At 42.0% G+C, this 121,896-nt stretch overlaps 6 protein-coding genes and 1 long non-coding RNA gene across 13 annotated transcripts in view; 1 reads left to right on the top strand and 6 right to left on the bottom strand.

Annotated features, from left to right (window-relative positions):
* ikbip (IKBKB interacting protein) overlaps positions 1 to 11,824 on the bottom strand; it is a 14,633-nt gene extending 2,809 nt beyond the window's left edge. The window contains exons 1-3 of one of the 2 annotated variants that reach the window (XM_079494442.1): positions 11,327 to 11,824; positions 9,301 to 9,418; positions 3,530 to 3,751 (exon numbers count right to left, since the gene is read on the bottom strand). In XM_079494442.1, coding sequence (XP_079350568.1) covers positions 3,530 to 3,751; positions 9,301 to 9,418; positions 11,327 to 11,529 — 543 coding nt within the window. In that variant the 5' untranslated portion in view covers positions 11,530 to 11,824. Of the gene's footprint in view, positions 1 to 3,529; positions 3,752 to 6,923; positions 8,757 to 9,300; positions 9,419 to 11,326 lie in introns of those variants that run through there. The other variant, XM_079494441.1, reaches the window with a different exon arrangement.
* On the bottom strand, positions 4,515 to 6,858 carry LOC306916545. Its single transcript, XR_013788995.1, has 2 exons — positions 6,331 to 6,858; positions 4,515 to 6,298 (listed from the first exon to the last, which is right to left on the bottom strand). It is a non-coding gene; the product is annotated as an uncharacterized lncRNA (long non-coding RNA).
* A 6,440-nt stretch (positions 11,825 to 18,264) lies between the features above and the next one.
* On the bottom strand, positions 18,265 to 35,556 carry arfgap3 (ADP-ribosylation factor GTPase activating protein 3). The gene is made up of 16 exons (XM_079494440.1): positions 35,350 to 35,556; positions 33,343 to 33,461; positions 32,561 to 32,633; positions 31,435 to 31,566; positions 30,669 to 30,752; positions 28,590 to 28,686; positions 27,907 to 27,966; positions 27,444 to 27,490; positions 26,784 to 26,932; positions 25,614 to 25,751; positions 24,877 to 25,005; positions 23,016 to 23,150; positions 21,388 to 21,511; positions 20,390 to 20,477; positions 19,651 to 19,775; positions 18,265 to 19,386 (listed from the first exon to the last, which is right to left on the bottom strand). The coding sequence occupies exons 1-16, from the start codon at positions 35,461 to 35,463 to the stop codon at positions 19,369 to 19,371; spliced, it is 1,632 nt and encodes a 543-aa protein (XP_079350566.1). The 5' UTR covers positions 35,464 to 35,556; the 3' UTR covers positions 18,265 to 19,368.
* A 2,954-nt stretch (positions 35,557 to 38,510) lies between these two features.
* pacsin2 (protein kinase C and casein kinase substrate in neurons 2) lies at positions 38,511 to 81,453 on the bottom strand. 5 transcript variants are annotated; one of them, XM_079494687.1, is made up of 13 exons: positions 81,317 to 81,453; positions 79,949 to 80,007; positions 64,491 to 64,582; positions 64,212 to 64,368; positions 61,199 to 61,434; positions 55,194 to 55,346; positions 54,813 to 54,988; positions 53,322 to 53,442; positions 51,758 to 51,805; positions 48,931 to 49,064; positions 45,207 to 45,386; positions 41,888 to 42,075; positions 38,511 to 40,941 (listed from the first exon to the last, which is right to left on the bottom strand). In XM_079494687.1, exons 3-13 carry the CDS (start codon positions 64,545 to 64,547, stop codon positions 40,829 to 40,831), a joined length of 1,563 nt encoding a protein of 520 aa, XP_079350813.1. In that variant the 5' UTR covers positions 64,548 to 64,582; positions 79,949 to 80,007; positions 81,317 to 81,453; the 3' UTR covers positions 38,511 to 40,828. The 5 variants fall into 5 exon arrangements, with proteins under 5 accessions (XP_079350813.1, XP_079350812.1, XP_079350814.1 ...); XM_079494686.1 differs by lacking the exon at positions 79,949 to 80,007; XM_079494688.1 differs by lacking the exons at positions 79,949 to 80,007; positions 81,317 to 81,453 and adding an exon at positions 81,175 to 81,199.
* A 5,212-nt stretch (positions 81,454 to 86,665) lies between these two features.
* On the bottom strand, positions 86,666 to 111,646 carry ttll1 (tubulin tyrosine ligase-like family, member 1). Its single transcript, XM_079494362.1, has 10 exons — positions 111,270 to 111,646; positions 110,853 to 110,994; positions 106,699 to 106,907; positions 105,405 to 105,585; positions 103,810 to 103,947; positions 103,039 to 103,147; positions 97,900 to 98,043; positions 95,466 to 95,552; positions 92,453 to 92,616; positions 86,666 to 88,510 (listed from the first exon to the last, which is right to left on the bottom strand). Exons 2-10 carry the CDS (start codon positions 110,963 to 110,965, stop codon positions 88,381 to 88,383), a joined length of 1,275 nt encoding a protein of 424 aa, XP_079350488.1. The 5' UTR covers positions 110,966 to 110,994; positions 111,270 to 111,646; the 3' UTR covers positions 86,666 to 88,380.
* An 837-nt stretch (positions 111,647 to 112,483) lies between these two features.
* Positions 112,484 to 116,744, top strand: bik (BCL2 interacting killer). Of its 2 annotated transcripts, none has more exons than XM_079493852.1 (6): positions 112,484 to 112,579; positions 112,676 to 112,704; positions 115,124 to 115,226; positions 115,389 to 115,541; positions 115,687 to 115,804; positions 116,230 to 116,744. In XM_079493852.1, the coding sequence occupies exons 3-6, from the start codon at positions 115,132 to 115,134 to the stop codon at positions 116,335 to 116,337; spliced, it is 474 nt and encodes a 157-aa protein (XP_079349978.1). In that variant the 5' UTR covers positions 112,484 to 112,579; positions 112,676 to 112,704; positions 115,124 to 115,131; the 3' UTR covers positions 116,338 to 116,744. The 2 variants fall into 2 exon arrangements, with proteins under 2 accessions (XP_079349978.1, XP_079349979.1); XM_079493853.1 differs by having other exon boundaries at positions 112,485 to 112,579; positions 115,696 to 115,804.
* A 53-nt stretch (positions 116,745 to 116,797) lies between these two features.
* mcat (malonyl CoA:ACP acyltransferase (mitochondrial)) lies at positions 116,798 to 119,639 on the bottom strand. The gene is made up of 5 exons (XM_079493851.1): positions 118,981 to 119,639; positions 118,413 to 118,500; positions 118,059 to 118,276; positions 117,746 to 117,883; positions 116,798 to 117,428 (listed from the first exon to the last, which is right to left on the bottom strand). Exons 1-5 carry the CDS (start codon positions 119,428 to 119,430, stop codon positions 117,117 to 117,119), a joined length of 1,206 nt encoding a protein of 401 aa, XP_079349977.1. The 5' UTR covers positions 119,431 to 119,639; the 3' UTR covers positions 116,798 to 117,116.
* Positions 119,640 to 121,896: the final 2,257 nt, after the last annotated feature.

The following is a 121,896-nucleotide window of genomic DNA, read 5'->3' on the forward strand; positions in this document are numbered from 1 at the left end:
ACCAAAGAGCACCCATCTAAGAGCCACCAACTGTCTATGGTTCTACCTGTATTACCAGAGAGCACCCATCTAAGAGCCACCAACTGTCTATGGTTCTACCTGTATTACCAGAGAACACCCATCTAAGAGCCACCAACTGATCCCTGCAGCGCTTCCATTTCTATTTAATTATTTTTTTCAAGGTTTTCAGGAAAAACAACAAAACTATATATGTCTTATTCATTTCACCAAAAACTTTAACAATTTATGTATATTAATATATAAATAACACTGTCTGTCACTTATGTAACAGAATGATTAAATTGAATTAAATAGGATTAAACCTTAGGTTAGGCCAAAGTGTGCCGCAGTCGCTTACATAGTCCAACTCAAAAATACTTGAGTTGGACTTTTAGATCTTCCCATGTTAAGTGAATGGGGAAAATGAATTCACTAATTAATTAATATCAATTAAACTATACAACATTTCTCTTAGCAATGAGCAAGCACACCATTCCCGATGAAGTCGTCGATTTGACATATGGCTCAAGTGCGTACAGTCAAAACTGTCGGAGGAGTAGCGTTTCAAAACTCCAGTTTACTCCAGTAAAAATAAAGTGTTACAATTACAATAGTCTGGCAACCACACTAATAATAAATAAAGTGTTACAATTACAATAGTCTGGTTGCCCACACTAATTAATGAAAAGAAAAGGTAAGGGGAACAATAGTATGGTTGCCCATAGGCAACCACACTAATAAAGTGTTACAATTACAATAGTCTGGTTGCCCTTTGGGCAACCACACTAATAATAATAATAATAATAAAGTGTTACAATTACAATAGTCTGGTTGCCCTTTGGGCAACCACACTAATAATAATAATAATAATAATAATAAAGTGTTACAATTACAATAGTCTGGTTGCACTAACTAGCTTTGGGGATGCGTCAGAGCTGGATTCCTGAATGGGAAATTCTGGGCACAAGCCCTGCAGGGCCCAAAGAGCAGGGTGGCACTGTAGAAAATTAGGCCAATTAAGTCAGAGGCATTCACCCTGGAAATCTTAATTATAGCGGCTCTCATATAATGTTATGTATTGTTACATATACAAATAATAAAGTGGTGAAAGAACATAACCAGCTGATCAGTCAGTCTATCATATGATTCTAAAGTAAAGGGCCCCAGCACGAAAAGCTACTATAGCGGACCCGCATACGGCCTGTTTTGAAACCGAATATACAAAAGATATTTTGACACTACTTTTCTTTCACTTAAAAGGAGGAAACGGATGACAAAAAGATACAAAAAGAGATAACTATGACTCATTTCGACTTCATGTTGACATATCCGTGGTGCAGTAGATCATATCATGGAGATGCGGTCCGGTACGCTCTTAACCCATTTAGACCTGAAGACGTTTCTGCAAATGTCTTCTAAATCCTGACAGTTTTCTGAAAAGCCTATGTTTCTATGTCAGTCGTTCTTAAAGTTTTTCATGTCAAGGACCCCAAAAATATATGTAATTGGCCGCCGACCCCCATCTGAAAATATGTTGTTCCAGGGATCCCCCATGAAGCAAAGATTGAGTTAAAAACGATCGCTCTGACAGAATATATATTCAAAGATTTGCATGAAATTTTAACGGTAATATCGTATATCGTATCGATATCGCAATATTTGGCATAAATACAGAGATATGAAATTTTGTCCATATCGTGCAGCCCTACTTGTAATCCAGAGCCCATAGAGTATAGACAGAGTTACGACAACTCCGTTCACTTCATGGGGCCAGTCCTCTTCTACATAGACTTCTATTGGCGAATAGGGACACCAGAAGTTTACAGAATCTATTGTAGTCGAGGGCTCACGCGAGTACATGAACCACGTGACCGGGCTGTTTTCTGCCCCCTCAATGTCGCAACTCTGTCTATACTCTATGGCTCTGTTGTAATCCAAACGTACATGCGTGTGGGTATAGGGATAGGGTGGCCTGGCTGGGTGTATGACTTGACTACCGCGGCCTGAATGATTCAGCCCTGCAGCCCTGGTGTGAGATATGATCTGGACAACAGATGTCAATATGAAGTTGAGGATAACATTGACCACTTCTGTGTCTTAGTCATACTTCGCTCTCCTTTCTTTCGTAATCTTTTTTGTCATCAGACGGACAGCTTGGTCATATACTTCTCTTTGTTGACGTTTTGTTAACTCATCCTCCTGCCGTTAACCCAGTGGTGGAAAGTAACTAAGTACATTTACTCAAATACTGTACTTAAGTACAATTTTGAGGTATTTGTACTTTACTTGACTGTATTCCAATTTCCAATACATTTACATCTACTCCACTACATCTCAGAGCCAACATTTGTACTTTTACTCCACTACAATTATTTGAAAACTTTAGTTACTAGTTAATTTGGAGATTTACATTTTGATTAGAAAAACATACATTACTGTAACCACTTCAACCCTATATACATTCCGACCATTTGAAAATAGCTGATCTACAAGCTCACAATGCGTCTCCCACTAATATTGCCAGCCAATTACAATGTCGCGTCACCCCTGTGATCATGTGTAAGTAATTCGAGGGGATTTATGCCACCAAAAATCATGTTTTTTGCGACAACCGGTTACAATTTTCGCATTTGTGGCGCCCCCTATGGATGAAAATGGAATTGCTTTTGGCTTTTGGTTGATTAAACCACCCGCGACATTTGATTCAAATTTGGAGTTGATTGGACGTTTGGTTCGTGATTTGTGGCATTCTTTGTAAAATAGGCCCATCCCACTAACTTCGGAAGCCGATTACGGCCGAACGATACGCATCAAAATTCCGCCTGTGGTGTTTTCATCGGAACAGTCCAGAGATCATGTGTACCGATTCTTGTGAGATTTGGGCAAAATCTGTAGGAGGAGAAGCAAAAAGTGTGTTGGAGAAAATTGCGGAAAATCTATCATGACGCAAATGGGCGTGGCCTATATGAGGAGATGCGTCATGACCCGAGGAAGTCAGGGAAGTTTTTTTGATTTTACGACCTACGGTTCAAGAGTTATAAGCCAAAACGTAAAGTGGGCTGTTATAGCGCCACCATGAGGCCGACCGATAACATTATAAGTTGATTAATTTTAATTTTAGTAATTATTATGAACCTACCCTCTAAGTTTTGTAACTATAGTGCTTACAGTCTGAGGAAAAAATACTTGAATGTGAGAATGCGAAAAGTCGCATTTTCCCATTCATGTCAATGGGGAAATTTTATTCACTAATAAATTAATATCAATTAAACTATACAACATTTCTCTTAAAATAATACAAGCACATCCTTCCCGATGAAGCCGGTCAATTTGAGATATGGCTCAAGTGCGTACAGTCAAAACTGTGGGAGGAGTAGTGCCCTGTTAGGGCAACCACAATAATTAGGATTTTACCAGAGGTGGCCAGTGAGGAGCTAACTTAGGCCAAATAAAAACAGAAATCCTCAAAAAAGGACTTAGGCCATTGGTTTAAGAAGGTGATCATGTGGTGGTGCCTCATCCGTCAGACCTTGTTGTTGACGTCCAGGGTGATACTGGAGGTGCGTTGCTGGATCTGGTCCACGGCGTCTCTCAGCGCCGTCATGCTGCCCAGGAGCTGAGCTCGTTTCTCGGCCAGTCCAGACGCCCACTGCTTCAGCTGACCCACGTCCCGCTCCAAAGCCTCCGCCTCGGGCCTCAGGACACCCTTCTGACCCTCCAGACCGTCCAAGATGCCCTGGACCTCCTCACACTGAAACGGGACAATGGAGATAGTTTGTCAGTGGTGGAAGAAGTATTCAGATTTTCATTTAATTTTTGAGGGGCGCTAACCCCTCCTATGCACAGCTTTGTCCGTTTGAGCACGGAATGTGTTTGTAGGACGGAATGTGATGATTTGATTGTCTGAGCACGGAATGTGATGATTAGATTGTATGAGCACGGAATGTGACGTATGATGTATGACAAGAGCGCCCCTCACCTCACGTGTGATTTATTTTAGGTAAAAAGAAGCAATACCACAATTTATTATTACTGAAGTAAAAGGCCTGTATTCAAAATGTTACTCGAGTACAAAGTATTGGCATCAAAATATAGTAAAGTACTCAAAGTAAAAGTACTCAAATTATTTTGAAAGTACCAGATCTACAAGCTTACCATGTGATCGGCAATTTGAGATGTAGTGGATTATTAAGTATCAAAGATTGGAAACACTGACGGAAGTAAAAGTACCTCAAATTTGTACCAAGATAGGCTACACAGTACTTGAGTAAATGTAGCCTACTTAGTTACAACTGGATACAGCAGATAAGATTACATAGGACAGGAGATGTGTGGAGAATGATGTACAAAATATTACGTTCAGGATTTTACCTAAAACAAGGCAATCAAAGGAGCCGTACATCAAGACAACATTTAAAGCCACAGACAATTTTATAATTTAATATAGAATTGTTATAAAGAGACATGGTTAGATTAGTGTAACAGGCTATGAAATGAAAAACATGACCATGAAATCAAGGGCATGAGGATATTTATTAGAAAAAAGTAGCAAATGCAAAGGTTTTATGAAACAACTGTGCTGTCCTTCAACATGTATAGTGCTATAATTTAATTAACAAAGGGTATCATCATGCAATGGAAAATGCTATTCTAGTAAAACATTTTTTGTATGGGAAAAATAATGATCTCACAAAAATACGCTGTTGACACATTTTGCACAGTATGTTTTACAGTTATACTGAGGCTAGAGCATTATAGAATATTTGATAATGTATGGACATTATATATTATAGGAACAATACACGTTCAATACATGGCTTAAGTTAAGCAGTGCAAAAAAAACACTACTCAAACACTATACTTAGTTGACGGGGGCCTGGGGTACATTATACAGTACCCCAGTTTCAAAATACCTGCATTCGAAATGGAGAGTTCTGACTGATGTCGTCAATACTGAAAAACGGGCGGACGTCACCGGTAAGCTGCTGACCTACCGGTGCCATCTTGGATGTGTAACCTACATTACTAGGTCCACGCAAACGAGTATCTAGTTGGTGTAGCTCACAGTGCGAGTGCTCTTTCAGCAATATATTTTGCCAAAATGGGATTTATTTAGCCTACTTGTATGAAATACTGTTCCGCAGCTTCTCACCAACGACGAGGTCAGAAAAAAGGGGCTAAAGGAGTAGTCCTCCTAGTCCTGACTTCCTTTGCATAAGAGACAGATGTTGGCACAGCACTCATTTAATCTATCTGTAGGAGCCATTATGATGTTGGTGCATTTTGGTTAGGTTGGCATTATTATTTTTGAGTGGTGCAACCACTCCCTTACGGAGCTATGCGTGTGGCTGGCTGGGTGGGTGCCTGGGTCTGAGCACGAAAATAGCATGGTTGTTTTTCACCACTTGTGCGCAACCTGACACACACACACATATTAACTATGATTTTGGGTGTGCCAGTACAGTACAGTACAGGGTACAGTAGAGGGATTCCCACACGGTAACTCTCATTTCTCTACCGTTTCGGACGTGGGCCAGCAGCCTGGCCGTGGACCTGTGGGTCTGGAACTTCCCCTGGGGACCCCCCACACGGAGTTGCACCACTCACTTCACACGGGTGTGATTTTTAACACTTTGGTGGCGGGCTTTAGATTGACAGCACCGAGTGTATTTAGAGGGTCACTCAGGTGCAGTAATCAGATGATGACCGTGATCTCTCTCGAGAACAGTAGCGTGTCTTCGATCGACACGCTACCAGCTCTCAGACCCCCCTTGACAAGAAGATTAGGCAGCCATAGCAACTGGGGGGGAAACAACCATGGATTTCTACCATATTATATCATACCAGATACCACTACACTGTATATTATCTTAACATTCTTATACTATATCACTACACATTATCCAACATCATTGTCATATTATATTACACTACTACATTTATTACTATTGCTACTACTTTTATTATTTTTTTGTCTATGTATTTGTCTGCACCTCTCCGTCTGTCCTGCCGTGATCTCGAGAACAGTAGCGTGGACCGAAGACAAGGAGACTGTGTTGCACAGTGAAACCCGGATGGAAGAGAAGGTCAGAATTACAGTTACACTGAATGACCAATGAGCTGCCCCCCCCACCGCACCAGCATGCCTTCAGTTCTACAACATCATCTTTAGAAGGATCCTGAGAATGCAGCAGATTGGACGGCACTACTACAACCTTATTAGAAGTTATCTACCAAGTATCACAAATCCCATGGTCCCTCAAACCCCAGAGTTAAACAACTGCTTCCCCCTTGGGCCCTCTATGATTCCTGGTGGCACTTCAAAGAAACCTTCTGGCCTACCTATGATGGAGGAGGCAGGTCCAACTTAAAGCCAACGGACCAAGACATACTGCTGCTCTCCCTAGGAGGCGACCGGAATCCCCAGGTCTGTCACTGAGGCCCAAGGAATCCCCAAGACCATGAGCACGCGTAGCGCAGATACAGTTGCTCCTGCTGTGCTACCCGTTGCTGTGGTTGTCTACCTTTAGCCACTCGTGCCAGCTCTCAGACCCCCCATGAAGATTAGGCCATAGCATCTGGCGGGAAAACAACCATGGATTGCTACTATATAATATCATACCACTACACTGTATATTAACTACTACATTTATTACTATTGCTACTACTTGTATTTGCCTGTATCTCCCTCTCTTGGTTTCCCCCTTTGTTCTCTGCTCTTGAGACAACTTCTTGTGATTTTACACTTTAATCAAATTGAATAGAAAACAAGTGGGAAGACTGGCTGGGCTAAAGAAACGCCAGGGCGGTGGTCTACCGTTAGCCACTCAGAGGGCCATGCCAGCTCTCAGACACACCCCCCCCCCCCCCCCCCCCCAGTGTGTGAACCGCTGGTTCCCCAATCAACGGTTCTCACACACACACACACACACACACACACACACACAAATGCAGCCCCAAAGATTGGTCGGTCACCAAACCGACAGGAGGGACTTGAGTGGGGGGTGACTCAAGTGGGGGGGGCTCCATTGATCAACAAAAAGAAAGAACATGGATGTTCCGGTGCCGTCTTCTAGTGCTGAAGGTCTTTCCAGACCAGTGAAGACTGGCCAATAACCAGGCCTGGCAGTAGACTAGCTTTCCCCAGGAGCAAAACAGAAGAAATGGCTGATCCAGTGGCCTGAAGCCACCCACCTATAGCCAACCAGAGGGTGCTGCCTCTGGAAATGAGACAAATGGATGAGGCTCAGGAAAAAAAATAATAATAATCATACAGCTACAAGAATCTCTTCTCTCAAAATGAAGAGCAACTTTATATATTGTTTTGTTAATCTGATTTTAATTGTTTGTCCTCCATATTTAATATAATATTTTTTTGTTTAAAAGCAAAAGCAAATCTACAAGCTCTCATGCATTATTCGCCCCAGAATAGGTGAGGTAGGGTTTAAAATCACGTCATACTAATAATAGTATCTATGCCAACTATTGACCTGTACAGCGCACATATGTAAATACATTCTTTCACACTAAAAGTGAGACACAGAAGTCACAAAACATAAATACTGAGATGGTCTTGAAAAACCCTAACAGAGGGAGAGCGTTGCTTCTTCCCCTGTTTGTGTGACCACAAGTAGCCTCAGAGACCACAGGCGTTTTGTTTTCAAAAGGAGGTAAAAAAAAGCCGACTACATCCTGAACAGGGCCCAAATTAGGTTCCGAGAACCTTATCTGAAACCAAGCTGTAGCCGTGTAGCGTATGGAAACAAAACAGAACCTGTGAAATATTATTAACAAAACACGGCATGGTTTGCTTAGTTCTTATAGTCGAAACGAGCCAAATAACATCACTCGGTGAGGTCATCATCGCCGACAGGTTGAGAGAGCCCATCTTGATCAGTGTCATTCCACTCCTCGTCCTCCTCCCCCTCCATCCATCCGTCCGTCTCCTCCTCATCAGGGACCTCCTCGTCGGCCTCCCGGGCGCTCCTCAACACCATGGTGAGCTCCCTCACCGCCTCCTTCACCACCGACAGCTCGTTCTTCATCTTCAGGATGCTGTTGTGGGCGTGCACGGCGTCCAGCTCCCGTCGGATCGTCGCGATCTCGTTCAGAGACTTTAGCATGCTGTCCTCCGTGCCGTACACCTGCATGGTCAACTCATCCAGGCGTCTTTCCGCCGCACTCAGGTCACCCGTCAGCTTCAGGATGGAGCGCACGGCCTCCTCCACCTGCGGCAGGTGAGCCTCGCACTGCGCCGCCTTGGGGACGTACTCCTGGAGCTGGGAGCTCAGCTCCGCCTCGCTTCTGGCCAGCTCGCTGATCTGACCGTCCAGCTTGTGGATCTGCTTGGTGTTCCAGTCCAGCTGGTCCTGGGCGCGCTTGAAGTCGTCCTCCTCGGCATGCTCCAGAGCGCGGGCGTTCCTCTTCGTGCTGTCCTCCAGCTCTTCCAGCCGCTCGCCGAGCGCCCACGACCTCTGCTCTGCCTCGTTGACCCTCTCGGTGGTGGCAGCGTGCGCCTCCCGCGCCTCCGCCTTGAGTGCGAGCAGGTCGGAGTAGACGGCGGACAGGCGCGCCTGCCACGTCTCCGTCACGTTGAGGAAGCGGCCGTTGACCGCCTCCAGCTCCCGCGAGGCAGAGTTCTCGTCGTCCTGAATGGCCTTGATGGCGACGTAGAGGACGGAGACGTCCTGTCGGAGTCTCGCTGCCAGGGCGGTGGTGGAGAGCGCCTCCTGCAGGTCGTCCTCGGAGGCAGCGAGCTGCAGCCGCAACACAAAACAGGATGCCGTTTCTGTGGGCGCTCTAGAGTCCTCAGTATTTACAGTAAATATAGTAACAATAAAAGGGGCTCATGTACACCAGGAAATATGGAAGCATGCATGTTTTTAGAGCAGATGTCAAAGACCTCCATTTGAAACATTGTCGTGCCACTGTGCCACGGACCCCAAAAAGATTTTTTTTTTGTTAAATGACATTTAGTACAGAATTCTACAACTGTGTACTGATTGTCAACTTTTTACAGCATGGCTCTCTGAGGCACGTGGCCCATAAGAGGGTCCCCTTTGTCTGTGTGCGTGTTTGTTTGTCCAGGGATAACTTCTCAACCCACTGGGCCGATCAGTGCCAAATATCTTGTGCATGCTGCCAGCAGGTCATAGAAGTACCACCACCACACACATTCAAATAGTGTTTTTTTTTTTAACCATTTGCTTTGGTTTTATAATGGAGGTGGTGGACAGATCAGCCTGAAACCTTGCAAAAAAAACCTCTTATGGATTTGATATGAAGTGGTTTCAAACAAACCTTTTTGGACACCTTGAGGACATCCTCTTCCATAGCGAACAGACGTGCAGTCTGTCCATGCAGAACGGTGTACTTGTCCTCCATCTGAGAGAAGCGTTCATTCTGCCGTAGAACCACCCTGGATGGAAGATACACAACCACAGTCAACTTATCCATCCAAATATGATCCAATGATGCATCTTTTTTTAAATATTGCTGCAAGGTTAATATTAATGGGACCATACAAAGGATATTTGAAAGTTAACTAGGTAAGGAACAACTGTGTGCTTGAATCTGTAGTGTACAAATGCATGTCAGCCAGAGTTGCCCCTGTGCAAAGGTTTCCGTCTTTTCTTTTTTTACACAGTGAAATATACATTGGTAAATTAGCGTTCACATCATATTTCTCATGTGGATCTTAACCGTGACAGCAGTAGCCTACTTAACAGAATGCAGAGATTCTAGATGGAAAGAAGATTCAGTAGTATGATTTTATAGTACTATAAAACATCTGGAAGGTAATATCGTCTCGTTCTGTAAACGGCCTTAGAGGGCAGGGGTCTTCAACAGGGGGTCTGGGACCCATAGGCGGGGTCCTCAGAGTTGCTACAGGGGGGCCCGCAAAATCTTTGTGTGATACAAGCTTTTTTTTGAGGGGCGCTAGCCCCTCCCATGTCCAGCTTTGAGGGTTTGTGTAAACAAACAATGAAGACAAGTGTGTAAACAAACATTGAGGACAAAAGTGTGTAAACACAAACATTGAAGACAAAAGTGAGGACGAAAATTGTGATTGGCCGGGGTGATGTGTGGATGAGAATGAGATGATCTATGATAAGAGTGCCCCTTACTTCACACAGGTGTGATTTTTACTTTAATTAAACACCCTAGCACTTTAGGCAAAAATGGCAGATCTACAAGCCTCATGCTGCTAGGCGTTGTGTGTGCTTGTGTGTGTGTGCTTGTAGATTGGCTATTTTCGGCAAAGAAGTTTGGTGTAGAGGGGGAAAAAAAGAGCAGACCAAGTACAGAGTGAAGGTGTTTGAGAATACACATTAACATGAATCCAACACAACAATACACAATGATAGCGCTGTCAAACAAACAACTCAATGAAGCTATATATGAAATCTATGAAACAAAGTTTGAATCTACAAACAATACAAAATTATGTAGTGGGGGTCCCTGCTTAGTGCTTACCCCTGACAAATCCACAGAGGGGTGTCCTAGGCACCATTAGTGAGATGTACCATTAACTGAATAGCTACACCTGGAGCATACAGTCATACACCTCAGTGTGTGTGTGTGTGTGTGTGTGTTGACTGGAGCACTATAAAGATTGAAGCAGACAAGAGATAAGGGGTACTCCTCTCCTTGTGTGCACAAACTGCTACGAGGATAAAACCATAAAAAATAAATTTGCAACCAACCTAAAAGGATTTGCTCTTTGCTGTTTAAGAGGAGATGGGGAGACACAGCCTTAGATATAGACAGTTACGCAAACTGCGTTCACTTCATGGGGCCAGTCCAATGGCGGCTCTCCTACATAGACTACGCATTGAGCGTGGGGACAACCAACTGGGCCAAATCCTGGACCGAAAGTAGGCAGAAATGCATTGGACTCAGGCAACAGCACAGCTTTAATGATCTTAAATCCCTTTCTTTTAAATTGTTTTGTAGTAATAGTACAACATAAACATTAAAGAGACTTTAGTTGTTACTGTACAATACTTTGAAACAGTTGCCATGTTGCACACATGCTTAAAATAGCTCTTGTTTGCGCCGCCCTCGTTTAAAACAATGTATTTCCAACTCCAGCTTGGCTCAGTTCAGGCTGCATGAACAGCGCTCGGTTTCTGCCCCCTCAATATCGTAACACTTCTATTAGATCATGGCTCTGGGGAGACAGTGAGAGACGCCTCACGTCTGGCACTGCCGCACTGACTGAACAAACACTCACCAGATTGATGACAGAAGAGCTTTAACTTAAAAACATTGTCTTGAGTTGACTAGTATAATAACCTTAAATAATGTTTTTTAATGAACTTACCAACTCAGGGACGCACACGCCGCCACGGAGAGGACACATACTATGGTTCTGACGTCCACGCATGATGATGAAGAGGAGGCTGAAGAAGTCTTCACCTTCTGCGTCTCATCTTTGCAGTTTGCGTTCGACGACGCATCTTCGGACGACAGTTCGTCGTTTTGTTTGGGCGTCTTCTTCCTCTGCTTCACCTCATTAGCAGGCATTTTATTGATTTGTTTCGGCACAGCGGCCAAATAGTCGTGACTCGTGTTCACGCAAACAAACTTTCTATCTCTCCCCTCAAAGAAAGCAGTGGGGGGAACTTCTAGTCGTCGCTCCCTAAAATAAGACGCGCAGTTCACAATCACAACTAAACTCACATAGTGTAGCTATTATTAATAATAATGAACACTAGGCCTCCTGGTGCTGATAAAGTGAAGTCCATAAAACTGCTGGAATTCCCTGATCATTGGTCCCTCCTCCTTGGAACGTGTGGAGGAAAATCGTCAGCCACGTAGACGCTCTCTGCCAACTGCAGCCGGACGCCCCGTTATTTGGGGGCGAGCCCCCCCCCCACACACACACACACACTTCTATATAAAATGTGTAGTGTAAAGGAAGTTAAAAAAGGACAAGGTTGACAGTGGTTTAAAAGAAAACTGCTATATAGCCATAATATAGGCCAAACAAAAATGGGAAATGGGTTTATAGCGCCAGTGCGCCACCATGCGGGCGATTTGAAAATAATTGCGGAGATATTAACAGTGTGAAAATGTTTGGGGGTCATATTATTATTTCTCAGTCACTTTCAGAACCAGTTCGCATGCTCCCAGTAGATCACCTTGTAAGGACAGGGGACAGGGTTGTCAGACTTGTCAGTGTCATACTGGGTCAACACGAGCACACAGGGGGGGTGAACTGGCAGAGTAACTGTTGACCATCAGGCAATATCATCATCCCGCCCATCCTATACCATGAGCAGATCGACTCTGGGATATTTATAGGTCTCAGAATTAACCAAAATTATTTTTGTATAGTTAACAACACACCGGTTTCTAGATAAAAGGAAATGTTGGTCCTTAACTTGGAAAGCGCCCCTATATAGGCCTAACTTTTGTCATGGCGTTGAATGAATCATGGGTAATGTCACAGGTGTAAACACTAAACAGTATAGCTAATTAGAAGCAGGGGCGTACACAGTAGAATAGATTGTAGATCAGCCTATTTATTTGTTGATCCACTGGAAAACGTTTAAAATGTTTTATGACATGGCCACAATATGGATGTATGTTTGAGAATGGTTCAAGTTGCTTAATGTTTATTGTCAATGTACAGTAGATTGAGGAAGGTCAGACCAGAGTAATATAGTAACAATGGAATGCGGAAGTGCTCATTCTATCTCAATGGGATAGTTCCAGCCCCTAGGTTCCAGCCATAGGAGCAATGTTTGGAACTCTATACGAGCTCTATACGCCAAAGCGTGTCGCTACTAGACTCCTACTCTTCTTAGTAGGGGATATTATCGGCAATAAATGGCCAAATCGTTACGCGGTGGATAAAAGCACCAAATTTGGTACACGCACTCTTTAGGGTGTATCTCACCATCTCAGAAGGGGTGCCAACAATTTTAGACACATTAAAGGCTTTTTTTAGGGAAAAATCCAAAATGGCTGCCAGAAATGACCTATTATTCCTAAAGGTGATATAATTCTGACATTTTGACTGATTGTGCCAAGTATAACCTTTACATTTATAGTAATTACACTAATATTAAAGGATTTGGCAAAAAAAAAAACATACAATGTCTTGAATATTTTAACAACTTTAAATGCCAAAAATTTACATAAAAACCACTCGGAATGAGATGACCTTCCACATGAATCCCTTTCTGAGTGATATATTGTCAATGCTAAAAATACACAATTGTTTTTAAAAACTTTTAAAAGACCCTATGAATGATTACCAATAGATAATATATTGTAAAAATCTTCATATGACCAGAGATCAAGCCCTCTATTGGGGCACAACTCCTATCATCAAAAAATAGCCAAATCGTTACACGATACAATGGATACACGCATGACAATCGATACAATCGATACAAGCATGACATTTGGTAAAGATGTCCCTAGGGTTATCCTAAATCATCCTAGAAGGGGTGCCCAAAAAAATCTTTAACAGGAAGTGAGTTATGGACAAAATTCAAAATGGCCACCAAAACTGTTGACAGTTGACTCAAAAGACACCAAAAGAATCTCCAAAAAGCATAAAATGTGGCATGCATGTCCCTTGGGTCACCCCAAGACATCCTAGAAGGGGTGCCAAAAACAATCTTGAACAGGAAGTGAATTATTGACAAAATTGAAAATGGCCGCCTACGGTGTTATTGGTGATTGACTCAAAAAGCCTAAAGAATCTTCAAAAAGCATAACATTCGGCACACATGTCCCTTGGGTCACCCTAAGACATCCTAGAAGGGGTGCCAAAATAAATCTTAAACAGGAAGTGAATTATTGACAAAATTGAAAATGGCCGCCTACAGTGTTGGTTATTGACTCAAGTTTATAGAATCTCATAGAAGCATACAATTTGCACATATGTCCCTTGGGTCATCCTAAGACATCCTAGAAGGGGTGCCCAAAGGAATCCGAAACAGGAAGTGAGGTATTGACAACATTGAAAATGGCTGCCTACAGTGTTGTCGATTAATCTCAAAAGACAACTAAAGAATCTCCATAAGCATACAATGTGGCACACAAAATAATCTGAAACAGCAAGTGGGTTATTGACTAAATTTAAAAATGACCGCAGATGATGAAAAAGACACCTAAAGAATCTCATAAAAGCATGGAATCTGGCACAAATGTCCCTTGGGTCATCCTACAAGGGAAGCTAATTTCAAAATAACCGCCTAAAGCAGAGACGTCATAAAAGCATATTGTGCTCCTTCCTAAAAGGGATTATTATTGTTTGTTGGTTTTATTGAACTTTTTAGGAACGGACCATGATGAAGACATTCTAAATGGCTGTATAACTGTTGACAACTGCCGTCTGCATAACCTGGCATATTATGTTTACATTTACACTACATCATATTTTCTTTCTTTACTTTACTCTTTGAATCTTCTTTATTCATCTAACTGCATATCTTTATTTATTGTACTCAGCATCTTAGCTTACTCTGAATATTGTTATTTTACACTCATACAAGCAATAAGGTACACCCGCACACTGTATTTGCTGGGTATATGAGTCTATGAGGCCTACGCACCTGTGCATACCTATTATTGCTAAAGGTGATACATTAGAAAAATTAGAAGAAAATAAAATCCATTTAGAAGAAATTCTAGATGGATGTTTAAACTGTTTACAACTGCATAATGTATAACCTAGCATATTATGTTTACATTTACACTACATCATCATATTTATTTCCTTTTCTTTACTTACTTTGAATCTGTATTCATCTAACTCTGCATATCCTTGTTTATTTTACTCAGCATCTTATCTTACTCTGCATATTGTTATTTTACTCTCTTATTTATTTTGCACTCTACTTTGGACTTCTTATTTATTTTCTTCTAGTAACTGCGTGCCATTTCACAATTACCAGCACATTGATATAATGCTGTGCAAGGTAACCCAGCATCCCAGCAACTACACTTTCTCAAACAGAGGGGCTCAGCTTTGCAGCAACACTTGAGGAATTCTCTACAAACTATTTTTCAGGAGATGGTAGAGCTTGCATAGGACCAGCATAGGTACAGCTTCTGGACCAAAATTCAGATTGGTAAACTGCTCAATTTTGAAGTGCAGCCTGTGTGGGAGGAATATGTTCCATTGAGAGACATTTTTGAGCAAACAGGTCCTTCCTTAGAGATCATTGACATGTTCAATGTCAGTTGTCTTGCCATACAGAACACAGGTGCATATTTCAATTACTGCAAACTGTTTGATTCCTGCCTAAGCAGAGGATTAACCATACATTTTCTTTTGTATCACATGCTTTAGGTGGTCATTTTGAATTTAGCCAAAAACTCACTTCCTGTTTAAAACATTTTGGGCACCCCTTGTAGGATGCTAAGATCACCCAATTGACATTTGCATGTCATGCTTTTATGCGATTCTTTAGGTGTCTTTTGCATTATCTGTCAACTGTATATGGCCATTTTCAATGTTGTCAATAATTCACTTCCTGTTTCAGATTATTTTGGGCACCCCTTCTAGGATGTCTTAGAATGACCCAAGGGACATGTGTGCCAAATGTCATGCTTTTATGCGATTCTTTATAGTTGTCTTTTGAGTAAATCGACAACACTGTAGACATTTTCAATTTAGTAAATAACTCACTTACTGTTTCAGATTACTTTGGGCACCCCTTCTAGGATGTCTTAGAATGACCCAAGGGACATGTGTGCCAAATCTTATGATTTTTGAAGATTATTTTGGCGTCTTTTGAGCCAATCGACAACACTGTAGGCGGCCATTTTCAATTTGGTCAATAATTCACTTCCTGTTTAAGATTTATTTGGGAATCCCTTCTAGGATGTCTTAGAATGACCCAAGGGACATGTGTGCCAAATTGTATGCTTTTTGGACATTCTTTTGGCGTCTTTTGAGCCAATCGACAACACTGTAGGTGGCCATTTTTAATTTTGTCCATTACTCACTTCCTGTTTAAGATTTTTTTCGGCACCCCTTCTGGGATGTTTTAGGATGACCCAAGGGACATCTGTACCAAATTTCATGCTTTTATCCGCTGCGTAACGATTCCGACAATAATATCCCCTACTATCTACACTCTGGGTCAGACCTACTAACCTGACTCCGCCAGATGGGGGCGGTATTGGTTCACAAGTTCACAGTTTCTGGCAGAGTCGGGTTAGGTCAGTCAGACCAGCCCACCCAATGAAAAGTTATAGATTATTTATTTTTAGCCAATATAAAAAAATATCACAAAAATATCTGTACCATTTATCAATTCTGATTGGGTGGGCACTGGGCAGCATTTTTTAGAGAAATTTAGTTTTTATTTAGACCCACCTGAACACTGTTTGCTGTTAACCAGTGCTGTTAATCGACAGGGTGCTGAAATTGGGTTACTGTTGGTCAAAGAAGGAGAAGATAGATTTTTATTTTAGGGTATTTATAGGCTATTGCTCCAGCTAAAAAAGTAGACAAGAAACAGGCAATGGAAATGAGAAATTAGTGTGTAAAAAAAAAAACAATAATAAATAAAAGTTCACACCCAGAAAATATTATATTCAAGCCATTTATTTGGCATCTGAAGATATATATATTTTCGCCAAAAAAGTAATAACATGTTGAGTGTCCAAAAATGGTCAAAATCAGATTATCAATAGCCTTTTCCTAACAGTAATCTAAAGCCTTAAGCAAGCAAATATATCATACCATTTATGAAACAAATAAACCTGCAATTACTGTTTTTTTTAAATGAGGGAGATGATTAGAAGGCTATCATTGTATTTGTGTGTTCTAAACACTATATGGTGATGCGTTTCATTTACAAAAAATAAAATAAAATCATATTACCGGTACAAGCCATGCTAAAATTCAAAACTGTCAGGCAGAAACCTGTATCTTCATATTAAAAGTTTCCCCCCAAAAGTGTTGCACACAAACTTAGTGAAAATAGCAGATCAGATGCAAGCTCACATTATGCTGCATTGTGACCCTGTAGAACTGCCATTTCTTTCTATATTTGAAATTGAAAGGTTTCGCCAAAATAGGGCAGCAAGGTTGAAAGCGGTTAAGACTGACTTCATACATGACCAATATCAAGTCAACAAGTAAGTATTATTTTCTGAAGTAACACTTTTGAACATGCAAGGTTTCCATCAGACAGCGATGAATATGCTGGCTGCTGTTTCAACATAATATATCACTATATTTTCCATAACAAAAAAAAACAAACTGAAACATATCTATCTACATTACAGTATGCCTAAACAGGTTGTGTTGTCCATTCATTGGTAAAGGTTCAGTTGTAATACAGTACATTCAAGCAAAAGCTGCCCCGTGCAGAGTTAACTACACCACTCAATGATATTCATTGCATTTAAGCGTGTGTGTATCACTTCTTTGGCCTAAGGCTTACAGTGACAGATCTAACTGATCACAATGTATTCATTAACCATATATATAAATATATATGCACACACACACACTATATAGCAGAAACCTATCTGCATATTAAAACATTTAATGCCCTACATATGAGTGTCGCATGAAAGCAGTGGAAATAACCTGTCACGTCACATTGTGAACTTGCAGATCTGCAATTTTTTGGTGCTTTTGAACACAGGTTCTTATTTTTTCCATTTTTGTTTGGTTTCCACCTGACAGCGAAGATGAATAATGCTAGTTAAATGTGCATCTGAAATGTATAACGCCAGCTGTGTGGTACTAACTTTATCCCAGGACTGGTTCAGTTATTTTTCATTTCATTTAATTAAAGACAATATTTAGCAGACTGTCCAGCCATTAAATAAAGTTTCAAGCTCTTTTTCTTACATTCAAAATGGAACTGTGCTTTCAAGTTATAATGTGGTCTCGTCTGAAAGCTCAAAGCTGTGAGTGAAGACAAAAAGTTTCTGATCCATTGACCTAATTTGGAATGCCTGTCACGCTCAGTGAGCCAATATATTGAGTATATGCTATAAATGCCAAGACCTATTAGCCATAGATTGGCTTACACAGTATAAACAAGGCTTTACTTTACACAAAGTCCTACCTTTCCAGAATATCCACAAAAAAGGACACTTAAGAACCCTAGCTTCACTATTCTGGGGTGAACATTTGGCGATGTGTTAGTGTACAGCAAAAACAGCAGTCTAGTATAGAGCCCAGACTTCAGGTAACTACTCCCAAGTACAATGGGGATTTAAGTGGTTAAGAATCCAGCACTGTCCGAAACACTAAGAAAAAAGATTCCAAGCCAAGAGATCTCCTTATTTTAGAGCCAAACAAAACCACATACAACATCATCATATACAACACTTCCACCGCTATCTTGGTAACAACATTCAAATGTTTTGGATACCAAACAAAGTGATTTTAATAGTTGACTAAATTTAATAGTGCAAATGACCCGCTTCACGTACTGTATGACCATCCTAGGAGAGATGGGACGACTTTCCAATTGTTCCCCGCTACATTAAAATCACTGTTTCTCCATCTAAAAAAAAAGAAAACTGCTAGGATACCTTGCAGTCAAGAAAGGGTTTGATGCTCATTAATATTAAGACAATGCAAATTTGCATTATTTTCAGATGAGGGATTATCAGTACTTTGTTTTTTTATTTTATTTTTTTACTGTCAATAGATAATAATGTAATACACCACAGGTCTACAAAGGCCTTGTAATTCTATATATTGGTCCTGTGTGTTGAAACAGACATACAGTAAGTGCACTTTAGGGGACATAAAGGACACTTCTATAGGAATGTGCAAGAAATAAATACACAGCGTAAATCTTTAAGGTGCATGCGTATATAGAGGGGAAAACAAACTATCTCCAGGCAAGTTGTTTTCATCAACCAGACAAAAGACAGTTCAATGCATATAATGCACTTCTCCCAGGAACTGAACTCATCAAATGGCAAAAACATAATGAAAATAAACCAAAAAGCCAAACGCACCAGCGCTACGATTATACCAGAACCCTTATGTTCCCTAGTTTTCTAAATATCGTCGAAGCAAATTAAATGGTCCATTCTAAATGCTCTCCCTAACGGCAGTTACCCTTCATTATACCCACAGAGGAATAATACACTACTACTGTAGATATTGTGCTTCCATCAGTAGCTTCACTCAAACAAGCTTATGTGGTTAATATTCTAAATAATATTATTTTAACAGATCCAAAAGTACAAAACTCCAATATACACACTAGATTTATTTTTCCTTCGTTGTCCTACTACAGAATGTGGGCCAACACAGCAAAGTTTAATCTCTCTCCCATGGTCTCTCTACCAAAGATGGTGTCGCTGCCCCACACTGAAGCGGCCTCACGCAGGATGAGAGCGGTAGAGGTTACAACCTCAAGTGCTGTAATGATCCTGGAAAAAAAAAACATGGCAAAATAAAGTGTCAGAAGACATCGTTTAGAATCACAAATTAGCCAAAAAAGTTGTACGATGTAGTTGTCGGGCAGAAACCTTGTAATTTATCTCCACATATTTCATCATAATATATCGGTATCGTCCGATTTGACGCAGCATATTATCGGTAGCATATCGATATCGGCTGATATTTCATATAAAATGCATACAGTACAGTGTTGGTGCAGAATGATGTGTGAGTGATGTGTGTCGCCGACCCACCTGGATGGAGGTGACGACCCCACTGGCCATAACGGACAGCTTTCCTGCCATGGAGCGCACACCTAGTTTCAGCTGGGACATGTCCGGGGCGTTGGGCAGGACGTTGGACAGACGGTAGGAACCCACTGTGCAAGCAGACAGATCAACGGATCAACAATTCACGTTCTAGCCGAAGGATATTGCAAGTTAACCTGATTCCACCAGCTGGTGGCAGCAGTGAGTTCCTCCTGCTTCCCATCTGGACTCTCTCGGGCAGAGACGATGTACAGTATCTGATCGGAGCGATATGCGGCCGTATGCGATCAGCGCGAGACTGATGACGTATTGAGGCTGTGCCACAGCGCAAATGTAAACACAAGCTAACAAGACTACAACTCGAAATTATTATGGAGATCAGATTTTTGTCCCGCTGCTTCCGGTTGAGAGAGACCAGATCAAGGTAGGAGGAACTTGTGAACTCAATACTGCCGCAATCTGGCAGAGTCAGGTTAATTTCAAGTGGGCTTTTCAAGTTATTGGCAAATAGTAAGATTGTATTGATAATAATACGATTATTATAAAAAACGTACAGCCATACTTTGTGACTTTTTCCAATTAAACAAAAGGTTTTCTGATATTTCAATGGTACATTTTTCACAATATCCAGGACCAGTCCACATGAATGCGATTTGAGGACAACTTCTGTAAGCCCCCCCCGACACTTGTACTGAATGGTGCCATATGAATGATGTTTCCATACCGGTTTGTTTCTTTGGGTCATCGAACAGATCCGCTGAACTTATAGCAGAACTCCCAGAAAATCTCTCCAGTCTAGTCTTCGCCTCATACTGGAAAACACAAGAGATCTTTCTTCATTTCTTTTCTCAAGATTAATTTCATAGGTCAGACGGTCAGTGTGTAGAGATTGCTTTTGTACTTTAGATTAGAGCTTCTTGCATGTCCTTTTTGTAAATGATTTTTTTATAGGTAGATATATAGAAAAGCCTAACCGGGGACTGGGGTTGCAAATTAGTCTCGGCTACATATACAATACAATGGTTTCATGTTTTTATGACTTGGTATTGTCCCTGTTAAATAAACGTATAAAAAAAATAAAAAATAGACAGATACCAAGAGCAAAGAGAACCCCATGGATCCTCGTGCAAGACAAACAGACAGACAGAAACACACACACTTCTTTCACAAGTATCGTATTAATGTATACATAAAATAATTCTTGCTCCAATGTGGAGCTCAGACTTCATGTGGCCAGCCCGGAATCTCAACCTTTTCAGGCTGCGACCCCCAAAATAATCATATTTGAACCCCCAACCCCGACAAGACCTTTTAATGTCTCAACTTGAGGCATTGCATCTCTTTATATCTAATATTTGAGAGTTTGGTCAATGTTAAAACGGTCTTAAAAGTCCATGTGACTTCTAAAGTGACAAGCAGATACCCTGGCCTGTATACACTTATACTGGATGTTGGCGACTACAAATTTAGGCAGGGTTTCAGCCCGTACAGAGCTCCTTTGCTTTCCATTATCCAAATTAAATCAATTAGTGGAGGTACTTCTGTATCCTACTGGTAAGTGTGACAAGAAATGTGGTGAGATTAGGTCTAACAGAAAGGCTCACCTTCCTACAGAGCCACAGCGCAGTAAAACAAATGACAAACTTGGCAATGTGGCAGATAATTTAAAAGTACACACTATCACTTGATTGATTGTATTCAAGATTACACACACACGCCTACCTCAGAATTATCTTGTTTGCCAAAGTACATGTCAGAGGAGATGGCCTTGACGTCACCTCCAAACTTCTTCTGGGCTTCCCCTGTGTCTGTCATGACCTCCGGGTCGGGCCTGCGCCGCGCTGGCCTGAACGTCGCAAACACACACACCCAAACCGTTATAGGTTTGAAATGCAACAGGACAGCCCTTTAAAACACACTTTAAAAACATGAAATAACCATGTGGTTCTGAAGACTGCCTCAAAATATCAAGGGCACACCTTGATGTTAGTTAAAGGGATCCCTGGCTAATAAGATAAGACAAATATGCCTTAAAACATTATACGTGCCCTTTATAACTAAAATAAAAAAATAAAATCACCATAAATATTTTATTTCTTTCATAAATAGAGAATCTTTCACTCAATAGGAACTGCTCCTGTCTCAAGTTGATGGTGTCATATGTACATGTGTGGTCCATCCATATGGAATTTATGGAATGCACGTGCTAATAAAAAATATTTAAAATATTGCTTTGATGCTCATATTATCCTTAGAAACTATTAAGTTGTTTATTAGCATATGCATTCCATAGGGCAGTCTAGAGTAGACCAGAGCCACCTAATAGAAGAGTTGCGATATTGAGGGGGCAGAAACCGAGCGCTCGAGCGCTGTTCATGCAGCCTGGAGAGGGACAAGCTGGAGTTTGAAATACATTGTTTTCAACGAGGGCGGCGCAAATAAGAGCAATTTTAGGCATGTGTGCAACATGCCAACTGTTTTAAAGTATTGTACAGTAACAACTAAAGTCTCTGTAATGTTTATGTTGTACGATTACTACAAACCAATCTAAAATAAAGGGATTTAAGATCATTAAAGCTGGGCTGTTGCCTGAGTCCAATGCATTCCTGCCTACGGAATCACTCTCCCGCTTGCAATTAGTGCTAAATGCAGCCGCTAGGCTTTTAACCAACACCAAAAAGCGTGATCATATCACCCCTGTCCTGATGTCACGTTTAAGGCTCAAAGAGGTCTTGCCCCTCGCTATATCACAGAGTTCCTGCCCCCTCATGACCCTCCTCGCAGCCTGAGGTCCACAGGCAAGGGGCTCCTAAAAACTCGCACTGCGAACTATGTCACGAAGGGTGATCGGGCCTTCGCCATCCGAGCACCTAAGCTCTGGAATGTGCTTCCAGAAAAAAACAAATCGCCTCACTGACTCCCTTCCACGTTTTAAATCTTTATTAAAAACCCATTTGTTTCAAAAAGCATTCCTATAAATAACTGTTTTTGTTTCCCCCTGCCTTTTACTGATGTGTTATATTTATATTTGTGGCATATTTGTCTTATTAGCCAGGGATCCTTTTAAGTAGCATGTGATGTGTCAAACTAGGGGGTTTTCATGGTTCTGAATCCATTCCAAGCATTAGTTTTGCACAACAAAAACAAAAAACACTCCTTGGCCATAGCTACTTGCCTAAATGCGATGACCTCATCACATTTGTGATGACGGCTATGGCCATTTTTACTTAATTGGTATTAAAATGGTCTTAAAGGTCATTAAATTGTAACTTTAGAAACGTATACGTTACACATTAAGCTAATCATCCAGGGACCCCTCCACCACCACCACTGGTGTATGGTGAGCTTACCTGTCCTCCTGGTGGGTGATGGCGGTGGTCACGTAGAAGTCAGGCTCTGGTTTCTTCCTCTCGGTCCAGCCTCCATCACCTCCGTCGCCCCATTTATCTGCACTTTCCGTCTGTTCATCAAACCTGGACATCAGTCTAAACAGCAGGGATCACAGTAATGTTTCAGGTAAAACATGATACCATTTGAGTTTAAGGGCTTCAACTATATCCATTGCATTTTTTGTCATTTTCGTTATTCTTTAAATACATTTTTATTACAATCGATTATCCATCAAGACTAAGTACAAAACAACTGTTTGTCATTGCTTGGACAAATACTAGCATAATAGCTGCGCAAGACGTACAATATGTGATTAACAAACTTAAACATCAAGTTTAATTTCTTAAAATGGTTTAGAGATATGATGCATGTCTAGTACATAAAGCAGGCAGTGTGCAGGCACATTGCTCTTTCAGCAGAGGAGATTCTGCACCCTCCGTGATCAGATCACAGCAAGATTTGAACTCGTGACCCCTTTGCTCTCTGTGCTGCTAACTTAGCAGTGCTAAGGTAGTATTAAGTATTAAGGCATTTACCAAAAAGTATAGTAAAACAGCCTCTAAAGATAATCTCACATAGCCAGATGTGCTTCTGTCACGGTTAGACCAGTGGTTCTCAACCTTTTCATGCCACGACACCCAAACCGAGTTTGGCTTGGTTTCCTCAGATAAATATGATCTGTTGCGAGGCGCTGTGTACTTGTAGATCTGCCATTTCTTTTTAAATGCCTCCGTCTTATTATTTGACAATTTAGGCAATGTTTGACCATGCAGTTTTAGTTACTTTTGATGCACAAATGTTCCATTTAATTTCTTATTACTTTATAAAAGATCTTAAAAGTCCTTAAATTGTCACTTTACTGTCATGTAGGACACGTGTTCCACACCACGACAGGGAGTGTAGTGCCCGATGTCGAGTCGGTCGGACCCACGGTTGTCCAGAACCGCCCCAAAAAGGCTTCTGCCTGGGCTCTGGACAGGGCCCCTGCCTGGGCTCTGGACAGGGCCCCTGGGCTCTGGACAGGGCCCCTGGGCTCTGGACAGGGCCCTGTCCAGACACCTCTTATCTCCATACCTTTTACTTTTAGTGTTTTTTCATAAATGAATGCCCTATTTGATCATACTACTGCGTCAAACAAAAACATCAAAAGTAGCAGATCTGCAAGGCGATGCGTTATTTTTGAATCATGAAAACTAACATAATGAGGTTTCCACCAGACAGAGACAATATACAGTATATTTTGTCATTGATTGATTGATTGATTGATTGAAGAATTTATTAACAGTTTGCAGAATTACAGTACATTTCAAGCACAAACTCAATACAAAGGCTGTTAACTGTGAGTGGACGACCCAATTAAGCATTACACTTGTTTCCAATAGGGTCCACCATGTTCAAATCATCAAAACATTTAGAGACGTACAAATAGACACTTCTATAGACAGAACAGGAATTCATCTGTGATCACTTGCATCTTTTAAAACAGGCCTGAAAATCCACCTTTCAGCAGGCCCAAGGGAGAGGAAATGATCCCCCCTTTCCTTTCCCCCCTCCCTGTACATACAGTGTTTTATTTTTCCTGTGATGATATTGAACTTTGTTGTTATTCTTCATGTCATGTCTATGAATTGATTGCATAGCCATAGAAATAAATGAAAACAAGACTGCAAGGACGTTTTTGGCCTTTTGGACTGAGTGTTTGACTGTACTTTGAATAGTTATAGTTTATTACATAAATGTAAATACAGCAACAATCAAAGTGTGTGTGTGTATGACTGTGTGCATATCCCCCCTGCACTGACAGAAGGCTTTCCGTCTCACCTGGAGCTGAAGGAGCCTTCATCCTCGTCCACATCTGTGAATCGGCGTGCCCCCTTGGTAGTCTTGGCAAGCGACCCTTTATCCTGTTGGATGGTGTGCATGTCTGACATCGACGAGTGAGACATGCCACTAGAGGGAGACAGAGAGGCAGACATACCCAATGAGTTACACAGACATTTTTCAAATTACATTCATTTCACACTGAAGAAAATAAATAAAAAGGTCCATAAATTAAAAAAAGATATATATAGTGAAAATAGCAGATCTACAGGCTCAATGAGACATAGAATTTCTCTTTTGGGTCTCCAGTTAAAAGGTTTGGGAACGACTGTTGTAGCTCATTGATATGTTTGTACTGGTTTGTAACTGTAACAACTAGTTAGTGCTACAATTTTCCTAGATCAGTGATTCACAATCTGAAAGAAATACTTTATTAATGATTTAAAAAAAAACATGTGGTTTTCATTGTGATACCAATAAAAGAGGAACTTAAAGTACACTATGTTAGTTCCTTTGATCCAAGCCGCAAGACAATCGATTGATTATCAAAATGAATATGCTCCGAAAATGCACGCATCTCTCTACTTAACCATTGTGGTCAAAAGAAAACGCTTTCGAGATTTCCAAGTGGGCCCTGATCCATAAAAGGCTGGGAAGTGGGAACCACAGTTGTAGATCGTATGAAATAGATTTACACCACCATTATTCTATAATTCTATTATGTTCAGATATCGTACCTCCTCATACTCAAGCCCATGCCCAGTCGATCAGCCTGCTCCTTCTTATTCTTATTCCCCTCCAGTCCCTTCAGCTTCTGCTCTTGTTTTTTCCTCTGATCTTCCAGATCCTTGTAGGCCAGACGCAGGGAAGGAGCACTTAGGAGAGGAAGGAAGGAAGGGTAGTCAGAAGCAATAAAACAAGCAATGGCGTCAGCAGAGAGCCATGACAAAACATAAAACACACACTCTCAACACGGCTGGAAAGATTAACCAATGTCAAGAAGAACAAGGCTTCATTCATCCTTCGGTGTTGAAGGAACGGTGAGGGTTGTGTCGAGGTCCATACACAATGGGAGCGTGGCAAATAAGCAATGTGAAAATGCATCACGGCTATTTCACATCAAACTATTAACTGGTGATGCCTCATTCATACAGGCGTATGCTTTTATCCATGGCAAAATGCTCCCAGTGTGTAAGGACATTCAGTCTTACATCTGAACAGTGAGGGTGTCTTACATGGGTTCGTCAGAACAGTGAGGGTGTCTTACATGGGTTCGTCAGAACAGTGAGGGTGTCTTACATGGGTTCGTCAGAACAGTGAGGGTGTCTTACATGGGTTCGTCAGAACAGTGAGGGTGTCTTACATGGGTTCGTCAGAACAGTGAGGGTGTCTTACATGGGTTCATCAGAACAGTGAGGGTGTCTTACATGGGTTCGTCAGAACAGTGAGGGTGTCTTACATGGGTTCATCAGAACAGTGAGGGTGTCTTACATGGGTTCATCAGAACAGTGAGGGTGTCTTACATGGGTTCGTCAGAACAGTGAGGGTGTCTTACATGGGTTCGTCAGAACAGTGAGGGTGTCTTACATGGGTTCGTCAGAACAGTGAGGGTGTCTTACATGGGTTCGTCAGAACAGTGAGGGTGTCTTACATGGGTTCATCAGAACAGTGAGGGTGTCTTACATGGGTTCATCAGAACAGTGAGGGTGTCTTACATGGGTTCATCAGAACAGTGAGGGTGTCTTACATGGGTTCATCAGAACAGTGAGGGTGTCTTACATGGGTTCATCAGAACAGTGAGGGTGTCTTACATGGGTTCGTCAGAACAGTGAGGGTGTCTTACATGGGTTCATCAGAACAGTGAGGGTGTCTTACATGGGTTCGTCAGAACAGTAAAGGTGTCTTACATGGCTTCATCAGACTGAGCAGGGGTCCTGCCAGCAGCGTTGTCGTCCTTCTCCCTCAGTTTGTCCACAGCCGCCGCTCTCTTCTGCAGCTCAGAGAAACTCTGGTTGCTCACCTTCTGGGCTCCCAGACCACCCTTCTTAGAGCCCAGCTAGGACACACACACAAACACACACTTTAGAACAGTGGTTCTCAAACTTTTTCATGCCAAGGACCCCCAAATTGAGACTTAGTAGCCCACGGACCCCCATAAGAGAAGATTTGTATGGCTCTAGCAGTGATTCTCAATCATTTTACCCCCAGTTCGACATGCATTAGGCTACGGACCCCCATTTAATGGCATTTCTATCTCTGGGACCCCAATTTATATTGTAAAATCAATGTGAATTAAACTCTGAGAGTGTACAAATGGAACCAAATTGACCATTTGGTTCCATTTGTACACTCACAGAGTTACAGATCCATGGGTCAATTTGGTTCCTAACTATCCATCATAGCTGAGGACCCCCTGGAACTCCCTCAAGGACCCCTGGGGGTCCCCAGACCCCACTTTGAGAACCACTGCTTTAGAAGATGTACTCTGGAATTCCGACTCTAAATGCATGTGAACAAAATGCATACATGGGCACAAATCAAGGCCAAATAAAGCGTGCAGTACGTACCGTTTTCTTGGTACCAGTGGGTTTCTTCTTCAGAACAGAGGGCACCTCTGGAGAAGATGAATAGCAGTTATAGCAAAAGCATGTCAGTGACAGTCATCATACAAATGCATTACAAACTGTATTGTATGTGTACGGTATATTATGTGTACAGTACTATAAACCTTTATATATTGTCACTGTCGGGCAAAAATCTTTCATCTCCATAGTTTTTATATTTGTCCATAAAAACCCTATTTTATACTTTATCTACAGAAAATAGCATAGACTCGGTCACAATGACCTTTTCTCAAGACTTGAGGTCTTGAGTAAAGGTTCTTGTGATCGAAATGCTGACCCTTCAATCAAAAAGTATGTGCAAGAATTGACTTTGGAACTATATATTATCCTCTTCCAACCTCTTGATCAGTCATCATACAGTATTATTGTGTCTTAAGTTATACAGCATAATTATGCCTCAATGAACCTGGATGAGCTTTCGGAGAAACACTCAGCATGTCAACATTGGGACCTTCCTCTGGGTTTCCTGAGAGGAGACGAGAGACAGACAGACAGGGTTAATGGTTTATATGTGGTTTGGCAGGTCAAATAGCAGTTGTAATACTGGACATGCTGTGCTGTACACCAGTGGTTTTCAAACTGTTTGTGTCCAAAGGGCCAAGCACGCCAATCTGGTAAACATCTCAATCAGTAAACATCTCAAGGCACGCCTGTATTATTATTCATGACGAAAGTCTACATGCTCAAAACATGGCACATTGTGATATGTTGTGAGCTTCAGCAGATTGGCTATTTTTACTATTTTGGAAAAGTTGTGGAAAAAAATAATGTTAAATTATTTTGCCTACGACATGCCCAACATACAAAATAAGTAGGGTATCGAATTTTCTTCTGTAATTGGTAAATGGGCACACAGAGTAAATGAAAAAAGATAATTCATAACATTTTGTAAAGTTGTATATATTGCAATAATAATGTCTGGTTGCCATACAATTCCAAGACACACCTGGACTTGTCTCACGGCACACCACTGGTGTACAGTGTACTGAAAAACCACTGTTTGGTAACCAGTCACCACTGGTGTACAGTGTACTGAAAAACCACTGTTTGGTAACCAGTGGTGTACAATATAGTGATAATCCACTGTACCATTATTGTCTTCTCTATCCTCTGTGTGCTGGGCAGGAGGAGGCTTCTGAGGGGAGCTGAGAGTCATCTGGGCCGTGTTCTGAATCTCAGGAACAACCTGGAACGCACGCAACACAAATACATACTGTAACATGCGATTCACTAATATAAAAAGTATACAAAATTACAAATATATTATTATGCTTATGCCCCTAGGGTTCGATACATTAAAGCTAAGCCACTTAGCCTTAGTGATAAGGATAACACAATGGACAATGGGACTTGTTTGCATTGTGCTCCTATGTATTCAATTAATCAACATAGCATATTATAACATATTAATATAACATATTATGTCATGTCATATTATGTCATCAACAAACACAAATAACAAACACAAATAACTATATTGCGAACGTAAGTTGTCCTTCAGCTACAGAGAAACAGGAAGAGAAGGCCGGCTGTGGTTTAACAGTAAGAAACCTACAGTGGTTGAAGGTTTCCTTTTTTTTTTACACCTTTTTCTCATTTAGTCATTATGGCAATTAATTACTCCCCAGACACATTTCTGTGTGATGCAGAGGCAGATTTTACGCTCTCAAAATTACATTTATTGGTAAAAATCTACATAAGATCATTTACAACACACCGTTAAGCTGTGTTCAGACTTGGATGGTTAGAGCAATGCGATTACATACAAAGTCAATGCAAAGACGAGAATTTGCGCGAGCGCCGTGAACGGGCGCGGCGCGACCTGGGGCAGCACAAACGGGAGGAACCGAGGCGAATATTTAAATTCAAGTCTGAACACACCTTTAGAGGTAAAGGGGTGGGGTGGGGGCTGTTTCGGATTGTAGGTGCCTTTGAAAGCGGTCTACCCCCCACCGGGGTCCACCCCCCGCCCCTGGGGCGTTGCCTGTCCCTTGTAATCTATGTAAAGTGCCTTGGATAAAGGCGCTATATAAATGCACCATTTACCATTTACCATTTACAAGCAGTCTACACATTTAGAGAATGTAGAAGAATTATTTTAATCAACGTTTGCCTGTTATCTCTCCTATGGTACCACATCAATACAGCATGGAATTGTGGACAAAATCTTCCAACGACAACAAAATATTTTAAGTTTGGGGTCTGAGAGGCTAAATCTCATCAAACGGTGGTCCGTAATATATGAAAGGGTTGAAAATAGACACTTGACAAAGCCATAGTGGTGGATACCACTGTGCTGTGCCACCCGAGCGCAAAGGTTTCCTTTAACACTTCTTGAGAACCTTAATATTGTTAGGTGAAATTACAGTGAAATCCAACTGACAATGCGACAGCCAGGCTACAAGGCATTTTCAGTGGAAGCCGACAACATGACAATGTCTAACTCTTGACACGCGCTACAGAACAAAATTCAGCTGGCGTCAACATTTTTCAGCGCTTCAGTGGATGCAGTGAAGTGTCGATCAATCATATGTTTTTGTTCCACCATTACCACTCCCCTTCTCTCTCTCTCCACAGTTCCTAGTCCGTTCCGTAAATGGAAGATCATTTAATTATTGTCGTTAATCTGTGCAGATCTGTGCTCTTTAACCCACGGGCCATGGCCCAGTCAGTTTAGAGCTTGCCCAATCTAACTTTGAAGAGAGGGGGCGAGAAAACAAGAAAAACAACAAAACATAACCTACATTGGCAGCCCGTTGTTTTTCCACCCCCTCTCTTATTTCTGTTAGTAGCAAACCACAGCATGCAAGCAAACCGCCTTTGTTTTAAATGGTCCCCCTTTAGCAAACACACACACACACACACACACACACACAGACACACAGACACATCACCCTGGCTAACCCCATGGGTGTCGTCTAATCTCAGTTCTTGTGGACATTCAATAACACCCCCTCCCCACACACACACACACACACACACACACACACACACACACACACACACACACACACACACACACACACACACACACACACACACACACACACACACACACACACACACACACACACACACACACACACACACACACACACACACACACACACACACACACACACACACACACACACACACACACACACACACACACACACACACACCCACCTCTGTGTGTAGGCTGAAGAAGTCCTCTTGCTTGTCATCTACTGATCTTGTGGACAGCAGGGGGGCCTGACTGTCCAGCCATAACTGTAAGAAATAGGAAGGTTATAAGTGACTGTCCAACATTAACACACATACACGGATTACACACACACACACACAGATGAGGGGGAGTGCCCATAATTCCGATATCCCATTACTCCTGCGTACAGGGGATTAGTTAATGGGTTTTATTAGTATACATTATACTACAGCTAGTTCCAAGTGTGCATTGTGATAGCCGTGTAACTTCCTTTGGAGGGGGGAAACTCCCCCCTGTCAGGTGATAAGAAGCGGCTCACTCCTCATGCATTGAAGGAAGCATGAGCTCAGTTCAGGGCTCTCCCCAGGTTGGCAGAGTGAGAGTAGCACCCAGCACAGCATAGGCAATTGGTGCCGGGTGAAAAAAATGGGTTACAGAAAAGACTTACTGTCTTTCTTAAGTATAAGTGGTTTTTTAAAAAAAACTAATAAGAGTGACTCAGAGAGAGACACACACAACCTACTTCCCACTCCAACCACATTTATAGAAACTTTAGAAAGACAGACATCTTGTTTAACACTGATGAAGGGCACTGCACTAATTGCTGAAAATGATGCTTGCGTCATTATTCACTGTATGTCACTATCAAAACACAAATAATGACAATATTTACAAACATAGACGTGGTACTTATTTAACTCTGAAGTACAGGAAGGACGTTGTTCCAGGTGGAACTGGCAACAGTACCTCTGTGCCGTGACTTCTGGTGGCTTGGTTGGCCAGAGTCTTGACCTTCTCCCGGTACAGCATGGCAGCTCGACTGTTGTACTTCAAGTTGGCAGCGCCGTTTGAAAAGCCCTGCTGGCTGAAAAATGCGTTCTGTCCACAGGAAGACACCCATTCAATTAATTCACTGCAGCAGTGGCTCAAATGATATTCGACAACACATTTCAAGACGTGTACAGTGACAAGGTCTTAACCCATTTAGACCTGACGTCGAAATTTAAAAAAAATCTTCTAAATCCTCCAGTTTTCTGAAATAAATATTTTCACGATTTTTCAAAAATAGCAGACAGATCTGCTATTTTTCAATAGCTAAATTATAACATAATGTTTAAAACACAAAGGGGTTCCCACCCACAATGGGTTAATGCACTCCACATTCATCAGGACCCAAGTTTGACTAAGCTAACCAAAAGAATTAGAAAAATGTAGGGCTAGCGTTGTGTAGCCAGAAAACTATTCCACAATCTGTCCATCATTTCCGTTCACGAAAATATCTTGCTTAGATGATTTCGATTTATATTCAGAAAAATGTGTGCGACTGTAAAGGTTAAAAGGAAGTGGGTAGAAGGCACCACATCCGCTCAATCGCTTGATCATTTTTAGAGCTTCCACGCTCCAGACTACTATGACGGAATCAACAGCCTGGCTCACAGGATATGGTTTAAAGTGGTTAACTAGCTGATATTTTTTTATCACCTAATTGCAATTATTTGAGATACCGGTAATCGGAATTATTACCGTATGGTAATCATCAAAATTGTTTCCATGTTGAAAAATGTAGATAGCAGAAATAGCTGATCAACAATCTTACAATGCCAGTTATTTTTTTAAAGTATAAAATATGTCAGTAATTTATTTGTATATTGAAGTTATTTGTCATATCTGCCCTGTGGAATTTGTTTTATTACAAAGTCTGAAAGGCAAACTAGGTTTTTATTCAATGTTCAATGCCAAAAACACAATGAAATCATTTAAAAATCGCAATTATTTCTGTGACAATGAATTGCCAACTTAGGTTACAGTTACAGTATTACAGTATTACAGTATTACAGTATGTATACTGACAGGTTACAGTATGTATACTCACCCCAGTGGCATTGCCCCCAACTTGCATACACCTCAACTGAAACCAGGACCAGTTAGAGTCCAGTTCAGTGGACCTGTGTGAAACATCAAATCTTAGGACATGACCAAGGAAGATGTCATCTGAAATGTTTCAACCTCTGGAATGCATCTGTGTCACCTAAGCTTTCAACCACTTAAAGCATTATTTTAAACTTTAGCTATTGAAAAATAGCAGATCTACAAACTCGTAGTGTGGCACTGTATTTTTGCAAATCTTTGAATCCAATGCTGTACACTCAGTACCAAACAGTATAGGCCAATATATTCTTTCACAGTGAACATCTTATTTGCTTCTGGGGTGGGGAGTCCCTGGAACAAAATATTTTCAGATGGGGGTCCATGACCCCAAATACAGATAATTCTGGGGTCCGACATGAAAAGGTTTGAGCACCACTGATACGTTTTGTAGAAGACATTTGTAGAATCAGGTCTTCTGATCTTAATGGGCAAACACTAAAATAGACAGCTACAGTAGGGCTACAACTATCGATTATCTACATTTTTCGATAAATCTAAATAATATATAATATAATCATCTTGAAGCACCTTTATATTAATAGAATTGACTAAGAAATAAATTCAAATCCACCACAAAATCAATTGTTTTATTTAAATAAATAAATGTAAATAAGTGATTAAATTGATTAGATTAACAGTTGCAGTCGTAATGGACAGTCAGCTATAATAAATGAACTGTCGATGACCCAACTGTGTGTTTAGCAATCAGAAGACGTCACTAGTTACCTGATGAAGGACAGATGAACTCCCAGAGACCTGTGAGTCCCTGAACAGTCAATACATAGAAACACTCCATAGGTGATACTGGCCCAGCTAGGGTTCTTAGAAGAGCAGTCGAAACAAGCCTACGGAACAATGAAAGCTCTAGTTAGACAAATTATCAAAACAAACAAACACAAACAAAAACTAAGGGCAAAAACACTGTTCTCTAAGCCAATATACTGTATATGACATCGATAATGAACGCTATAGGGTTTGCAAACCCTATAGCGTTCATTATTGATGTACATCCAACTATTTTGCAGAATTGTGGAACGACTTCAAATTGAAAAACATAACCCAAATCAAACTTTCTATATGCTTTCAGATATACAGTACTACATACTTTAGGCCTCATGCTACAGAGTACAGACTCCCAAACGGACTTGCTATGGATTTTGAAATGATCGGTCCCAGGGACCCTGATATGAAATTGATTTTGAATTGTAGGCTGTGATAAACTGATCCATTACAAGGTAGTGCAAGTGATAAACAAAAGGGTATTCTGTTAAAATGCTAAAGCTCTATATCCAGATGTTTATTCAGTAAAAAGGGGTCTCCCCGACATCTCTCCAGATCTTTAATAAACAGAAAATACATTTTCAGGTGGGCTGCCAAATGCAGCCAGTCAGGAGAGAGACCACATCATTATCATCTAACAATTTTATAGTGTTCCTTCCGATTCCAAATATTTCTGCTCATTGCTTTGTGTCATCACTTCCAATGCCCCTTGTTCATCCTATATGATTGGATACAAAATGTTTATTCTGACCTGAAAACTTATTTTCTGTTTACAAAGAGATTTAGAGAGACCCCAGCTGTTACTGAACAAACACTGCAGCAATACTTTACTGTTTAAACATGGCATTAGGTCACATGGCCACGGTCAAGGAGTTTATTGTCATTCCATTAAAGCACAGAACGAAATGGAACTGTCATGGTGGCAGGATGTACATAATTATATTAGTCACTGTTATATTTGTGTAATAAAGTCTAATTTACACTTAGTTGTGTGCTGTTGGTGTTGCATTGAATGCGGTAAAAGCAGACATTGCTCACCGTGAGCTTGTAGATCTGCTATTTACTGGCAAGACACCCAGCACTAGAGTATAAATGATGGTAGATAGATAGCATCATAGCATCGTTTTGCTTGCGGCTAGTTGAGATTGAGAACCAAATGTTAAGCAGCTGTTTTTGCAGACTACAGTGCAGTGCGTGCTGTGAAGCAGCTATAGGTTCATGTAATTCACGCATTAAATCGTGTGTGTGTGTGTGTGTGAGAGAGAGACACAGTTTACAGTTAATATATTAAATAGCCTAGTCCAAACACAAGTCAAGAGAAAATGTCCAGATGCTGTGGTTGAGCTATGAGCCCCTCTCTGTGGTCCTCACTCTACCTCTTCCTCAGTCTTAACATCATACTGTATACTGATTAAGAAATAAACATTGTATTTAAAGTTTGAAAAATTGCCCCCAAAATAGGGGCGCCTTACAAATTAAATATTTTACACAAAGCCCTGATAGCTTTGCTTGCATTGACTTAGCTCTGATCCATAGCTCTAACGGCAGCAAAGGGCATTAGGGCTATGGACCAGAGCTAGCATTGACTTAGCTCATAATCATAGAAGCAGTAAGGCTATGGACCAGAGCTAGCATTGACTTAGCTCAGAATCATAGAAGCAGTAAGGCTATGGACCAGAGCTAGCATTGACTGTTGAGCCTCGAAAAGGCTGAGCTGGTAAATGCAGCCTAAAATGTACACTCACAGCGTTCAACACTGATGATTTTAAATTTACACTGTGATATAGTATGTTTTAAACGTCTGGGTAGGTGGACGATCGGTCTTCTCTTCTTGCATCTCTCAGTCTCTCTCAAAACCATTGACGTGTCAAATATTAAGTCCATGATGAAGTCCACTCACTTCCTCGTTAACAGACAGACAGTCAAACATCTCATCCCATGAAAACCGCTCACCTTATTCGTGGGGATGGAACGCAGTCTCTTGAAGATAGATGCTATGTCCTGCTTGGAGGGTTCCGACATGTTTGTAGTGTACCTGTTAGTTAACACCTTATCACACAAACACATCCACACACAGAAAAGCAGCTGTCTTTTTTTTTTATCTGCTAAAGGCTAAAGAGCCGAAATGCGACACGTCAGTAGGAAAACAACACGCATGTTGAGCTCTGATTGGCCCAAAAGCTGGCACGTGTCTATGTTGTTGTAGCAAGGCTCTCTGGGAAATGCCGTTTCGGTGCAGGGCCAGTGAGGCGTCCCAGCCAGACCGAAACTGGGAGAACTCATTAGCGCCCTCGGAGTGAATTACCACTTCTATGCGGACGATACGCAGCTGTATCTTTCCGTAGCCCCTGATGACCCCTCTGCCCTTGACCCACTGCTATCCTGTCTGTCCAACATTAAATGCTGGATGAGTGAGAACTTTCTCCAACTGAACGAGGATAAGACAGAAGTTCTTATAATTGGCTCTAATGAGCAAAAAGAATTGATAAAAAAAAAACTCGGTAACCTAAATGTAGGAAGTAAGTCGACAGTAAAGAACCTAGGGGTTATTATCGACTCAGATCTGAATTTTAATGCGCACATTAATCAAGCTACCAAGACAGCTTTCTTTCATCTTCGAAACATCGCACGTATTAGAGCATATTTATCTTTAGATGATGCTAAAACATTGGTCCATGCTTTTGTCTTTTCTCGATTAGATTACTGTAATGCCCTCCTCTCAGGCCTGCCAAAGAAATCAACGGATAGACTCCAACTTGTTCAAAATGCGGCTGCTAGAGTGTTAACTAGAACTAAAATGAGAGAACACATTACTCCAGTTCTATCATCACTGCATTGGCTCCCAGTGGTTTTTAGAATAGATTTTAAAATTCTTTTACTTGTTTATAAATCCCTTAATGGTCTTGCACCTTCGTACCTCCGTGACTGCCTACCTAGATATGTCCCTAACCGCCCCCTCAGGTCCTCCACTGCTGGCCTGCTTGAAGTGCCTAAAAAAATGTGCACAAAAAAATATGGTGAGGCAGCTTTTTGCTTCTACGGCCCAACAGCCTGGAATAAATTACCATTCCAGCTCAGACACGCACCCTCTGTAGACATTTTTAAATCTCAACTCAAGACTCACCTCTTCACTCTTGCTTTTAGTTGAGTTTTAATATCTGGGTTCCTACTCTGTCCTGACTGATTTGCTGCATGTTGTGTTTTTATTTATTTCTTCTCTATGTTTTTATTATTTTTATTATTTTATTTTGTTCTTTGCCATTGTTCTATCATTTTAACTACTTGACTGTGTTTTATTGTATTCTATTTTTGCCCTGTGAAGCACTTTGAGCTGCATTTATGTATGAAAGGTGCTATACAAATAAAGTTTATTATTATTATTATTTATTAACAGTTTGCAGAATGGGCAGTGTGCAAGGAAAGTACACCAGAAAAAGCACTAAGACTTGTTTACATAAGGGTACTCCATTTTCAGTTCATCAGCATATTTAAAGACATACAAATATACACTTCTATGCAAAAACAGAAATCATCATATACATGATCTATCTCAGTGGTTCCCAAAGTGGGGTCCGGGGACCCCCAGGGGTACTTGAGGGAGTTCCAGGGGGGACCCAGCTAAATGATAATTTGTACACTCTCAGAGTTAAATTAGCATTTGTGGAATCTGAGAATCCATAATTCTTACAATATCTCATGTTCTTGGGCATAGCATATGGTGATCTGTTATTCATTAGGTCAGACTAGCTGGCTGGCTTAATTGCACTAGTCAATTCGTCTGTCTGCTGTCTTTGATATTCAAGAACGGAGGTGTCTGTGACTGTCTTTTCCCACACCCGGTCCCATGTGGTGAGGGCCTTGCCATTTCATATGTGCCTTCCTGTGGCTATTTGTATGACAAAAGGGGTTTGTTGACATGAAGGAACAGACTGATTGATCAAACTACTTGTCACTAAAATGTATGCATATTTCTGTCGACACCCTACACTCTGTAAACTGCTTAAAAGGTGAATCAAAATGGGACTCTTTGTCAGTCGGGCGTCAGCCCATGCGAGCACCAGCCATTCTGGCTGGCGTGAGCATTTAACCTGTATGCTGTGTACTCCGAATAAACATCAAGGAACATCTCACTCTGTCTGTGCCGTCTCACAATTCACACTATTAAATGGGGGACCGTAGACTAATGATAACTGATCTATCTATAAATGCACCAAGTCTCTGGCTGTGTGTGTGTGTGTACTGTAATCCACGTAACTCGAGACCCGTTCGCCCCACCGACTTCAAATTAGACACATGCGTTCCACACCCCCACAGGGAGTGCAGTGCCCGATGTCGAGTAGGTCGGACCCACGGTTATCCAGAGCCGCGCCAAAAAGGCCTCTGTCTGGGCTCTGGACAGGGCCCCTGCCCAGTGTCCATATAATATATATGGGGCTGGCCTGTTCTGGCATCATTCTGACATCTGCATAGACTCCATATTTGGGTATGCCTGACAAAGAACTCCATATATGGGCATAAAAGAGACAGAATATCTGGGTGGGGCATGCATTTCCAACTTGCATCGTTCCAATTAGCCAACAGGCACCACTGTGGAGGGTCCAACAGGCACCGCTCTAGTGGTTAGAAAAAAGGGAAAGCGTATAGAAATATAGGGAGGGACTTTAACTTTTGACAGGGGACAGTTTTGAATTGCAGTTGCCCGTATACGTGCTTTGAGAGTGGTTTTGAAGGAGTCTAGGGGTTCACATTTTAGTGGCATAGGAGTGAGTTAAATTAATTTAACCCTTTGTTTGAGCTAAATCTGGGTTGAACATGGTTTGTTTAACTCTGGTGTCGTGACCGTGGACTTTGTTGACATTAAGGAAGTATTTTGACAGTACATGGGTATCTTGGTGACCGTCCCAAGTTACTGTACTCGTCAATCCTAAACCATTCCATGTCGTCTAGCAGTTCTCTAGTTATTTTACTGTTTTATGCTTTATATTTCATAGGTCAGTGTGGTGGCAAACCAAGGACAGTTAGAGAAACATGGCAAGACAAGATTCAACCCCATTCAACCCCATAATCGTAAAATTATTTATATATATTTTTAATTAGTCAACACCAACACCAAATTTCAGTGAATTTGTTTATTTTTTATGATGTGGGACACATGTACAATCTAAACTGTGCAATTTAAGTATATGAATTCTGTAGACAGCGTGTCTTGGAACATGGCACAATCTCTCTCACCGTAAAACAGAAAAACGCTCCTGCTGCAGTCAAAGGCATCAAATAAAAGACAATGTTCAATCAATGAAATTAACTAGAGCTTATGCAAAGGAGCTTGTAGTTCACCTTCCCATCAGAACACGTGTAACAAACAGTTGTAAATCAGACATGAGAGGATATTTTGGAAATATAGTATTATTAAACCAATTTGAGTACATTTTGTTGATTCAAACTATAGTATGGCCATCTGTAAAAGAAAAACAATCATATTATTTACAAATGTAACAAAAACAGCAAATTTTGGGAAATTTGCCAACCAAAAAACAACAACATTCAATTATTGTACAAACCGATTCCCCAATCACAGCATTCCAACAGGAGAACAAAAGCACTTATGGCATAATATAAATTAAGTCTTCAATTTTCAACTAAACATCACCTGAATGCTTTATTTTTGTTCACAGGCTTCTATGCTATTTACACGCAGGCAGAAAAAACACCTTTAACATCGCCAACTTGTGAAATATCATACTTTGCAGTGGATTTTATTGCTGAAAACGTGTAACACATAATGTCAAAAAAGGGCAGCACTAGAACAATCTCCCATTACTTGGCAATTGAAATCCAGTGCAAGAATAAACATATTATGGAGCTTCAAGTGAGACCCCTTAATGGAAGGAGAAAAAACGAACTAAAAAAAACATTCAGAGAGTGTTAAAGGAAAAACACGGAAATTAACGACACTCATTAGAATCGACATGGTCTATACTATAGAACATAAAGTGATTTGTGTGTTAAGGATTGAGCACGAGTTGTTCGGTGGAGAGCCGAGTGGTGCAGCGACGGAACGAGCAACATCATCAGCCTAACGCCTCATTTACGGCATACTTTGTTGCGTGCCGGCATCATGCTCAGTAAATAGCAGATCTACAAGCACACCACACGTCACGAACGTGATGCGTGGTGTGCTTGTATATCTGCTATTTACTGCATGCTACACCAGCATGCAACTAAGTGTAAATGAGGCTTAAGTGTACAATCAATTGGTGAGCCAATACAATCAGTGAATGTACATTCAAGGGCTACCGAGCCATTTTGAACAGAGGAACTGAACTGAGCAGATTTTAACATCTCTAAGCATTTGTTATAGATGTATAAAAAAAGATCTACAAACCGAAACATCAGAGGGAGTGGCTGACTTAACTTATCGGTTGAGAGCACATACTGTATGAGCTCTACGTCGGTCTCAACATAGGACTGGGCAATATGGGCAAAATCTAGTCACAATATCTTTGAGCAAATACCTTGATATTATAATATTGGTATCATGATATTATCAAATTAGAAAAATATTTAGCAAAATGTTGTGCTAATTTGGCTGTTTTTGAAAGAATAAAAATTAAAAGTAGTTTAAAACCAGGAAAAGACAACACTTAAAAATAAATCCTGGACAACATCTAGTCTCATATCACGATATTGATATAATAGACATATTGCCCAGCCCTGCCTTTCTCAACATCCGGATTTAAATTTTGCTTCAAAATCTCATTTTAAAATACCAACTAAAAATTGTCTGTGACTGTGTTCAATTATAATAGGTAGAAAGTAAAGTTCTCATTTGGTTTCATATGTCAAATTGAAATAATTGTAAAAAGACAAAGGGGGGGGGGGATAATTTCCCTTATCTTATATTTGTAACAGCAGAAATAATAATCTAACAGTGGTTTTGTTAGTCAGCTTAAAACATAATTTACATTTTTCCACTATGAAATTAGTGTGGATCATCCCCACATGGTCACGTGGACAACTTAAAGTCAGTGTTAATTGGATGTGGGTGATTTCTGATTTGGTACTTAACCACTTAGAACCTATATACTTGATCGGGGTCCCCCATGGCTCTTTACTAGGTCCGCTAGTATTTCCTTTGAAAACAAATCTTATTGGCAAAAATAGGTGATCTACAAGCTCACAATGAGTCGCACAGCAATGCGTTTGTGAGCTTGTAGATCAGCTAGTTTTTACCGAATGTTAGCCAGAGAATAGGGACTGTAGGATTTCATGTGGTCAAGTTCTACCAAGGACAAACTGTAGATGACAAGCTACAATGTTTTTGGGATTGTACTATTCTAATCTGAAAAACACTTCTATCTCTCTATCTCCCATTCCGAGTCTTCATCAGAAGGGAGAGACTTCCTTCCCTTTTGTTCATTTGTTCAGGTCACTACTGGATGTCTTCCACGTAGTTGGCAGGATACAGGCCTAGTAGTCCGTCTTTGAGCCGTCCTTTGCACCAGCCCTGGTCATCTTCATTGCCTATCTTGGTGAGCTCATCGCCTGGAAAAGCAAAGATAAATATATATCTTTTAAGTACTGGAAAGACTCCAGGTACGTTTCACTCAGGTTGAAATTTTCCCAGTGCCTAGAGAGCTAGTTCTCAATATACAGAACGCACTCTGAAGTGTTACGTCAGGGTTTCACATGCCAACACGACAGACGGATAAGATTCTGTCCTTGAACCTTGGCACTTGTGGATCTGTCATAAAATAAGTATCAAAGAGATTGTTGATTAAAGTAATGTATTGACAACCCAATCTGATTGTATTAAACAACGTCAAACTCACCAACATTGCAGCTGTATGAAAAGCTTGAATTATCCTCTATCTGCAAAGTGTTGTTTCATAAAAATGCACCGTAGATGTTATGAGCTACTTTCTTGAGGACACTTCGACACGAACTTATCTATAGTTAAGGTCGAATTTATATTTATTTATTTTTTCTGAGGTAAAAAACAAAATAATTTGTTAAAGATGTACGTGTAGTCAATCCAGGAGGTACACGGTTTGGTTTGTATGCGTCTCTACGGCAGTGGTTCTCAAACTTGTTCATGTCAAGGGCCCCCAAATTGACACCCATTAGCCCGCGGACCCCGATTTGAAAAGCTATGCCAGGGACCCCCATAAAAGAATATTTTACGGCTCTAGCAGCGACTCTCAACCATTTTAATTTCAAGGACCCCCAGTTTGACCTGCACTAGCCTATGTACTCCCATTTAATGGCATTTCTGTAGACCCCAATTTATGTTGTAAAATCAATGTTAATGTAACTCTGAGAGTGTACAAATACATTGTATGTATACATTTGTACACTCTCTGAGAGTCCCATAAGGGTCCATTTGGTTCCTAACTATCATTTAGCTGGGGACCCCCTGGAACTCCCTGAAGGACCCCACTTTGAGAACGACTGCTCTACGGCACATTATTTGGTGGCGTGTGTACTGTACCCGCTTTGAAGCTGAGCTCATCCTGTTCCTGTCCCTCGTAGTCGTACAGAGCCCTGACGGCCACCGACACCACCGGGGACGCCGGCTCGTCCCCGTCAAACGGGTTAGCGTCGCCGTTGGTGGCGAAAGGGTTGGCGCCGCCCGTGTCCTCGTCCGACCAATCCGGAGTCTTCTCTACGCTGCCGGCACTGGTTTGCGAAAAACAAGAGGAGTTAAGAGTTTTGTCAGAGGGCAAGAAGACGTGAATCCTGATGACTTATGCCAGTGGTTCTCAACCAGTGGACCGGGGACCACCAGTGGTCCTTGGGGGGGTTCAAGGTGGTCCCCAGCTAAATGACTGCATTGTTAAAAATCTGCATTAATTCATTTACAAGAAGTCTACACAATTAGTTGTAGAATAATTGTTATTTTGATCAACGTTTGCCAACAGCATGGCATTGTGGTGGACAAAATCTTATCCGACGACAACAAAATATTCTTTAGTTTTGGGCCCGAGAGGCTAAATCTCATCAAATGGTGGTCCGTGGCTCAAATGCCGAATAAATAATGGGCCTCGATATGAAACTGGTTGAAAACCACTGGCTTATACCAACAGTCGGTGTCCAACCGGCCGTGTGCACACCGACAGGACAACCCAGCATGCCCGGCTAAAGAGAAGCAGGAAGGAAAAGTAAAGTTAGAAAAAGCAAGGGAAAAAAAAACTACAAACAACACCAGACAGTATTCAAAACAAGCACAAATCATAAGCCCAAAAGCAAGTTCAAATCCACTGGTGGCCTACAGGAAGATATATTTGTTTTCCTAGTCCAGCGCAAATGAGTGAAAACCATGCTGATTTGTGACATCACCGGTGCAAGGCAAGCATTTGGCAGCAGCCATTTCTTGCGGCCAAACAATGAATTTGCTCACTTCCGTGATCAGAACGACACAGTCAAGGCAACATGGGACAACACGGTGCAAACAACATGACGACACACATGAACAACACATGAGCATGACCAAGAGACTAAAAGCAAGACCAAAATCACTGTTGAAAATGCATGATTGTGTTTTGTTATTTTAATCCTGGTGCCCACAAGAGGGAGCTAAACACACACCTATGAAAACGTTGGAATAATAATGCAAATGAAACCCAGAGCAATATTACACACGCACACACAGCATTCTACAGTCAGACCTGTTCACGGTTCACTCTGTCATAATACTGACACACTCAAGCTGCTTACACTGTGGGTTACTTAAGGACAACTTTAAAAAAAAATAGCAGTTCTACAAGCTCACAACTGGATGTGATGAGACATGTTGTGAGCTTGTAGATCTTATTACAGTTTAAGATTCTTGCCTATAATGATTAATGACATACCCAAATGAGGGATGCCAGATTTATAGTGTCTACATGTTCCGGTTTAAATAAAAGCTTCCGGTTTAAATAAAACAAGCACAGACACAGACGTGATTCAATTATCCTAGTGTGAAATTATCGACAAATTAATGGTTGAAGGAAATTATAGACAAATTGCTATTAGTTGAGCGGTTTTATGAGATTACATGATTACGATGATCAAATGACATCACGTGAGGATTAGATTCAGATCTGACTGTAAAAAAAACAAAAACAAAAACAAAAGCACCCAAAACAGACAAGACACGTGCACGAGAGCACGTACGTCACACACTTGATGACAGGCGGGATGTGGCGCTGTTAGGAGTGACAGACAGACGCACATTGGGTTCGTGCCAGCGGTGGTGAAATACTAGTAATAATAATAAAAAATAACAGTTGACCTCCCCTATACGTAACTATACCTTTCAAACCCCTTTTAGGGTTGTTGCAATGTACTGTATATAGCAACATATTGTTTAAAAAAAATTGATTAAATATTAGATTATTTTCTGTAGTTACTGTAGGTCAAGATTTAGAAGGTATTTTTAGTATCGGCCTCAGGTCTAAATGTAAAGGTAGTGATGTCACATTGTAGAAATGCTCCACTACAAGCAAAAGTACAGCATTAACATCTTTTTAAGTAAAAGTAAATCACTTTAATGTTGCACGCTGTAATGGTGGGGCTGATTTTAATTTAGCAGCTTAACCTAAAATTATACATAATCATCTATCACTCAATGTATGTTTTCAAGAATAATCTACAACTGTTAAGTAACTTAAAGCCGTCAACTAAATGGTAGTGGACAGTACAGCACTTGAGTAAATGTGCTTAGCTACTTTCCACCACTGGGGGTTTGTGCATGATGCCAATCCAGCGACCATGCAGCGCAATGCACAGCCTTGGGGAGGGGAGGGGGGGGGGGGGGGGGCAGTAGAGATGCTGAACAATAAAGCAGGAAGGAGGCTAAATACAGGGATGGAGAGGAAGGAGTCACACCCACGAAAGGATAGACGAAGGAACACACACACACAAACATGGATGATGTCTGGAAAAGTGATGACGTCTTGTTGGAGCCCGACATGGAATGCCCGATTTGTATACTTCGTCGCACGCCGGGGTTGCGAGCCTAAAATAGCCGATCTACAAGCTCGGAACGCGTCTCGGACACGGCACGTCCAGATCTTGTAGATAGGCTATTTTTGGGCACGTGACTGTGTCGTAAGACGAAGTATATAAATCGTGCTGGAAGTGACCTCCGCCATTGGGTTCTCTCGGCAGATTGCAGACGGAATTCTTGTATGATATGAGATGTCATACGGAATTTTTGCATTACGTTTTGGATAATTGAATAAAGAGAAGATCTGTGGCAAACAAAGGCTTACGATGTTCAAATGTTTCGTTCAACAAGAAACAATGTCTCTCTTCGGCTTACATTAACCACATACTTTATTTTATGGACATATACTGTATATATATATATATACACGGTATTATCCATAATCATATAAATAGTTATACCAACTGCTGTAGGCTGGCTGACACGGCTCATAATGTTTATCAGTCTCGTATCCACGGCACGTATAGAATTGTATTTACTGGTTATAGATTGTGATGATATCCATTTCATCCTTTTCATACTCGCTTGTGATTCAACTTTCAAGGTGTTTCATACTGTTGCTCCCAAGAAATCTGAATTTACCCACAGGCATCAATGAAGATCTCTTGATCGGATCAGATCCCCCAAACTCAAATATTGTGTATTATCTGCCGATGGAACCCATGGTGAGCAGACTTGCGAGCGTCGGGTCTACAAAGTGGTGACTCTATGAAGAGGAAAGGCTGCAAGGCCGCTAGATCCTAAACCACAACACCAGGCTAAAGAGAGAGGAGGGGGGGGGGGGGGGGCGGGGGATCTTTGCTCCTGTTTCACCAACGTTTTCACTTCCGCTTTATTGACACTGTTGTGGTTGGCCGTGCTCCGCTCCTCCACGGCATTCATCACCTCCTCCTCCTCCTCCTCCTCCATCTCCATCTCCTCATCACCATCTTCATCATCATCCTCATCCTCAAAGGGGTTCGAGCCCGCCGGTGCGGTTTTAGTCGGCACCGTCAGGCTGACAACGCGGACACACAACAAGTAAGACAAGGGTTCTGGCACAGACACACACAGATACATACATACAAAACGAACAATACAATGCTTGACCTGTGGTGGGAACAATGTGTGCACTCTGCACTTTGCGCGTTCAAGGGCTCCATTTCAAAGCGCTCTGGTTTTGACATCCTAGACTAGAGTACACAGACTGTCAGAAGTGACAGTCATTAACCAATGTTGCCATTTTCACTTTTAAAACTTTTAAAATGCATTCAATTCATACCACGTTGAAATATTATCATAACCCGTTTTGTTAGCTATGGATGCATGTTGAAGACAGTCTAGAGCTGCAGCCATCGCATTTCGCCATCGCATTCTGCAATGACTTCCTCAGTGTGCTCTGGGAGCACAGCACACAGCACTCTGGATTTTTGAATGGCAACACACCGACCGACTCATGCTGTTGTGACTGCCATTGGGGGCACATGAGCACAGCGTGATGCGCTGCAGCATGGCGAGTAGAGACAGCGTGAGGCGCTGCAGCATGTAGAGACAAGTCAACGGCTTTGCAAGGACACAATAACACTTGGCGTCATGTAATCCTGCAATGAGTCGTGAATGATACAAAGATGTTTTTGATCCAAGACTAAAACCAGTTCAAACCACCAGGTTCTACGGGTGTAAATGAGCTTAAACATACAGTAGCAAACAATATGTTTATTCTGCAATGTCCCTGTAAAAAAAAGGAAGGAAAAACAAGAAAGAACATCTGACAGAAACAGTAAGTGACTCACAACTGGAAAGAAAATGGTGTAACTTGATTTGCACATCATCACTTCCACTAGGGCACAAAGGCAACGTCTCCTAGAACAATTTAATCACCTGCTGATAAAACCCGACTGCAGAAACACAACACCACTTCCTGAATGGCATCTTGAACAATTCATATTCAGCTCTGCGTTCTCTATGGGTAGAGAGCTTTTATGTACAGTAGTAGCATAACAAACAAACACCACTGTGTTCACCTTCCACATCAAAGTGTAAAATCGTCAACCTTTATCAAGTGTTTCTACTCTGTTTACAGAAAAGTAGCAGCTATCAGTTGGGCCCGGGAGAGTGTGTGTGTGAGCGCCTTTATTTACACGGTCATGCCCTGCCCACTGAGCTACGCTAATCTACACCAAAACACTTTGCTGGTGGGAGTTTGGCATCGTGGAACTTTGGACGGCGACCGTCAGCAAAACAAATGCTTAGCAGAGTAATTACGCATTAAAGGGACCTTCAGGAAAAACTGTAATTAGAGAGTGACAGATTAGAGCGTGTTCTCATGTGGAGTGAGAACAGTGCAGCAGAACTGTGCGTTCAGACTAGGGGTGCAACAGTTATCAAAACAATTGATTTAATCCATTATAAAAAACATAATTGATCATTTAACTCATTTAGTTTTCTGAAATAAATATTTTCACGATTTAAAAAAAATAGCAGACCTACAAGCTCGTAGCGCGCCACTCGGTGGCGCGCTATGAGCTTGTAGATCTGCTATTTTTCAATAGCTAAATTATAACATAATGTTTAAAACACCAAAAGGGGTTCCCACCAAAAATGGGTTAATACAATCTTTGGAGGGAGGAAATTATTATTTTTTTCTTTTTTTTAATACAGTAGCATAAATGAACCGTGAAGTCCAAAAGGCTGCAAAAGCTAAACAAATTCAACCAAGCACGCTTTGAGTGATGTCAATATAGGCACAAATAAAAAATCTATCAACTATTGTTGCATGACACCTTTGTATAAAACAGGGCTCATGTGGTTACTCATGTTCAGTCTAATTGATTTAGTCAATTCCTTGATATATATAAAATACAAATGATATGAAATGAAGAAAAACACTTTATGATTATTTGATTAATTGAAAAATAAACATTAGAATAATCTCTAAGGAAATAAACGATAATCCCTGTGATAACAGGCAAAACATGGACTTTGTGGGCTGGGAGGCTGGGTCTAGGATGTAGGGAGATCAGAGGTCAAATGCTTTCCGTGCCCGACATTCCCAGCGTCAACTCCCCTTTCTACCGCTAGCTAGCCCCATGTGCTATGCTTGTTAGTCCCCCAGCCATACGGATAGAGAATCTCTACAGTGGAATGCTAGGAGGAGTGTGTAAACATTGCGTCACATCATTTCAAACAATCGCTGAAGATCTGCACTTGAAGACTCCAAGGCTTTGTTAGTTCAAGGCAACTCGGGTGTGAGATACTAAGCCCCTCCTTTTCTGTTTCTACACCTGAAAACAACCGATCTACAAGCTCAGAAGTCTTTGGTGAAAATAAATTGGCTATTAACGTCCAAAATTTGGCCCAGAACAGTGACGGGGAAAGTAGTTAATACTTAATAGTACACTGAGATCGTTCTTTTGGAAGTGACTGACTATAGTACAAAGCCTGACCATCCTTTAGCACTCTGCTACCAACCTACTCTATTATTAATACCTCGGCACCAACAAGGCCAAATTTCCACATTATTTCTGGCAGGCGTTCAAATATGCGGTTACTGGACTGGGGTCTACCGGTCGGTCGATGACTCCTAGCCCAGGAATCTGTTACAAAATGTTTGCTGTTGCCTCGGAAACGGCTCCGGGATTTGCACGTCACTCCCGGAGCTTTTCCCGATGGAATGTTTTACAAGCTTTCCTCTTGCTTGAGCATAGCTGTACACCGTATGTGTGTGGTTCACAGGAGCATGGATGGTGTGTGTGTGTGTGTGTGTGTGTGTGTGTGTGTGTGTGTGTGTGTGTGTTTGACCACAGCCTGGAAGAGGCATTCCTTACCAAGGTGCTTAAGTACCAGCGTCTTAAGGATGCTATTATACAGCTTGGCTACAAATGTAAACTACTTGTGTTCATATTTGGAAGCCTCGGTAATGTCCATAAATCAGTCGTGAGGGGCCTGCAGATTGCAGGCATGCCCAAGCCGAGAGCTAAGGTATTGGCAAAATTCTGTTCAGTGTCTGCAATAATTGGCAGTCGCCATATATGGAGAAGGCGTTGCTTCCTGTACCCGTGATCAGTATCCTGAAGCACTTGTTGTAGAGTTTTCCAAGTTTGCGCATCCACTTGTTAAATGTGAATGCAAATAAAGATGTTAAATGTGTGTGTGTGTGTGTGTGTGTGTGTGTGTGTGTGTGTGTGTGTGTGTGTGTGAGCAGGCTCTGCAATGATCTATTATTTGCATGGCAATTATTCTATCGATTACTTTTTCAATTAATCGAATAATCAAATAGATAAGTCTGATTAATCACTATTTTATACTTCAAAATGCCACACAAAAAATGCCATTCTACAATCTCACAACAACCCGGCACGGTGCAACATGTGAGCTTTTTTTGTAAAAAAAAATCAATTCCCCTACCCCAAAAAAAAAATTAAACATTACATACAAAAAGTATAATCAATGAAATCCATTAGATGGACTAAATGTTGCACCACTATGTACTGTATGTACGTGTGTGAGCGTGTGACGTCACTGATGTGCGTGCATGCATGCGAGTGTGCATGTTTGTCTACCTGCTGCTGGTTTTGGCCGGCTGCACTGGTTGATCTGAGCCGGTCTGACTGATGCCCGTCAACGTGACTCCATCTGTCGGCTTCTTCTTCGTCTCTCGTCTGCTCAGCGTCCGATTCAGATCTAGAGACCAGTCCTAGAACACACACACACACACACACACACACACACACACACACACACACACACACACACACACACACACACACACACACACACACACACACACACACACACACACACACACACACACACACACACACACACACACACACACACACACACGGTTAAGCACTCAACCTTGACCCATGCCATGAGTACTTGTTGGCCAATTCATGCATCTATGGATGAGAACCGCTGCATTACAGGCACTGCATTACACTGCAACACACACTTCAACACAACCCCAAACTCTGCAAACTCTGTAAAAAAAAAAAGTGTATTGTTATAACAAGATATCATGACATACAGACATATCTTGCTGTGACAAATTACAATATACTAAGAATATCTTGTTATTGAAAATATAATAATTTCACAATATTATGCATAATTATGCATTGGGCATAATGAAATTAAAATCTTATATATATATATATATATATATATATATATATATGAATACACTTTTCACGGTACACATTGCACATTATGCACTCGAGTTATAAATGTTTAAATTAACATTGGAGGATTAATGTTTAACATTGTGGGTTAATTGTTTTGCTTTTTTTGTACTAATGCAAATATTCTCTCAGGGCTGAGACTTTGGCTCTGGCGTGTCAGTCATTGCGACATTGCGTGTGAGTGTCGTGTGTTTGTTAATACAGCATAAGAATTATGAAAGACATGAACATTGTGTCCAGCAGCAACAAACCAGAGACACCCCACGGAGAGGTCCTACACCGGTGGTGGTGTGTGGGGTGACACTAGGTTTCTTAACTGTCCACGGCCCTCCTCTGAGACACAGTGTGAGTAAGACTCAATAGATTTCTGAACTGTCCACGGCCCTCCTCTGAGACACAGTGTGAGTAAGACTCAGTAGGTTTCTGAACTGTCCACGGCCCTCCTCTGAGACACAGAGTGAGATGTCACTAGGTTTCTGAACTGTCCACGGCCCTCCTCTGAGACACAGAGTGAGATGTCACTAGGTTTCTGAACTGTCCACGGCCCTCCTCTGAGACACAGAGTGAGATGTCACTAGTTTTCTGAACTGTCCACGGCCCTCCTCTGAGACACAGAGTGAGATGTCACTAGGTTTCTGAACTGTCCACAGCCCTCCTCTGAGACACAGAGTGAGATGTCACTAGGTTTCTGAACTGTCCACAGCCCTCCTCTGAGACACAGAGTGAGTAAGACAGAAAAGGCCCCAAGTTACAATAGTGAGGACTAGTGCCCGTATTCTTGGATAATTCAACATTCTTACAATGTTTACTTTTCAAAGCTTTTTCCATGTCTTCTAATACACATTTAACCTGGTTACTATATATACAGTATATAGTATAGTAGCAACGATTTAAAAAAAATAAAAATAATTAGGGGCGCTAGCCCCTGCTATGTCCAGCTTTGAGGGTTTGTGTAAACAAACATTGTCCTAACACAAACATTGAATGCCGGTATGATTTTTAATCTATTATATAGACTATAACCTATCGATCTATAAGCTCGGCCTATTGCTATAAATATAACGAGTACTTTCTACTTTTGGTACATTAAGTAAACACAGTATTTCTACATTGATACTTTTACTTTTTGAGTATGTTTTCCACCACTGCCCCTATCCCCCCCCCCTCAGATCTTTGTTTGTTCCACCAGGCAGGCCTTTGAAATCCTCAGAAAGAAGGTCAGGCCGAGATGTCTGCCATCTCCTCCGGTGACCCCCGAGGCGAGCGAGGGTCAGCGACATCACAACGCCACGCCGCTGGGCTGGCTATCATGTGATCAAACACGCCAGGGGTCACAGAGGGGTCAGACGGAGGGGGGGTCGGAGAATAGAGGAGGAGGGGCGGGGTTGTGTGTATGTGTGTGTGGGGGGGGGGATTCTGAGAGATTCTTGGAATTGAGACATCCAGGAAAACATATATAAACATCCAGCATTTCTGAGAGAAAAGGGAAGGCTGCTCGCACGCACAACAAGGTTCAATGGACAATACAGATTGTAGTCGGGACAGATAAGTCCTGTCGTTTCGTTCTCTTCTTCATATTCTGAATTAACCGACAAAAAACAAGAACTAAAAGCACACCCACACACACACACAAGCTGTGAAACACACACACACACACACACACCGATCTGTGAAACACACCAATGCAAACAGCGAGGCGTTAGTGACAGTGCTGTGCGTGGAGGTGAAAAATAATGTGTGTGTGTGTGTACTGTATATATATTTATATACGGTGTGTATATATATATATAAGGGATGCACCGATGTATCGGCCACATATCTGTATCAGCCGGTATTTGCCGTTATCGGTCAAAATCGGTATCTGCAAATAAAACTGGCATTAGCCGATATTTATCTGTTGTTGATAAGCATACATTGTGCGTTGGCTACATCAACAGCCTACCAAGCTGTAGATTCAGAACCTTTATTTCTTGTATTGAAGATGTATTTGTTACCCTGGCACAAAAGGGGAGAAGCAAAACAACAAAAACTAAATAAACATATATCGGTATAAATTCAGTATTTATACCGATATATGTATGTATTATTTTAGCTAAATTGTTATTTTATCGGTATCGGCCAAGAATTTCCATATCGGTGCATCCCTAATATATATCCCTCCCCCAGTGGCTGTTGTGATGGAACAGTCCTTCCATGCAGAACTCACTACAATGGACCTTCTCATGTGGTAGCGAGGCTTGGACCAGTCCACATTCTGTCAGATAGGGGGGGATGAAATGGCGGGTTTAGTTTAGTGCGGACCTGACAGTCATATCAAACAGAGAGACAAAGCAGGATGATTTCAAAGGGAGAGGCTGGAGGAATGTTAAAAAGCGTTGAGTGTGAAGTGAACACGCTCAGGGGATTGAGTCGCATTTTGGTCCACATATTTCAGCAGATTATTTCGGATTACTACTTGTTAATTTAGATTATGAGTCTGAAAATGGGATGCACACGCAGATCCGACACACAAAGGTCCGACATGCAGAAACAACGGTCGGACATGCGGTCGAACATGCGCTGCTCCGTGCTTGCGGTTATAGTTAGGTTAGGGTTTGAGGTAGGTTGCCGGTCTAATGACAGTCAGACCAATAGTATGTTGAAACTAGCTTCTGGACCCTGCAGGACTCCTGGTGGTGGTCCCTGGACCCGAAACAATACCCTAGGAATCTCCTACAATACGTTCTATTATAGCCACAATTAAATAGTCTAAAATCAGTGATAAAAATGAGAAATCACTGTGAGATTTGAAAAATGTGATAAGGCTATCTATTCATTGGGGATGAAGGCAGAACAGGTTTGCCCACAATGTTTTGTTATTCTTTACTTTCAAGATGGCTTCAAGTCATGGTAAATGTTCAAAAGTAGTTTGACAGGTTCTGTCGATGAGGCATCATTGTGTGTGCGCGCGCGCGCGCGCGCGCGTGCGTGCGTGCGTGCGTGCGTGCGTGCGTGCGTGTGTGTGTGTGTGTGTGTGTGTGTGTATACACATGTGACAGAGAAGATAAGCCCTGGGGAGACATGTTGCCAAACACATTTCTAACAATGCCGTCCTGTGTGCTCCCCAAATTACCCAACCTTTCCCCTAACAAACACTCTTTTTTTCCACAAACCAAGAATGAACCGTCCCAGTAAACCAGCTCTGTCTGCAGCATCAGCCGCTATAAATCCTGAGAGCTGCAGGCTCACACACGCACCGCAACGTCTTTTGCTCTCTCTCTCTCTCTGACGGTTCGCCTCTCCTTGGGATGATCACATAAACCACATATCGCTCTCCCCCTCCTATGCCACTCTCGAGACAGCGCTCGGGTTGATTTACTTTTACGTCTTCTGGTGCCAAGCAATGGATGCGCTAAAGACCGGCATGAAACTAGGCCGTAACTCCGGCAGACTGACAGGAGAAAAGCTATGAGCTATGGGGAAAAGCTCCCCTATTTCTTTTTTTTATAAACCATTCAAATCCTCCTTTCTCTATACTCTACAATGTTATTTTCTATCGTACCCACGCTACAAAAGTTTTTCAGCAGAGTGTGACGCAAAACATATTTCCTGAGATGTACAACGCGGCGCAGGGAGAAGTGTTGTGAACCTGTATATCGATGTTTTTGGTGCGAGACACATGACATGCGCAACTATAGCACATTATGCACATATAAATCAAGCAGCTCCTCATCTACCATGTAGCAGCATGCCTACATGCTATACCTCTGCTAAATGCCTAAATTGTATACCTCAAACTGGGGCCAGTTCATAGGCATGCCCGGTCCGTGGTTGGACCGGAACCACTTCAGGTCTTCCTCTGTGTCCGAGGCGGATACCGTGTCCTCCAACGTCTGGTAGATTGTCTGGAATCTGTGGTGAAAGAAGAGAGACGACACACTTTGTTTGCCACTACGCTGACTGTCTGACATCTCAAACATATCTAGAAATAGTCACAGAAAGAAGCCATGAGGTACTGTAAGTGGATACTAGCTTCCAACGTTGTGGAAATTCAACAGGACACATCAAGATATTCATCAATATATTACATATTTAGATGCATATCGGAATAATCAGACAGTACTAGGCTTAAATAGGCTTATATGGGGGAATTGACCCTTCTCTGTTGTTGCCTCTAAACAGTGGAATGACCTAGGACTGTGTGAAATTGTGTGTTTTGGAAACGTTGGCCCAGACTCTTCCTCCTGGCTCCCCCTGACCGTGGAATGACCTCTGACCTTCCTCCATCAGTCAGGACATCTTGCACTTTTGTTACGTCGTTCTGGATAAGAGCATCTGCTAAATGCCTACATTCTCTGTCTGCAATGGACAGTGATCCCTGTTGCTGATTGGTTGGTTTGCGTCTGTGTGTGTGCCTTTTATGACGTGTGATTGGTGGTATACAGTTGAGGCTGAAACTATCTTTTCTTTTTATTGTATTGGTAACATTTTCACCCAGTAAAACGGGGAAAGCACCCATGTCATTTTAGAATGGAACTATACATGGTCTCTGACAGGCTGAAACCTCATATGTGTCCAATACTATAGTTCTCCCGATCCGATCACGTGATCGGAAATCGGGGCCAATCACATCATTTTCAAATGATCAGATTTGGATCGGGAGCAAGAAAAAACATGATCGGGACATCCATAGTATCAATATTATATCCATATCATCATATTATTAGACTGGATATTGTCTGTGATTTTGGATATTGTACTATTGTACGATTGTGATAAGTGTTCTATGAAAAATATAAATATCGGATCGGGAAAAATAAAAATCAAATGATCGGATCGGGGCAAAAAAAGAACTGTTCTGGATTCAAATTCAAAAGTAGCAAACGCAGCAGATCTACAAGATCGAAATGTTGCGAGCTTGTGGGTCTGCTACTTTTGATGCTTTTATGTGACGCTGTAGTTTGATCAAGTAAGGCCCTCATTTTAAATTATGAAATTATGGAGATAAAACGTTTCCGCCAGCAACGATAATATACGTTATAGCATCATAGGATTTTCAGAAAACTTAACCGAGAAGCTCGTAAGATATAAATAAATGTTATTTTATTTGACGTGTACAGCTTTTCACCTGCAAAATGACATGGCCTAAAATAAGATTTGTAATAATTATCGTATTAAACAATAGCTCATTTCTATCATTAAAATCGATGATCAAATTAACTGTCACACCCCTGTGTGCGGTGCATGGCCACCGATTGGTGGAGAGTGGGCCATGTTCTTACTTGTGATTGGTGGAGAGGTCGAGGTGCTGCTTGACCTCCAGCAGCAGCTCTCTGAAGAAGTGGAGGCGTCCGTCCTCAAACTGCTGCCACTGCTCAAACACCTGCTCCATGTTCTCCATGTACTGAGGAGTCACCTTGTCCAGGTCCTCCAGGGACTTCTCATAACGCTCCTTAGTCTGGTGCACAGACACAAATTGGGGGAAAAAACACCATTAATCGTCAGCTAAAATTTGTGATTGTGACAGCCACCTACACAGATCTCCATCTGAAAAAGCCCCCAGGAGGGGGGGGAGGAGAGAGAGAGAGAGAGAGGAGAGAGAGGCGAGCGAGCGAGACAAGACCAGAGACAATGGTCTTGTCTCTGGGTTTGCTGAGTGTTACCTTCTGAACTTCCTGCTGGCATTTCTCCACCTTGTCCTGGAGCTTCTTCAGGGCGTCTGGGTTGCTGTTCTCCAGTTTGCTGCTGTTCTCCCGGCTGCTCGCCAGCTTCTCCTCTTTGCAGGCCGAGTGGTACGCCTTCTTCGTCGTGTCCACCTGTGTGGATCACACCAGTGGGTTCTCAAACGTTTTCCAAGTCACCCCCGAATTGATAGGATTGAATGATCTGTACTTGGCCGCGGACCACCATCTCAAGGTTCAAGGTTGTACTATATTGTTACATCTTGTAACTAACTAACTAACCCTAACCCAGGTACATAAGAGTAAAACGTATTTTGGTATCGCTTCCTTCAGACAATGCAGCAGCGTAGACAATAACAGTAGAATAGTAATAAAAAGAAAATAGAAAAACGAAAAATCTTAAAGTGTTTTCTATGTACCTTTTCCCTGGTACTCTCCTTGACAGATTGTTTATGTACCTGAAGAAGCTCTTTTTTTGCAGTCTATTGCCTGAATATCGGAAAAGGTTTTGTGCCAGGGACCCCCAGTAGAGAAGATTTATGCATATGACTGGAAGCTGAGCAAGCATTAAGACGCTGTGAACAACAGAGTGAGGCTCTGTCAAGTGAATAAATAAAGTAGGATAAATAAATAGTTAAGAGGAGGGTGTGATGGTTCAAAGCTGTATACAAGTTATAAATGCAACAACAGCAGTTTACCACTTTGTTATTGCTGAATTAAAATGACAACAGAGAGGAAGTGGGGAGGTGACCCTGGCTGTGACCCAAATCATTCACGTACTCACTACTCCTACTCCCCACAGTAGGGAGACAGACATACAACCAGATGGCAATTAATGAACGGAGAGAGTCCTGGTTTTTTGGCAAGGCGGAAAAACTTGGGACTTCTTTCGCAGACATGGGCAGCAATCATAAGGCAGTTTGCAGTCTCCAAATGTGGTGACATTGGGGGGGGGGCAGGGGTTACTTGAGCCTCCTGCCGAATTACACAGGTTAGATATATCGGTTTAAGTTGTATTCAGACATCACCCTGCCTTTGAGTGGTATTTTACATGTTAATAACACACCAAAAAATACAGCAATAATAAAGTAACCGTTTAACCATTAGTAATGTTTTAGCGGATTACAAATCTCTTTAATCGCAATAGCAAAATGTTTGCATGTTTTTCTGGCCCAAAATAGAGATGATAGGGTCAATGTGGTTAAGAGTTTGTGGTTAAAACGTAGTAGTGCAGTGAAGGTTTTGGTCCATGTCATGGTGCTAGTGGTTAAAGCGTAGTAGTTGTAGTGCAGTGAAGGTTTTGGTCCATGTCATGGTGCTAGTGGTTAAAGTGTAGTAGTTTTAGTGTAGTGAAGGTTTTGGTCCATGTCATGGTGCTAGTGGTTAAAGTGTAGTAGTTTTAGTGTAGTGAAGGTTTTGGTCCATGCCATGGTGCTAGTGGTTAAAGTGTAGTAGTTTTAGTGTAGTGAAGGTTTTGGTCCATGTCATGGTGCTAGTGGTTAAAGTGTAGTAGTTTTAGTGTAGTGAAGGTTTTGGTCCATGTCATGGTGCTAGTGGTTAAAGTGTAGTAGTTTTAGTGTAGTGAAGGTTTTGGTCCATGTCATGGTGCTAGTGGTTAAAGTGTAGTAGTTTTAGTGTAGTGAAGGTTTTGGTCCATGTCATGGTGCTAGTGGTTAAAGTGTAGTAGTTTTAGTGTAGTGAAGGTTTTGGTCCATGTCATGGTGCTAGTGGTTAAAGTGTAGTAGTTTTAGTGTAGTGAAGGTTTTGGTCCATGTCATGGTGCTAGTGGTTAAAGCGTAGTAGTTGTAGTGTAGTGAAGGTTTGGGGACATAGGCCATGTCATGGTGCTAGTGGTTAAAGCGTAGTAGTTGTAGTGTAGTGTAGGTTTTGGGACATAGGCCATGTCATGGTGCTAGTGGTTAAAGCGTAGTAGTTGTAGTGTAGTGTAGGTTTTGGGACATAGGCCATGTCATGGTGCTAGTGGTTAAAGCGTAGTAGTTGTAGTGTAGTGAAGGTTTGGGGACATAGGCCATGTCATGGTGCTAGTGGTTAAAGCGTAGTAGTTGTAGTGTAGTGAAGGTTTGGGGACATAGGCCATGTCATGGTGCTAGTGGTTAAAGCGTAGTAGTTGTAGTGTAGGTTTTGGGACATAGGCCATGTCATGGTGCTAGTGGTTAAAGCGTAGTAGTTGTAGTGTAGTGAAGGTTTTGGGACATAGGCCATGTCATGGTGCTAGTGGTTAAAGCGTAGTAGTTGTAGTGAAGGTTTTGGGACATAGGCCATGTCATGGTGCTAGTGGTTAAAGCGTAGTAGTTGTAGTGTAGTGAAGGTTTTGGGACATAGGCCATGTCATGGTGCTAGTGGTTAAAGCGTAGTAGTTGTAGTGAAGGTTTTGGGACATAGGCCATGTCATGGTGCTAGTGGTTAAAGCGTAGTAGTTGTAGTGTAGTGAAGGTTTTGGGACATAGGCCATGTCATGGTGCTAGTGGTTAAAGCGTAGTAGTTGTAGTGAAGGTTTTGGGACATAGGCCATGTCATGGTGCTAGTGGTTACAGCGTAGTAGTTGTAGTGTAGTGAAGGTTTTGGGACATAGGCCATGTCATGGTGATACTGTAGTTGTTCCGTTTGTCATCTGGCTCAGGGCCACAGCGGCAGCCGTGTGTCTGTTCTCTGTTGTGCCAATCGTAAAGGCCTCTGATAGAGGGCACTTAGAGAACAGACAGAACCTTCTGTACAACACTTCATAGAACAGGCAGACAGTGTGTGTGTGTGTGTGTGTGTGTGTGTGTGTGTGTGTGTGTGTGTGTGTGTGTGTGCTTAGTTGTTAGGATAATTTATCTGGTCCTCACAAGAGAAATGATTGCTTTATGTTTAAATGAAAACATACTTGTAAGGCTTAAAAGATTGAGGTTAGGATTAATTTAGGGTTAGGTTTAGTCGTTGGGTTTGGAATTATACCCGGTTTATTTGGTTATTGGCTTTTTGGTTATTTCTGGCTTTAGTCTTGAGGTTAAAAACTGTAAAACGTTTTTTAGTAATGGCAATCATGCAATCAGAGTCCTAAAAAATGTTGATGTCCTCACAAGTATAGCAATACTAGTGTACTGTACAGACGTGTATGTACTGTGTATTATTGACCGTGTGCCAACGTCAATTAGCGTCACCTACTTGTTTTCTAGAACAATTAATTAGCCTGTTTCCCCACTGGGCCTCTTCCTCGTCTCATAAATCACTAAATCGCTATGGCTACAAAAACTGGACCAGCGTGTGTGTGTGTGTGTGTGTGTGTGTGTGTGTGTGTGTGTGTGACTGTGTGTGTGTGACTGTGTGTGTGTCGAGAACAACACTAGGAAGTCACCATCTCCCAGTGACTTCGCTCACAGGAAGTGCGGCAGAGAAACAGGAAGTCACAGAATGTCGAAGAGCTACCCGTGTGCACTGCACACATACTACGTGTGTGTGTGTACGTACAGACAGACAGACATGTGTTCACTTCTCGCATGTGCGCACATACATACACACGTACGTCACACATCTGGTAAACATGCAGCTAAAATATAAAGTACATAAACAATGTATATATTTGTACATAATGTATCTATGCCCAAAATAGGGATGCCAGGGTGACCTCCTGTCAGGTGAAAAGAAGCAGCTTGGACTCTTCATTCATAGAAGGAAGCATGAGGTCAGCCCGTTGCACTCCATGGGATGGCAGGGGCACTGGCGTCCAGGATTACATTACATTATATTACAATTGACAATGGGTGAAAACAATCGTGGGGTAAAAATTGTAATTAATTAAAAAAATAAGAGAGAGAGAGAGAGAGAGAGAGAGAGAGAGAGAGAGAGAGAGAGAGAGAGAGAGAGAGAGAGAGAGAGAGGTGAGTGGAATCTGAAGAAGTTGAGGGATTAATATTGAGGAAGTTATTGCACAGACAATACGTTGATTTGTGGGATTGTAGGAATACTAGAATGGGGGGTGTTCGATTGTAGAATATAGTTTTGTGTTTGAGTTACTGTTAATTGTGTTGTTATTTATGTTTAGTGTCTTTTGCAATCAGGAATCATGGAATATGACAAATCGGCCACCTCCACACACTTAAATGTGACTTTTGTCTCCAACAGGTGCTACAGGGAAACGGTGTGCTGGTTTGGCACAGCATGATGTTTGGTTTGGGCTGGTTATATTTAGGTTGTCGAGCACATTTCTGCCCTGCCACCCACTTCCTATCCTTGACAAGGTTCCACATGCTAGCATAGCTGCCTGACTGAGGAACAGATACCACCAGGCCCACCACTCTGAACAATCAACCCAGCTGTGTTTGTTGAAACTTGAAAGCCCTATTCTGGGGCAGACCTTTGCTGAAAATAGCCAATGAGAAAATGGAAAATAAATAGAAACTAGCCGATCTACAAGCTCAAAGTCATTTAGTGGACAGAGGGAAAAAAGGACGGGCGTAGTTAGTTAGCATAGATCACTAGCTGGGCAATTCTGGTCAACTAAGCATATACTGTAGTTGCTGTTGGGTATATATGTCCAAAACTGATACTTTACAGGAATCAAATAAAAAAATGAAAACGAATAGCAAATGCACATCGTATTTTGAGGTTGTAGATTGGCCGATTCCGGTTCTGCTTATCGATTCCGGTTCCTAATGTGGCGGCAAAATTCATAGAACAACATTGTGCTATTGATTCATTCATTTAACGTCTTAGTAGATGAGACTGCAAGGGAGCTAATCATCACCTGTTGTTCCGATTCCCTATTTCGGTTCAAAAATACTTACTTCAAGTAGTATTCTGCAACGATAGTGTTTAACCTGTTTAGACCTGAGGACAATTCTACAAATTTCTTCTAAATCCTGACACTATAAGATCTGCTATATTTTTTTTTCAATAGCTAAAGTATAGCATAATGCTTAAAACACTAAAAGGGGTTTCCGTACAGAATGGGTTAAGTGCTTAAAACACTACAAAGGGTGCATATTTGAAGGCTTTAAACCACTGAAGCCCTATTCTAATAATGTGGCTATTTGAAAATAGCCAATCTGATATTTCTTTTGACACATTTTGAAATCGTCTTGCCTATAAAATAAACAAAGCCAAGGTGAAAGTGGTAAATGAATAATAATTGTCTTCTCATGTAATAATGGCACTCCATGCTAAAATAGTGCTGCGATCTGTTGTTTGTCAAAGCGGTAGTCATAGGGCTGAAAGAAAAGAAACATGAACAACCGCGAGGTCCCTGAAGGGTGAAACGGCTGACCACGACAGCACTAATCACCCAGGTAAAAGTCATTCATGCAAAGATCATTATGTTAGCTGGCAATCATAACCCGCATGCTGACATAGATTTTCACGTGTGTGTATGTGTGTTACTATAGTATCCTTGTAAGTGTGTGTGTGTGTGACTATCCTTGTCAAAATCGACCTTAGGGGGGACATTCTTAATGTCATTTTCATGGCTAAGACAGATTTTGAGCGTCCCCAGCGGGAAAAACGTGTATTCTTACTATTCTAATGACATTTCATAGTTTGCTCGCATCGCTGGCAGCGTAGATCATTGGTTCCCACCTAAGTACCACCTGAGAAAATATTTGGCTCTCCATGTACCACCATAAAAAATCAAATGTATTATGTATTTATTTAGTTAAAATACAGGAGCACGTTTTTGACGAAACTCAGTCAGTTCTAATCACCAATCAGCACAACTGATGATATTTCTAATGTGATTAATCCGTCCTCAGATGTTCTATTATCTACGACTACTACTACCTGTAGTAATATAAATATTTCATTCCACTTTTTTTCTTGTTTCTCCTTTTTTGTGGAGACTCCTCTGTGTACCACAAGAGGGGGGCTACCAGTACCACCAGTGCTACACATACTTGGGAACCCCTGGTGTAGATGAGGTGTGAGTGTGTGTGTGTGTGTGTGTGTGTGTGTGTGTGTGTGTGTGTGTGTGCACGCGCTGCATCAACGCTGACCTCTCGGAGCTTCTTGGCCCAGGGTTTCTGTGCTTTGCGGAAGCCGTCGTCGGCCTCCTTGGTCTCCTTGAAGCCTCCGATCATCTGCTTGTGGAAGGCGTCCTTCTGCCAGTTCTTCGCCTTCTCGTAGTCCTCGCCCATGAGCGACGCCTTCACCTCCATGTGCAGCTCGCTCACCTTCTCCGCCTCCGTGCACAGGGCGGACCACGCTCGCTCCAACGAGCCATACTGTGGACCTGCAAAGAAGGCATAATAAAACAGTTAAGACCTGGAACGCATCTGTGTCACCATAGCTTTCTAACCAGTTTAAAACATTATTTAAAACTTTGGCTATTGAAAAATAGCAGGTCTACAAGCTCATAGTGCCGCACCGAATGCCTAGCTTGTAGATCTGCTATTTCTTGAAAAATCGTGAAAATGAGTGCAAATCTTTGAATATAATATTCTTTCACAGCACATGTTTTTAACTCCAATCTTGGCTTCTGGGGGGTCCCTGGAACAACATACTTTGAGATGGGCATCGGCGGCCAAATATATATAATTGTGGGGCTCCTTGATATGGACATTTTTGAGAACCAACCAACCAACCAACCAACCAACCACAAACACACACACACACACACACACACACACACACACACACACACACACACACACACACACACACACACACACACACACACACACACACACACACACACACACACACACACACACACACACACACACACACACACACACACACACACACACACACACACACACACACACTTCTTTTCAGGACATTAATTTTGAAGAATCGACCTCAGGTCTTAATGGGTTATTCGAACTAATTGATTTCGAAATATCTGTTATCATGAACTTGATAAAATAAATAGTTAATAATGTATCCCTATTTTGAGAGAGTCCCAATCTGCCTACAGAGCATGTCAACTGTAGAAGTTGAACAAAAGTCACAGAGTAATGAGGGATGTGGGTTTGTGCACACACGTGCACTTTGTACAGGTTAGTGTGCAATTTGGGGAAGTGGAGAGGCGTGCCTGTAAACACACAGACAGAAAGCCATGGGTCAGTCACTCCACCCATGTGTTCTGCTCTGTGGTGTGAAGGTGTTTCAGGTCAGACACCACTAATCACCTGTTACCAACTCCCCTCCCGCTGACTCAGCTAAAGGTTGTATTGAGCTGGTGTGAGAAAATCAAGGCTCGGATTAGAGGCCTGACCGATGCCAGATGCCGGGTCAGATGCCCATCCTAGACCACAGGGGTAGAGTGGCCGGTAGAACAGCCGGATGGGAACCGCGAGGTTCCCAGTTCGATCCCGCGGGCTTCAAAGTGTCAAAGTGTCATTGAGCAAGACCCTGAACACCTAATTGCTCCTGATGAGTAGGTTGTATGAATGTCTGTGTGAATGGGTGAATGTAATGCACACAATCTATTTCAAGCGCTTTGGATGAAAGCGCTATATAAATGCACCAATTACCATTTACAGATTAGTGATGTTTTGACCGATATTTTGTCAAAACAAAAGAAAAAACTATTGTAATCAAATTGAAACATTTTATTTTATCAAGATTCTCTAAAACATAAAATTCAAAAATATCTGATCTACAAGCTCACAACGCTGACTTCACAGTGTTGAAACAATGGATTAAAGTTGTCAGTCGCCACAACAGATTTCAGTCTTTTCGATTCCATAGAGTCCAACATGTGGCCAACTCTTGGCTTGCTGATTATTTATATTTAGCTGTGATGATAAAACATCATAAAATAAGTAAGAACTATTTTCCCACATGGCAATGTTAGAATCAAGGTGCTTCAGCTCACGGCCTCACGACCACTAATGATCTGTTAGCAAAACATAGCTGACTCAGCTAAAGGTTCTATGAGCTCACAAGTCTTAAAAATAACTTCCCCAAAAAATGATCATCTCCTACCAACTGAGCCTGTTTAGAAGCCAGGGGAAACCTTGTGCTATACATGGATTCATCCAAGCACTCATTGCTGGGTGACAACTGTCAAAACACATGCTGTGCTGCTGACACACCTGGTCAGCTGTTGATTAGTTGACCATTTTCAACCTGGTGTCCCAGGCTCGTCGAGGCAAAATGTTTACAAAATGTAGTAAAACTATAAGCCAACTAAATTAGCTGTCAAACAATTTAGTGTAAACCACATTAGCTGTCATAAAACAATTTAGTGTCAACTACGTTAGCTGTCATCAAACAATTTAGTAGTGGGTCGGTCTAGGAGAGAGGAGTCCGCAAGATAATTTCCCAGGATTGCCAAAAGGCGTATTTTTTATAACCTTAACAACTACAGGATATTAGCAAAGATAACAGCTGATGTACAAGGCTTTTTTATTTGGTACTATCTAGGGCAGTGGTTCCCAAAGTGGGGATGCATAGCCAGGGGGTCAGTGCTGTCAGTGCTGAGTGTCTGTGACTGTGACCAGCTGATGGTCGTTGACGCTATTGATGCATCAAGGAAGGCAATTATGTTTCTGCACTGTCAAATAGGTCTACATTTATTTAGGCCTGACGTCGAAATAAAAAAAAAACGTTCGCTCTGAAAGAACATATATTCAGAGATTTGTGCCGCATTTTTAAGATTTTTCAAAAATAGCAGACCTACAAGCTCGTAGCGCGCCACTCGGTGGCGCGCTATGAGCTTGTAGATCTGCTATTTTTCAATAGCTAAAGTATAACATAATGCTTAGTTAAAACACCAAAAGGGGTTCCCGTACAGAATGGGTTAAATAAATGTTGTGAAAATGTGTTGTGACTTCGATTGAAAAGTTTTAATACAAATAGTTCCAATGGCATCTAAATGTAAGGTTGCAAATATGCTTATCGGTGTTGCGAGGATGAGGGGGTGCCTGGAAAGAATTCTTCCCCCCCAAGGGGTACCTGGGTCAAAAAAAGTTTGGGAACCCCTGATCTAGGGAACAGAATATAAGTTTAAATGGAGATGAAATGAAACCATCTTTGAGTCTGTGTGCGTGCATAGCCTACCTTTGTCTATGAGTTGTCTCCAGCGCTTGGCCCACTCTGTGAGCTGCTGTGCGTAGGATTTCTCGATGCGTGCTCGCTCGTGCAGGCAGCTCATCAGGTCATTGCACAGGCGGTTGCCATCGTCCACGCGCTTCACTGTCCGCTTGTAATTACCCACCTGACAGACAGACATACAAGGAAAAACAGACCGACGGATAGACAGACAAGAAAGAACAGATGTTAGCGTGGGCAAAGTAAATGAATATAGTGTGTGTGTGTGTGTGTGTCTGACTGTTCTACCTCCCAGAAGCTGTCGCTGGAGACGTCGATCATGGAGCCATCACAGGAGCCTGACATTGTTGTTGCCCTATGTTACCCTAAGACTGTAGGGCCTGGGAAGAGAGAACACACACACACACACACACACACACACACACACACACACACACACACACACACACACACACACACACACACACACACACACACACACACACACACACACACACACACACACACACACACACACACACACACACACACACACACACACACACACACACACACACACACACACACACACACACACACACACACACACACACACACACACACACACACACACACGAGAGAGAGAGAGAGTCCATTAATGCCTGGCACAACAAAACAAACACATGATGCCATACCTTCCAGGATACACCTCATACCAAATTACCTCACCAGAGGACTTTAAGGGTGCGTTCGGAAATGTGTTCAGAGAATCTTCACACATTTCAGAGTGCTCTGGTGTTGATGTCACAGAGCGCTCCGATATATGTTTTGTTGGTCATTCATTAATTGCATCTCATGCATGTGGGTTTCCCGTCTGTCTTTTGAAATCAGAACATGTTTTTTTGTTTTTTTAGTATGTTAAACCGTTAGGCAACACATATTTCGAAAATAGATGATCCATAAGCTCACAATGTGTTGCATGAATACTTGTATATCAACAAAACAGTTGTTGATGATATACAAACATTTTAGAAGATTCTTATTCGATTTATCAGAGAAGTAATCGACAGAACGATCACCAATAATTTAACTGCTATAGTTGCAAACCAAACAAGAAACGAACGACGATTTTGCTCTGACGGAAAGGACAAGATTATCACATCTCACTGTGCTCCGTCATGTCTCACTATCTTGTTACGGTAGTTCAAGAGTCGTGCCGGAGCAGTCGGACGCACAGCTGGCTGTCACATATCACTGCACAGTGTTACTGCTGGACTCTAATGACGGCTAACATTTCTGTTGTGTAGTTAATGTTATACTGCTGACCATGTGACGGTTGTAATGTGAATACTAGGGATGCATCAATTACGTCAACGCACAACAGGTGCATACTAGTTACACCTACTGTAGCTCTCCGAGTCCTATAAGTTTAACTCAGGCCAGGTGTGACCTCTTCAATCGGTACACCGCTTATGTGTGTGACCTCTTCAATCGGTACACCGCTTATGTGTGTGACCACTTCAATCGGTACACCACTTATGTGTGTGACCTCTTCAATCGGTACACCACTTATGTGTGTGACCTCTTCAATCGGTACACCACTTATGTGTGTGACCTCTCCAATCGGTACACCGCTTATGTGTGTGACCTCTTCAATCGGTACACCGCTTATGTGTGTGCGCAAAGATTATTAATTTATAAAGATGGGCGATCTTCATTGGAGCCACTAGAGGCGAAATGGTACACAAAGCCTAAAAATGGTCTCCTAAATAAAGTAGGTGTGGTTTGCTTCTCCCTGACCTTCCCACCACCCTCCCTCTCCCAGGCTGACAAGTTCAACAACACTGACAACGGAAATCAGCCCCCATCAACCAAGAGTCTAAGACAGTTATGGAAAAATATATTATTATTAATATTGGAACACACATTTTATTTCACTTGTAATATGTCCATTCATTTCACGTTATAATATTTACATTCACATATTCTCATCTTAAATATGGGGCCAGAGCCCCCTATGTGTCGTCCGTCAAATTGCAGATGGACAGAGAGACTCTTCGGGACTCTCAAATCTCACGAGAGTTTGTTGCTGGGATAAAGAAACGTCGATAACAAAGTAGATTTTCTCCTGATTTGTCTCGCTAAAAGAAGCCATTTTAGTATGAATATCTTGTAAATATTGTGTGCCTTGTGATGATTGGGTCCAGTATTTAGTTCAGTGACCATGGAGTTAAGGAAAGGTTCAGAAGCTGTGTTCACGTTTATTCTCCCATTGGAAATGAATAGACGCCAACATTCTTCCTGTCTCCTAATAATGTGTCCGCCCCCTTCACGCAGATACAGGAAGTAATGCAAAGTTGGCCCCTCTTGCTATTGGCGTGTGCGTGCGTGCGCAACACATGCACCCACACACACACACACACGCATGCAATACTGCACTTGACCCAGTTATGTTTTGTGTGTGAATATTTCTCACATCTTGGGAATCCATAAAATACAGGGATGTATTGGTGACTTGGGACCAAAAGGAGACAAATATATTTTCCTTGACTGAAAACAAAGGAAATGATCAATGCACGACACACACCCAGCCAGGCCCCTCCATGACGCATGCTGCATTCTGGTTAGGGGTGAACAAGGTGAGCAGGAGGGAGGTATGAGCAGGGGAGTGGGTCACGGACATTTTTATGGGTCCCTTCATTTTTTTTTTGCTTAAAACATTTTGTAACATTAAAAAAAAAAACATTTCCAAAACATGTTATTTCTTTAATAAATAAAAGAAGAATCTAAGAAAATTCCATAAATTGGAAGACGTATAGTGAAAATAGCCGATCTACAAGCTCACAACTTCCCGGGGGAATGTATAATTTAATTTCTCTTTTGGGTCACGGGCTAAAAGGTTTGGGAACCACACCATTTAGTCATGGAAAGGTTTGGGAACCCCTGCACTAACCGGCTGTCCTACCAGGCTCCCCGAAAGGTTTGGGAACCCCTGCACTAACCGGCTGTCCTACCAGGCTCCCCGAAAGGTTTGGGAACCCCTGCACTGACCGGCTGTCCTACCAGGCTCCCCGAAAGGTTTGGGAACCCCTGCACTGACCGGCTGTCCTACCAAGCTCCCGAAAGCTGCTTTATGTTAAAGGTTTGGGAACCCCTGCACTGACCGGCTGTCCTACCAGGCTCCCCGAAAGGTTTGGGAACCCCTGCACTGACCGGCTGTCCTACCAAGCTCCCGAAAGCTGCTTTATGTTAAAGGTTTGGGAACCCCTGCACTGACCGGCTGTCCTACCAGGCTCCCCAAAAGCTGCTTTATGTTAAAGGTTTGGGAACCCCTGCACTAACCGGCTGAGCTACCAGGCTCCCCGAAAGGTTTGGGAACCCCTGCACTAACCGGCTGTCCTACCAGGCTCCCCAAAAGCTGCTTTATGTTAAAGGTTTGGGAACCTCTGCACTAACCGGCTGAGCTACCAGGCTCCTCGAAAGCTGCTTTATGTTCAAGCATCACGTGTTGAAAACAAACATACAGGCTAGACAACCTTATCTTCTCATTTATCATTCTGCAGAACTGGGACTGCTGCCTCGGATCACAACCATATTAGGCGGAAAACTGAGAAAAAATAGTTCAGGAGAGTAAGAGAGAGACAGACAGAGATTGTGTGTGTGCGTTGTTGAAAAAGATCTTTTGATAATGTAGAGTAGACAGCAGGTGGGAGTCTCTATCGAGTGCACGCACGCACGCACACACGCACTCACACACACAGACAGTGTGCTGGCTGCCAAGGCCTTGGTGTGATGTGTGTATCATTGAGAGAGAGAGAGAGAGAGAGAGAGAGAGAGACAGAGAGAGAGAGAGACAGAGATAGAGAGAGATTGCAAGACGGAGACATGACAGAGAAGAACAGACATCGATAAAGCGAGACAGAGAGACACAGAAAGATAGACAGACAGACAGACAGACAGACAGACAGACAGACAGACAGAGAGTCACACAGCGAGGCGCTTCCGTTTCTTTTGGACGATCAGCGCAGCGGAACAGACAGACATCGCTCTGTCTGCCCTCCTCTCCTCTCCTCCTCCTCCCTTGGAAGCCTCCTCTTCTATTCATCCCGTCGTTCATTCCTCTCCTCATCCTCTCCTCTCCACACTGACTGGGCTGTTTCGGCTGCTTGTTTGACTCACAGACCATTAGATGAGGCTTAAGACTGTGCTGTGTGTGTGTAGTGTATGTGAGTGTCTGTATGTATGTGTGTGTGCGTGCGTAGTAGGTTTGAGTGTGTGTGTGTGTGTGTGTGTGTGTTGGCTCTGGCAGTCAGTAGTCCCATACATGCCCTCGAGGGCAGGGCTTTGACAGAGGGATGCATTGTGGGCAACAACAACTGACACAAACAAACAGCGAGACAAGCGTCTCTTTTGTGTGTTTCATCTTAACGGCGTTCTGAAAAGGAATAACCCCAAACGACTGCTAACAATATGTTCACAAGGGAGTCACACGCGCTGCAAATGGACTCGGGCAGAGGGAGTAAACAGTCGAACGCTCAAGAATAACATACTGGATTATTACTGTTTATCTTATCTGATATATTCCACTGTTAGGGATGTTAACAATTAATCAAATTCTACGGTTCTATCATTGGGCGGTTTTCTGTGAATGTAATGCTGTCTGCACAGTGCACACACACGTGGCAGAGGAACGCACATGTGGGCCGGTTAAAAAAAATCCCCCCCCATCTTGGTGGTAGCCTGCTTTTCCATCTGGTGTGACAGACAAGACAGTGCACTTTTCATATCATTGTATTCCTCATACAAAGATGCCATTGCCTGGCCCTGTATCTCAAATAAATATTTGATTAAGGAATATAATATGCCTTTTGTATTCTTTCTGTATATCAGCAAAATGTACACACACACACACACACACACACACACACACACACACACACACACACACACACACACACACACACACACACACACACACACACACACACACACACACACACACACACACACACACACACACACACACACACACACACACACACACACACACACACACACACACAGTGTCCCTCGCCTCTCTTCCACCTGTCCACATTCTTCATCCATTCAGTCATCACTGCTATAGCGCCTGTGTGCTAATATCTCCTGTAAACACCGGCTTCTCCACATCAAACATTCATTAAATAGACAGAGTACATGTGAAGCCACAACAAACCGAGTTCACACAGTAACGCATTGTGCTACAAACTGAGATAAGCGTTTCACCTTGAAACCAATCCTATAGCCTCTGATATTTCTGTATCTGTCTCTCTGTGTCCCTTTATTCCTATATATGGAGCCATGCATATATGGAGCATGGGCAGGGGGCGGGGCCCTGTCCAGAGCCCGGGCAGAGGCCTTTTGTGGAGGTTCTGGACAACCGTGGGTCCGACCGACTCGACACCGGTCACTGCACTCCCTGTGGGTGTGTGGAACGTGTGTGTCGATATTGAAGTCGGTGGGCAAACGGTTCTCGAGTTACGTGCAAGAAGAAGTTAAAGGGTAAGGTGGCGAGCAAGATAGGGCCCCAAGTCTTTCATCAACTTGCCTTGCCTAGTGTGGCCATTGAACAGAAAGAAAGGCTCCTTACTTTAGGCCAGCAGCTTGCACACAAGACACAATCCATATCACTAACACTAACAAGTGAGCATTCCCTTGACAGGACTCTCTCTCTCTCTGCCAGGTCTGACGTAACCAACAGCCAATGAGAACTAAACACCTGCATATCTCAACGTCAGTGTGTGACTACTGACTGACATAGCTTGACCCTCAAGTGTAAACAATGCCTGGACTTTTAGACTACAGTTAAAAAGTCCACTCACTACTCTGTCAACCTACAGAACATGGACGACAAAGTTAAATCTATATGTGATCCATGGACTGGACAAACAACACTTAAAAGTAGAAAAGGAGGCATTGGAGCAACTCAACAGTTTAAGCCCTTATTATATTATCAGGGTGCAAGTAAAAGAGCGACAACGTTTCGATGTTTCAGTTACATCTTCGTCAGGTCACTTAAAAGTAGTATGGGGAATGGGGATACAAAGACTCAGGTAGATTCATGATCATTTACAACTGCTGAATGCGAATGGATGTGATTAGTGATACGTTTTAGTTAAACATGAAGTAATTGCAGGAATGTTCGTTCAGTAACATCCCTGGGTCTCCCCACATCTCTTCAGATCTTTACTAAACAGAAAATGACTAAAAGACGCCATTTTTTGCTTCTAGATCTGAAAACAGAACAGCCAGCTAGTGCGGCCGGGGGACACTCACACACATCACGGATGTTGACTGGTGTTTACAGTAGCCAATGGGACGGGGTTATCACGTGATGGTGACAGCATGTTGTGCTCTCTCGACTCGTGGGAACGACGGGCACTCTCTGCCAAAAGTAGAAAGTACTCATTGTGCAGAATTCCCCATTTCAAGTTTTCAAAATGTATAAAAATCTTTTGAAAATAGACGATCTACAAGCTCACAATGCATCACATCGCAGTAGTGTAGTGGAGTAAAAGTACAATATTTGACTCTGAGATGTAGTGGAGTAGAAGAAAAAGCACTGGAAATACTCAAAGTACAAATACCTCCAAATTGTACTTAAATACAGTACATAGTTACACCAGTGGTTTATAGCAGAGCCACACGGTTGACAAACTTGACAATACTCAATATATTACATTTTGAAAAATACGAATGCAATGTAAATATTTCATTGGACTAGTACGACCTAAGGCGGGGGGTTAAGTAAAAAATATTCAAACCTGACCAACATAAGAAAACAATAATAATGTGAAATACAATGCCAGCTAACAAATGCAGAAACTGTATATACAGTAGGTCCAGAGAAGCACAAGAAAAAACTGATTAAAAACAGATTTCTATGTCATAAACCCTTTAAGCTAAATATGAGGGAACACTGACTCTCACATGCACTGACTCTGCATGAGAGCAAAGCCTCAATCACTGTGCACATGTTTCCGCACCATTACACAAACTGAAGACATTTTCTGTCCATTCTTGGCTGAATGTACATTCTTGCAGCACATGGCCGGTTGATTATGTAATCAAATAACAGCAGCAATATCCATCTCAGGTCTGATTAGTGAGTGTACCAAACATTCAGGAATTCAGCACAGACACAAGATCTGACTCTAGCCTCAAGATAAAACTAAAAGCTGGCATACACACTAGCACAGAACAAGACCTGGCTTAAAGCCTGCGTCAGACTCTAGTAAATAGGAAAATCACCCGAACTGAAGAAGATGGCTATTACAGGCTTGCCCTGCCATGTTGAGAAATGCCAGACACGGCAATGCAAGCTAGCTCCCCACCATATGTTCTGTATCCAACAGTAAATGTTTTGCTACAACTTTGACTGGGAGGGGGGGGGGGGGGGGGGGGGAAACACACACAAATCTGCGACTAAGTTTTGCTGTGACATGCAGGTCAAACTTACTGCAGTGTTTCGCAACAGAGTAAGGCTTTATGGAGCAACGATAATTGAGAGAATTAATTTGCTGATTAACATACATGGGTGGATGGAGATCAAGTGATGAGCTGCATATAAATGTCGAGAGCAGCTGCACAGGAAACAGAGAGAGAGAGAGAGAGAGAGTGGGGGGGAGATGGAGAGAGAGAGAGAGAGAGCGAGAGAGAGCGAGAGGGAGAAAGACAGATAGCAAGAAGACACAGTGATAAGCCAGTCGTTTATTGAAAGCACATGAGCAGAGTGCTGTCTCTCTGTGTGTGCTGTGTTGAGATGGAGAAGACTTGAGTCATGATCGAACTGCACATGAGACGCCACTGACCTTTACAACAGCTGGGGCCAGGGACTAGGAGAGACAACAGCTGGGGCCAGGGACTAGCAGAGACAACAGCTGGGGCCAGGGACTAGGAGAGACAACAGCTGGGGCCAGGGACTAGGAGAGACAGCACATGGGGCCAGGGACTAGGAGAGACAACAGCTAGGGCCAGGGACTAGGAGAGGCAACAGCTAGGGCCAGGGACTAGGAGAGACAACAGCTGGGGCCAGGGACTAGGAGAGACAGCACATGGGGCCAGGGACTAGGAGAGACAACAGCTAGGGCCAGGGACTAGGAGAGGCAACAGCTAGGGCCATGGACTAGGAGAGACAACAGCTAGGGCCAGGGACTAGGAGAGACAAGAGCTGGGTCCAGGGACTAGGAGAGGCAACAGCTAGGGCCAGGGACTAGGAGAGACAACAGCTGGGGCCAGGGACTAGGAGAGGCAACAGCTAGGGCCAGGGACTAGGAGAGACAACAGCTGGGGCCAGGGACTAGGAGAGACAGCACATGGGGCCAGGGACTAGGAGAGACAGCACATGGGGCCAGGGACTAGGAGAGACAGCGCATGGGGCCAGGGACTAGGAGAGACAGCGCATGGGGCCAGGGACTAGGAGAGACAGCGCATGGGACCAGGGACTAGGAGAGACAGCGCATGGGGCCAGGGACTAGGAGAGACAGCGCATGGGGCCAGGGACTAGGAGAGACAACAGCTGGGGCCAGGGACTAGGAGAGACAGTGCATGGGGCCAGGGACTAGGAGAGACAGTGCATGGGGCCAGGGACTAGGAGAGACAACAGCTGGGGCCAGGGACTAGGAGAGACAACAGCTGGGGCCAGGGACTAGGAGAGACAACAGCTGGGGCCAGGGAGGGACTAACCCATTGAGACCTGAGAGACCCGATTATACAAATGTCTTCTAAATCATGACAGTTTTTTGAAAACACCTATGTTTCTTTATAAGTGATTCTCTAACAATTTCATGTCAAGGACTGACGACCCCAACAATTATATGAAATTGGCCCACCAACCCCCATCTGACAATATGTTGTTCCAGGGACCCCCCCATAAGCAAAGATATGAGTTACAAACATTTGCTGTGAAAGACGATTGACACACATTTTCACGATTTTTCAAAAATAACAGATCTACAAGCTAGTAGCTCAGCACTCGGTGCCACGCCACATGCTTGTAGATCTGCAATTTTTCAGCTAACACCTAAAGTTTGAAATAATGCTGAGGTGGTTAAAATCTAAGGCGACACAGATGCGTTCCAGATCTTAATGGGCTTGGAGAGACAAGGCACTGGAGAAGGGATCTGAGGAGCAGGCACAGCATGCAACATGTAGGGCCTCCACTTAACACTTAACACTTAACAACCCTGTATACTTCATTGACCGGAGTCCCCCAGGGGTCTATCCCCTTTCCCCCCTTCCTCTACACCAAGCAAGAGTCATGGGTTATGTAGATCAGTGGTGGTTCTCAAAAATGTTCAGGCCGAGACAGTCCAAAATAATCCTATATGTGAACTGGGGTCTGGGGACTCCCCACCCTAACAAGCACTTGAAATGTAGGAGTTGAGGCATTGCATGTAGTTTGTTCCACGGATAAATATTGTGAATATAGCTCAATTTCTGCCTCTTTCTTATATTATTTGACAATTTGGCCAATGTTGACCAACATTGGCCAAATTGTTTTTAATAGTATACCGGTAGTATAGTTTTTTTTCTTTTGGTATTGAAAAGGTCTTCAAAGTCCTTAAAAGCATCCCTGGCTAAATAAAACAAATATGCCTTAAATGGTCCAGTCCAGCCCTATGGAATATATGAAATCCGTATGCTAATAAAAACTTTTTATTAGCATATGGATTCCATAGGGCTAGACCACACATGGGCATATGACATTGTCAACCTGGGACGGAAGCAGTCCTGTGGAGTGAAAGATGATCTATTTCTAAAATAAATTAGTAGAATTGTAGATTTTAATTATAAAGGGCAATTATAATGTATTAAGACATATTTGTCTTATTGGCCAGGAATGATTGTCACTTTCATCTGGGGACCCGCCCAAAATCATGTGGGGGGGTGGTGCCACCCCCTGGGGGTACAGGGGGGTGGTGCCACCCCCTGGGGGTACAGGGGGGTGGTGCCACCCCCTGGGGGTACAGGGGGGTGGTGCCACCCCCTGGGGGTACAGACAGACTCACAGGTTGAGAAGCACTGATGTAGATGACAGGAGAGCTCTGGAACAGGAAGCCATGTATGGGGAGGGAGGCACACACGCAGGCACGCACACACAGTGAGAACACACACACACACACACACACACACACACACACAGAGCTGAGATCATCCACAGCTGACAGGCACAGTCATGTCTGGCTTCCTTTGAGCTGTTTGTTGTTGCAAAACAGTTGTAAAAATACCATGAGAGGGCAAGGGATAGTCTGTCTGTGTGTGAGTGTGTGCGTGCGGTGCGCGTGTGTGTATGAAAGAGAGACAGACAGAGTGAGATGAAGGTCTGACACAGAACCTTGTGCCTTTATTGATATGTAGACAGTAAGTAGTGTCACAGGAAACGGGGAGAAAGATGGGGGGGTGAGACGCAGCAAAGGTCGTCGGGATCGGGACTCGAACCCGAGCTTTCAAACCATATTGACATTGACATACAGTTAATTACAGGAAACTGGTAGAGAGTACGGGAGTGACATGCAACAAATAGTACTGACTGGGAGACGATAAAGGCATTCGAGCCCATGGGGTAAAGTAGGTGCCCTATCCATTCGACTGGCCACGCTGATTTATAAACTTCATCATATGACAGTCAGCGTCATGTGAAAGAATAGCACATCTATACAATGCGCTCACAACGCCGGTCTCTCACCACACAACCAGTGTGTTGTCACATTCACGTCATACTGTACATCTCCAGCCTCCTCTTTTTGCTGACATCTGCATAGATAAATATCGGCCTCAGAGTCATCAGACTCATCAGTCATCAAAGGAAGCAGCCCAATTACTTGCTAATATGGCTGCTGTCTGCATAGAAAGTGTTGTTGCTAGGATTCATGTGATTAAATAGTTATGGCCCATAGATTAATCATGAATAGACAGGAAATAAAGCACAGTTCTTCTTCCATAGATTCAGAACACACATTGCTGGATGGCACAGACTTGATGTTGCGGCGAGAATTACACCTAAGTGAGCTGAACAGACGTAGTGTGGGTGGCTACTGGCTATAGAAGTGAGTACTGTAGCAGAAGTAATCTCAAGATAAAGTTATATGTGACAATATTAGCATTTTGCATTATTCCATGTCTGTATTCTTTGACAGTATTGAAAATTACCATACCTTCAGGATTCCAAAATACTAGGGTAGGGGGGGTCAAAAATAAATTGTTTTGAGTTAGAATCACGATTCTCTTTATAAACTATTCAAAATCTATTCATAATTTCTGGTTAGTTACAGTTTTTACTATATGATGTTTGTGATATGAAATGTAAGCTTACCATAATCACATTAAACATTATCATGTCTTCAGTCATATTCAAGTGACCCCAGTCACTTCAGTTCAGCACAGCTGAGGGGTGTGTGTGTGTGTGTGTGTGTGTGTGTGTGTGTGTGTGTGTCACTGTCATGCAGCTGACCCTTGTTGACACTCGTTAATATTACTTAGTTACATCAAGGCAATGTTGTGTTTCTGCATCAAATAGAACTACACCTAATCTAAGATACCATCATAGCCAAGAATTTTTACACGACCCTCTCTGGTATTATATATATTGTTACTGGGCTAGACTTGGTTGTTAAAGTCTAGAACAAAATTATTGGGAACCCCCAAGAATTGGAATTGAATAGAGAATCGTTTTGAAATAATCCATTTTTTATAAAATCGTGACCCCAAGAATCGGAATCGAATCGTGAGATTCACAGCCCTACTAAATACCCTGGTATATAAAACTTACTTATTACCTTGTTGCTACTGCCCAAGCCTACACCACCCCTCCCGGTCGCACACTTGCAACACTGCTGTGAAATTTGGCAGATCACAGCAAGCCGAGTCACCCTGCGAGGCGATGTGTCATATTTCTCTCTCATGTTAAATCAGGAGGTGACATGGCTGTCCTGACTCAGGGTCGGTATTCAGGTTACAGTGATTTAGTTATCCCTCGCTAAAGGGAACAACTTCAGAATTGTGTGAGTGTCTAATGTAGTACAGCAGTCGTTTTCAACCAGTGGTCCTTGAGGGGGTTCCAGGTGGTCCCCAGCTAAATGATAAGAGAGTTGGTAACCAAATGGACCCTTATAGATCATTAACTCTTGAGAGTTAAATGGGTACGAGTAACAAATGGGTTGTCGGGTGGAATACAGGAAAACGGTGCAGTTGCATAACGTGCAAGCTGAAAAAATACTCCCGCTATGTCAATGGCATAATAAGCACATGAAAATCGCTTATCTGCCTTGGAGGTGACTTTTCCCATTATCCATTTCCTTCTTTTGTTTCAAACAGGGCTTGGAGCTCTCTCTCTTTGGCAGAGAGTGCAGCTGGGCCGGACGGTCTATAGGCCTACAGCAGTGCTACCTCGGCTCACTGTGTGGGCCATTAATACTAAATCCCTACAGAGTCCCGTGGAAAAAAATAAAACATATATCGTTGCCGTCAGGCAGAAAGCCCCCATCTCCATGTTCTAACTTTTTGTAGGTTTTTTTTTCGTAAAACGAAAGCCCTACTTGATCATAACACAGAGAGCATCACATACAAAATATCAGATCCACTGAGCATAACGCATTTTGAGCTTGTTGTGGCTCTGCTACTTTTGAATTTTAAGTTAACCCTGGAAAAGTAACATGTTTTGGACATATGAGGTTTCCACCCGACAGGGACGATATACACACACACAAGAAGCTTCAGGGTCAGAAAGAATGTTTCCATGGCAACCAAGGTTCATGGAAGTTGACTTTGTTGGCCGGCCCGCCCGTCGATCACCTCTGCCCTCTCTCTGGTCTGCTCTGGGTTGGACAGCTGCACGCCAAACACAGTCAGAGCCTCACGTGCACTGAACGGGCTGATCGGACCCCTCCTCCTCGCTCCCACACATCCTTGCTGTGTACAGTGTACATTACAGGCAGTGCTTCCCAAACAGTGGGTCGGGACACATTTGTGGGTCAAATCACGACTTGAGTAAAACAAATCACACCCGTGTGAAGTGAGGGGCGCTCTTATCATCGTACATCATCATGACATAAAATAGAAACTATGCCTAGTATTTGCTCAGACACTATGATGTAAAATTCTCCATTCATTGTCAATGGGAATTTATTGTTTGTTTAAGACGAAGTTTGACGAAAGTTTTTATTAGCATATGCATTTCATATATTCCATAGGGCTGGACTGGACCATTTAAGGCATATTTGTTTTATTAGCCAGGGATGCTTTTAAGGACTTGGAAGACCTTTTCAATACCAAAAGAAAAAAAACTATACTACCGGTATACTATTAAAAACAATTTGGCCAATGTTGGTCAACATTGGCCAAATAATATAAGAAAGAGGCAGAAATTGAGCTATATTCACAATATTTATCCGTGGAACAAACTACATGCAATGTCTCAACTCCTACATTTCAAGTGACGAACTAAAAGCTGGATGTAGGAGGGGCTAGCGCCTATCGCCCCTAAATAATATATATATTTTTGTGCACTTGTAGATCTGCTCTTTCCAGTTCACTACATTGGTCAACGTCTAATATCTCTTTTGGGTCTCGACCTGAAAAGTTTGGAAACAACGGCACTACAGTGTTGGCTCTCTACGTGGGGTCTTACTCTGGGGAGGACCCCCAGGGGTCCTTGAGGGGGCTCCAGACTCAGAGGGTCTGCAGCTAAACGAGTGATGCAGGTCCGTTTTCTTTTCCATTTGCACACGCTCACACCAATTAGTTAAAGGGTTAGTTAGAGGGTTTTGCAGTGTTAAGATTGGGGTCCGAGAGATTAATTTGTAACAAATGGGGGTCTGTGGCCTACTAATGCATATCAAATTGGTGGTCCTTGAAATTGAAAAAAATAAAAACATAAAATAAAATAGAATTAGAATCATTGCTGCGTGTAGTGTGTGTACCGAGTCAGTGACATCACTGACAGATCATACTAGGCTGCAACACTCCAAAAAAAGACAATGAATGAATGAATAAATCCATCAATACTGTATCAGCCTGGGAACGTAACCTGCCAATGCACAGGCAGGCAGCCCTGCCCCTCCAAAAAACACTGGTCCATAGCCAGGCAAAAACAATAGGATTTGTTCCATTCTTTCAGGCAATAATATCCCGCTGGAACCGCCGGCGAGGGGGAGAGCTACATAATGGAGGGAAACACTGCGTTTACGTGACAGGGAGAGAGAGGGAGACCCTGACGTCACCCTCAGGCAAATTCTACACTGTTTCCTGTGGAACTCCATCTGTCTGTTCACATTCACACAGAACAGCCTGGACCAAGTCAATGAAAAGAGAAGCAGTACAGCAGAATATATCCCATGATGAGTGTGAAACTATTACCCACCCCAATGTGCATGCATGCACACGCCGCGCAATGCGCACACACACACACACACACACACACACACACGTGTCTCACACACACACACACACACACACACACACACACACGTGTCTCACACACACACACACACACACACACACACACACACACACACACACACACACACACACACACACACACACACACACACACACACACACACACACACACACACACACACACACACACACACACACACACACACACACACACACACAGGTCATGTGTTATTCCTGTGTCTACAGTTTATTCTAGATACATGCGCATGGGCGCTTCTCGGATATTATGACGATGAGAGAGAGAGAGAGAGAGAGAACAGCCTGGAGGGGAATTGTCTGTGGATGGATACTGGTACATTTTGGGGATCAGACCAACTTCCTTCCAGCACTGCTATTCTAAATTATAATATAAAAAATAATGAGTGCAAAGTCTGATGCATTAGCAAACAAAGTTCCTATTCATTGTAAGGGGAATCAAGGGATTATGTCCAAAGCGTCTCTCCTGATTTTAAGACTTTCGGCCTTCTGTATTCCAGTTTAAGGGGAGACTGTTGTCAGAGACACAAACTTAAAAAGATATGACACCACTCAGAGGTAGACAATTCAGTTTTAGGTCCGATTAGCCTACATCTCCTAAACTGATTCGAGTACAGTCTTTGAGCCTCACTCTAAATACAGAACAGCTCCTGAAAGCCTAAATTGGACTGCCCATGCTAAGTTTAGCTCATGTCTGTGACGGACGGCGAAACCAGTTCACATTGTCCCGTAGAGAAGAAACAACCAGTTCACAGCAATACGAGACAGAAACAGTAATGAACCATTTTCACACAGCCAGGTTTCAGTGCCACTTTACCTTAAAAGCTCTACGCTTTCTCAAAGACTTAAACAATGGGGTGTACCTATGCCCGGCTTGGTTGCTAAGCATACCAAATCCACTACCTTCTGGGCAATCGCAATGAACTTAATGAAATCCCACTGACTCACACATTCCATTTCATGACTATGATTTCTTCACGATTGACTAATAACTATCCGTTATGTCTGGAGAAGACATTCAGAAGTCGCTACTTATTTTCCTAACTCCACCACTACTACTGTGAGCAAAAGCCTGATGTCTTCATTGCAGGGTACTTTAGTTCACACACATCCACACCATCAGAACGTCATCTAGTGTACAACAAAACCTGGTATCCTGGTTTTACGTGTCAGCAGCACGCACGCACACACACACAGACACACATGCACAGTCGCACATGCATGCACAGCAGCTTGTGTTCCAAGAGTCCAAAGTATTGGCATGAAGCAAGCACTGCGCAAATTAAACCCCTTACCACAGCTGTGAGTAGGAGAGACCCTGCAAGAATAATAGAGACAGCAACACCCTGGTGACCTGACTCAGTGTACACACATGCACGGCGTACGCACAAGCGCACGTGCAGACACACACACACACACACACACACACACACACACACACACACACACACACACACACACACACACACACACACACACACACACACACAGTGCAAAAGCCAAAAGTGCAATAGACACACAATACAATGTAAGTATGATCTGACAGCAAGCAGGCTGGAGTGGAGGTTATCTTTACTTAGGAAAAGGAACCCCACCCTTCATCACTTTTACACAAAAAGTAAATTAAAATTCCTGTGTTGTTCATTCAATGCAGAGTATACAAATGGAACTAAATGGACCCGAAAGGGTCCATTTGTACACTGGCAAGAGTTGAATGAACACTGACTGCGCTAGACTGCAGGCTAAACGGTTCCTCGGCTGCGAGTGACATAGCATTGGATCAAGACTATCATAGATGTATTTTAGATATTTGCATATCTATGATACGAAAGTAAAAGTCAGACTCACTCGATACAATACATATATGATAGACAGTCTGTCTTGATCCAAGGCTAGGGTATATAGAATGTTGCCGAGTGTGCCGAGTGATTCAACAGTTAAAATGTCAATGATCAGCATTTCATTTTGCTGTGTAGCAATAGCAATACAAGGGCAACTGAACACATCGTTAAGGTTTCAATTGTGAATTTGTGACGCAGCAGTGGCTTAAGTGGTTTAAATAATAACTTGTAATACTTTGTCTGATCCCATGGTCAGTGTTGAGACTGAGAGCTGCCTGCTCCCATGGGGATGAACATCACATAACTACACCGCGAACTCTTGAGATATTATTGTTGTTATTAGATAATACCAATAAATAACTAGATGAACACGTCACAACTCACAAGGTTTCAACCTGGTAAGAGTGATCCAACAATGTGTTTAATACCTGATTCATGAGAGTAGTGGTGTGTGAGCTGCCAGTGCTTGCTCTCTGCGCTGCCTGAAGTTTGTCAAATATGCTACTTTAAATGTTTGACAGCCGTAAAATCCCGAGTCCACAGCTATACAACTCAAATGAATTACACGATTCACCAACCAGTCTACCACGGACGGTCGGACACACATAACTGGTACATAATAAACATAAACATACTGGTCAACACTAACAGTATATTCCTGGTCCAATAAATAACAGCACCTACCTAATCACAAACTAACTGGTACACTTTCTTCTTGCGACTTTCAACAACCGAGCTCTGCTCTGGGGCGTTATAAACAAAAAACCCAGCCGGGCCGTTTCTCCTCTAAAGTTAAAAGTTAGAAAACGGGTAACTTTTTACCTGTTAAGATGTTCTTCACTCCTCTGGAGAGTCGATATTCTATAGTATAAATAGAAATAAATGTTATTGTAGCTGTGAGAGTGTCTATTTTTCCCCCTGCTCAGCAGCACCGACACCGTCCATCGACTGACTGACTGGGGGAGGCGCGCCTGTATGACGTCACATCCCTCCCTCACACACACAAAAAGGAACTTTTTACTTTTAAACCCGGGTTATAGTTCCTCGTACGACTAACGACGGTGTCGCTCCTCAATCTAATAATACCAAAAAGTACCTATAATAAGATCAAAACATTTATGGAGAAATAAAGTTTGGTATTATGAGTGAAAAAGTTAAAGTTGTTGTAAGCCCTCCTTGTTACTGTATACTAAGTAAGGAATCATGCCTTATTTTATTTAGCATAGGCTATATGAAAATAAAAACCTGCTTCAAAAAATGTTTTCTTTCCCATATTCTTTTGCCAATGTATTGTCTTTTTTTGTTTTTACTGATACTATATCAATATCATATAATGCAGTTGATAACAAATGTGTCAAAACATTAGGCTACATACCTGATGCAGTACGCATAACCTTAGAGCTTCAGACCGTGTTGACTTTAGATTATATATATTTTTTAAAGTCAACAGTAAAGCCATGAATTTAAGAAGGGAACAAGACTGGACTGTATTGGTTTCTTAACCATGGATGTTTAAACAGTAATAGTTCAAGCATTACAAAATGTATAAAAGTGAGCAGGGGGAGAGAGAGAGAGAGAGAGAGAGAGAGAGAGAGAGAGAAATGGTAGAAATAGGGGGTTAAAACAAGTATATCAAATGTCTTTCCATATTTAGACAACCCCACCACAAATATAGCACCTCTTTCAAGCAATATACACACTTTCTGATGTTTGAAAATACACACAACTGGCATAGGCGGTTTTACAATGCACATATTTAGATATCGTACTGTATCTCCAAATGTCTGTGCTTATTTTATTACATGCGGAACAGAGTGAGAGGCTCCGGGAATACTTTATACATTACAAAAGGTTCCGTCATTCTTTACAGTGAATCAAAAGACAGTATTTTGGTAAGGAAAATAATTTGTGCAGTATAACAACACAGGATATGAAAAGAACAGAAGCATAGGCCTACTTCCATTTCTGTCACACTTTTCAGGAGAATATTTCTTAGTGAAAGGCAGCACCAATTTGGATATTTTACTGAAGAAATACAAGAATGAGAAGATAATCAATGAATTGTCATGCTGAGAGCCCTCATTACTGCACAGCAAAAATCTGACAATGCAGGATATAACCCTAACCCCTATAGTATACCGTCCTTACGTGTACACAACCACATGAAAGCAAGCCAGTCATACCATCTGTCTCCACCCATTTCTTCACATTAAGCACAATGAGCATACCTCACCTCATACACATAAGTTATTTCAGTACATTTGGTCTCTAGCAATGGCTTACTGTGCTGATTAGAAAGACTATTTTAATCAGTATCTCGCATAATACACACTCCATTCCCTCGTGAGTTTGAGCAGTCCTTAGCCCATTAAAACCGGGAAAGCATCTGTGTCATTTTAGATTTTATACGTTGGCTTCTATTAAAAAATATTTTTGAACAATGTCTGAAACATCTTGAAAGTGTGAGAACTACTGATTTAGAAGGCATTTGTAGACTCGAGAATGGGGCTGATATTTAATAAACATTGCCTTATAGAGAACATATTGTGAAACCTGGCCACCAAACATGGACCAACACTCTTGAAAGGTTTAATAGACACAGACTAGTCTTACTACATGTTATAACTAGCTCAATTCCCAAGTACAAAGTATGGAAAAACTACAGCTGACCACAACTGTGCCTGCCTGATAATCTTAAACACATAAAGACTAAACCACTAAACCAAGGGAGGCAGTTATTAGGGGGTGTCAAACCTTCAAGGTAACCTTCCTCATGGCAACATGGCTCCATGCCATTCCATAGGAGTATGGACTGGAGCCATGTTGCTGTGGTAACTATATGACAACACATCAATAGAGCGAGGTCATTTATCCTCTTGTGAAGAGCTGATCTTTGATTCCTCTCCAATCCTGACAGATTTTAGGCGGACTGTGTTGGCTTTAGGGCCCCTTATCACCCTACAGTGGTAAGAAGCAATTAAAGCATTCCCTGTGATATTCTATATAATTAACTTTAAAAGCTCATACATTGATGTATCATTTACGAAGTTACGAACACAATTTGCCCGTGTTCAGGGGAGGGGAGCTGGCCGGGGAGGGTGATATTTCTCACTGCCCGTACTCCTACGGGCTGGGGAGGCACTTGTCAGCAGGATGTGTTGGGCGTGAGGAGTAGGACGAAGGCTCTACGTCCTCCCGGTGGGGGCTCCTCACTGGCAGGAGAGTCAGTAGGATTCAACAGTACGGCCTCCCGGTGGGGGCTTCTCAATGGCAGGAGTCAGTCAGTAGCATTCAACACCACTCAGAAAGGTGTGTGCGGACAAATGAATTGGCAAAACAACTAAATTGGGGATAAAAAGGAAAAAAGAGGTGGGTTTTTAGGGCGATTTTAGAAGAGAGGGTGGGGCAGCTTTGATGTGTGTTGGAAGTGTGTTCCAGAGAGAGGGGGCAGCAACTGATAAAGACCCATCACCCCAATTTCAGCACTAAAGAATGTGCTATATTCTCAGCCTCTATCTTTTACGAATGACCATTCACTTTTTGAAAAGTTCCAGTCCAGTTTTCGAAATCATCAAAATACAGAAACTGCACTTGTAAAAGTTTTAAAGTAAGATGAATTGATACCGGTTGTTATGCTGTATCGGTATTGTAGGCACGACTGGGACTGTGCCACACTAGTTTAAGTCTTACCCGAGTGGCAGAACCTTCTCTGTATCAGTTGGTAATGTGTACTCTAGTCTAGGGAGTCTAGGCTATGCAAATATCACATTCATATCGCATTCCTCAAGGGTCCATTCTTGGCCCGTTACGGTTCGTTATCCACAGTACGCAATATGTTACAACTGCACTGGGTCACGTTAGCTATAGCCTCGGTATCCAGGCTTTTATTTTCGTTCGCATTTGGCTCAAGAATGAAAGCCTGGGGATACGCATTGGACAATTTAGCATAGGAAGCCCACTTCCTTGTATTTCGATAACCAATAAGTGTTACTCCAAATTTTGTGACGTCAGTGTTCTCTGCTGTTTTCTACCTGGGAGGGGAGGAGGGAGGCACCCGGTTTTCGACCGGCACCCGTCCCTCTAGACCAGAAATCATACAGGCTGGGCCAGGCTACATTATCTGCTGCAGCTCCAATATTCTTACATTTTTATGCTGACAATACACAAATCTATTTGACCTCGCCTCAGTTGCCTCACTGGTCTTGCAGCCATAGGGTCCTAGCTGTCCAGTAACTTCCTAATGGTGAACGACAACTCAAGTGATGGTGTTTGGACTCAAAACACACAGGGATTAGTAAGACTATAGTTTCCCATGGCTTGAGGAGGTGCGCCCACAAGGCCAGAAGCCGTGCATTTCTGGAGAGGATCGTGGACCTGCAGGAGAGTCCGGTGTCACAGTTGGACAGAATCAAATGGGTCCGAGAGCAGATATCAGATTCATCACTTGCTGACAGAGTGGAAGAATGGAGAGGATATACAAGCGCTGGCGTGGGTATGTAGGCCTGAACACCTATTGGCGTGAGAGAAAGAACAGGAGCAAGAGCCAACAATCAAACTTGTACTTGTTTTTGACAACATCAGTCAGACACTGACAGACGGCTACAATGGTGCTAAAATAACTGGTAGCCCTGAGGTTGAGCCTAATGTCAGTGTTGCTACCCTCTGACCCTCATTGTATCTGTATCATTATTATTAGTATTTTGCTGTATTTCCTTTTTCTGTATATGTCCTGTGTTTCTTACTGCTGTGCTGCCATTGACAACTGAGATCTATCTATTGTACATACATTTTTAGACTTCTTTAGAAATCTAACACAACCTGCAACATTGTTTCTTCTTGTATAAGTTGGCTGTTACAATTGAGTAAGAAACGTATTTAAGGACATATGGACCATTGTACAAGCACAGGACACAAATAGAGACAAGCATGATGATCGAAATAGTATAAAGGAACAAAGGCAGCTCTCACACGCGCTGCAGAGTGCAGATGATCTGGTAATGGCAGACTGTAATTTCTGTCAGAACGAAAGCTTTTCAGAGGAACTGACAACACTGTAGGAGAGTGGTCATGAGAAGAATAACAGTTTGAAATGTATTTTGAGAGTTGCGGGGCGACTGAACAAGACGGCAATGCCAGAAGTGAAACACCCTGCTACAATTCAGCAGGCCAGTCACAGTGGCAGAAATCAGAAATGGTGAACTGGACCTTTAATCCCCCTATAGAGCGCACCACGGTTGGGCGAGTTAAACACTATCTTTGACTTGCTCAAATAAATTATCTGGACGTTTTGGAAGCTTTCTTTCAACAACCATGTTATTCAGCTCATGGTCCAGCTTTTTCTGTCATATGATCAGCAAGATGCACAATATGCTAGACGCCATAGGAGACAAGTCCAACACGATCAAGTTCTGGAATCTGGACCAGATGGTATCAAGAAAGACCACTATGTAAATGCATCAGAAGAAATGTCATAAAAGGAAACAATTGTAGACTAAAATGTACCCTAGGTTCTAGCTAGTCCTTAAGCCATGACCATCAAGGTGCAATGTCAGTTTCTCAAAACCAAAACAGACAGATAAAGCTGGTGCCTTCCTTGGAGGCTATCAGAGCAAACGCTACTTATAGAAGAACCTTTACTAAATTAGATTTGTTTGTATTGTTTGTTGGAGCCAGTTGTTTGTTGTTAAGAATTCCATTTACATAAGTTAAACGGTGTAGTTGTGCCACCTATTGAACTCAATGAACTATGAACAGGGACTGGGTATAGGAGCACCTGAAGACATTGTGTGTTACCATTCCAATGAGGAACAGGTACAGTTAGCATGGAACTGATTGGAATGTCAATGTCACATACACACATATCTTTCGGTTATATATTATCACTAATACATTTGCATGGGATATAGATTTCTTATTGTCGTTTCTTTTCATAACTTTACTATGAAAAGTAATGCTGGTCCCGGTTGTTGTTGTTTTATGTGAATGACAATGGCCTAATTTAATTTATTTTTAAACTTTGGAACCGACTGCATAAACCTCTACTGGAACTCTTCAATCTTCAATACGCCGTCCAGGTGATGGCGTAGGACGCTGTTATGAAAAATAAAAAAATAAAAGAAAGAAGCTCAAATATAAAAAAGCTAACAACAAAACATACATTAAAAGAAGTAAATATATTTAATTAGGTAACATATCCATATATTCAGTCCTGTAAAGGCCTGAATCATCTCTCAGGGGCATTGAATAAGTATGTGACAACCAAGTGCTGTCACATGCTTATAATTAAGTTAAATACTTGCAATAAATGATACATTTTAGTGGGGCAAGGATTGTAATGTTGGCTCAGGCTGTCGATCCAACACTTTACTACCAAACAAGATATTTCAAAAAGCACTGGCTGGATTGCCATGGAATTCACTGTGCACCTTCATGCTCAAGGGTGCATATCTTGGTCCGACGTACTAACAGTGTGACACGCAATAGTCCGACACCCTACGCCAAACCCTAACCTAACCCTAACCACACGCGGAAGCCAAGGGTGTGTCTTAACCGGCAACGTATGTCGGCGCCACAGGTGAGTCTTAAGCGACCACGTATGTGTGTTAATGGACAATGCATGTCGGAGCCACGGGTGAGTCTTAACTGGCCACGTATGTCGGACTATTGGTATGTCGGACTAACGTATGGCCCCCTATGCTCCACGGAGTGACCTCACTGGCTTTCTTCCAGCGCCAACCCTCTGGTGTAAAGGTAGCTCTCCACCAAACAGACTACAAAAGATTACAAATGAAGTCAGGAGATCAGCCGGTTGGAAGGTGTGAAAAAAAGTTTCTGAATGCACCTGAGAGCCGACACTGACAGACGGCTACAATGGTGCTAAAATAACCTATGGCTTGGGTCTTTTTCAACAACAAGCCCGCTGCGATCCGGCGGTCGAATGCCCGACACGACAGCGCACCCACCACCCTTTCAACTGCAGGTTTTCGGCAACGTGCGCTTTCCAGCGCTTACCACCACCGACATCGGTGCTGTGGAGAGCTACCTTATGGAGCAGCACAGTCTCTAGAGCTGCCAGTGGGGCTTTTAGACTCTTAGTATTGGACCACAAGGTAGACTCGAGAAACACTGAAGTTGTGTTTTACCCAGATCTCCATTGTAAATAATAAAGCAACTTACTGAAAACAAAAACAACAAAGTGCAATGAGTTTTAGCATACAATCAATCTGACTGAAAACATCACAGGAATTACATACAGAATAATAAATACTGTATTAAAAAATGATAAACTCTATTATGTGGTTATGTACATTAAATTGTCTAATAATTCTATAATGACTAAATTATTGTCCTTAATTTCTAACTCTCTATCCATTCCAGTGCTGTTATTTTTTAACTTTAACTTTTGTTTCTCACCCAACACTTTCTTTCACACAAGTACAAATTCTACAGCTATATATTCATAACTGCAGGTTTACCCTTCTCACTGAATGCTATAGCAGCCACCTCAAGTTAAAGCGTCAGTCCGTAATCATGCATAGTATCTGTCATTCAAGTTTACTTTCCTCAATCCTTCCCCCAGTTTTATTTTTGCTATTTTTTATTCCACTCAAAAAATCAACTCGAGTCACCTTCACAAACTCTTGCCCCTTTTTTTCACCTCTGCAACAGCAGGTTGTCTGTAGTATCATCATGCGTTTTGTCCAGCCCTTTGTGTGTCTGTCTATGAAATGCAGGGAAGGAGGGGGATGGTGCTCCGTCCCGAAAGGTGGGGTAACCTACAAAAGGTCTGGGTGGCCGGCCCCATTTCCTTCCCTATATATGCCCCAGCTGATCGGACCCCTCAGGAAATGTACAGACATCAGTCATCATGGCTGTGTGCAGCGACCTCACTTCCAGGTGGCGGCAGTGGGACGAAGTCCTGCACCCCCTCTGGTGCCCTTTGACCCCAGAGACTGACCCGAACGGCTCCGTAGGTCACGCTCTGCGTTCTCGCTCAGCGCTTGCTCCTCGTCGTACCTGAGGGGCACAGGGGACGGAAGGAAAAGGGGTGCAGGTGAGAAAGGAAGCGACTAAAATAACAGACAGAGAAAAGGGATTTTGAGTGAAAACGCAGAGCATACAAGTTGCTTTCCTTTCACAGGGATATACTTGGTGAATAAAAGCCCCACCACATTTGTGTGTGTGTGTGTGTGTGTGTGTGTGTGTGTGTGTGTGTGTGTGTGTGTGTGTGTGTGTGTGGTGACTGAGCTAGCAGCTCCCTTCGATCAGCTGATAAACCGGAGGACTATAGTGGTAATGACATCCTTAGGTCGCTGTTTCAAATCTGGCTCGAAGGAGTTGCTTATGGTATGTGTTAGCTACCTACCCTATGATGCAATACATGAAACCATGAAGTCTAAACTGCAAGACACTCACAAAACAAATGCTGAAATCTAGAGACAGATTGTCAATAAAGCTTTAGGTATGGATAAAAACATACGAAAGACACTTTGAACCAGCTTCAAATGGAATTCACATGACATCATGACACATAGAAGTAAACAATACACAGTCCAGTGTCAAGTTATTACTGGACAACATCTGACAACATTTTGAGCTAATTAGGTAACATTCCAGCATGCTGAAAATTGGGTGGGCATTCTGAACTATGAAAAAAACAACTTTGTTCAGGATTTAGACCTGCCTGCCTAAGATATTAACTGTGTGCTGGTTAGCAATATACACAAGCATTAAGTATTTATTTCAGCTAAGGTGCAAACACAGGGTTAAGCAATCCACCAAACTAATACTCTTTGGTATGTTGCTCTCAAATGGCAATTTTGATGAAGAGATTCGGTGTGGACTAGAGGGAAAAGGGGCGGGCATGAAGTATAGAATCCTGGGGGACCCCAGTCAGCTAAAGGGATATTTCAAAGAAAAAACACGGCCCCCTCCCTCACACATTAGAAGGACAAGATCAGTCACTAGAACCAAGGATGGGGGTTTACAGTTTGAAGTTACAAACAGTGAACAGTGAAATGAAGTTTGAAAGTGAAATATAAAATGAAACAATGAAGCTATAAATAAACACTATAGAGTACTATGTCTACATAATATGATAAGTTACTTATTTTATTACACATGTGCCTGCAAGGAGGCTGGGCAATTTACTAGAGTTCCCTGCTACGAGAACATCTCTAAAGCTTTGATTATTTGACATTCAGAAAGTTTTCATAATATTCACAGCACTCCAATTCTATTAAAAAAAACCCAATTCTAATCATAATCCCTGGTTTCATTTCAGGTACGTTCTAAATGTTTCATTGCCATTACTTTACCACATGAAATGCTTCTCATGTAGTTGACGACATTGTTCATGACACATTTTTAGCTTGTAGATCTGCTATTACACATGCCCAGAATAGTTTCCAGCAACGTCTCGTCATAGACTTCTGATCTCCGGCGGTGTGAATGACAATTAACACGCTTTGCGTTTGTAAAATTACTCATTTGCCGACTAAAGATTGAACGGAAAACTAATGGAAAGACGAGGCTTGCCCTCAACATACATACAAGCTATTAGCTTGCAAAATCGGGGATATTATGAACACACTCACACATGGAAAGATGATTTTGACAGCTACTGCCCCACTTTCACGGCTACAACTGATCAGCGCAGTAGCCTACCTTATTGAAGGAACAAACTATTGTACATGTAATTGCTTAGCGAAACATCTGCAGAATTGTTGTTTTGGCTATTTTCTGGGTGTTCATTTAAACAAATGAATACATTAATCAACGACACTTTAACAAGATACAATACAATGTAGATCGGGTGCATGGTTTAAATCTGTTCATTGAAGATAGCTGATCTGCAAGCTCACTACTAGATGGATTACAATAAAGTGATATATAAATAAAATCATGACATGACCAACTAGACACCCAATTAAAATAGAAACCTCATAGATTATATAAATGTGTATGTGGCTTAATGAAATGACCAGTGCTTGGCTGTTATGCATCCACCGTTCTGTGCGCCGTCAGCCATGCACATTTGCTTGATACTTGATTGTTTGATAGAAAGTCCAGACAATAAAATCTGCACCATTACAGTAGAAAAGTCACTGTTTACAAGCTCGTCATGTCACTCTAGCAAAGTGATTGATGGGCCTCATGCGCCAACCGTTCTTAAGAAGTTCTTAAGAGGAAATGTGTTCTTAGACCCACTTAGGAAGTTTTTAAGAAGGTTTTGGGATCCCTCAATCTTTTCTTAGCTGTGATTTGTTCGTAGGTAAGAACAGAATCTACGCACACTGTGGAGCACTCTTAGGGTGCCTTTTTCGTTCTTAAGTGCAATCTGAAAACATAAAGGAAAAACAGCGCCATCTGCATGATGCTCAAAGTTTGGTCTGAGGACCTCAATGGGTCCTTGAGGAAGTTCCAGGCAGTCCACAGCAAAATATAATATGGAACATTTACCACTTTAATCCCATTTTATACTTTGAAAATAGTCAATCTACAAGCTCACAAACACGTCCCATTACTGCCCATTTTGAGATTGTAGATCGGCTATTTTCGAAACATTTTGATAAATCTTCAAAACATTTCCCTAGCAGAAAATATTTTCATATGGGGGTCTGCAGAATGCATGTCAATTTGGGGGTCCTTGACATGAAAATGTTTGAGAACCACTGGTTTAGAGTTCACAACCCAACCCAACGCACCATACCCACCACATAACCCCCACCCCATGCACCCACCATCATCCCCCCCCCCCCCCCCCCCCCCAAGTTGACTATTGTGAGATAAATAATGAAATACATTCATGATTATTGAAAATATTGAAATGTTCTGTTCACTTCAGTACCTCCACAGTATTATTGGAGTCTGGTGTTCCACCATATTTAGACTTTAGTTTAGGTATTCACTCAACTTTATTCACTCAACTTTATTTCTATGTGTGAGGTCCTGTGATTTCTGTGTGCTGCAATCACACACAGGTGTGACTGCAGGCAAGGCCATGGAGTCATGCAAAACCACACCCACCTGGGTGAACACAGGTAGGAAAGTGAATTCCCAATGCCTTATATGGGATTGGTGGGGCGGTTCCCTATGGTAATTAGGATGAACTGGCACACCCCTTCAAGTTACGAGGATTTGGATTCATCATCATAAGAACATGCTTACGAACAATTCTGCCTACTTAAGAACGTTTCATGAATCTGACTGGACTTCTCTTAGGAATTCACTTAGGAAGAAATGTAAGAGGAAAAGTTAGGAACTTATTGGCGCATGAGGTCCATTGATCTCTCCTAGGGTCCTACTTGCCCCACAACAAGGATGCGGGCTGGAAGCGCCAAATGTTTACGCCCCTTTTGGGATATTTTGCTGGGCCCTATAGGGACACTAGTAAACCCAAAACAAACATGTAATGTTACATCCATTCTATGTGGTGTTTATTTTGAGTGCCTTAGGTCGGACAGGTTGTATAGCAGAGTTTGTATTACGAGTCTATACTAGCATGACTTAAACGTTTTTCCAAAGCAACTCCTTCTAGCCATATTTTGAACGAGCTTTGAACCAGCAACCTAAGTAGTGCTGCACAATTAATAAAAAAAAAGATTGAGATCTAGATTCAGACACTTATGCGATCTCATTTCTAAATTTGAGCAAGAATTGTGCAGCACTATTTGGCTGTCCAATTCATTTTAGTTTTGAGAAAGAACCGTGTAGCACTAGACCTAAGGACAGTCAGTCATAACCACTACAGTCCTCGGCTTTACCAACTGGAAGCATGTAACAGACAGGAAGGTTAATGGGTCACGCTTTGTAATGGGAGAAGGAAGGGGAACGCAAAAGCTTGGCAGCCCTGCTGACACTGGCTAATATCTTTAACCTCCGTGTGAAACTCTACGCTTATTGGTAGGACGTAGACCCGTCTCTTGGCTGTGAATGGCTCGTTTGGCAGTAACTCACAGGACTTGGTAGTTGCCCTGGGCCTCTCGGGGTGGACTGCGGTTCCAGCGGCAGTCGGGGATGTCCCCGTTGGGCGTGACGATGTTGAGGGTGTCGTTGATGAGGTTGTACTTCAAGATGCGGTCGTTGGCCGTGCTGGAGGTCAGTGACGGAGACGCATTGACCTGTGTGCGCACGTGCACACACACACACACACACACACACACACACACACACACACACACACACACACACACACACACACACACACACACACACACAATGTTGTTAAAAAAAAAGAAATACACACCCACACACACACGCGCGCACGCTTGCATATCGTCGCTGTCGGGTAGAAACCTTATATTTCCAAAGTCGTTTCATTACAGGATATGCCGAAAAGAGACTGTGTTCCATTGGATCCAAAGTAATTATTATTTAGACACAAGCTCAAGTTAATACTTTTAATTGGTTAAACATTTAACAAAGACATAGCTAAGATAATATAGTTTATCTACAAGCTTAGCTTCATAGCTTGTAGATTGGCTATAGTATATAGTTGAAATATGGACATACAGGGTTTCTGCCCAACAGCAACGACATGCTGTGTACTGCATGTGCAGTATATATATAGAAGCATATTACACAAGGAAGCCAACATGCATGCAGACTTTCAACATCCAGTTTGGAAAGAACATGACTGAGTCATTAACTGCTAGCATGAACATACTGTACTCTCCATGGAGAGCGTCTCTTATCAGACAGGAAATGGATTACACTGCCAACGTGTTGTTGGCTGCAGCCACTGTGTACTGGTTGTTGTAAACATTACACTAAAACACAATCACTCGCATACATAGTGAGGAAGCCATTACTACTACAGTCAGCCACCATTGTGGCAGTATTTCAGTTTTCTTAAATTCCATTCCGAATGATTGATTGATTGATTGATTGAAAAACAGTTTGTAGAAGAGTACGTAGAAGGAAAGTACAGGTCAATACAAAAACTGCTAAGACGATAAAACCAGAAAAAGCACTAGTTTACATAAGGGTACTCCATTTTCAATGGTTATGATTAAAAAAAATCTCATCCTTGACTTATATAACAGTGTGAGACTCAGACACAACACACACACGCACACGCACACGCACACACACACACACACACACACACACACACACACACACACACACACACACACACACACACACACACACACACACACACACACACACACACACACAGTTCTCAGCTGTCCACATCCATCACATGCTAATAAGAGCTTAATACAGGCATGCAAGCAGTTCTACCAGTGGGAATAGCAGCAACGGAGTGGAAAATTAAATATTAACTCTAAGGGAAGCTTTACAAGAAAGAAAGGTTAAGTATTTCGGAAAGTTCGAAAGTATTTCTCTCTCTCTCTCGCTCTCTCTCTTCCCCAAGAAAGAGGATCTTCCTAGGTTATGTTGTTCATTTAAAGTGATATATTTTGTTTAAATAAGCGCTCTATAATATTCTGAAAGCATTGCTATAGTATAGACTAGAGCTAGCAGTGGGTGTGGTTTTCAGGCTAAAAATAATTGATATAAATATTTTTGTAAATCTCTATGGGAAAAATTAATGGGCGATTTTTCAGTGGGTCCATTATGCTGTTTGTTCAGTAATGGGTCTCCCCGTCTCTTTAGTAAACAGAAAATGCATTTTAAGGTCGGGATACCAATTTAATCCAATCAGGAGAGAGAGAACTCCTACAGGATACAGGATAAACAAGTGAAATTGGAAGCGATGAAAATGAACAATTAGCAAAAGACCATATCAAATTGGGGGTCAGTTGACATGAAAATGTTTGAGAACCACTGGCAGTGTTTCTTTAAACACTTGACGATATGTCAAGTCAAGTCACCTTTACACCTTTTACAAAAAGGAAACATTTAAAATCAACAGGAGTGGTCCAACATTTGTTCCAATAAAGGCAGATGACCAGACAGAAAAGCCCCAAAACATGGTAACCAATAAAATGATCATAATACATAGAAACAAGACTAAAATGGAAAACACATAATCGCAATACAAATTTAAAATAATAAAAAGGCTTGCCTGTGTGATTTTTTTTATTTATTATGCCTTGAACGGTTGATTGAAACACTTGTACACATGCAGGCACACGCATGCACGCACACACACACTTATGCACACGTATGCACACGTACGAACACATGAGGAAATCTCAGGGCATTCAAAGTTGCTTGACACTCAAGGGAAAGGAATGTAAGGCTGGTTACACTGTGCAGTCATGTAAACCAGTGTTTCACAAACATAGGGTCGTGACCCGTGACCCAGTTTTGGATGAATAGTAGAGTAAATATCGTCTCTGTCGGGTGGAAATGTCCAAAACTGTTACTTTTCAGTATTCAAATAAAGAAATAGCAAAAGTAGCAGATCTACAAGCTCAAAACGTATCGCTTTGCGCCACGCTTTGAGCTTGCATATCTGCTATTTTTGATAATTTTGTGTGACACTTGTATGATCAAGTAGGGCATTAAACACAACCCTGCCCAGCCCTCACTCCAGGCTGTGTACTAACGCGCGGACGATATTTAATCTTAGCGCGACCTCGTATTAATGTTTTATTAGGCTCTAAACATGGTAGTTTATCCCATTCTGACGATCGGGATGGAGGCTGTTTCTACCATGGGAGTGAGGTGAAGTCCAGCCCCGTAAAAAAAATATTTTTAAAGCTGGATTATGATAGAGGTAAGATAAGAGGTTTCTACCTGAAAACAATGATATCCAGGTGTTTTTTTGTGCGTTGTGAGGCTATTTTCATTATTTTGTGATTATTTCATAATAAAATTTTGTATGTTTGGGTCCGGGGAAGACACCAAATGTATCTTTTGGGTCTTGAACTGAAAACGTTTGGGAACGTATGTAAACCTGCAACAGCTACAGACAAAAAACACTGGACTACATGTCTTTATATTTGTATGGATCTGTGTGTGCGTGCGACGTGCGTGTGCTTGCAAAATAAATCACCTCAATAAGCCATGGCTTGAGCTTGTCATCGATGATGATGTCGTACCCGTAACATTCAAAACAGTGCTTGTCGTTGTTCATCACAGGCTAGAGAGAGAGGGAAAGAGAAAAAGAGAGAGAGAGAGGATGGTAAGTCAAAATGTTCATAAAAGCTACACAATCACTGTAGGTAAAGGCATCATGAAAAGTACCATTAGTAGTACCAGTACCAAACCCAAAACCAGTACTAGCTTAACAGGACCAGGAGCAGTACCAGTACAAGTACATGTCATGTACCAGCTTAACAGGACCAGGAGCACTACCAGTACAATACCATTACCATACCAATAGTATTTCCATCATCACAGAAGATGGTATCTTTATTTTGTAGCCTTAATAGGGAAGTGAATCAAGAGGTTTGAGGTGAAAAGGGAAGTGTGCAATAAGTCTAGCATACTGTATATTCAATAAGAGGAACCATTACTGTTTAAAGAGGTCAGAGCATTGAAATCACTTAAACAGCAAAGTCTTAAGACGAGTAATTAAATACAAATACAAATACAAATACTGCACTACAATCAATCACAACGTTGACGGTTGTTGTGAGATTGCAGATTGGCATTTTGGAAGTCATTTGTAAAAAATGGCATTTATAAAATGACCATCCTAAAAATCTTATGTCGTCAGAAGTATAGCAATACAAACGTGTGTGTGTGTGTGTGTGTGTGTGTGTGTGTGTGTGTGTGTGTGTGTGTGTGTGTGTGTGTGTGTGTGTGTGTGTGTGTGTGTGTGTGTGTGCCGTGCGCGCATCCGTATGTATGTGAAAAGGCAAGGAGAAATGGTGGAAAGGCTATAATAAAGGATGGTGATTGTTGATTCCTTGGGTCTATTATGCTTGTACAGGTGCAGACAGAGAACACAATGGGAATGTAAATGGCAGATGGGCCTAGCTATCTCAGGAGGGGGGAACCCAGTGTACTCTCTGCTGCCCCATCTGGCGGAGTCAGGTTAAGCTATCTTATCCCTAAACTTCTTTGCCATTTATAACTATTTTCAAATGTAAAAAAAAAAATAGTAAAAATCACACCCGTGTGAAGTGAGGGGCGCTCTGATCATCATACATCATCCATGCATTGTCAATGTTAATTTAATCTTTGTGTAGGACAAAAATTACCGATTTGCTCGTATACATATGACGTAAATTCTCCATTCATTGTCAATGGGAATTTAATGTTTGTGAATGACAATCTACACTATAGCTGAATATAGGAGGGGCTAGCGACACTCAAAAATAGTAAACTCTACTATATAACGAACGTCTCTGCGTACGTGCGTACATGCGTGCGTAGTTGCGTACGTACGTGTGTGTATTGTTGTAATGCACGTAACTCGAGAACCGTTTCACCCACCGACTTCACATTCGACACACACGTTCCACACCCCCACAGGGAGTGCAGTGCCAGGTATCGAGTCGGTCGGACCCACGGTTCTCCAGAACCACCACAAAAGGCTCTGGTCAGGCTCTGCCAGTGGGACTAATGAGGCCAACTCCTTTCACCTGGGCCAGGCTCTGCCAGTGGGCCTATTGAGGCCAACTCCTTTCACCTGTGCAATTTCCAGCCTCTGCCTCAGCCAATTGAGGCTCAACCAATCAGGCTCTGCCAGTGGGCCGAATTGATTGCCAAGTACACTTTTCAGTTTGCAGTCTTCACACACAGGCACATACACAGATCTCCATGTGGGACACCGGCTGACAGTTAAAACGGGTGCTATGACAACATATATCATTAGGTTCCCAAGTTGCATCGTTCCCAAGTAGGCCAGTGGCCGACTGTGACGGGCACATACAGGTCTAGTATGTCTAAGCCCTAAACCTGCCCTCTTCTGATTGGCCGGGCCCAAAAACCTGCTCTCATCTGATTGGCCGGGCCCTAAACCTGCCCTCTTCTGATTGGCCGGGTCCTAAACCTGCCCTCTTCTGATTGGCCGGGCCCAAAATCCTGCCCTCTGCTGATTGGCCGGGCCCAATAACCTACCATTTTCTGATTGGCCAGGCCCAAGAACCTGCCCTCTTCTTATTGGACGGGCCCTAAACCTGCCCTGTATTGATTGGCAGAGCCCAAAAACCTGCCCTCTTCTGATTGGCCGGGCCCTAAACCTGCCCTCTTCTGATTGGCCGGGCCCAAAAACCTGCCCTCTTCTGATAGGCCGGACCCTAAACGTGCCCGCATCTGATTGGCCGGGCCCAAAAACCTGCCCCCTTCTAATTGGCATACAAGTCTAGTCTAATTAGCTCCCCCATGCCAAAGGATAAGGGCAGAGATGTTTTTGGGCTTGCATGTGCGTGCGTGCGTGCGTGCGTGCGTGCGTGCGTGCGTGCGTGCGTGCGTGCGTGCGTGCGTGCGTGTACGGGTGGGTGATCGTGTGGTGTTGTGTTTGTGTGCATTCCACTCACAGCCACAGCCTTGAGGGACTGCACCATGATCCAGTGGATCTGGTCAAAGAGTCGGTTGGTGACGTCCTTCCCTCTGGTACTCTCCAGGTACAGACGCAGGTTACTGATCGTCCACTTCCCTCCATGCACGTGGTTGTAGTCACCCTGAAAGCAGTGTTGGAAAAAGTACTCAAAGTTTATACTTAAGTAAAAGTATCAATACTGCAATATAAAAATACTCCATTGCATGTAAAAGACTGGAATTAAAAATGAACTTGAGTAAAAGTGCAAAAGTATTGGCATCAAAATGTACCAAGAGTTAAAGTACTCATTGTGCAGAATTTTCAAATGTGAGCTTGTAGATCGGCTATTTTCAAATGGCTGAAATGTAGTGAAGTGTAGTGAAATGTACATGAAGTGGTTAATGTATGTTTTGTAACACTAATCAAAATCTACAAAGAAACTAATAACTAAAAGTTTTCATATAATTGTTTGTGAGATGTAGTGGAGTAAAAGTATTGGAAATTGGAAATACTCAAGTAAAGTACAAAAACCTCAAATTTTTTACTTAAGTACAGTACTTAAATAAATGTATTTAGTCCATTTCCACCACTGCCTGAACGTAACACACATTGTAGAAGACCATCAAAGAAATGGTTAAGGAGGATGAGCGATCATTACTGATGGTCAATGAAATCACATGAAACAATTAAAGTCTCACTGTGTGTACTAATTGACATAGAATCATATGGTACAATAAAGCTGCAATCGGAAAGATTCATGTCCTTCCCGGGATTCGAACCCAGGTCTCACAAACAAGAGACCTTTTTTCTAAGGGGGTTGCATCCCAGGTTGCCTGTGGAAGATTATTTTTTCTAAGATAGACCACCCACATGGTCAGGGGAGATATCAAGGTTCACTTGTGACACTAGTCCTATACGAATACAGGATCAAGATCATTTCTCAAAAGGAAGTTGGTTAAAATAACTATTCACTAAAAGCATGTCACACGATTGCAGCTTTAAATAGTATTTCAGAGAGACCTCAATGTGTCAAAGTTGGAGCTGTTAAATCTGAGTTTCTTCATATCTTTAATTTATATCTTTCCTTCATATATCACAAGTTCCGCAAGGCTCTATTTTGGGTCCTATATTGTTTATTATATTAACAATGTTATAAACACACTACAGACCTGTAATATCCATTTATATGCAGATGACACACTCTTATATTGCTATACCTGACACTGATGTTTGTTTTCCAGAAATCATTGATGGATCTTAAATTGCTGACAAGACCCAAATTTATGCTTTTTACTAAGGGAACAGTTTTTAATGCTGATGACTCTCAGCTATGCACATACAATTGTACCTGTTCATGTGATGTAATTTTCTTTTACATCATGTTATTTTATTTATGTTAACATTTATTTTTGTATTGTTTGTACTTTTCTCAGACTTGTAATCTCAGCACCACTGAAAAAGAGGGTCTCAGCCTTCAGTGTGTTTTTCGAGAATTAAATAAAGGTTTAAATTAAATTAAATGAAACAGTGCTACTCAAGTTACTCCTTCAAGATAACTTTGGCATAATTCAGAATGCCCATCCACTTTTCAGTTAGCTGGAATTTGTCATGTCATGTGACATATTTTGAAGGTGTTTTTATACCTACTTAAATAGTTTGTCTCTAGATGTCTTCTACAATAATAATAATTAATTTTATTTGTATTGCACTTTTCATTCACAGGGAATCCCAGAGTGCTGCTTATACAGTTTAGACTTTGATGTTCATGAACTCGTATCCTCCCAAAAGCAACTCCTTCGAGCCGGATTTGAACCAGCGACCTAAGGATGTCAGTCATTACCACTACAGTCCTCCGCTCTACCAACTGAGCTATCGAAGGGAGCCAGCCAACATACAGGGAACGACCGATTTTGCTTTTTCATGACCAATACCGATTATTAGTGATCAGAGAGTCCGATAGCCGACATAAGAGTACAAAGTAACACAAAACAAAGCATTTTTTTAATTGCATTTAAATCAACTCGAAAATGAATAATATAAGTGCAGGGAGTTCCTACAATTAAAGCAGCACTATATGTAACTAACTATTATATCATATTATATCCCACAAAATTATAAAGTTACATGTTTAAGCAATAACAATCATAAAGGGGGGGGCGCTGCTAGGTGGTTGACTATATTACTATAGAGGAGACAATGAGTTTCATCCTGGCATTTGCCAAGGCGCGAAGGCAGAACTGTAGTCACATGCACTCAGTGTAATTTCTTCATTTATAGCTGCTGTTCCTGTAAACCCCCCAAAAAACATGTAACATTTCATCCATTGTGGTACTTATTTTGTGAGCCTCAGGTCGGACAGTAGAGTTAGTATTACGATTCAATAATAGGACTTAAAGTTTTTCCAAAGCAACTCCTTCGAGCCGGATTTGAACCAGCGACCTAAGGATGTCAGTCACCACCACTACAGTCCTCCGCTCTACCAACTGAGCTATCGAAGGGAGCTACTGGAACAGTGACTGACCGACGCCACGGATTAGTGGGCCGTGCTGTTTGTGTAGTGTACACATAGCGGCATGCTTTGATAACCAGGCTGTTGAAGGCACCTCAAACAGAGCTAATAATTTGCAGTCTTTGATGTGATGAAAATTGGTAATAATAAAATAAGGTACTGTTTGATAGGGTCCAACTTTAATCATCAGGCCTCTGATCTATGTTTACGCCACTTAGACCCCATGATATGTTGTTTTGTTTTCACTCTACATTATAGAGTGAAAATAGCTTAAAGGAAAACTGTAGCTGAAAATAGCTGATCTACAAGCAAAGGTTTTCCTCAAAATATGGATGCTGCCCAAATCTTTCTAGACTGAATGGCCCGTAACATAATGAGTGTAGAAACAATTGAAATGTAATAACTATATATTGAACATACATTGTATATATAAAAAAAGGAATACGGATGCTGGGGTTTAAAGGGATAGTTCAGATTTTTTGAACTTAAGTTGTATGAAATACTTGCCATTAATATAGTGGTGATATGGACACAAAAAACATAGTTATGTGTGATAGAGGGGTAAAAAAATAACGAAAGTTGCACTAATATTTTAGAAATAGGTCAACAATACAAATTAGTTTTGTGGATTAATTTACTTTTACTGCGTGGCCCCAGTGCCCCCCACAAAATGACCGGAACTACTTGATATTTCACCAAAACCAGAGCAGAACTCCCACCATGGGACTCGGGCAATCAATGAATACAGTTGCAACCACTATATTAATGGCAAGTATTTCATACAACTTAAGTTCGAATTATCCCTTTAAGTGGCTAAAGTTGTTTTCGTATATTGTAAAGAATCCACACTGTCTTTGTTCTTTTTCAGCTGTCAAACCAAAACCAAACATATCTGTCTTACATAATAATGTGGTTCTTATTTATTTTGTGTCTTAGCTTATATAGAACAGTTATATATTGTACTATTACTAGTTTATTACTAGTACAGTATAGGAGCTGCATCTTTAAGTTCTTCAAGTTAACTCCTTCTCGTGTACGTGTGGGAGTATTTGTATTTGGTTGCGCGTGTGTGTGTGCGTGTGTGTGCGTGTGTGTGTGTGTGTGTGTGTGTGTGTGTGCGTGTGTGTGTGTGTGTGTGTATGCGTGCGTGCGTGTGTGTGTGTGTGCACGTTCATTTTCTTTTATTTCCCTTAGTGTGGCAGAATGTAATTTATCACATTTTCTGTATTCCACAGTTTTGTACTTTTTTGTGTTGGTATATATATATATATATATATATATATATATATATATATATATATATATGTTATAACCACATTTAAAATGCACTTATAATGCTTCATAACACTCGTTATACATTACACATACAAGTAAAGTGTTACTTGGTAGTTATAATGTGCTGTTTCATTTGGGGTTATAATGCATTATGACCAGCACATTATATTATTATTATTATACTTTAATATTTATACACAAATTATATTATTATTAGTTATAATATGTAATAAACATTGTTATGCATAATTATATTATTAACAACTGTTTTATAAGTACATTGTAATGCATTATAAATGTGATCATAACATTTATCCTTCATATAAGTGTGGAATGTAAAGTGCATTATAAATAAAATCCATTATTATTATTATATAAGTAGGCCTATACAATTTTATTTATATATTTATATTTATTTACATTTTATTTATATTTTCAATATCAATGTACAGTTGTTATATTCGCAGTAAAGATATATTGGGCTAAAACAAAAATTCCTTCGAGCCGGATTTGAACCAGCGACCTAAGGATGTCAGGCTTTACCACTACAGTCCTCCGCTCTACCAACTGAGCTATCGAAGGGAACTGCTGAACCAATGACTAAGTTAGTCTTGCATACAGCCAGACCCTTCACAGCTCCACCTACTCACGGAGGAGTCCATGCTATGGGGGATGGGGCCAGTAATGTGTACTCAGTTGTCACTGGGGGGATGGGGGATGGTTTGCAAATGACTGACAAGAAGGGTAATGGGTCATGTTTTGTCAATGGAAAGTTGTAGGAAGTCAGAGCTGCCATGCTCACAGACAGAGCCTACATGCACCAGCATGCATTTAACCACTTTAAAGCTGCACTATGCGAATCCCTAGACTCCTTCAAAACCACTCTCAAAGAGCACAAGCGGGCGCCTGCATTTCAAAACTGGCCTTTGTAAAAAAGTTAAAGTCCCTCTCTCCCCCCCTTATCTTTCCATACAGTAGGCCTACACGTAGGCCTAGACCTACCCTTAAATTATTATTTTTTTTTTTTAAACTGTATGATGATTTCCTTTTTTCATAGAAGTGTATATTTGTACGTCTTTAAATGTTCTGATGAATTGAAAATAGAGAACCCTGATGTAAATAGGTCTTAGTGTTTTTTCTGGTTATATCCTCAGTAGCAGCTTTTGTATTGACCTGTACTTTCGTTTGAACTGTACCCATTCTACAAACTGTGAATAACATTTTCAATCAATCAAATTATGTAACTTCCCTCTGCTACCCTGGATTTGAACCCGGTTTACGGCACAAGTATTAAGTATTAATATTATGGCAATGTCTTGGAGAAACAATGTATGTCTGTAGGCCTGAACTCACCCCGTGTTTTTGGATGGCAACGTTAGTGAGGTGAATAAACATGTTATCCAGCTCACTGGTACTTGGCGTGTACTTCACCGTACAGAACCTGCAGAAACCCAGCTTGAACCTGAAATATCACAACAGAACAGAACAGCACAGCACCCCTAAATATTAATAATTAACAACCCTAACCCTAACAACAATAATAATCATAATAGTACTTATTACATTAGAACAGTGGTTCTCAAAGTGGGGCCCAGGGGTCCCCAGCAAAATGAGTTAATATATAGCATAAAAATCTGTTTAACCACTTGAACCTTGTGTATAGACGAATCCACGGACGGGTGCCCTGGGCCTAAACCTCGCCTACAGGGAACTGCTCCATGAATTCGTCTAGGGCTATTTGAGAATAGCCGATGTACAAGCTCACAATGCGTCGTGATGCAGCGTGTTGTGAGCTTGTAGATCAGCAAAATCTTTAAGTTATTTGCAAGATTTGGAATATTATTTTACAGAAATCTTGCACAATAGTTTCAGATGGGGGTCCGTGCGGCCAATTACATACCTTTCAGGAAAATGTGTTTATTTAGTGTGTTCAATTAAAACCCACTGACAGACTCTCACTTTGAAAATCTTTCTAAAATTGCAAAAATCGCCAATCTATAATATCTTGTCGATCTACGCTACATTTGTCATATGACAATGTTGCAAAAATATACTGTATAAAAAGTTGAAATTATGGAGATATGGAGAGAAGGTTTATGCCCGACAGCAACGATTGATGCTTACATGTAGCATTTAAGGGGCCGGTAGGTTGTCACCAGAACGTAGAGACGTAGGTCAAACTTCTTGCCTCCGATCAGAAGTGGGTTGTCGATGTAGAGGGAGATGACGTAGGCCTCCTTGCCACTGGAGGCCGCTACAAAGCTGTAGGCAACAAAGCATGGGGTCAAGTATCACAAACAGCAGTATCTATCTCGCACATTACGCGTGCCATGATCAGAGGCAGATACGATAGATAAGTTATTTTACAGTGGATTTTCTTGTCAGTCTAGCCAAAGATCGCCATGGAAAACATCAGGAAAAATTTACTATTACAGTAAAGTGTGTTGCAGTCTGTACTTAAAAGTTGTACACCCACGGCGCGAGAACCAACGAACACCGTACCAGACAGTATGTGACATTGCGTTTGTGCCTGCACCTCTCCTACAAAGTCAAATTATATATACAAATAATAAACAATTAAAGATTAATGATTTGTCACTGGTTGAGCAACCCATCTCTCTCCCTTTAGTATGTTTTAGAATTCAGGCACACTTCAACTCTTCTATTGTTACATTATTTTCCTCCAAAAGCAACTCCTTCGAGCCGGATTTGAACCAGCGACCTAAGGATGCCAGACATCACCACTACAGTCCTCCGCTCTACCAACTGAGCTATCGAAGGGAGTGGATTAACTATCCACCAACCAGTGGCCAGGGCTTAGTGAGTCATGCTATGTGTGCACATAGTGGAATTCTCCGATAATAAAGCTGTTGAAGGCAACTCAAACAGAGTTAATAATTAACAGTCTTTGATTTTTTTTAGCTATAAAATAGTTTTGGCTAAAGGTATTGTTGGGTTCAGCACCCAAACTCAACCCACCCCAAACCCCTTTGTTTGTTGTAGCACAAAGGCACACAAAGTTTCTGTTTGAGAATGCTTCTCAAATATTTTACTTGTAGCAAAAAAAATGATTTTATTTAGTTACTTAAGCCCTGCCTATTAAAAATGTTGGCTGCATAATTGTCATAAAAGAATCGCACCCGTGCGAACAGAGCTATGTGACACACACACACACACACACACACACACACACACACACACACACACTAATCTCCCAATTCCCAAACCGAGGGACCGATCAGCAATGTTCTTGTGCACGTTGCCAGTAGGCCAAGGAAGTACCTCCACATATTCTACAGTCTTAGTGTATTCATTTAAATGTATTTATTTTATAATGGAAGTCAATGGAGGTCGAATAAGGCTGAAACTTTACTCAAATAGAGGGTATGCGTATACATAAAGTGAGTGGCAAATCGAGTGGCAAAGTGAGTTTAACATTGTTTAACGTCGTTTAATGCAATCAGATACTTTGGACTTTTCTGTTTGGATGTATGGGCTGTCGAGGCCAGAAAGTAGTTTTTTGCCACTCGGTAGGCATTCCTGCATACTTTCCGGGTATGATGATGATGTCACGTGCATACCCTCTATGGAGTCATACAGTACATCATACTAGATGCGTCATAGATGACTGTCTGATGTCATAGACTGGCCACATGAAGTCCAACATCCACATGGGAGCCATTAGACTCTGTCTTGTGCGTGTGCGTGTCATGACTCACGAGGAGGTACGACTGTCTCGGGACCATTTCTTGATCTGAGACAGTTTGTTGATGAGGAAGATGCCTTTGCCCTGGGCCTTCCCACATGGCTTCATGATCCACGTGCTGCTAGGACTCTTACGGAACTCCTCCACAAACAGGTTGTAATCAGCTGGCAGCATGAAGGTCACAGGAACAAAATCTATAAAAATAATTAAAAACAATAATAATAATATTAAAATATCAATTTGGCACACATATGCTGTAGTCTCACGTAGGCCAGACAATCAAGAGCTCTACTGATATGTCTGGGAAAATGTAATGTATGGGATAACCAGCACTAGCAAACCGACGGCCAATGCTCTGAAAACCAATCCTGATACCATCCCATATGAAGGAACGCCTATAAAGTCTCTGCATTGGTTCTTTGATGCCGTTATTTTTGTAACATTTCTGGATGGTTTCCACCAGGCGCATAGCATGGATTAAATTATTGACTGGGCAAATTACCACCGCGGGCGGGGGATGGGGGGGGGTTAACGCACCTCCGGCTGATAGGTGTGAACAGTTTTGCCGACTTGCTAATGGGGGATCATTTAAAACAAAGGCGGCTTGCTGTGCTTCACTACTAACTGAAATTTGCATGTACAGGGGGTGAAAGGCAATGTAGGCTATTTCTTCGTTTTTCAGAAGCTAGACTGGGCAAGATCTCAATTGACTGGGCCAGTGCCCGAGTGGCCCAATGGACCCTACACCAGTGGTTTCCACCCAGTTGTAGCCTATTCATTGAATTTAGATTCACCAGAGGTGTCAGTAGGTGGAGAGATCTCTGATCGTCTGGCTACGGAACGTGAGACTGCATACCGTATATGCTGAGGAGCAATGGAGTCCTACACACTGCTGTAGCTGGTAAACTAAAGTTTGCAAGCTATGGCAGTGTGCAGAAAATACATGTTTTTGATTGTTTCTTTTAGTTTGTAGAATGGGTACAATTCAATGAAAGTACAGGTCAATACTAAATCTGCTAAAAGACATAAGGGTCGTCCATTTTCAATTCATCAGAATATTTAAAGACATACAGATATACACTTCTATGCAGAGAAAAAAAATAAATCATATACACGGTTAGAAAATAAGTACATATATGTACAGTAAAAATAGGGGGGGGGGGACTTTTTTTTTTACAGGGGCCAGTTTCGATTTCAAATTGCAGCCATTTTGAAGGAGTCTAGGGATTCACATTTCTTAACGGCTGTTTGAGCCAGAAAGAGAGGGAGACTGACTGACTTCTATTTCTGTCTCTCTCATACCATACCCAGATAAATGTATTTCCCATTCTCGTCCTTCTCAGCCAGGTAGCTGCTTTCCTTCTCCAGCTCCTTGCGGTAGCGTTTGATGTTCTTGATCATCAGGTCCTTCCTGGTCAGCTCGTAGTGGTTGGGGAAGTGGTTGACCATCTGCTCATCCGTCAGCCGGTAACCCGTGTCTACGCTGAACACATTTCTTATGGTCTGGATGCTCATCCTGCACACAGTTTAGATCCATTTAATCCATTATAAAACAATAATCAATGATTAACCATTGAATCAAGTAATATCTATCCCTATATTTAAGGTATGTCATAGGGTAATATTTATCACTTTAGTTGTTGCCAGTTAATTCCACCCCACACACATTTGTGTGTAACTTGTCAGTTGTCACTGCTGACCCCCACCAGCAGGACGTAGTTCTAGAGAGCCTCCATCCTATTCGAAGATAGGGAGGGAGTGTTGGGTGGGAGACCCACACTCCCTCCCTATGTTCATTTTAGATATGCTCCGATAATCGGCCACCGATATGGCCGGTGATTGGCCATATCGGCCGATATTCACTCTGATCGGTGATCTGCAATTTACCCTATCTGGATACACCGATCTTTTACACCATTTAAGTGGTATAAATTTCAATCAAATTCAGATATATAGTATAATATCATTTTTCATCTTTGTGACAGGCCTAAACATTCTCCCCTTCCTCCCCACACACAGGAACAGTTTTGACGTGGTTTTTTTTTTGACATACTGTATAATAATTTTGGAAATATTCAAATTTGCCGCTTACGCACAAGATCGGTATCGGCCGATCATGAGAAAAACAATCGGTGATCAGTCCCAAAAAACCTGATCAGAGCATCCCTAGTTCGTTTAATACATGGGTTCCCAAACTTTTCACCTCCCGACCCCAAACTAATGCTGCCATTGACTCGTGACCCCAACCTAACTCCGGAGGTAATTTTATGCACATAAACGTGTACGTTTGGTGCGCATTTGTCCACACTCCGCACATGTAATGTATTAATGCTAGGGTATAAAGGTTTTGTAACAATCATGGTTAAAATGTATTTGTCATCATTTTTATATATCATTCCGTTGAATTCTATTCAGGTGTGTAAAATATCTTTGATCACTAAACATAATTTTGCGACCCCACCATCAGTGTCCCGTGACCCCATGTGGGGTCCCAAGACTCCCAACCCCAACTTTGGAAACGCCTGGTTTAATATAGACGCTTGACAAAGTCGGATGCACCACGATTGATTCAAACCCCTAGCCTCCGAATTGAAGACAGGCACTTACGTTTTTCTTTTTAGTAGTGGAAATAACCACAACGTCACAACGTGTCACATTGTGAGCTTGTGCATTGGTTATTTTCACTATTTCTTTGCATGACACCATTAAAGTCTGAAATTAAAGGACTTTGGTGTGTGATTCATTATCTATGACAGTTAACTTTTCAAGAAATTCTCTAAGGAGAGAATACCAGCACTCACGGACATGTCATTTGGTTTAAGGCACTTTTATTATTTTATATTCGCACAGTATGCTGCAGAGCAGACAGCACAACGTACGCGTTTCGGCGTATAGCCTTCGTCAGCGTTATACTATGCTGTCAACAACAGAAGTGTCACAGTTGAGTCTCCTTAGAGAATTTCTTGAAAAGTTAACTTTCCTCGACCGCGCACCCGGTAAGACTGTTAAGAGAAACTAAGACATTGGAGTCGTGCGGGCGTTCTTGCTTTTAATTATCTATGACAGTGACAACCTTTTTCATTTAAAAAATGTCAAGCACCCATTTCAGTTTGATAAGCATTAGGCCATGGACCCCCTTTGATACGATATTATTTCTACCTTGTACAATCTTCAAGTGTAAATTTAGACTTGAGACCGATTCTACAAATGCCTTCTAAATCAGTATTTCTCAAAAAAAATTGTGCCAAATTAATATGGCTGCAGACCCCTATCTGAAAATGTTTTGTGCCAGGGACCTATCTGAAAATGTTTAGTGCCAGGGACTCAAATGTTTTCAGAAATAGCAGATGTACAAGCTCACAGCGCGGTACAAAGTGACACACTGTGATGCTTGTGAGCTTTGTGAAGTGCTGTATGCTTGTATATCTGCTATTTTTGAAAGCCACTGTTCTAAAACACTTTTCTAAAGAGTTTTCTGTTACTAATACTATATAGGTAAAATCGAAAATGACACAGATGCTTTCCCAGTTTTAACCAGTTAACTCTGAGAGTGTACAAAATGGAAATGATGTCAGCCTAGTGCAGGGGTTCCCAAAAGATAGATCGCGATCTACCAGTAGATCACAAAGGCTGTGCTGTGCTGTGACATAAATACATTGAATTTAGATGACTTGATTGATTGAGATCAAAAAGGGCCTGTCAGCTCAAACCCACAACCCCCAGCGCCGCTATACCAAAGCTCAGCTCAGGTACATTTTTAAACTATTTTCAGCAATGGGATAATATTTGTTTTTGGTGGGTAGATCTTGCTGAGCTGGTCATTTTTAAAGTAGCTCTCAAGTCAAAAAAAGTGTGGGCACCCCTGACCTAGTGTAAGGCTGTTTGGTTACATTTTGTACACTCTCTGAGTTAACGACCTGTAAGGGTCTATTTGGACCCCTGGTAGTCCTCGACACAATGTTGAGATTAACCAGTGATCTATGAAAACATGACTATTACACATGAATACCTAGGTGACAGATCAATAAAAACGCTAAGAATGTTATGTAGATAGAAGATAGCATGTTGTTGTTTAGACAGATGCTAGTTTGGATGTTTACATGGCATTCTAGTTTATTTAAAGCACTAAATTGTATTTCTTTGCACTCTACTTATAGCACCATTTTACACATTTGTTGACTAGGTTTCACGTCATTTACGCTGATCACGTGTAAGTCACTCTGGATAAGAGCATAGAGCTAAATGCCTGAATGGGCTCTACGCACACACGCCATTTTGGAAAGAACTTGGGCCCCTTTCCTACTTCCTTCACAGGTGTTACCGATGATACTAATGAAGGCTCTGGTCAAACAGAGTCAGGGACTCAGGGTTCTGCTATTGTGCGTGTTGAACGCTCACTAGAAACACTCTGCTACACCAGTGGGTCTCAAAGATAGTATAGTGTCCTTGAGTGTGTAACTCTGAGAGTGTACAAATGGAACCAAATGGACCCTCATTTGTACACTCTCAGAGTTATGGGGTTCCTTCAAATTAAAAATCACACCTAAAAATCACACCTTTAGACGTGCGGGGCGGCGGGCGCTCTTATCAATCATTATACATCATCATACATCATCTCATGAACAACTGAATTCATGTGATTGGTTAGCTGATTTGCTCGTCTACATATGACGTAAATTGTCCCTTCATTGTCAATGGCATTTAATGTTTGTGTTGCCACAAATTTATGTCATATTTGACAGACATTTGACCTAATTTCTCATTTCATTGTCAATGGCAAATATTGAGACGTGTGTGGACAAAAGCTGTATGTAGGAGGGGCTTAGCGCCCCTCAAAAAAGAGAACCGCTGTACACTAAATGGAACAGAGCCTTAATTAGTATCATCAGTAACACCTGTGAAGGAAGTAGGGAAGGGGCCCGGAAGTAGGAAGAGTTATTCTGTGTATAGAGCATAGACGGTAAAGAAATAGGTATAGAGCCTATAGTAAATTGATAGAAGCTTGTTGTCTGCAGTAGAATGACCCATGGATTCACGTTCTCAGTCGCTTGATTTCAGTCATTTTTATAATATTAAAGAGTATTAGTATTAGAATGGGTCAAACTAGCAATAGAATACGTATCTACTGCTTGAATTGTACATTCATTGTAAATTGATGTTCTGGTGCTCTCTGATATTTCATGAAAGAAAAGGTTACAAAGCCTCAATCTGCAATTTCTTCAACTACTTGGCTGTATGGAGAACAGAAAGAATGTAGTTTTAGAATGATAACACCTATAGATCACAACTCTACATGTTGTGCTAATTGTTTAAACTTAACTCCTACACAAATTCCCAGTTGTGAGATTCGCTTTTTGCTTTAATCCCTGCCTACAGTGGGAAGGGGTTGATGATATACTGTATGGACAGTGTGTGCCTGCCGGGGAAGAGGGTTAAGTGAGAGTTCAGGTGCTAATCCTACCAGTAGAAGTTCCAGTCCTCGCTCTCGGTGACTGGGATCCAACCCCTCTTCTCAAAGTTGTTGATGAGAACAGATTTCTCGATGTCTGTCACCCACTTCACCTTACCAGCCATGGCTGTGGACCACACGACAGGTGAACAGCCTGGGCAGGTGCACAGGAAGACATGCAATGAGGGATTCATTCATCATCATGACATGAGGTGCTTACAAACTCACTTTAGTGTCACACAATACACAATTGGTGTAAAATTAACACTAGGAGAAACAGGGAGCCAGGCAGACACACACAGAGAGAGAGAGAGAGAGAGAGAGAGCAATGTCATGCTGTCTGTCAATCAAGGAACCCATTAGGACGTAACAATAAGTGCATTGGTGCATGACTGCATGTGTCTAGCATGTGTCTAGTTAGTTACTTACCTGCAACACAGTAGCTGTTCAGAAAGAGCCGGGGTCATCAGGTTTCGATAAAGGTGGCTGGGCTAGTTAGTAGCAGAATCCTCCCTGAATTGCTGCAAAGGCTGGGCGGGTATTAACTTACCCAGGGATGCAAACGCATTAAGCGGTCCTTAGCATTACATCTACACCACCACGTAACGAAATTGTCCGTTTGTCATCATAATCACCCATAGCTCTAACTATGCATGTAAGGTTGCATCGTGATAGCTAGCTATTTCATTGCTCTATCGATCCACCAAGTGGCATGATGTTACTGTACCAGAGAAGAAGTCATGACGGAACGCTCGCTCCTCACACGGCCAAATGATGCTCTTCACAATAAAAGTTCGTCATGCATTTTCTTCTTAGGTGGCTTCTGGGAGGCTTTTCAATTTATTGCATAGGAAACTGAATGTAAAGAACTATAACAAAAAACTGTCAACCGCAAAACAAACAACCGCAACAAAATTCTAAGCGATAGACCGTTGCCGTTGTTGTGGGCTTCTTCTTGGCTCTTCTGGGCGGGGTAAATAACCTAGCAACAGGACGCACTGATGTAAATGCCATCCTGGCATTTCCCCCCCTTCATCATTACCAAGTCAATTAGCAGTATGGTAGCACTGCCCTGCCACTGCCCTACAAATTGTATGCAGTAGGACCGTTAGGAATGTAGGGCCTATAGGCCTACCAATGAATGGTCTTTGCTTCCCTGAACAAAATAAACAGTGGTAGCAGCTAGGCCTATGTACATCAGTGAAATGTAAAACATATTGGCTAAAAGTTAGAAATAAACATTTTCAGGCCACCCGTATTCAAACTCCCTCGATCCCTTTATTTGAATTTATTATACCGTTTGTAAATCCAATTGACCTTTCTCATTATAACATGCATACATTACAACTATTGTAACATAGGCCTACATTGCATTACAAAACAATCACAATTTACTCTTCACTATACAATTTTAGAGGTATAAAATACTTCCCTTACCCTAGCTGTGATTGGTAAAAATACAGGTCTCCTCTTTGAAAAGCCATTTCAACATTTTCGATCAGACCAAAATGTTTTTATTTACTATTAACTAACTTACTTGCACTTTCCCAATCAAATCATTTAGGTGCCTGCAGAAACAGGGCAGTCTGATTAGGTCATAGCCTACCATACATTTCACTGTGGAGACGCCGCCAGGCGGTCATTACCTGTAACAGCACGTCTAGGCGTGGCTATTGGGCTAATGATTACAGTATATTCTTGGCAGTTACCTGAACGCAACAAGATTAAAGGACGCTGCTGTGAGTACTGTCAAAACCACATTCTTAAATCATTTGTCGCCTCTATTTATTTATTTTTTACAAGTTTTCAACATAATGTCTGTGTGTTTGTTTCAGGGCGGCGTCTACTTTAATCTACATAAAAGGTACGTCTTAATCAGAGCATTAATTTTGGAGCATGCACCTGCTCCCTTGTTTATCGCAGGTGTGGATAAATGCTCCTTTGACTATAATATCACACAGACATCAGCATTGATATAAAAGACAACAGAGGGCAAACAATGGATTTTGTTTGACCTTGTTAAGAATATAAAGTAAATCAATTGAAAAATAGTATTCCTATGTGTGTCGTGTGATCTTCAAAATGACCTTGCTTGATATGGCTGAGAGATGACTTCATCCCTTTGTTGTGACGACTAGATAACCTACATAGACTAGACTGCATATACGATTCAGTTTATTGTCATTTTGTTGTGTACTTGCATATAAGCCTACATAAAAAAAGAGGAACAAAGAAATGTTGTTCCTCCATGCCCATTGCAGTGCAACAAAAATATTTAAAAAGAAAATACATACAAAACTAAAACTGGTAGGCTACTACTAAAACCATAATATAAAACTATATGTAATACCACTAAAATATTAACCATATATAACTATTACAAAATAATCAAAGATGATTCTAATACAGCCCTGTTATGAACGTGCAGTTTAGATTTTAAAGCCATTAACTGCCAACTATTTGTGCATGGACCAATACCAACTAACTCAGAGATAAATAACCTTTCAGTGACTGAGTGTACATGCAGCTGGTAAGTTATAGTTAAGTTAAGTTTCAATAATTAGGTTTTACCAATAATTATTTTGGCTACTGGTATTGTTTTGCTGGATGGAAGAAAAGGCAGTTTGGTTGATTTGAGTTATGTAAATAAACGCTGCATTTGCATTCAGCCCTCCTCCAGCACCCGAGCTCAGGTGACACAGGAACAGGTTTGGTGACAGACAGTAGAGAGAGAACAAGTTTAAAGCTAATGGACGGATCATTGAAATAAATACACAGTAAAATCCTCGGTGTTAAGTTATCCTTTTATAACTCAATCATTGGTTACATATTTGTACACATTCTCTGGGTTCCATTAAAGCTGCAATTTCTAACTTTCTGGTCCTCCTCAATGGGATTCAAAGTTTGAACCCAGGTCTCCCTCGTGGGAGACCAAAAGGTCTATACCGCTGAGCCAAAACAGCATCTGCACATGGACAGGAGAGATATTGGGCTGATTATGAGCTCCAGGCAATACTACAGTACTTGTCAACCAGTATTTGTCCTACATGACACCAGGGTCTAAATGCCTCAATGGAAGAGTACACCAGGGAGACAACCAACAAGCTCTGCAGATGTACTACTAGTTATATTGTATTAACACATACTCTACTATACAGATTGGTTTAAAATAACAATTTAGTCATTAAAATAAGTTTATGCAGTTGTACTAGTGATGTGATCTCAGACAGAGGAATACAAATTAAAAACAAGCCAATCATAACTTATGTTCAGGCCAAGCCAGGTGATTTCTTAGTTGTTGGTTTTTGTTTTTAACGTGATCTCAGACAAGGAAATGTCAAGCCTGGCAAGTGAATCCAACAATAGATGATGTCATGTTTCTCAACTGTCTCCCCGGTAACACACCCACCACCTATCCTGGTCACATGACCCACTATTTACACAGGTAAGGTTAGGAGCGTTTAATAGGAGGAGTCATGCTAGGATAACAAACACAAACTGGTGCACAGCACACACACACACACACACACACACACACACACACACACACACACACACACACACACACACACACACACACACACACACACACACACACACACACACACACACACACACACACACACACACACACACACACACACACACACACACACACACACACACACACACACACACACACACACACACAGTTCCATACAAAATACATTAAAATCTCGTGAGGACCAAGAATATGGTCCTCACAAATAATGTCTATTTCTCAAATTCTACTATACTTGTCAGGACATTTGGCTCTCGAAATACACAGTTTTTAATTAATGAACACTTGCATCCCTATTCTTGGCATGTTCAAAATAGGCAAACATTCTGCAAAACGGGTGAACATTTAACGGAAACAGCAGATCTACAAGCTCAATCTGTATGGTTACGGTAGAAGTATGTTAATGCAATATATAACTACCATAACTATGCTGGCTGGAGTTGGTATCCCAGTACCTACTCTTCCATTGAAACATTCAGATCCTATGGCCAGGTATGAGTACTATAATGGCTGACAAGACGTATTGTATGAAATGCAAAGGGAAATATATCACCTTCCCAAACAATCTCTGTTATAGCTCAAGAGTAGAAATAATTATTGGCTCTTGTGCGGGTGATCCGGAGTTTGAATCCCGTGTAGGAAAGAAAAGTTAGAGATTGGAGCTTTCACTCTTCCAGACAATTTCGACTTGTTAATTAATAAGTAATTTTCACGATAATTATTGTCTGCCCGCTGTCACCAGTAAACAAGATGGTGGGACAAGCAAGTGAGCCAAGCAGTGTCAAGTCCCTCCAGGCTGGCCCGGACGGGGATGACACCAGCAGCAGGTCTGATGTGAACGTCAGGTAAATATAGGGCCAGATCGTATCACTTTTAATATTGTTATCATAATCATTGACTTAAATATAATAATGAACTGTGAAACATAAAATCAAAATGTTTGATTAATTTTGATTAATTTAACTTATTCACTGAACAAGAGATCTCATACATCCCCACCCCTTTAGGATCAATGACAGAGTGGCTCGAGCCATTGGTCGCCAGTTGGCAGAAATAGGAGACCGGCTGGACCGGGACTGGGCCAGCAGACTGCAGAACCAGTGGCCCACAGCTGTCCATATACCAAGATTCGCCCAAACACTGAGAAGGACCTTCTATCGGTATGCTGAACATAACATAGCCGTCTCCATTGGCATGCATAATGTATTTCACTACAAATCCCTGAAATCCTTTCGATTCAATTAAGGGTGTAACAGTTAATCAAAAAGATTCTTAATGAAGATAATCTATTTTCAATGTTTTAAGATCTTCCAGGGAGATCCATCACCAGGGACTCCATGGTCTGTCTGCTGTGGTGAAGGCCTGGCTAGCAGCCACCACGCATGGGCAGGGGATCCTCAGAGCAGAGGCCTGGACAGGCTGGGTAAAACATCAGTTATTCTACCAGTTCTTTGGTGGTTTTACCCGTTTGCTGTAGGGCTGTCCACTCATGCTACATTTGTTTTTTGATTAGTATTTTTTCAATGCTGAATGAATTATTTCTTGACAAATGATGAGCACATCTCTTCTACATTAGATATAACCCTTTAATTCTAGAAGTCTCCCGGCCAACAGGCAATACGTTAATTAACATTATAATGTTCAGTTCATCTCAACATCAACGTGAAAAAGCTGGAGGATTGTATGCAACAAACACAATGTCACACATTTGTCTATTGGTCACAAAATCTTAGGATTGTTATAGTTGACCATGACTGTCTTTAGTTGAGGACAGCCCATGTTTATAATAAATATAACATACTACAGAAAAATACAATATACAAATTATGATGCAACTTTTCCCCACAGGTGTCTAGTATTACCTACACTGGCTGGACCACAGGGATAATTGTGACTGTGGCACTGGTTGCCACCCCAGCCATTTGCACTGCATTATGGGTCGAGTGGAAAGGCTAGCAGGCCATAAGCGGGTCTTTTGGTCATAACATTGAAATTGTGTGCAAAATGGTGATTCTTTTTTTAAATGGATTTTTTTCAGTTTCTCTTTTTATAATAATTTAATGAGTGGTGTTGAATATTAAAGATTGTGATACACTTATTGATTATTAATTCATATTTTGGGCATGTCATTATTAAAAGGTTTTTGAAAATATCAGTGCTACAAGTAGAGGTTGAAGATAATCTATTTTAATAAATCTTTAAATAGCGCTTTATGTCAACCACAAAAATCCTGTGCATAACATTATGATGGTTCACTGTTGTTTTGTTGTTCTAAGTTTAAAAGTGCATGTTTCTAAGACACATTTTCTGTCCAGCAGAGTTTTGTAACTTTCTTTTTGCCATAAAGGGAGCTGGACTTTCTATTCGATATTGGAAAATGCCTCATGTGGTGAAAATAAATTGAATTAAAAGAAAATATTGTCTCATTCATACATCCATTTAATTATAAAATAATATGAGCAAGAGCATGAATATCCTTTCAATAGCCAGTCAGTGCTTTTCAGTAATTCAGCTCCCCCTGGTTAATAGCGAGAGCCCAATAAGTCTCCCTGTGTGCTGTCCAAAGCCATCGCCAGTTTCGCCACACAGAAACCGTGGGGCAGTAGAAGTGCTTATGTCCCTGCAAATTACCTCTGGGTCTGTCTTCGCTCAATTTAGCAGAATTAACATCTAAATGCACACAAACACTATGGAGAAATTGATAATTGTGCACTTCGGTGTGATTGCCCCCTTGGTCAGTTATTCCGCTCTGTGAGAGTCCATTCAGCATCAGTGTGATCCTCGTCATCGGTCACGTCCACATGTGTGTAGTTCTTGTAGGCCTTCAAGTTGCACTTCTGCAGCATGGTGCCGAGCTGCTTCCCGGGGCCGAGCTCGTAGGTGCGAGGAAATGACTGACCCTGGCTCCGCTCGTAGATTTCGTGTAGAGTCTGCTCCCATTTCACCGGGGAAACCAACTGCTTCACCAGCTGTTTGCGCACGTGGTCTTCGTGCATGTAGCGCTTGCCATCCACGTTGGAGTACACGTTTATCTCCGGTCGACGCACCTGAATAGATTTGTGGCAAGAGAGGGAGACAGAAAACGTTATGAATGGAATCACACTTATAACAGTATCTCACAAACAGTGGTGTGATTTCTAAGATGTACATAACCCTAGTACAAGACAAGTCTCACGTCATTCATAAAATTATATTCACCATAATGTCCGGGTAGCTCAGTCGGTAGAGCACTCGCCTTTCGACCGCAAAGTCATGGGTTCGACTACTTTGATCCCAGGCACATTTATATTTTTGAAAGACTCTAAATATGTTTACTCATTCAAAGACATATATGTGCATATATTGGAGGAGTGGAGATACTGACCTCCACTTGTCTGAGGACCTCTCTGAGGGGTTGGATGGCTGGCTGCATCAGCTCTGTGTGGAACGCTCCACTCACTGCCAGAGGCTTTGTCCTCATGAAATGGAGCTTCCGAGAGTTCTTCTGGAGGAAGTCCAGTGCCTGGGAGATGGAAAAGAACATTACTAACTGAGATGATGAGAATAGTTTTCCCCTGAACATGGCCAACGGTGTGAACATGTAGATCTGATATTTTCTTTTTAAATAAGCGTAAAACAAAGTTTGAAATAATTTGTGATTTTGGTTTGAAGTCGTATTGCCCAGCCCTACTCTGTACCTCTTTGTGTCCAGCGATGACCCTGCCGTCAGGGAAGAGGAAGTTGGCCACCCTGCAGACAGGCTCCTGGATGTCCAGGCTCTTGCAATGCTCCTTAGCCTGCAGGCATGCGTAATTGTACTGGGCCTGCGGTCGACCAATCACCGACAGCATGCCACTGGGGGTGAGCTCTGATGCTTTCTGCATGGCCTCTGCTCGGACCTTCACTGCATACAGAGCTGAAGGACATGGATGGGGTAGATGAGTGGTGCTCTACTCTGAACCAATAGCATATTTCGAACAAATCACTTACAGCACCTGTAATGATGGTAACATATGATAGGATGCATTTCTAGGCTTAGTACTTGGTAATACCTTCTGTAAAGTCCATTGCACCAGAGAAGACCAGGGCAGCAAAATCTCCAACACTGAATCCTGCGGCAGCAACACAAGACTCAATGGCCTGCAGGTACAAGTATATACAACATATGATTAGGCTGCTCAACAAACGGCAGGAAAACAAGAGCCCTGCTTCAGTGCTGCGGCTGCCATGTCCAGCTTGTCTCACTGGTACTAAAAAGAACCCATCAGTCGTTTGGCCCCTTCCTACATTATACCTATCTATGTCTATACACTGACAAGTTCTTTTGATTGTATGCTCCTTTAGCATCATGATTGTATGATATGTTATCGTACAGTGGTACGATTATACAATGATCCTAACTTAAAGGGTAACACAAAAAGCCTTGGCGGTGTGTTTCCATTGTGGTCCTATGCTGCTCCCAACTAGTGTATCTATATTTTATGTAGTTTCTTTTTTATTTAATTTTTAGAAAAAGCATTGTTGGAGAATGTGTCACACTATACTATGTTATGCTTATGCAAAGAGCAGGAGGTCCTTATAAACAAATGTGGGAAGCCCTGCTTCACTTCACCATTATACCTGGGGTTTTACATGGTTGAGTCTCTCCACCGCGGCCAGGGAGGTGACGAACACCGCGGGCTGGCAGTGGACCGTCTTCGCCAGGTCTTCGTGGGGTCCGTGGAGGCACAGCGACAGCAGGTCGTAGCCCAGGACCTTCTCCGCCGCGGAGAACATCTCCCTGACCTTCCCGTACCGCAGCATCCCTCTGCCCATGCCCACGAACTGGCTGCCCTGCCCGGGGAACAGGAACACCGAGCGCTGGTCGGCGGGTTTCCTGGTCCGAGGGCCGCCGCCCTCTCCCTTTCCTCCGCGCTCCTCTGAGGCGTCGCTGTCCGGGTCGGGAGCCGCGGGTTCGGGCTGGCGTTGTGGTCGCGTCCCGGTAGTGGTCCCATCCTGGCTGGAACTGGAAGACAGCCTCCTACAACACAGTGACGCGACCACCTGCCCTCTACAAGATATTCTCAACATGTTATCTAGACACTAGACTCTAGTCTAGATTATATACACACACGTCACGACACGTGGGTTCATGTCTCCACGAACAAAGGAGAAAAATCCAGTTTAATTATTGGAAGTCCGAAGTGAATGCTGCCTCGCAAGATTTCATTTCACTCATCCCTCAGCATGATCGCTCAAGGGTGGCGCCATGTTTCTTTTTCTTCTTCTTGAATCTTGTTGTTTTTCTTCTTCTTTGTCCAGTTTATTGGTGCTTTACCGCCACCTTCTGCATCGGAGTATGGATAGTTTAGAATTTAGAAGCCTAGGAATAGGAAATTCCACAGTTAAAATCCCACAACAGAAAACAAGAAAAGGCAATACATTTAAAAACACACCAAAAATAATTTGGTGGTAGGCCTATCTAAAAAATAAATATATTTTGACGTGCTTCTGTATTTGCCTAATAGCGATAGTTGAAGGCAAGCCCTACAGTTTTCTGAACTGTCCACAGCCCTCATATGAGACAGGAATAGGATTGTTTTTTGAGTGGTGTAAACCACTCCTACAACTGGCTTTGTTAGTTTACGTGTCTGTTCGTACCAAAAAATGAGCATGGTTGCTATGGTCACCCAGTTCACACGGGTGTGATTTCATTACGTCAGACATTACGTCAGACCACAGCTGATCAGTCTATATAAGACCTTACACCACTCAGTTCACACGGGTGTGATTTTTTTTATATGCAGGACCTTTTACGTGTACATTTTTTTTTTTTACTAAAATAATTAATTTACTAAAGTAAATAATAACAACAATAATAATAATAATAATAAAAGCTGTATACACTTATTCCACTATAATGACAAGGCCAGGGACTTTGCACCATGTGTGACTTGAGGACAATTAAAGAGCTGTGAACTGGTGAAGTAATTTTACAACCTTGGCAGGAATTCAAAGGTTGAAGTTTTCATGTTGACAGCATAGCATATACAGGTAGATAGAGGACCAGCGTTACATACACTCAGCCTGGTAAGTTTCTTTGAAATGGATTACAATTTTACTGAAATGTAGGCTATAATCACAATCACTGGCCAAAGAAAAGAGTAGGCCTAACTTTTTCAAATGATTTGGCTGCATTCTACTTGTTACTTTCATGTTTACCATTTTCAATGGAAACAAGCCATAGCCATTCTTGGGTTTAAAATCCTCTTAGCAGACCTTGTATTGAACTGTACTTTCCTGTAGTCCGGCAGCCGAGGTGGACGGGTGGGAAATTAGTCTTTTTTATTGACCTAAAATATTGTCTATATACATACATTCATGAATCCACTTGCTGACCGGCTGTCAGTATTGAGCAATTTCTTTTATAGGCAGGGTTTCTTAAGTTGTGACCCTACCATTAACATTACATCCTATGGCAGGCAAAATTGGCAAAAATGTCAAACTTTCCTTTTGCTTTAAGTAGCACGTGACATGTCAAACTAGGGGGTTTTCACGATTCTGAATCCATTCAAAGCAGTTTTGCACAAAATACACTCCTTGGGCTAAAAACAGCCACAGCCACTTGCCCATATGTGCCCAAAATGTGCTGACCTTATCACATTTGTGCTGACCTCATCACATTTGTCATGACGTCTATGGCCGTTTCCGTTTTTAGCCCAAGGAGTGTTTTTAGCCCAAGGAGTGTTTTAATGCTTGGAATGCTAGGGATTCAGAATCATGAAAACCCCCTAGTTTGACATGTCACATGCAACTTAAAGCAAAAGGAAAGTTTGCCATTTTTGTCAATTTTGCCTGCCATAGGCTATAGATGTTAATGGTAGCGTCACAAGAAACGAAAAAAGTAGCCTACAGACATGCACAAATTGCACATCCAACCCAAACTTGGGCAGGTGCTGAGCGGTGAGAAGTACACAAAGATGAAAAATCACACCTGTGTGAAGTAAGTTGTGCAACTCAGTGTGGGGGTCCCCGGAACTTCCAGACCCGCAGGAACGCGTCCAGGGTGCCGGCCCGGTTCCGGCGAGCCGCCCCGCGTCCGAAACGCACCCTGCAGGGGGTCCCTCTACTGTACTGTACTGTACAGTGACACTTGGTTTTGAAAACCAACCAAATGCACAGCATCGGAGCCTTAGAGTATATATAATCTAAGGCTCCGATGCTGTGATAAGTGCCTTGCACAATAAAATGACTGCATGTGTTTAGGCCAATAAAAAAGACTATAGGCCTATACCAAATTTCCCACTGTCGGCTGCCGGATTACTGTGCATTGTTTTAAACTGCCAATCTGAGAACCCATCGGAAAAAATAAAGGAAAAACGTGCACCCTCTTTTCCTTTGAATTTACAAGTCAACAGTCTGTCTATATAGCAAGAGTTGAGTTGAGTACAGTGTACAGTTTTAATCTCTTGTGTCAGACTATTACATTTTGCTTTTGGGCAGGCAAGATGTGTTAATTGTCGTCCCCCCGCGCACAATCAGTAGCACTAAAGGTTT

Source organism: Electrona antarctica (genome assembly GCF_951216825.1).
Source record: "Electrona antarctica genome assembly, chromosome: 23".
NCBI lineage: Eukaryota > Metazoa > Chordata > Actinopteri > Myctophiformes > Myctophidae > Electrona > Electrona antarctica.

Excerpts from the sequence above, each read along its gene's own strand:
- arfgap3 (XM_079494440.1), bottom strand. The coding sequence starts at position 35,463 with ATGTGTTTGTGTGATAAGGTGTTAACTAACAGGTACACTACAAACATG. Across the intron at positions 27,491-27,906 it reads TTCTCCGAAAGCTCATCCAG|AGGTGCCCTCTGTTCTGAAG; the intron begins GTTCATTGAGGC and ends CATCTTCTCCAG. Across the intron at positions 26,933-27,443 it reads CCACTGGTACCAAGAAAACG|CTGGGCTCTAAGAAGGGTGG; the intron begins GTACGTACTGCA and ends TGTGTGTCCTAG.
- bik (XM_079493852.1), top strand. The coding sequence starts at position 115,132 with ATGGTGGGACAAGCAAGTGAGCCAAGCAGTGTCAAGTCCCTCCAGGCT. Across the intron at positions 115,227-115,388 it reads AGGTCTGATGTGAACGTCAG|GATCAATGACAGAGTGGCTC; the intron begins GTAAATATAGGG and ends CCACCCCTTTAG. Across the intron at positions 115,805-116,229 it reads CAGAGGCCTGGACAGGCTGG|GTGTCTAGTATTACCTACAC; the intron begins GTAAAACATCAG and ends TTTTCCCCACAG.
- pacsin2 (XM_079494686.1), bottom strand. The coding sequence starts at position 64,547 with ATGTCAGGCTCCTGTGATGGCTCCATGATCGACGTCTCCAGCGACAGC. Across the intron at positions 64,369-64,490 it reads CCAGCGACAGCTTCTGGGAG|GTGGGTAATTACAAGCGGAC; the intron begins GTAGAACAGTCA and ends TCTGTCTGTCAG. Across the intron at positions 45,387-48,930 it reads CCGGCCAAAACCAGCAGCAG|CCTGACGGTGCCGACTAAAA; the intron begins GTAGACAAACAT and ends CCGCGTTGTCAG.
- ttll1 (XM_079494362.1), bottom strand. The coding sequence starts at position 110,965 with ATGGCTGGTAAGGTGAAGTGGGTGACAGACATCGAGAAATCTGTTCTC. Across the intron at positions 92,617-95,465 it reads TCAAGCCATGGCTTATTGAG|GTCAATGCGTCTCCGTCACT; the intron begins GTGATTTATTTT and ends GTGCGCACACAG. Across the intron at positions 88,511-92,452 it reads CAGGGCAACTACCAAGTCCT|GTACGACGAGGAGCAAGCGC; the intron begins GTGAGTTACTGC and ends TGTGCCCCTCAG.
- mcat (XM_079493851.1), bottom strand. The coding sequence starts at position 119,430 with ATGTTGAGAATATCTTGTAGAGGGCAGGTGGTCGCGTCACTGTGTTGT. Across the intron at positions 118,277-118,412 it reads TGCAATGGACTTTACAGAAG|CTCTGTATGCAGTGAAGGTC; the intron begins GTATTACCAAGT and ends CATGTCCTTCAG. Across the intron at positions 117,884-118,058 it reads TCATCGCTGGACACAAAGAG|GCACTGGACTTCCTCCAGAA; the intron begins GTACAGAGTAGG and ends TCCATCTCCCAG.